General features: G+C 43.1%; 1 protein-coding gene across 1 annotated transcript; it reads right to left on the bottom strand.

Moving 5' to 3' along the window:
- Positions 1 to 27,408: 27,408 nt before the first annotated feature.
- On the bottom strand, positions 27,409 to 142,203 carry HTR4 (5-hydroxytryptamine receptor 4). Its single transcript, XM_036315474.1, has 8 exons — positions 142,096 to 142,203; positions 121,322 to 121,394; positions 70,234 to 70,359; positions 68,476 to 68,676; positions 52,460 to 52,613; positions 51,534 to 51,575; positions 48,322 to 48,890; positions 27,409 to 27,676 (listed from the first exon to the last, which is right to left on the bottom strand). The coding sequence occupies exons 2-8, from the start codon at positions 121,345 to 121,347 to the stop codon at positions 27,586 to 27,588; spliced, it is 1,209 nt and encodes a 402-aa protein (XP_036171367.1). The 5' UTR covers positions 121,348 to 121,394; positions 142,096 to 142,203; the 3' UTR covers positions 27,409 to 27,585.
- Positions 142,204 to 142,645: the final 442 nt, after the last annotated feature.

Here is a 142,645-nt window from a genome sequence, read left to right as displayed (position 1 = left end):
TCCCTCTAGACCAGCTGCCATAGGAAGGACTGTGGCCAGAGAAAAGCCGAGTCACAGAGAGAGACACTACACCGAAGAGGAAACGGGTGGGTAGACAGCACAGCACCAGGGAGACATGACTGCTGTTCTGAAGACCATATTAGAGGCAATTTAGTTACAGCCTCTCCGGGTCCCTCCCCGAAGCCCACCTCCACCCCCAGCCAGACAGCAGCTTCCTCAGGAAAGAGCAAGTTAGCAGCATGACGAGGACCTGTTGGTGAGATGAGGTGAAATCCCAGGAAGAATGGGTTTTTCTACACACCCATCCTTGGGTGTCCGTTGAACCTGGTTTTTCTCTCTTTGCTTTCTAGCTGTGGATCCTGAGCTGGCCGGGGGCTGCAGGGCCTCTGCCGGGACAGCTCTGCAGCCTGGACGTCAGCTTGAGGAGCAGCACAGGCCTTCCTCCCAGGCATCGGGCAGCCTGGCTGCAGCATCCATCACCCAGGGGTTGTCAAGGCCAATCCCCTCCTCGCGGGAGCATCACTTCTTGACAGTGCAGGCTGCCTGGGAAATGGTGGCCTCCTCAGAGAAGAGGGCAAGATGCAGGCCCCTCTTCCCTTGGATATGCTCGAAGGCTCCTCCTTCCATGCACATGCTCTATGACCTGATTCCCAGGAGCCAGCGAGTGAAGTAATGCCAGGCTAGCAGCTGTCTGGGCAGAACAAGTCTGGTCCTGTCCTGGGAACCACCAACGTGGGCCTTTGGTCCAAAGAGACAATAAAGTTTGCTTATGAGTCCACCTCTGCAAAGGAGACCGTCTTCTTGGCAATGACAAAGGCTCCTATACCCACAATTGCTGTTCTTTCCCTGGTCAGGGGTGTATGTGACCTCTACAGACACCAATCATGGACTGGCTCACAGAAGCCTATCCAGAGTGTCCAGAAGCTATGGACCAGTGACATGGTAAGATCTAATTTCCCACCTATATTGTAATCTGTGGAGCCTGTCGCATCCAGGTTGCCCTTAAAGATGGTAGATCTGCCACTGAGAAATAATATCTATATATATAAAAGTCTGAGTGACTGAATGACCGAACATCCAGTTGCTATGACGTGCACTGACCACCAGGGGGCAGACCCTCAATGCAGGAGCTTCCCCCTGGTGGTCAGTGCACTGCCACAATGGAAGTGCCACTCAGCTGACCGACCTGTCCTGGTGGCTCACCAGCCCGGTGGCAGCCACTCATTCCCTCAGTAGTTCTGCAGGTCCAAAATCCGGAGAACGGGCCAGGCACCAATGGACCAGCGCCACCAGCACGATCCTGACAGCCCCCACAGCCTCCTGGAAGTCGAGTCGGCCTTGGGCACTGTGGCCATTTCCCCTCCCTAGACGCTCAGCAAGGAAGAAATGATATAAAAGCGGCTGCCAGGTGGCTCCCAACAACTGGCGCGAACATCAGCAGGACGGATCCAGATCCTGGGCCAGCAAGTGTGTCCCACTGCTCACCCAGAAGACTAATCAAGGGTGTCCTGCCCCCCCACCCCCCTCAGGACAGGTGCCAGATGCAGGGCTCAGCTGGTGAGTGGCACTGCTGCTGTGGTGTGAGCCTCTCCTGATCAGGACTGATAGGGCACGAGCCCGCGGCAGGTGCAGCAGGGCCGGGATGAGTGGAGCAGCAGGTGGCATTGGACTGCCAGTTTCAGCCCAATCCCCGCAGGCCATGCTGAGGGACCCACCTGTGCACGAATTCGTGCTCAGGGGCCTCTAGTGTTACATACATAAATATGCTTGCTAAGCTCCTGGGAGAAGAAGCATTTCGCAGGGAAGAAATCCAATTGTATTTATGTATCTGTGTGCGCCCATAGGCATTTATAGTAGATCCTACCGACTTCAGGGTGTTAAACAAAGTTTACCAGTTGCTTCGAAGCACTAAACCTATTAATCCTCACTGTGAGCTGGTTCTTGTGAGCGCTGTCTTAGTCGTTCCCTAAGTTCTTTGTGAATCAAGGAGAGCAGAAACCACATTCAGAGAGCACGTGGAGAACTATGGACCCCCAATTTCACGCATCTCTGCCTTTACCATTAAAAAAAGTGAAGAAAGGAAAGCAACTATGAGGAGGGTCCCCTTGGTGGGTGACCAACTAGCCCAGTTTGCCAGTTACTAATGGGTTTCTTGGGATGTGGGACCTTCAGTGCTAAAACCAGAGTGGCTGGTCACCCTAGTCCTGTGTGGAGTCTGACCATCATTCTTACCATTTCTGGGACAGAGAGAAAAAGGGGAGGTAATGGATTCTGCCCTCAGGGGTGAAATAGGGCATAAGGAGGCAATGTGGCTTCTGAGATCACTCAGGAAAGGAAGCAGGATAAACAGACCAGGTGGAAGGTCAAGGGGAGCTGGCGAGGTTAGAAAGGTCTGGCGCATCTTTGCCTTGTGGGGTGTTATCACATATGCACCCCACCATCACCCACACTGTCTGTTCAATGGGCTCCTATAAGGACCAACAAGCAATCCTTTCGATAGGGTTTTTATCAGCAACCACAAGAAAGGCAACTGAGCCTCAACCTGGGGGCATAATTCACCCCAAGATAAAGTAATTTGGTGGTAACTTTGACATCAGGGAAGCGTCTACGTAGGCGCGTGGAGAAGGGTAGATGCTGGTGGAAGATGTAGAAAAGCGGTAGTTCAGGAGCTTCACAGGCAGGGGCCAATGAGGTTCCTAGAAAGCAAGTTGCTCTGGGGCCCTGTCTTTGCCAAAAGAGCCAATTGTCCTGACCGAGACCAGGCACTGACTCAGCACAGGGCCCCGAAAGCCACTCAACGGATTACAGCAACTGAGTGTTGTTCCCCAAATCGGAGTGGTAGGACCATTCTCAATTGACGTTCTGGGTAAAGGCGCAGGCCCTTTTTGCATTGTCATGGAAGGGAAGTGAATCAGGATTCTTTCTGAATGACCTCAAAGCCAGTGTGCCAAGGAGAGAATGCCACCTTTAAACAGATGCTCACACAGAGCTGGTAATAGATCTGAAACCAAATCATAAACAGAGTTCCCAGAGTCTATACCCCTCAAAATATGACGAGAAAAAAAATGCTCATGTCTCTAAACCAAAATATATTGATGCTTCTCTTGTCAGCACTTCGGTGCTTCTGGATGAACCTCTTGGCATTGCCATCAACCTAATTTTGTTAAAAGAACCTTGATGAATTCATCCACCAGAAGCAGATGGCCAGCATGGAGAGCAAACTGGAGCTGTGAGTGTAGGAAGAATTAAAAGGGTGAGTGGGTGGCAGATCACTGCCTCCTAACAGCTAAGGGTTCTTAAGAGGAAGAGGTGGCCAACTGCATGGCCCCATTGGAACAGTGATAGAGTCGAGAGCTCTCTAAAAAACTTCCTTTAATTAGAGCTTCCCTACGGCAGAAGGGACTGCATTAGGAGGTAGTGAGCTCCTGTCCCTGGAGGTGTGCAAGCAACTTCCAGGGATGCTGTGAAGAATGCTACTCCTGCGTTGGGTGTGAGGCTGGATCTGACGACGCTTGAAGTCCCTTCTCAACTCTGTGATCCTCCACGTTCTGGTCTCAGGGCCTGTCCAACACGGACGGTCCTCCATGACCTTCCCTGGGCCCTGGGCCCCCTTTCTCATACCTCACTGGTGGTGATGAGGGTCAGGAGAGGTGCGAGGGTGTCCTGTTCATGCAGACACAAATGGGAATGAATGGCTTAGCTGTGAGCCAGGTCCTCAATCAGAAGCATGATTCCAGGGATTCTGGGTCAGTGTGTATGGGCAGTTTCTCGAGTTCCTGGTGATGCCCGCTGTGCAGAACTGTGTACCTTGGGAGGAAGGAAAGCAAGCATGAGAACTCAATAGGCCCCTTTCAAATGCACCGAGGAGAGCACTCCCACCAATTCTCATTTCCTTTTTACTGGTCGCTTCTGAGAGCATGCTGTCTGCAGGGGGCCTGAATATGAGGCAGGGGTAGTTCCTCAAAATAAGGTCCAAAGAAATGCATCCACATTGCTCATTTTAAAGGTGAGGGACAGAAGACCTGGAGAGAATAACAGGGTTACTCAGACACTGAGTGGCAGAGCTGGGAATAGGCCCCAGATTCTTTCCTCCTTGCAAAGCCTGGAGCTCTCGTGTTACTCACCGAAATGGACCCTATGTACCCCCTCAAGCTCTACCGGCACATCTCTGCAGGGACTGTTCCGGATTCAGCAACATCCAAGTGCTGACTGAGATCCTAAACCACTCAGAGCCTGAAAGACAATGTAACTGTATTTGTTCCTTTTGGGGACATTTGGAAGAGCACATCCATTAGATGAACCAAACAGCAGGTTGAGTCCCAGCATCGCAGTGAAACTGACTTCTTGACAAGTGTTTACTATTTTTCCGCAATATCACATGGTTGCACTCAATATGCTAATTGCATTTAAATCAGCTTCAATTGCATGCAAGTCTTGTCACCAGTAACCCAGATTCCAGCCTCTGGCAGTCATTGTTATGAAATTTCTTGAGAGTTTAGGAGCACCATACCCACTCATTTCCTGAGGCCAATGTTAAACCCATTCAGTAAAACACACACACACATTTTGTTATTTGGCATTATATGTTGACAACAACTTGATGGTTTATCATGAGTTACATTAATGCTTTGCTTTGAATTATATTGATTGCTTGTATGTACCAGGGACTGTACTAAGCATTCTCCATGAATTACCTTATATTTAATCTCACAAAAGCCCTATGAGATAGTATGATGTTCATTTTTAAGTTAAGCAGCTTTAGTGACTCTCCCAAGGGAATACTGGTAATATGTGAAGACACAGCCCATCAAACCTGGTCTAGCTGGTGCAGCACCCGTATGCTTACCTGGTTCTCACATAGCCCACGGACCAGTGTAAATTTAGAACAGTGAGTCTCAACAGGAGCACCGAATAGGCATTTTTGGTTGTCATGGCAGGAGCGGTGCTATTGGCATCTAGTGGGTAGAGACCAGGGATGCTGCCAAATATTGTCCAATACACGGTACAGTCTTCCAGAGCAAAGACTTAACTGGCCCAAAATATCAACAGTGCCAAGACTAAGAAACCTTGATATAGACCGAGTTCCCACGCCAGGCTCTATCAACTACCATCTTTGAGATGTTTGCAAGTTCTGTAACCTCCCCACATGTCACCTCCCTCCCCAGTAACTGAGGGTGCTGGTGCCTGCATCATAGCACCAGCGTCTGGATGAAAGAATGCAATGCATGAGAATAGCAGCACAGGGTCTGGCACAGAGTAGAATTCCAATACACTGAAACCCAAATTATCGTCCTCATTTAGTTATGAGAATATAAAAATGATGATGATAATATATGGATAGCAGTTTATTATTTTAAAATATTTTCCTTTTTTATTTCCTTGATAGGTAAAATCTAAAAGGACTCAAGATATGAAAGACTACCAGATGTTGTCTTTCTTTCTGATCAAAGTCCCAAGCCCTGGTTTGGCAAGCAGGCATGCTGAAGCAGAACGAATTGATTTTTCCATACATAACTCCTGCAGGCCAGTCAAGGCCTGCAATTATCGGGAGGAGAGAGTGAGGCTCAGGGCAGCTGAGTGAGTACTTAAGCATTACGGTAAGTGAGTGGCAGCGCCTGGCCAGGAGCACAGGCAGACTCCTGCCCATTGCTCTTACCCCTGAGCAGCATCGTTAATGACTTGAGTCCAGGCGTTCAAAAAAGGGCTTCGAACCTAACACCCCACGAAATGGGACTGCACTCCTGAGGTACAGGGATATCCCTGAAGTGAAAACTTGTGCGGGAGAAACTTAATGATAATAAAGAGAAATACACAGCTCCATTTATTGCGAAGTGAGGCTGTGTGTTGGTAACAGTTTTAGTAATTACATATATGATTTCATTTATATCATTCATTTTCCACAACCCTGAGTGCGAGCTGCTATACTGAGATCTACTTTACCGATGAGAAAACTGAGGCTCAGAGAGGTTAAGCAATTAATGTTAGGTCACAGTCTCCACGATGCCCACACTCTTAACCTCAGAACACACTCCTGAGCCTGGCCAATAAGTCAACTTCAGTAGAAATCAAAGGCACTTTCTCCTTCCCTGTGTTCACATAAAGAGAGTGTCCTAGTTGAGGAACCAAACTGATACTACTGATCGTAGAAGATGTGCTGCCACGGGACGCAGGCACACCTCGACAGCAGCCGTTCACACACCTCTCGGAGGGATCTGTTTCTCCTGTGCTAAAGAGTGGGTTGATCAGGAATAACTAGAAAAGAGTGTGGGTCTGGGGTCGGTATTCCAAGTGCAGGTTCTCTTTATCGTGCTGCAGTTGACGGGGGGTGAGCAGACAGACACGTTTTCTAGTTGCCACTTTTGGGTGGGTCCTGGCACCGCGGTAGGCCGAGTGATACCCACAGAATGGAGGGACTAGTGAGATTTCCTTGGCAGGACTCGGGTAGCGGGCCTTGTGTCTCAAATGGAGTGTGGCCTGCAGAGGCATTCCCTGGGCTGGGGTAGTCCCCATTCTTCGTGAGGTGCATATATTTTTAATTTGGTATTTTCACGTTGACAGTAAATCAACAATTTGAGCGGATTTGGGACCATCTGGATGGCCACCTTATGGAGTCACATCACCTTGTGAATTCGGGTCGCCTTTGCATTCAGGGCCCCCCTGATGTTGCAGTGACAGTGGTTAACTTTATGCAGCGTCTCTCTAACTGGGGTGCATGGGTCCCACGCGGTCTGCGGGCATATTCATGGGGATCTGCGCATCCCTGATTTGAGCAATACTGGGGCAAAGAAAGCACACATTAACAGCGGGCAAACACAATGGCATTCAAATCCTGACTCTACCATTTACTAGTTGTGTGACCTGGTCAAGCAGATTAGTTCCAGGGGACATCATTGCTTTGTTGTGATAATAAAATGAACATCTTTAAGGGACTTCACAAAGGGCTGGGTACACAGTGAGAGCAGGAATCATTACTGTTGAGGAATCCAAGGCTCAGGATACGTGACTTCCTCAGGGTTGAATGGTTAAGTACACAGGCTCTGGAGGCAGAATGCCTGGGTCGACGTCCTGCCTCTGGCATGGACTAGCTCTGTGATTATTCCCGATGTCATGGGCATTATATCAGATGATGCCCATAAAATGCTTATTTGAATAGTGCCCACCAACAAGTACATACTCCATTAATGTTAATTAATACTACTGCTATTTAATGATCCAGGTCAGACTCTAACCCAGTACTTCATTGATGATTCAGTGCAGGACTCCACTCCTTAGTAGTTGATCCAATGTTTGTTCACTTAGCAATTGATCACGAGGCTGGAAGAAACCTTCAAGATGGCCTTAGAGATAAAGACGTAGCCTCCCCAGGAGGCTGTCATCTGCTCAGAGTGGCAAAAGTCTCCTGGCTCTGTCTGGTGTAGGATCTTATATGCAGGCCCTAGAGGTGAGGGCGTACCTGGACAGTGTCAGGTCCAGATGAAAGCTCTCTGCTGTTTCCCAAGCAACCGCAAGGCAGGAAGCAGCTTCCCTCTTTGCATTAATTTACTCAAACATGACGGGAACCACATTAGGTTTGGTAATTACCTGAGTCTACAATTCATTCACTGAGCAATCAGTATCACACTTAGAGCAGCCTGCATGCGGTAATTAGTGGCATAGTAATCGCCCCCTCTGCTGCCCAGCCGGGCATTATAAGGAAATGGTTAGACTTTATTTCATATCACACCCTTACGGCAGTGCTCACACGGGGGCTCTTGCAAGGAGGTTTTTAATTGTTAAATTATAAGGCACAGGGGTTTTAATTATTAAAATATAAGGCACAGCCCTAAGGAAGAGTTTCATGGAAGTTGGAGCCCCACCACCTGGAAATGAGGATCTCACACTGTTTTCTGGATGTTCAGGGAGGAATGAGACTTTCAAGTCCTAGACATATATGCACTCAGCCACTTATTTATCTAAAACTGTATTTTGAGTGCCGACCACAGTCCAGGCACTGTGCCGTGGCCTGGCGCTATCAGGGCAGCGAGAAAAATCTATGCCATCCCTGTCCTCAGGGACCTCACAGCTGAGTGCGGGAGACTCACAGCGAGATGCCAAAGCACAGCCAGGAGAAGTGTTGGGAAGGAGAGGCATTCGGTGATGCTATGAGAGAATTCACGGGGGCATGAGGCCAAGGTGAATGCGTCAGGGTTCTGTGACCAAGGAAGCAATGGAGATGAAAACCGAGAGATGGGTAAAGGTTAAGCAGGCAAAGGGGAGGAAGATGCCAGCATGGGCCAAAACCCCCTGTTGTGGGGGCAGAAGGTGCAGTGAGAGCAGAACAGGGTAGTGCAGGTCAAGCTGAGGGTTAAGACTCAGGAGACTGAGTCATGCTAAAGAGGGTTGTGCTCATCCCAAGAGCAGCAGAAAGCAGGCCAAGGTTGTACACAGAGTAAGCTCATGAGGACTTTAGTTCTGAAAGAACATTCTAGCTGCAGTGTGTGGAACAGACTGGAGTGAGGCTGGAGTGGGCCCCCAGGAGGGGTATTAGCTTCCTATTGCTGCTGTAACAAATTACTGCATGCCACAGGTGATTTTCAAGATGTCCAGAGAGGTTAGTGGCTCAGAGATGTAAGATGGTAGTGGTGGAGGTGTTGAGAAGCAGTCAGGTCCAGAAGATATCTGGAAGGTAGAGCTGATGGGACTGTTGATGCACTGGACATGAGCCAAGGCGGGCACTGGAGGCATGGCATGGGTTGACAAAGGCATGGAGGCAGGAACGAGCGCTGAGGGGCATGCTTTGTTTGAGGCAGGGGCAATATTCTAGGAGAGTCTCCTATTGGTGGGACCCCCATGATGAGATGAATGTCGTATAAAAGAGGAAGAGCAATCAGAGCGTTTGCACTCTCCCAAACCCCCATCCCCACCCTCATGTGAGGCTGCAACGAGAAGGTGTCTGTCTACAAGACCGGAAGAACATTCTCACCAGGAACTGAAGGTACTGGCACCTTGATCTTGGACTTTCCAGCCTCTAAAACTGAGAAGTATCTGTCTGTTGTGTAAGCCCCCCAGTCTATACTGTTTTATTATAGCAGCCCAAGCTGAGGGATACAGGAGGTCTCGAGGAATCAAAGAAAGGATGTATATGAAGGGACAAGAAACACAGTTTAGGTTGTGGAGATACGACTTTTTGCCCTGAGCTATTAATTTAGGAAAATCTGAGTCATCAAGAGAAAAAGAACAAACAGAGGAGCATGTGTGTGGCTGTGTTTCTGTGAATCATTCACCAGCAACACCTCATTTATCCAAAGGCCACGCATCTAGTGGCCCAAGCCATCCAGAAACCTGCACCGAGATGTGTTTTATTTGTTTGCTCTTTATAAAGGTCCCTGAATCTCAGAGCAGTTGCCACAATGCTGTGGACTTTTCTTGTCGCCTTCCTCAGAGTTTTGCTCAGAATCCTGAAACTCAGTTTGCACCCAGCTCTAGAGAGCTTGCTCCTTCCACACACAGCAGAGCGGAGACTGGAGACGAAGGGAGATAATGACACAAGTGATAAACAGAGTGATTACAGGAACAGATGACAGCCAACGTGGGCAAGGAGAAAAGAAACAGAAGTCAACCGAAATCAGCACAGCAAACCAACAGGGGCCATTTAGTGCAGAGGAGATTTCACACACTCAACGGCGTTACTGTCGTGTAGCAGAACTAATAATAGACATTCAAAATAATAACTTTGAACAAAGTTACTCAAAATCAGATTTGACATTGGGGGAATCCAAATCAAATCTGCAGTGCGGTTAACAGTCTCAGATAAAAGCTAATTTCCCAGCTTTGATGAACCTCCATGGTTATGTAAATGCTAGCGGTAGGGGAGGTTGTGTGACTAGTACCCAGGAACACCCTGTACTATCTCTGTGCTATTCTTCTACAGATAGAAACCTGTTTCAAAAGAAAAGGTTTAAAAAATGTTTAAACCTTTAAAAAAGCACACACCAGGGTTTAACACAATCATTTGTTTGAAAAAGATAAAGGAATTCACCACCGACAGCCAATGAGATGCTGAGATGCGGGATGAATCAGGGCCGGGATGATGCGGGGGAGAGAACCCATGGGCACCAGATGACACTGCTGAACTCGGCCCCATCAGAGGACTTAGGAAAGCTGTGCTCCCAGCACAGGGAGGGAGCCCAAAGCAAAATGGAAAGATGGATGGATGTACAATAAAATAAAGCCCCAAAGTGTCTACCATAAATCTTTGGCCTTCCGATCAACAGCAATCACAGTGCAGAAGGACCTGCGGGCTTGTGATGTTTCTGTGATGCGATGTGCCCATGGGACTCAAGGTGGTCCATGAGGACAGGGGGATATGCAGCGTCCAAGGACATTTTGTAGGAAGAAATGGGTGGACAGACAGACTCACAACACAGTGACAGACTTACAGAGCACGCTCAGAGCTAGACAGGAACTGGTCTACTGCAGAAGAGCAGGAGGAAGCTGGAGACAGGGGAGCAGCAGCCACTTTTAGTTGCAACAGAAAACAGCCACGGGCGAGGGAGAGCCAAAGAGAAGTGGGGAAAGAAAAAAGATGAAAACGCAGAGGTTAGTGGACAGGTGATCTGAGCCCGCATGAGCGTGCTAGCAGCCTCAACGTGCTTTTAGGGGAAGGGAAGGAGGAGAACCTAATTATTGCACAACATGGTTACATCACACCCCACGTCTGAAAAGTACTTTTATCGCCAGTGTTTCATTTGAAACTCACAGCAACCTGGGAAGCTCACAGTGCAGGTTGCTGCCTTCATTTACCAAGAAAGGAAACGGGCACAGAGAGGAAGGGTACCTGCCCAGCGCGTCCAGCAGGGAGCAAGCAGTTACCTTCGTGGTGTCGTGGCCGAGGTGTGCACAGAAAGCCACCCTCTGCCCCACTTTGTCCTCCTCCTCGCTAGCCAGGCCCCATCCCGCCTTCCTTACATAAATCACCCCATCGATACTCCCATTTATAATATCCCCCCGTATGACTGCCACATAATATTCATATCCACCTTGTTGGGTAGCTACTATGAACCCCCATTTTCTGATGAGGAACCCGAGGCTTAGATGCAATGTGACCGAGGAAATCTTGGTGAAAAGAAAAACCGTCTCTCGACCCCAGGGCCCTAGAGTCGGCCACACACCTTCAATCTCTGATCATCACGATTCGCAGAGCTTCCCTTCTCAAAGCCTGAGCTTCTTGTGACCTTACACCCCCGCTCCCCCCCCGCCCCCCCGCCCCGGGCAGATTCTGGTCCAGGCAAGCAGTGAGGCTATTTCTTTCTTGGACTCTGGGTCCCACTCCAAGAAAGAAGAACCATCCATGCCCCCAAGCAGTTTCCTGGAGATACTCCAGATCCTTGTACTAGGAAACCCCATCCAAATATGCCCTTCACACCTTCAGGGCTCCAGGTCCTAAAACGCTTGCCCAGCTCTGCCAACTTCTTCCCTCATCAAAACACCCAGTTCGTCTTCCGATGAGGCAAGAGGCCAGGCACAAAGTCAGGGCCCTGGAATTAGGATTTTCAAGGGCAATCTGATCCAATCAATTCACCATAAGGCTAAAGGCACCGACCACACTCTCTTCTCCAGCTAACCTCCGAGGGGAACGCCCACGTTGAAGAACCTTTGGAGTATAACCGGGTGTGTGTGGACACTTCCCCACGCAGCCATCTCTGACCATCTCAGTGTGACACTCCCTCTCCCTCTTTTGCACAAACATAGCACCTTCTGCTTCTGCCATTTATTTGACAATATAAGCAGCCTATGACAGCCCTTGCTGTAGCTTGTTAAAGGCAACCCCTGTGTGCATATAAATAGCATGTTCGCAGATAAATTACAAGCCTCTTGGGGGTAGAAACCATGACTTACTCACGTAGCCCAGTTAGGTATTTTACTGACGATCATGGTGGTTGAGAGTCAGACGCCCAGATTCTAACCACGGCTTCATTATTTGGTAGCCCCTCCCCAACCCCTCCCGCTGCCCCACTTTCCTCATCTCGCACATAAAAATAACAGCGGAGGCTCCCTGTTAGGGTGAGTGGCGACTGAGGCAAGGCATCCCCACCACGCGCTCAGCGCGCCTGGCATGTGCGCGTTAAATATCAGCTGGTACAACTTGTAAGTTCGTTACGCAATTAAAGTGACTCGGACCCCCAACCTTTTCTTCCTTTAACTGGTCCCCTGTAGTCCTTCATTCGACCAATGACACCCTGGAATCAACCCTTCACTAACCAAGCTCAGGGCTACCATCGGAACACTCTGTCTATTCTGTGGAAATCTCCAATTGCAGCAATTCATATGCTGGCATGAAAATTTAAGGAAAAAAAACTCAGAAACTTCCAGTGGGTTATAAATGAGTTAAAGATTTGAATATCTGGGGGCCTGTTTGCATGACATGCTTTCCCTGCTGCATGTTAGTGCAGGAGGAGCCAGACCACGCCTTCCCTCTGTGTCTACCACACAATTCAGTGGTTTCGAGTATTCATGTGGGGCTGGGATTACCAATGGGAGAATACCGTTGTAAACTATTAAATATATTACATACATAATAATGAATATTTGGTATACATATACATACACAATCACACATATGCTATTTATCAGGCCTTACTAATTATTTAACTACCAGATTAACTACCCTTGCATATTTATTTATATATTTCCTCTCCAATGCAAGTAACAGCATTGTTTTTCTTGGCTCTACCCTTACGGAGTCTAGCGAATGAACGTTTGCGAGTGCAACATGTAGGCCAGTTATAAACCTGTCTCAAAGTAGTGAGCAAATTCTGGCAACACACAAACAATTTCCTTGTGAAAATTCCAGAAGATGGAATTCTTACAAACATGTTTTTGCATTGCACTGCACTTAAAAACGGGTGATGTGATTAGTGGTACACACTGAAGTAATGGTAAGATGACATTTAAAATACTAATGTGAAATAAAAATGTAGATTTTCGAAAATTTTTAAATTTGTAGTAAAGACCTTCTCGACTGCTCTCCTGTCCATGCCAACCTCGAGGAATGGACGGTATGGTTTTCCTGTGACCTCTGGCTGCTGGCACTTTCCCTGCCAGGACTGAGCATGTAAAACTACAGCCGGTGGGAGCTATACACAGACACTGTTCCTTACATTTGCATTGCAGACCATGATCTCACAAAGCCCCTTGACATTGGTTATTGTACTTTTCACTCACCACAAAGCCCTGAGGTGGTACTGTATAGGTTTGAATGGGAGAGAAGTCACACCCCCTTCGCCTGCCCAGACAATGTAGAGGCCTTTATGTAATCACAGGAGACCATGCTAACTGGGCTGCCTTCCCTTTAAGGTCACGCATGTTCAGTGCAGGCAGGGCTGGGGAAGCAGCGCAATGCGGCTGCCTTGGCTGTTGCTTGGTGGTTATGTGGTTAGCTAACTGCCTGGCGGCAGGTGCTAGGAAAACACAAGGCTGAGAGGACAGGGCTTGGCGGCAGAAGAGGGAAGAGGCCAGGCAGAGAGCTTGGACCCTAGCGTAAACGCTCAGAGCGCTCCTAACACCTGCACAGCTCCCACAACCTGGCTTCTCCGAGTAGCTCCACCTTAGTTACTCTTGGAAGAAGTCTTCGCTACTTAAAAGGATCTGATCCACAAATATTGAGTTAACACCTTAAAATCACTAGCCAGAGGCTCAGAAGAGAAGACTACACAATAGGGTTCCCAACACAGGGACCCCAGGGGAGCTGTCTGTCTCTTGGGCAACATCTGGGAACAAGTCACAGAGCTGCCGCTAAGCCGCTAAGCCAAGCTCACTGCTGCAGTCAGAGGCAGGCCCCTAGCTTCCCCCAGCGTGGCTAATCCCTACACTTGCACTGAGTCTGCCCTCTGTACCTCGGGGGCAATGCTGAAGCGAGGGAAGGGTAATTTTCATTACTTTGCAGCAATAATATCAGGAAATGCGACTTCACATCTCAACAACAGAGTCTACTTGAATCTACTGCCTTAAAAATAATCTGAGCTACAGTTGGTTTAAGCTAAGGCGGTTGGAGATGACAGGGCTCCTTGCATGAGCTAACATTACCTATTTTTATAGTCATCCACTCACGCTAATGCTGTACCGCTAGGATCTTAACAGCTTGCTTTAAACATCACTCTGAGCGCACATTTTGCTCAACTGTGTTTTAGCCTTTAGCCCAAACCAAATAAAATACAGTTTGGATCTGAGCACACCGGCTCTGCTGTCAAAACATCCTGGCTCCTCACCTCACACATCCCTCCCTACGCCAGGTACCTCTGCTTGTCCCTCCGGGCGGTCTACGGCCTGGCACGTTCTGAAGCCATCTCCGTCCTGGACAGGAACACGAGGAGGGTGTTGGCTGCTGTTGATGGATTGCACTCTCTGCAGCATAAACAATGAGGTGCTGCAGGCTTGTGTTTGTTTGGTCAGGTTTTTCCACTCGGCTAGGTCATCAGCAGTTGGCTGGTTACAAACGCAGTCCTAAGATCCAATGGCTGAAATCCAATTATCCCAGCTTCCTGTCCGCAGAGCTCTGCCAGCGAAGAACAGTCATGTTTTCCCGCCTCATCAGGCTCCCCGGACTCAAAGTATGTCCTTTGGAGAACACTAGCCAACAGATCCTCAGATGTTTTGAATGGAGAGGCACCGTGGTGGTGCGGATTGAGGCAGAACACAGAATCCAGCCCTCGCCTGGAATCCGTCTCTTCCTGGCTCCGTGGCTATCCCTCCACCTCTCTGAGCTTCAGTTTTATTAGAGGGAGATAATAACACTGAGGGGTGTTGGGAGCTCCTCATGCGATGATGTACGTGAAAGAGGCTGGAAAACTATCCTGATGTTGGTGACGGTGGTGATCATAACAAGGTTAGCTGAGTGCTGCCATGGGAAGGGCCGCATACTGTGTGTTTAATGGATAATGTCTCATTTATTATTTTATTTATTTTTTTAAACTCTCGCCACACCTGTGAACAATTGCCTGAGGGCAATTCAAGACAATCCTATCAGTCTGCAGGCAGAGGAGTCTTTTTTTATTTTTTATTTTATTGATTTTTTACAGAGAGGAAGGGAGAGAGATAGAGAGTTAGAAACATCGATGAGAGAGAAACATCGATCAGCTGCCTCCTGCACATCTCCCACTGGGGATGTGCCCGCAACCCAGGTACATGCCCTTGATCGGAATCAAACCTGGGACCCCTCAGTCCGCAGGCCAACGCTCTGTCCACTGAGCCAAACCGGTTTCGGCCGATAATGTCTCATTTAATATTCACAAGCATCTTTTAAAGATTTGGTGGTGATGGTAAAATGATGTGAATAATAATAGCTAACATTTCTTAAGTGTTTATCGTATACCAGCCTCTAACCTCAGCACTGTATGTGTATTAACATATGTAAGCCTTACATCATGGACAATAAGCACTGTTATCATCTATGCAACATGAGGAAATGTAGATTACAGAAGTTGGGTCACTTGCTCAAGATCATACTGCTGGTAAGAGGCCACAAGGATTCAAGCACAGGCACTCTGTCTGATTCTAGAACAGGAGTCAGCAAACGCTTTCCATAAAGGGCTAGATGTTTAGGTTTGGGGGCCACATACAATCACTGTAGCATTTCTTCTCCTTCTCCTTCTCCTTCTCCTTCTCCTTCTCCTTCTCCTCCTCCTTCTCCTTCTCCTTCTCCTCCCCCTCCCCCTCCCCCTCCTTCTCCTCTTCCTCCTCCTCTTGTTTTCTCCTTCACCTCCTCCTCCTCCTCCTCTTCTTTTTCTTGTCTGTTTAGCTTTTTGCTGTTGACTATTTTTGTTTGTTTTTTACACTCCTTTACAATGTGGAAAACATTCTTAGCTCAGGAGTCACACAGAAATAGGGCACTGGCTGGATTTGGCCCACGGTAGGTTTGTGGACCCTTGCTCTAGAAATAATTTCCATTTTTCACATAAGAAAATAGAAACTCAAGTGCTCAAGTTACTAAAATCAGGATTCTAATCCAGTTTTGTCTGCTTCCCGAAGCAGTGTCAACCCACATTCTACTGTTCTATGCTGTGAAAATGTAAGGTAGTATCCCCGAGTTAGGGATGCTGTGTTCATCCCAGCCAATTTCCGAAGAGAATAGACTTCTTCCTCTTGCAACAGACTTGGAGACAAGATAGCATCTGAGAATGAGCAGACTCAATGCCTTGCACAGTGCCTGGCACATAGTAGGCATGCCATAAATCTCTACTGAGTGAAGTCATTCTGATTTCTGATTGAATTCAGTGGCGCACCACCATCTCAGCTATTTGCTCAAACTCTTCGGGACCTCGCATTGAGTCTATAAGTGAAGGAATGGCGTATTCCTTCGTGGAGCTCATGGAAAATCTATAACCACTTATGAGATAATTTCCATAGAGCTATCTGGAGAAAAGAAAGATGTTATGTGAAGAAATACGATGACAGAAATGGCACTTGGAGACTGTTTATGACTCTGAAATAAATACATCACAAACCTGATGCAGGACCATAGGGAGGATTCTGGGACTTCAAATCAGTATCTGTCGTATCAGCTGATACAGTCTCACATTAAAGCAGACATTTTAATTTTAACCTTGGGTTTCTCCCTCAGGGAATCAGTGGATTTCTTGAAAATGTATTCACAATTCTGTGCACATGTCCAGATTTTCAGGGGAGAGGCATAGATTTTATCAGGCTCTCAAAGAGTTTTATTGTGCGCTAAATGTCCTAAATGTTAGAACTATAATAAAATTGTTGCAGTATAGTTTCCTGATGAGGAAAGGGAATGATGAACTCACTGGTGTGCGGTGAGCATATTGAGTTTTCCAGATGCCCTGATCAGTATGGTGCTTTGTTACACTCTCAGGATACCCACTAGGGTTCCATTGGCACAGGTGTCAGGATCCGCACATTCATCCAGAAGGTTAATCACCGGTCCAGGCTGCAGTGCCCAGCACTCAGGGGAGCCAGCAGGACACAAGCAGCCTAGAATGAAGCTGTAGAGTCGCTTTCATTTTCTCTCCAGCCCCATGGTCAGACCCAGAGGCCGTTTTTTCCCTTTTTTTGCATTATTAGCACCTAACACAATGCCTGGCACACAGCCAGTGTTTAATAAAAGTCTGTCTGGCCCTAGCCGTTTTGGCTCAGTGGTTAGAGTATCAGTGTGCGGACTGAAGGGTCTCGGGTTCGATTCCGGTCAAGGGCATATACCTCAGTTGCAGGCTCGATCCCCGGCCCCTGGTGGGGGCACATGTGGGAGGCAACCAAATGATGTGCCTCTCTCACATCAATGTTTCACTCTCTCTGTTTCTTCCCCTCCCTTCCACTCTCTCTTAAAAAAAAAAATCAATGGGAAAAATATCTTCAGGTGAGGATTAACAATTAACATAACATAACATAACATAGCATAACATAACATAACAAACATGACATGTCTGTCTGAATGAAAATGAGGATAATGATGAAATTGAGGACAATTAGTCCTTACATTGCTGGGATGGTTAATAAGGTTGTTTCATTCTATTATCTCTTGAAATCCTCTACCTTTACGAGCTCATAGGTCTTTGTCAGTTAGAGGGCATTTTCACTTTGTACTGTTTGGTGGTGGTGGTGGTTTTATGCCAAGGTAGCCAGTTGGGATGTTTCTCTGTTGTGTGTGGGCCTGAGAGCATCCTTCCTTGGAGATTATACTCGTGGCCCCAGGAAATTAGGTCCTGGGGACCTAGACCAGGGTGGGCTGGATTAGGCTCTACAGATAAGGCTGCCCATGGCGTGCCTTGGCTTTGACTGACAAGTGGTGGGAGAAAGGCAGAGTGGGCTGCAGCAGAGCAGGGGGAGGTCACCTAGGAACCCGACAGCTGGAAGCAAAGTGGGACTTGGCCCCTTTGCACTCACTCCGCTCTGAGCTGGGCACCGTGTTGTGGGTATGGGTGACATGTTGATGGGCACCTGGGGGGAAATGTATGTTTCTGAGTTGTTGAATATGAAAAGTGTTCAACATATAGAAAATTTTAGGGCAGGGGGTGTCACCTTACTGTTTTCTTTTTGTTAGTTGTCATGTGTACATGTGTGATTTAAAAAACAGATCAACCTGATCAGATGCATAGAAAAAAGAATTAGAAGATAGTGGTAGTTATGGAATGTGAGGTAGGAGGTGATTGGGAATGAGCTCTGAGAAATATGAAACTAGGGAGGAAAGACTAGATATAGGTCTTTTCAAAATGAGAGAATTTGGAGACTAAATGTAAGAGGCATAGAAGGTAAAAGAATCAGAGATGACTTCCCACCAGGAGTATTGGGATAATAATAATAATAATAATAATAATAATAGTTGTCATTATTATTATAATACTTTGTATATGTCACTCAGTCCCATACATTTTAGAGTACTATGTCTTAATTAATCTCATTAAATATATTGTTTTGCCTTTTAGTTTTTGTGACCACATCTTTTCCTGCCTGTTAACATGGAAGGCATCAGAGGCCAATGAGAATCTATTGATTGATGTATTTCTCTCTCCTCTAGCAGCACAGAAGCGTTTGCCAAGTGAATGAATGAAATTTGGCATCAGTGAGGCAGGTTAGGGCATTTGCTTCATGAGACATCTGAGAGCCAGTGAAGGCAGAATTCATGGTGGAATCAGAATTGGTGGCATGTTTTGTTTATTCCCAGCATGCAGGCCACCATGAATGAAACCATCAGCTGCAAGAGGGAGGTCTGAATAGCAATCAATGCCAGGAAATTAGAAAATAAATAGAGTCTGCTCTCCCTGCCAGGGCTACTATTAGATGAGGGAGAATTCTGGAATGACTTTGGCCTTTTACTTTTATAATATAAGCTCATTGTTTCCGGAAGGCTCTGTGTTGAGAGGAGAGGCAGTAATAAGGGTGACCCTGATAAGACTACTCTTTTCTGGTTCCTCCCATTGACTCAGATCCCCTTGCCCAATGGCCCACTCTCTCTCTGGCTGGGACAAGAGGTCTCCCCAGGCATGATGCCTGGGACCAGCCAGCAGATTTTCACTTGAAATTATGAAACCCTAGCTTGACTTCCCTTTCACAAAGCCTTAGTAACGATGACTCACAGTCCGCTCCATGGCCAGTTTCGGAGGAGGATAAAGAGAGATTGCTGTAAGGCTTTGGGGAAAGAATGTGGGGAGGGGGTTGGGAGGTGTGGGCTGTGTCTGGCCAAGAATTTCATCATTAAGCAGGGGCATATGGGTCCCCATTTGGACCCTGTTGGCAAGAAGACCATACATTAATGGTCACCATGTGAATTCAGGGGACCAAGGCTTGGTTACAATGACGTCACCCCCTAGTGGCATTCAGTACAGAGAAGCGCACGATTGAAATTAGATGATCTGACCTCTACCAAGTTTTTTGACACAAAGATAATGTCTGACCTTTCCCCCAAGGCTCCAGACCAGTTTAAATGACTGTCCATTCAGGCCACCAGGACAACTCGCAGATGTTATGAAATATCTCCCAATTTTGGAGGGAGTGTCTCTTCAAAATTTGAAGGTATTGCTACCATCTCTTACCTTCTGCACAGGCAGAAAAATAGAGTATGCTTCTCAAGAGAGGCAAATCTGAGTTTGTATCTGGCCCTGCTCATTATTACCTATATGACCTCCATTCAGAATCTTGGTCTCCTTAAGTCTCATTTTATTTATTTACAAAATGAAGGTTAGTATATAAATTAATAATGAAAATAATAAAAACTCCCAATTACCTGTCTTGTCGTGTTCTAACTGCTATCATATACACAATTTTATTTCAATTAGACAAGCTTATAAGTTAGGTAATGCTAACATCTCTATTTTACTCATGAAGACACAGAGGCTCAGAGATGTTAACTAACCTGCCCAAGGCAACACAGCTAGCAAGTTGGGAAGCTAGAATTCAATCCAGTCAATACTTTTGAGGATTAATGTGCTATAAGATATGTAAAGTGTCAAGGTAGTCCTGACATCGTAGGTGCTCAATAAACGTGTGTCCCTTTATCCTCTAAGAAAGTGATGGATGACTGTTGTTCAGGAAACTCATGAATTGGAGAAAGAGGCATTTTAGGCATTCCATAGCAAGACGCCAGATGACAACTAAACTCCAGCTCCTGCCCATGTTCATCATGTCTGTGTTCTCTGGCTCTGTAACCAAATCCCTTTTCATCTCCACCGTCTTCTGAAGAGTGCTCCTCGCCCGCCCCTATCAAGAGTTGATAACTGGCGTAGAAACAGTGTCCACTTGCCACCTTCCCCACTTCCCGGCCCTGGGTCCTCAACACCCTTTCCACGTGACTCTCAGTGCAGTTTGGGATTTCGCATGTCATGGACTCCAGAGGGATGACAGTAACGGCTACACTTTGGTGCGCGCTTATGTATGCCTGCGACCGTCTTCCGCTATTGAGCTGTCACTCACTGAGGCCTCAGTACCACGTCTGGAGGTGTGCCACCGTCATCCTGTGTTAAGAAACTGAGGCTCAGATCCCTGGAACTTGCCCAAAGTCATACACCATCAGTAATAGATTGAGCCTGGATAAACCCATGCCCAAATAAGGACAAAGCCCGAGCTCTTAACCACAGAAAACATCTCAATTTATAGGTGGTAAAACTCAAGCCAGAAGGGGCAGGGACATGCTCAGAGTCAGACAGCAAGTTATTAAGGATACGGGGAGGAGGGTATTTGTCCAGACCGGTGAGCTCAGTGGTTAGAGCAACGACCTATGCACAGAACGGTCTCGGGTGCGATTCCCAGTCAAGGGCACGTACCTGGATTGCAGGTTCCATCTCCAGCCCTGGTTGAGGTGGGTGTGGGAGGCAACCAATTGATATGTCTCTCTCACATTGATGTTTCTCTCTCATTCCCCCTCCCTCCCTTCCACTCTCTGTAAAAAACAATGGAAAAAATATCCTCAGGTGAGGATTAAAAAAAAAAAAGGATTCTGGAGGAAAGGACACACTTTCTGGCACCTTCTTAAACATTCTCCATCACACTCTAGCCTGAGCGACTCTCGCCAAGTCCCGATCCCACCCTTCATCCACTCTGTGCTTTGTGCTGTCTCGGTAAATGCCATTACTGGAGACACAGTGGCAAGGTTCTCTAGGTTTGTACAATGTGAAGGGACTCCCACAGCTGCAGTGTGATTCACCACCACAGTCTCTAGAAACACAACCCTTTAAGCTTACATTTTTTTCCAACACATAGACATGAACCAAAAACAAACACAGAACAACCACCTTGCTATGAATCAGGAAAATAGTGGTACTTTAACATTAATCCTTTTGCTCCTTGCAAGAAATAGGATAAACATCTAGACTTTGTTCAACACAGTCACAGCAGTGGGTGAAGCATAAGACGAGCAGTGAGATTCGGGGGCTGAAAGAGCCCAGCAGGATGGATGCTATAAAAAAACGCAAAGCTTCAAATTCTTCCAAAGACGGGAGGCATGAGAAAGAAAATGACCCATAAGAATTGGTTCCTGTCCCCCAGGAGCCCCAAATCTGGCAGGGAAGCTCAGAAAGGGCAAGATTAACGGACCCCCTGGAAAAGCGCCCTCAGAGAAGGACAACTGAAGTGCTTCAGGGCCTGGAATAGGTCCCAAACCGCATGCTGTCCCGGAGGCTGGCAAAGACTTCAAGAAGAAGGTGGCGTTTGAGATGGACTTTGTAAGAGACGCTGAGAGATGTATGTCCAGTGGAAAGAAGGCAGGGCCCCTAGACTGAAGGCGAAAAGGCAAGGAGAAAGTGCATAGCGTTTGCTCTGCAGGGATAAAGGGGAAAAACTGAAGGCAAAGCTGTGAACAGCAGACTTAGAACTACACAAAGCCTAGCAGTTGATAGGCAAGGAATAATCTGGTAGGGATTTCCATCAAGAAATGGCATGCGCATGGTGGGTTTCACAGCCTAAAGGCTCAGTCCGGATGAAAGGTAACATCCATTGCAGAAGGATGACGTCAGGAAGGACAGAGATAAGGAAATGCATTACATAACCAGATTGAATTTCCTTTATGTCTGATAAAATGAATACTTTTAATAGCAAACCACTTTCTGGTCAAGAATTAATTGGTGTTTACTTCTAATTAGATGCTATTTGGAATTACTTATTGAAAACCGATGAAGGACCACTGTGGAAATGCATCTTTGTTTAGAGGCAGCCAATAATCCACAAAGAAAGAAGGGAGGAAAAGGGGGAAAGATTTGCAAGAGAATCCATCTGTTTCGAGGGCGGTTCTTGCTGCTAAAGATAATGAGCCTCAGGTGAACCGAGTTCCCTCAGCAAGTGATGTGTAGGGGAGAGAGGCTGGGCTTGGTGGGACCCGGGTTCCATTTCCAGCTCCAGGTAAGCTGTGTCCTTGGGGAAATGCCAGGTCACCGCTCTGGTGTGCAGCTCAGTTGCTTCATCTATACAATGGAAAAATACTTACCCCTGGAGTTTCACATAGAATGCTCCCCACCAAACCTGGCAGATAGGAAGTAACTGTCAATAGTATGTAACGCTACTGAATTATCAGCTTTACTTACTTCTTTGATGCCACCTCCTACCACTTTCCCCACATCCACCGAGCACCATCCACACATGCCCAGCTCATTTCCAACGCCCCTCCCCCCAACCCCCAGGGTCTTGTGTTTTCTGGTCCCTTTGAATAACATTATGTTCCTCCCATCAGTGCATGGCTGACTACTCGCCAGCACCCTGTCCCCGGTAGCAGGGCTGAGCCCATTCCATGCAGCGTTCCCTGACTACCCCACATAACAGACACACCGCAGCCCCAGCCCCAGCCCCATCTGTCAAGTTCTGTATAGCCCTGGTGAGCATCTAAACTTACAGCATTCACATATGTACATCTCCTTGTTTATTTTCTGGTTCCCAACGAGAGAGAGAGAGAGAGAGAAGACACACCTTGTCAGTATTATTATTTAATCTCTGACACATAGATGTCCAAAATACAAAAACCGGTGAACACTGGAGTGCTGTTGGTAAAATTAAACTATGTAACAAATAAAACCTACTCGGCACACAGCCAATACTAAATCAATGCTAGGTTCTTGCCCTGGGATGGGTTGGGAGAATGGCTGTTCCAAAGTGAAGGAAAACAATTTGGAAAGAAAGCAAGAACGGAGACAGTGGCCCTAGGCTGGGTGGTTGACTGCCCGAGGTCTAGTTCTCTGCCTGGAAACAGCAGAAGGGGGCAGCCGGGCGAGGGGGAGTGAAGGCGCAGACTCATTCTGCGATGGAAGTTTCAGGAAAGTAGGCGTTTCTTTTTTGAAGGAGGAAGAGGTTTTGTAAATCAGCGGACAGTTGTGATCCTGAGGACATGCCTCTGGATAAATAACTCAGAGCCCTCGTGGATTTTTTAGAAAAAAATAAGGAGGAGGGAAAACCGATCACCACTTCTAGAGAAGGGTGCTTGGTCCAGAGGTTTAGGATTTTCATCTGGAAGAAGGCTTCTTCCAGGGATCAGTTACAGTGAGCAGCGATGGAGGACACAGATACACCTGCGCCCCATCCCGTTTCGGCCCATGTGCAATGGGGTTCCAGGTAAATTGTGTAGGAAGGATTCTGATTTGAAACCCTGATTCTTGTCCACCCTCTGCATTTTCCATGTGGATGAAGGAGGTCCCACACGTTAAACAGAAGAGCTGGGACATGTACCCTGCCCCTGACTGCCAATGGGGTTTCTGCTGCCCCATACTCAAAAGTAATATACTCTAAGCCTAACACCCCTGGGGCTCCAGGGAAAGGGTACTGGGCTCCAGGCTCCTGGTGGTTCATGACACCCAAAAAGGCTTCCGCGAGGAGGCACATACTTAACAACCTCAATCCTGAACCTGTGGATATGCAGCCGCCTGGCCGCCAGGAATGGCTGCATGGTGTGCGCCCTGGGAGTGGCCAGGCTGGCTCCTTCCCCATCCTCTGCTCCTGGGATGACCTTGGCAGAGAGCTGTCATAGCCGCCAGAGGTGCTGACGAACGTGGCTGGCAGACAGAAAGGAAGAATCCCATTACCTAGCCATCCTGGGCTTCCAGCTTTACCTTGAGGGAACCTGATACTAGAGGCAAAATATTCCCAACTTCAAACGTCCAGAGCTTCCGAGGGTGCGTCGGGCTATGGCACTTCATGTGAAGCTCCAGAGAACTGAGGCACAGGCAGACGCTGGCATTTTATTGTGTATTCAAGTCATTTATTCGTTTTAAGACTTAAGATTTCTTGCAGTATATAATGTATATAATAACCATACAGAATGCACCGATGTAAACATATACGTGATTTATTAATGTTTATCAATAAATAGAATTTCTCAATAAAAAAAACACACAAGTCTGTGGGCTTCTGTTTTTTGCAGAACATATTCCTGGGAACTGCATCAAAAAAGTCTATCATCATCAAGGCAGGGGTACTTCCCATGGAAACAAATCCGACTCAAGGATCCCAGTACCTTCCAAGTTTCAGTTTCAAATAAACCATAGGTATAACTTATAATTTCCTAAGACCAAAGATACAGCCATCATTAAAATGTGTGATCATTTGTAATTATTTAATTAAGTCCCATGTTCAATATAGGGAGGGCATTCATGTAATTTACATGTCGATTACAAGGAGACTCAATGCACTGTGACCCATACATGTGGCCTCACTTGTAATTCGACTTTATTAAAAATGTAAACAAAATTAAGGTGCTAGCAAAATAACATTAAATTATAATTAGTAATCATTTACACAGGCTATCAATAGCAAAAATCTCAAAAGATATCTGGTTCTTAAAGGGGGAGGAAATAGGGGATAACTGTAATACTGTCAACAATAAAAAAAAGTTATCTGGTTCAGTATCTCAGCAGATTCTTCATGTAACATAATTGTCAGATGCTCATTCACAGTCTGGTCCATGTTTGAGGGTTTTTGGGTTTTTTTTTCACAGAATTTATATATATAATTTTAATGACCCTTTTCCTCCAAATAAATGTTTTCAAGGCAAAGACCTTTGAATTTATTCCATGTGACTTTGAAGTTACTTAAAGTTAGGCCTAGTCTTACCAAATTAGCCCCCATCTCTCTCCAACCATTCCTTTATTTTCAGAACAACAAAATCCCAATAAATACAGGGTTTGTGATGTATAAACCTGCAATGTTGTGTGGATTGCAAAACCTGGAGTAACCTTATGAGGAAGGGTGGCTTTGGAAGAATGGACCCCCAAAAGGAGCTCCCTTGGCATTGTTTATCAATACAGAGGGCTCATTCTCTAAATCGGTTCATCTCTTGGTGAAGAAATTCTGAGTCCTGGGGAGCACAGGGGCATCCAAAGTAATAATCAACATACAGACTGGCATTTTATGATTCGCAGAATGTTTTCACAAACATTGTTTGTCGCCACAACAACTTTGTGATGTAGGCAGGAGAGAGTCTCTCCGAGTCCAGAGAGGTCCGGCTCTTAGTTCAGGGACACACGGGAAGTCAGCCACTGACTCAGGTGCGTGTGCTCCGGGAGGCGGTGGGCAGCGAGGTGGTGTCAGAGCAGACAGCTGGGGTCTGACGGCCAGGTTCTGGGCCCTGGGGCTCAGAACCTTACTGTTCCCTCCTTTGTGTTAGAAAACGACCATCCTCGAAACGGTCCTGAGTCCCAAATCTAGTAAAGGCAGATGACAGTGACTTGAAAAAGCAAAGGATGTTGTCTAGCCAGTCCAGGTGCAAGGTAGGACTGAATAAACTTTCTTCACGTGTGATGAGAATAGATTCCCAACCGAATCTGCTCCATGGACCAGCGAGAGGCCCAGCCTCCCATGCAGCATCTCAGCATGGGGCAGCATTTCGCCACAACACTCCGGAGTTCCAAAGGACACTTCTCGTGAGAGGTTTTCCCCTTCCCTAAGGCATGACTTTCTCCCCAGTAAAATGAAGTCTTCACAGGAGAGATTTCTTTTTTTTTTTTTTTTTCCGCATTTGGATGGTTTGGGGGCAATTTCCTCTTCCTCATTCCAAAGTCTTTCCTGTCTGGTTCAATTCCAGGACTAAAGTAAAAAATCAACAGGAATGGTAACTGACTCTTCTTAAGCAGCGGGAACAAAGTGAGTGTGACAAAGTCCTGAGATGCTATCAAATCACAGCCAAGATCAACGTTAAAACACCCCATGGCTCTGGGGCCTGATGGCGTTTACATCTTTGTGACATTCACTCCTAGGCAGTTCACTCCATGGATGGCTTGGAATGAAAGACATTCAGGTGAATCTGAAGGGCAAAGCTGCAAGGTCAAGGGGCTAGAAGACCCAAAGCTAGTTCCTTTGAAACAGACAAAAGGCCTGCCGGTCATGGCTTTTGGAGGTAGCAGATGACTATAGCTGCATCCTGTTGTCCTAGAAACGGAGAGGAATCTTAGAGATCCCCTAGTCCAAGATTCAACTGACAGACGTGGAAAGTGATGGAGGGTTGGATCAAGATCTCACAGCCTATTAGGAGCAGAACCTGGGCTGGAATCCAGGTCCTCAGACTTCAAGTCAAGCACTGTTTCTGCGCCCCTGGCACTGCTTGGTCCTGCCTCCTCCACAGGGGACGGCAGTTTGTGACAGGTCTCAGCAGTATGAGCTCCCAACAGTCTCCCCTTTGAAAGCAACACGGCCAGAATCCAGGGTTACAAATTGCTGTCCTGGGCCTCACCACAAGCTCCCAGGAAATATTCCAAAGTCTTTTAATAAAGACTACGATGCCGGGGCCCTGCCCAAGGCCCCTTAGGACAAGATGCTGCTCTAGCTGTAGAGCAAGGCGGGCATCTCGAAGCAGAAGGGGCTGAGGCCACGGCTCCGGGGCAAGCTGTCTGTCTTCAGCTTCCCTCCAAGGTTGCTGCGGAGACTGTGTTCTTCGGGTCGATCTCTGCCCCAGTTTCTTCCAAGGGAAATAAATGGAGCATGTCCTGGAGAGAAGGACTGACACGAGACATAAGGAAGAGCAGATGAAGTCTGCGACTGACACGGGGACTGGCCGGGAGGCCACACATTCGGACCCAGAGCCCGGGAGGAAAGTGTGGTAGTGTCTGGCACAGAACAGGGTGAGATGAGACAGTGAGTAGTTTGAACAATCGAGCATTGTGTGCTTTTGAACACCAACGACTCTGACCGACAGGCACGAGGGGGAGGGGGAGGGAGAGTTGTGACAACATTGGTCTGTGAGCAGGCAGAGCCAAGAAGGCATATTTAGCGACACCTATGGCTGAGATAGGACACAGTGAGCGATCGTGTCTGGAACATGAGTGGGACCGACCAGGCACAGTAAAGGGACAGACTGGCGACAAGAGACACTGTGCAGCAAGGGCGAATGCCAGGAAGGAGTTGGGAAATGAAAAATCCCTTCATAGGGGAATCTCTGGAGGAGGACCCCCAGTGAACGGGGGGGGGGGGGGGGGGGGGGGGGGGCATCCTCTCCTCTGACTCCCACCAACGCTGCCTGCTGGAATCCCGGAGGGAAAGCCCGGTGGGCACGGGGTGCCTGCCCCGACGGACGGACAGATGGAACGCTCGGATGAAGAGAACACCAGGCGCAGTCACGCACGAGCAGCAGCTTAGGACCTGGCCCTGCTCGGAGGGATGGCTGTCTTCTGAGTCACTGCCCAGGGACTAAGTGTCACTGGGCTGAGCAGCCATCAAAGGAGAAGTTGCTGGGGGGAGGCATTGACTCTCCCATTGGACACCACATTCCACTGCGTCCCTGGAGAGGGGAGAAGACCACAGAACCTCGGAGTTGGAATGGACGCCACAGAGGACCTCGGGAAAGGGCCCCCTCCCCCAGTGCAGGAAACCCCCGCGCCGCGCAGACGCGTGGTTGGTCAGCCCCTAAGGAGGAATCCCCAGTGCCTGGCCAGGACACATTATTTTTGAGCAACTTTAGTGAAAGAGCCTGTTGGTGTTATTAGCCCAAATCTGTCTTCCTAGTGGAACTACCATGCCCGCCAGGCCCACTTAAAATTCTTCCCTCTACTAATTATATCCTCCAAGTTTTCTCTCTCCAGGCTACACATTTCTCTAATGGTTCATCATATATTTTGGTTTCCAGAACAGTCCCGAGGATGAACACTGTCCTCTGAACACAACCCGTATTTTATGATTATCTCTCTTGAAACAAGGTGCCAGGAAAGAGCACAGATGGACACAGTGAGCAGGACACACCATGCACTTTCCATCTTCGGTTTAGTTAACTTCCATGACTGTGGCTGGCAGTAAGTTCATTTCTGACTACGGCAATATGCTCTTGGCTTATATTGATTTTATTGCCAATTTGCATGTTTTTGATACAAACAGTTGTCCATTCCAGTGGTTCTTTATTACATGGGAGCAGTTTATGTAGTTTGTTTGAGCCACCATATAGGACATTACATGTGTCTCCGTTAAATGTCATGTTATCGATCTGGTATCCTTTTAGCTGACTGAGATCATTCTAAATCATAACAATTTCAACATTCAAGATGTGATTATTTACCACCAACTCAAACTAGACTTTGAGGACTTAACAAGCACATAGGACGGTCAGATAATTTATTGCTGCCTAGATCTTTCAGTTTAGTGTCATCTGCCTTTTACATCAAGATAAAACAACTATTGATCAGGACAGGGCAAACACAGAGTCGCGGTGCGCTATGACAGGCTGAGACTGGGCCCGCCCATGCAAGGCTTTGTCCAATGCCTGGCTAAAGCATCTCTAATGCCAAGCAGTAAATAAACCTGTCCTAATAGAGAATGAAATTACTAGTAGTTGGCATGATTTATTTTTAATGAAATAACACTGACTCTTGCTCACAAATGGTTTGTGTTGTAATTGTTCTAGAATTTTGGTAAGGTCTGTTTCAAGCGAAGAGCCCGCAGTTTCCTGAGTCCAGCTTTTAGTATGCCTTTAACAACTTGGTCAATATTTACTGGTCTCCAGGCTGTCCTCATTTTCCCAGTCCTCAAAAGAGCACCAGCCAGAGGTCTGATCCACCGCTCCCTTTAATCCCCTGAGATATAATACGATTTGGCTCAGAAACAGTTAAATGTTTCCCACCAATCCTGGACAGCAACTTTCTCCTCATAATGTTCTCTCGCATCCAGTTGGGAGACTATTCTTATTGTAGCAGGATATGTAAGATTTCTTCCCTAAATAATGAGATCTAACTTGTTCTGGGTTGGCTACTTGCTCAGAACATAGCTTTTGATTCATCCTTGGTTACACATTTCCTCTTCCAGATTTTCCACGTGCCATTTTCCAGTATACATTCACTAGATCAGTGGTTCTCAACCTTCTGGTCCTTTAAATACAGTTCCTCATGTTGTGACCCAACCATAAAATTATTTTCGTTGCTACTTCATAACTGTAATGTTTCTACTGTTATGAATCATAATGTAAATATCTGGTATGCAGGATGGTCTTAGGCGACCCCTGTGAAAGGGCCATTCGACCGCCAAAGGGGTCGCAACCCACAGGTTGAGAACCACTGCACTAGACAGATACTCAAGATGAGGCCTCATGTCTTTACATAACCCCCCTACACACATATACACACACACACACACGCACACCATTTTTATCTGTCTCATTCACTGAAAATATCCATTAAAAGGAAAACAAAGGATGAATAGAAAGGAAGCAATGAAGGAAGGGTTTCTATTTCTCATTGGCCCAAAATACTTATTTATCATCATCATTATCAACATTAAAACTCCCTCCCATTAGTGCAGTACCTGTGTGTTACGCATTAATTCATGTATTTTATGCCTCTTTAACAGATAAAGAAACTGAGTTTCAGAGTTTAAATAATTTTCCCAAGTTTACTCAATTAATAAATGGCAGGATCTGACCTTATATTTACGTCATTTTTTTATACCAAAGTCTGCTTTTAATTGTCCTGATATATTGTCACTTGTCACCTTGAGAATTACCACTGCTATGTCCAGGGCTCAGGTGCTGCTGTCTCTAACATTTTCTTGTCCCATGATGATGAACTTTAGGGTAAAAGAAACATGTACAGGGCACGTATTTTATCTATTCCACCTGTGGGAAGCCTACAGTGTGATATGCCCCCCTTTTCACTGAAACACAGTGTGACTGAGACGTTAACACAGCGCCCTCCTGCTAACACCCCTGCCCACTAATGCAGGAACTTCGCCAAGTGGCATGTATGTTTCCTGTGATGCAGTACTGGGGAGGCTAGGCGAACGGAAAACCAACCCTGCAGAGGCAGAAGGAAATGAGGGAGGACAGAGTCAGAGGAAAAAACCCAGGTTAATAAACATAGCAAAGACAGGGGAGCGAGGATGGAGGACAAGGCAGGAAGAGCCACAGAGCTGGGTGTACAGAAGGCTCCAGAGCTGTATGGAGGATGGAGGAGGTCCTTTGAGAAGTGTTTCCAAAAGGTTATACTAGCTGTCTCATGTCATCTTGGCAGAGATTAAATAAAGGTAGACACAGACAATAGTATGGTCATTACCAGAGGAAAGAGGGTTGGGGGCAAGTAGAAGAAGGTAAAGGTGGGGGATAAATGGTGACGGAAGGAGACTTGACTTTGGGCAGTGAACATACACTACAATACACAGATGATGTATTATAGAATTATACACCTGAAATCTATATAATTTTATTAACCAATGTCACCCTAATAAGTTATGTAATTTTAAAAAAAGTTTATGCATGATAAATAAGAAAAATAAATATAACAAAGGCTTTAAAATAGCTACAAAAAAGAAAAGACTGATATTACTGTGGACTTGCTAATGGGAGCCTGGTGTCACTTCTTTTTATTCAGGATACATCAATTTAGCCTTTGCCAAAGAGAGGAGTCATGGAAAAAGAAGGACAATGGCCCAGCCTCTAACGGAGAACTCACAACCAACTCCCTCTGGACAGGGCAAATGGGGACTTGAGAACAATGACTCTGTGATCTTGGGTCCTGGTTGTCCTGTGTCATTCTCACCTTACCCTAATGTACCAATCTAATTGATAACACAACAGTTTAATGCCATCTGCCTTTTACATCTGCACTCAAGATACAAAATTATGGCCCAATATGCTGCACGCCAAGAGACCAACTTCCAGCACAACAGATCACACTCAGTGCATGTGACTTTAACACTAAGTGAACCCCTTTCACTTTCAACTGCAAGGTCACCCTACTAGCTCAGCCAAGGAAGCAGCTGGGTGCAGCAGTGTGAGCAGTGAACGGGAGACGGGAACCTAACGCCTTGCTAGCCTCCCCCCATGGGCGACTCTGATGACTTAGTCCCTTCCCAAGTGCCTCCCTTGCTCATTTTTTAAATGAGGAGGAGGATTATCTATAAGATCCTTTGCAGCTCCGGCATTCTGATTGTGTGAGTAGCAGAGATGGTGGGTGACAGATACAAACCTTCTGATGGGGCACCAGCTGTGTGTGGGACTGTTCTCCAAAGCTGTGGGTAATTGCTTCAAATTTGGCTTTTAATTTTCTATTGTTAGTATCTGATACTTTCTATTCCGTGTTGGAGGGAAAAAGTTTCACTGGAAACACAAGGGGGTGTGATTTTTGGATTTGTATTAAAGGATATGAAAGGCCTCCATTTCTGAATCTGTGAAATTACCCTGCAAAGCTGTTAAGTGTATCTGGGTAGGAGAGGATAGGGGCTGAGATGCCACAACTTAAAATGCAGCGAGATCACAACTGTCTCTCCTCAAACATATGCTTGATCAGAAACATTGGCAGAGTCGCTAAAAATCCCTGATGCAAAACATCATTACACACTTCTAGGAATATATCCTAAGAAGCCTGAAACACAATCAGAAAGAATCTATGCACCTCTATATTCATCGTGGCATTATTTATAATAGTCAAGACTGTAAACAGCCCAAGTGCCCATCAATAGATAATGGATAAAATACCTGTGGTACATTTACATAATGGAATACCATGCAGCTATATAAAAGAAGGATCTTTTACCCTTTGAGACAGCCTGGAGGGACCTGGAGAGTACTATGCTAAGTGAAATAAGCCAGTCATAAAAGGTTAAGTATCACATGATCTCACTTATATGTGGAATCTAAGTAACAAATAAACTGACAAACAAAATAGACATTGATGCATACAACACACTGACATATTTCAGAGGGAAGGGCGGGACAGGAAGAGTTTAAACAAAGAACTTATATGCATATATGCATAAACCATGGACACAGACAATAGTGTGGTGAAGGCCTAGGGAGGGGCAGGGTGGGGTGGAGGGGGTAAATGGGACATCTGTAATACTTTCAATGATAAAGATAAAATTTAAAAACATCATTAAAAAGAATCTCCAATATTTTAACAGAAGTATTTTTAAGTACAGTTCTTGTTTTCATAGTTTTGTAAAAATCCTCTACAATTTATGAAGTATTTTTATACCTTTTCCCATATTTAATCTTCAACACAAATCTGCAAGGGAAGGAGGATACAGAGTATTTTAATTTAGAAGAGGAAGTAGGTCAATGTATGTGGCCTGGATTGAATGATAGGGAGTGATGGCTCCATTGCTATAAATCAGGCATTCTGCCTCCCGAACCTGGAATTCTGTCCATTAGGAAATCATTTTGGGGGTGGGAAGAATTTTGTGATGAAGTTTAATAGTTGATGAAATCAACTTATTACTTGTGTTCCAGAAGAAGAAGAAGGAGAAGGAGGAGGAGTTGGAGGGAAAGAATCACCAGCTAAGTAATCTTTCACAAAGGGGTCCAGAGACTATGTGTATCAGAATTAACTTGGGTCCCTGTAACAAATACAGATTCCCAGGACCCACACAGACCTCTGACAGCAGGGTGAGAGGACAGAGGTGAAGTGGCAAGAGCAGAAATTTGCATTTTAAAAAGGTGTCCTCAGGTGATTCTTATGCACGTGGGAGGATAATATTCCATGAGGATGATATTCTACTCATCCCTGAGGCAGAACTTAGACCCAGAGACTTAGGTGGCAGCAAAGAGAAAGGCAGGAGAGTGGGAAAGGCCAGAGGCATTTAAATGCCCCCAAACAGGTTAGCAAAGTGGACAAAGGAATGTTTATTGGTTTTCATGACATTGACGATGAAGAAATGAGAAAAGACTTGGTGATGATCATAAATATGAGAAGGCAAGAAAATGTAGAGAGATGCACCAGCAATATATTTTTAGATGTTCTTTACTGATAGAAAAATAGGATGTTTGGGTGTAATGATGACCTGATGAAAACTAACTAAATTGTCTGTAAACAGTGAGCGCACACACTATGTTATCAGTAAGTTACATTACTCAAAAGCAATGCCTTGGGTCAACTGTTTTGTCTTTAGATTCACTATCAACCAAAATAAAATGCTAACTCTGGGAGACTACTTCCCAAACATGGGATGTGTTCCACAGGTGCTATGCCAACCAATGGGCACAGCATTAAATAATTTGAATTTCAATAAGGAATTCAATATTTCTTTCACTCTTTCTGATTATTATTTTTAATCTCTTTTGATTCTTTTTTAAAATTTATTTTCACAGTTGACATACAACAGTATATTAGTTTCAGCTGTAGAATATAGTGATTAACATTTATAGACCTTATCAAGGTGATCTTTCTGCTAACTTTAGAGAAAGACTCAGTTCGGCTGCTCTCTGGCTTTCACAAGCCACTCAGACCCAACCAATGGAGAGCAGGCCTCAGGCTCAGAGACTTTCACAGGCAAATAGGACAAAGTTAAATTTTAATAATAATTTATGCAAATATTAACTTTTTGTTTCCATTGCATTTATTTTTAATCATCTTCTCTACATGGTTTTGCATTTAAGATCATTCTACAGAGTTTCCTTTACAAATATATTTTAGAGTAAAAGTGTATTTAAAGACAATAGAAAGCAGATATGGTAAAATCTTGGGAAGGCAGCAGGTGAGTGACAACAGTCCCTATCAGATAATAAGAAAACTGAATTGTAGAGAGCATAATGTCTTGGCAAGGACATAAACCAACGCATCCCCTGGGCGGAAGCTCTAGGATCTCAGGCCACAGCTTTTTCTGCTATTTTGTGCTACTTGCAGAAAGGACCACAAATAGCGGAGTCTGTATAGTTTGGAATGCCTAACCTTGTGGCCTCGGGACAAAATGTATTCCCAGGGGCTCCTTAATTCCATCATGAGCCTCAGCTATGTCCATCTTTCAACAAGCCAAAGTGCAAGATCAAATCAGTGGGCATGGCTTATTCTAATACCAATGCATCTGCTTCCCTCTTGCCCCACTGACAAACCAATGTCCTTCGGAGATTTATTTATTTATTTATTTATTTGTCATTGCCTACCATAATTCCTAAATGACAAGGGACTAGAACATGGAATTTTGGGGGATCTGACGGTTTGCCTGCTTTTTCTGCTAAACTACTTGTATATGATGGAACCTAAAAACATCTAGGAGAAAAAGCCTTAACAGAATGGACCCGTAAGGAAAACAGCCGACATTTATTGAGTGTTTACTATGTGCCAATGACTGCTAAATAAGCAAATCATGGCCTATTTCACAGAATTTTCACAATCATCCTACTCCATACGCTCTAGTTGAGTTGAATGAGGCTTAGTAACTTGCCCATGTCCAACATCTAGGGAGAGTTTGAGCCATGATCCAGACCAGGCCATCCAACACGAAGTCTCACTGCATCAGCATCAAGAAATGAGCACCTTCACCTAACAGGCACCCTGGACTCCTAGACTTGGCAGGTTGAAAAAATCCTGCTCTTGAGAAGCTGCCTAGAGGAGTGAAGGGTGTGTCAGGTGCATAAAAGTCCTTAAGATCCCAGGGAAGGAGCTGAGCTTCCAGAAGGAGAAGGAGAAGCAGGGGGGAAGAGAGCCCAGAGGAGGAAGTCACTGTTGTTACTCAAGACTGAGGGGGCAGGACCAGGAAAGTTGAGAAGGCTACATTGAAACCACACCTCAAGGAAGAGTAGGCTCCTGACAGGCAGGAAAGCCAGGAAGAGCTTTTGAAGCAGCAGAAATAATAATCCCAAGACAGGAGAATCCACTACTTATTTGAGGAAAACAGATCAGTCTTGCATAGGGAGTTAGGTTGGGGGAAGAGTTGAAGGAAATGAGCTGGGAAACCAGATTGGGTTTAGCCAGAGAAGCTTTGTATGCCCTTCACTGTCTGCCCACTGCAAGTCACTCTATGTTGTTCAGGGTTATTTTACTCAACTCAGTTCAGCCAGCATTTACAATTTAGAATCCTACATGCCCGAATGGCCTTTCCATTCTCTTGAATGAGACATATGAAATAGCTTCTCTCTCCATAGTTATATTGTACACATAGTCCCAAAGAAAATCAGAGGTAGAAAAAGAATTATAATTTGCAACACTGTCGAGGGAAGGTCACTTTAAAATCACCAAATACATGAACAGCCTTGAGTACTATCCTAGAGCCCAGCCTTCTGGAAAGCTCTGGAAGAAGAATGCAGAAGAAGTTGTCCAGGATGGTCTGATTATGTGTGTGTGTGTGTGTGTGATGTGTGTGTTTGGGGGGTGGGGTGGGTAACGGAATCCAAAAGCAGGCCTTGAACCATCAAAAAAAGTGAGATGGTAAAATCTCTACGATGTACTCTTTAATGGCAGGAATCTTGCCTGTCGAGAGCCCTGCTGAGTCCCTGCTGCCTAGAACAGTGCATGGACCGTACTCAGCATGTAATAAAAAGGTAATAGATGAACGAATAAGTGAGATTTAGGGTTAGAAATTCTGAGGCTTGGATTCTGATCTTTACCAGCAAGATTGAAGCCTTTTGGGTTCAAAATTCTTGTCTGTTTAGTGGTCTATTTGGGTTATTCTTAACAAGACTTTAACAACTTCATGGAAAGGCTACACGAAACATTGGCGGGATGGGGTCAGTGGTCATGATTTTGTGACTGCCCCCCCACCCCACCCCATATGAAGATCTGTTTTGATCAAAGCAGTTGTAGTTTTATTGTTCACAGGTCCAAGGAAGAGTCTATTGGAACAAAAGATTTCCACACCAGAAGAAAACTATTTAAAAACCACTGGATTGCTGGAGCTCTGTTGTCGTCTCCAGCTATAAAACGCTAAACTTTAATGATGCTAATATACAGGGAAGTAAAATCTGACCAACCTTTGCAACAGCTATGGCTGTTCAAACAACGGAATGCCTTGCTTTGGATAATAATGAGGAGCTGCCCCTCACTGGCAAGAGGGACAGCAGCTCCCTCCCAGATAAGTGGTTGAAGAGATAACTGCACTGGTTGGGATACTTGAGCAGATCACTTCTCAAGTCCTTTCTGTGCCTGAGAAGCAAACGTTTTGTATTCTTTCAAGAGTTTTCAGATAACTAGCAAGGGGCATAGTTTCATGGCTAACAGCAAGGTTTTGGAACTAGATGAACAAGCATTAGAATCTTGGCCTTACCTCTCATTAACTACAGGACTGTGCCGAAGGTACTTGATCTCTCTGCCTCAGTTTCCTCATTAGTAAAATGAGAATAATAACACCTGCTCAACAAGATGATGCATGCAATGCTCTTAGATCAATGCCTGGTATATGAGCCAGTGCTTAGTAAATTGTAGATTCTAAGATGATGATGATGATGAAGGTAAAGATAGTGATGACTAGACTAGAACTTCTAAAACCAAATAATTCCTGATATTTTACTTGACGATCATATAGATGCACATATATGTGTATACATATGTATGACCATATGTAAATGCATGTATATTTGTGTGTACGTGTTCACACACACATACTCCTTTCTCCAAAGTCAGAAACTTAAAGCAGGCAATGCTAGTTCGCAGAGGAAAAAACTATTATCCCAGCCAGCAAAGGAAGTAAAAGTCTAAAAAGGATAACAGGAACATAAGCAGGCACCACATATATTTGTTAGGCTTATAAAAATACAGATTCACCCATTTCTTAGAGAATAAACGGCTCTCTAAGAACAATTCTAAGTGTGAAATATTTCGAAGAATCTTGTTAAAAATAACCTGCTATAGGCACAGAAATGAGAAGACTGTCCTAGAATCTTTTTGTGGAAAGTAAGTTCTTAGCTCTTTGGTTGAATAGAGCCCCTCCGTTGGTTTGTTTATGTAACCAGTGCCGGGGTCCAACCCGAGCAGGTCCAGGGGTTCCCAAAGGCGTGGACGGAGTCGGCGAAGAAGGAAGGACACGGAGACAGTGTTCAGTTGATCAGCAGCCTAGCCAGGATCTCCAGCCAAGTTCTGGTCTGGATCTCCAGAGAGGTTCTGCTTAGGATCTCCAGCCAGGTTCTGTGTCCATGTTCTCTTGCTAGGTTCTCCAGGTTCTCCAGCCAGGTTCTGTAGCCATGTTCCCTCGCTAGGTTCTCCAGCCAGGTTCAGTCCAGGTTCTCCAGGGGTTCCCAAAGGTGTGGACGGAATTGGCGAAGACTATCCACCCTCTTCCTACGGTGGAGCCTATCCATCCTGAGAGTGGGTCTTACCTAGGGGTCCCTGTTCGGGCGCCAGATGCCGGGGTCCAGCCCCAGCGGGTCCAGGGGTCCCGAAAGGTGTGGACAGAGTCGGCGAAGAAGGAAGGACACGGAGACAGTGTTCAGTTGATCAGCAGCCTAGCCAGGATCTCCAGCCAAGTTCTGGTCTGGATCTCCAGAGCAGTTCTGCTCTGGATCTCCAGCGAAGTTCTGGTTAGGATCTCCAGCCAGGTTCTGTGTCCATGTTCTCTTGCTAGGCTCTCCAGGTTCTCCAGCCAGGTTCTGTAGCCATGTTCCCTCGCTAGGTTCTCCAGCCAGGTTCTGTGTCCAGGTTCTCCAGCCAGGTTCAGTCACCAGGTTCTAGTCAGGTTCTCTTGCCAATTTCTGTAGTCAGGTTCAGTCCAGGATCTTTTGCCATGTTCTCTCGCTAGGTTCTGAGGCCAGTTTCTGTCCAGGATCTTTTGCCATGTTCTCTCCAGCGAAGTTCTTCTGTCTCTAGAGAACGTTCTGTGTAGGTTCTGTGCCTAGGTTCTGTCTCTCTTGGTTCTGTCTTCCTAGTTCTGTCTCTTGCTGTCTTGTTATATCTGTATTTATACCAGTTGATTCAATCCTATCAATCTCTATTACAAAGGTTAGGGCGTTTCTTATCTCCATTCCAGGGAGTAAAGATTATGTAGCTTAAGCATGATTGTTCGTAGTTAAAGTGATTAATTACCCGCCTGGCACTTACTTGAGGGGTTTTATTCCCTCCCTAACTTCAGGGGAAAATCCCTACCTGGGGAAACAATCTTTCTCAGAGAGGAGACCTTGGTTAAAACACGTAGTGCCAAGAAGGTGAGCAAACATTTTAAGAACAGTATGCCATATATGCCAGGTCCTTTGAAACAGCAAGGATGGACCGGCTCCCGGCAACCAGAAGCCTCTCATTGGGTTTCCTCACACAGGGGTGGAAGCTGGCTTCCCAGCACTGTTCTAGGACAGCAGCTGGAATGTCTCGCACCTCTCCTTCTCCACGGTTCCTCTATCCTTGCAACTGAAGTACGTTTCCTTCCCCTCTGAACTCACTGCTCAGGAACTAACCTGTCCCTTGTCAGGAGGATGTAAATGATGGCGATTCTGACACCTAAACATTTCCCTCCAGACCCTGTGCTGACAATGGACCAGTGTTCCAGAAGCAGGAGTCTGTCCTATTAGCCTGTGTTCCTGACATGCTGCCCAGAAAGATGATGAAGAGGATAACGAGAGCACAAGGTATCAATAACTTTGCGTTCCAGGCTCTGTATGTATAGTATCTCACATGACCCTCACAACAGTCTCATGAGGCTAGAACCACTTCCACTTCCATTTGTCATGGGAAGAAACAGAGGCCCTGAGAGGTCAAGAAACTTGCCCGGGACCACACAGCTTCAAAGAGGCAGGACCTGAAGTCCAGCAAACACCAAGCCCTGTGTTATTAGCCACCAGTGCCCTGCTTCCTCCTCCACTGGCATCCTGCCTTGGCGTTTTCAGAGCCTGAAGTCCTGGCCCTAACTCTCTCCATGAAAAAGGAAGAACATGAAAACCAGATTGAGGGCATGTCTCCTTAATCACAGCCTAGGGTTCCTTCACCCTACAAATCTTTAAAGAGTAATTCCATTCATATGAAGGCCTCCAACAACAGACACATATCCTGATGGGTGGATATGACAATATTTTCCTCCAGTGGAATCTTGGGCATCAAGTCAGCCGTGTAGCACTGAGCACCTATAGAGCCCAGGATGTAGTTCTGCCTTAGACTTCTCTAAATTCCCCACCAGCCAGATTGCCAGAAGAATCATAAAGCAGAAAAGAACGGCCCCTGACATTGACCGTATTGCCTCTGACATGCCTGCTCCCACTGTAATCTTTCCAGGTCTCCGGCTTCCACCAAACAAAACGTGAGGCAGGCTGAAGTGGGTGTTACTCCCTTGTGTTGCACTGCGCTGTGGGAGGGCTCTGGCGGTTCTGTAACACACTGTCACAAAGGAAGGGTCTGAGAACATCTTCAGTCTCCCAGCCCTTCCTCAGTGATGCTAATGATCAAGGTTTGCAGTGATTGACGGTCAGCTACCCGTCTAAGTGCAGGGTGGTCACCCGCCTCTTTCCTCTTCTTTTATGAGGAATTCCCTAGTAAGGCAGTTGTATACTAAAATGTGCCCTGTGTCCTAAATTAAAATACGTGGTCTTGAACCTTCTATCCTTTGATCCTACCTCTCTCCCTTGGCCCCATGCTGAACAAGCTGGGTCCCTCTTTCCCATAAGAGCCCTCGCATCCAGAAAAACAGTGCTTATTACATTGTTCTTCATCTGTCATGAATTCCACCAAGAAATCACGGTGTTTACCCTCTTCTGAACACACTCCAGTTTGTCGACACCTGGTATGGGCCAGGGACCTGCATCATTCCACTGCGGACTACACCTCGTTTACACGGGGCGTGGTTTTCTGGTGGCTCTCTCAGTGTGCTTTGGAGGCGATTCCTTCCTGAACAGCTGCTCTGACTAAATTGGGAGGGCTGTGTCCCTGCCAAGTACACGCTGTAAGGGAACATGCTCATAGAGCCTGCCTGTGGGAAGGGCTTCTCTGCAAGGTTACTGCCTGCACTCTAACCACACAAATGCAGGGCCCTTCCCCCCAGAAACACCAATGGCCTTCAACAGCGTTGTTTCCCTTATGTTGTCTTGGGAATGGATGGAGATGAAGAGGGCCCACATGGCGCTGGGCTGCACTGCAGTGGGCCGATAAAAGCATCTGCTCCTCCTGGCATTGCCAGAAGACCTCTCCTGCTGTGCCCTGGCAGAGGGGAGGAGGTTCTTTGTTGCGAAGCCCAGAGGAGTAGTTTCAAGCAGGGTTCTTCAACCTCAGCATTATTTTGTTGGAGGGAGCGGTGCTGTACTGCGCATTGTCAGATGTTTAGCAGCATCCCTGACCTCTATCGCCGGATGCCAGTAGCATCCACCGATTGTGACAACCAAAAATGCCTCCAGACACTGCAAAATGTGCCCTGGTAAAAGAACAGTCCCCGATTGAGAACACAGGGAATATAGCCATTCATATTCTAATAACTATGTATGGTGTCAGATGGGTAATTGATTTATCACTTCATAAGATATAAAAATGTCTAAGCATGACGTTGGACACCTGAAACTAAGTTTGTCAAGTGTTATTAAAAAAACAAATCTTAAAATTTTTTTAAAAAATATTGAGCTATTGTGGAAATAAATCATTGAAAGAGAGAGAGAGAAAGAGAGAGAGAGAGAGAGAGAGAGAGAGAGAGAATTAATTACTGCTTTAAACCCACACTATCTCAGTAGTTTAACACATGGAGCTAGGCCTAAACTTGAAGCATTTTCTACTTCAATTTCCTCATTTTATTGGTGCAGAGAGATGATGACTATGAGGTGATCGAAGAGATGAGAGACAGGCTTCCTGCTGCTTCCATGGCACCAGTGGTTCTCAACCCTGCTGCCCATCAGAGCTCCTAATAAATACGCATTTTTGGTCCTCACCCGGACTGATTAAAATAGAATCTCTACAAGTAGAACCCAGGCTCAGGTGTTACTTAAGAGCTCCTGGGTGACACTAGTGTGCAGCCAAGGTCGAGGGTCAGAGCACCACACCACACTGTCTCAATTCTGGACCTCGGATAAACCACCTTGGGCATCGCTGAGCTGAGTGTTGTTTGTGGACTTGCCCTACAGGGTCCCATGCCCTGTCCCCTCTCTACCGTGGGCACCAGTCTCAGAGGGCTGCTACACAGAACCCTAACACCCCAACAACAGGTGCACTTGCAGAACCAAAGGAGGAATATATGCACACAGAATATACCCAACTTGGACATGGTTAGCATGTCTTTATGTTGGATCAAAGAAATGCCTAATTTAAAAGCCATAAGACATATTCAAAATAATAGTCTCAACTGTTCAGCACAGGGCATGATGTACCCAGGAAATAAGTCTTGTCTCATGTTACTTAAAAAATTATTTATACACAGTGTGATTAAGTTAATTCATTTCTGGCTTTTCTTCTAGCAGAGGGAGCGCTGCATTCCTTGTTTAAAGAGCAGTGAGTAGAACACAGAGATTTCCACTGACTCCTTTCTTAAGAAATGCTTATCAGGAAGCTGAGAAAATAACTAGATAAGGTTGTTTAACCAAGATAGGAGTGATACTATATATACAATCATAATAACAGCAATTGTACCAGCTTCCAGTCATTGAGTGCTTGGTGGGTAACAGGAGCTTGGCTCAGCTCTGCACATATGTTGTATCATATTTAATGTTAACAAAAAGCCTAGGACTGTGGTCTGCAAACCGCGGCTCACAAGCCACATGCGGCTCTTTGGCCCCTTGAGTGTGTCTCTTCTACAAAATACTACGTGCGGGCGTGCAAGTACAGTGCAATTGAAACTTCATGGCCCATGTGCAGAAGTCAGTATTTTGTGGAAGATCCGGTATTTTGTGGAAGAGCCACACTCAAGGGGCCAAAGAGCCGCATGTGGCTCGTGAGCCACGGTTTGTCGAGCCGCAGTTTGCCGACCACTGCCCTAGGAGATAGGTTCTAATATTATCCCTATTTTATAGATGAATAAAGAGAGACCCAACATTTATCAATAGTAAGTGACAGATGTTAGGACAGTAACCCAGGGGTGCCAGACTCTAGCACCTACGACCATTAGGTTACACCTGGTGGGCTGTCCCTTCGATAACATACCAAAGTTCACCTCCTCTAAGTCAAAGACAGGACTTTTCTTGACACTATGTCTCAGTGGAGGGGGTAATGGTTAAGCCTCTGCAGTTTGGCCCAGAAGTGGGCATACCGGTGGGCAGCTTAAGCCACCTGATCACCAAACTTTTGCAGGTACATTCTGCTAACAGCACTAACTTTTCCAATTCTCTTTGGTGAGGCACATGGAGCTCTCCTGAGGTTGTTATTCTCATTACTGTCCTGGTGTAGTCGCCACAGGAGCCACCTTTTTCTGAAAGGTTGGGATTGGAGCAGGACAGGCGAGAGGATCAGCTTCAGGGTTGTGAGACTAGTGCAATCACACGGGGACCCAGAGCTTGGTTTAATGCTTTGCTTGTCACGATCCTGAAATTTTTCATAACTCTGTCTATGAACTTGTGAAGGCTGAAGGGCCCATGGAGAGTGCATGTGAGCAGAGGTCGCCCAGTACATGTGTGCACTGTAGTTCCTTGCCACCCAATCACATTTATGATGCCTCAGGAGCACAGAATTCTGGGAGACCCACTATGCACAAAGAGTTTAGCAAGACTCAAAAAAACCCCACACAAAACAAACAAAAAACCCCCACAAAATAAACACATTATAACTATGAAAAGTTTTCCTCTTTCCCATCACTCTCTGTTGGCATCTTCTATAACATGCTTACCATATATTCACATTGAGTCTTGCTGAATTCCAGGGGTCCACCAGAATTGTGGTCATATTTCATATCAACAGTTCTATGACTTAGTAACTGGGAATGCTGACAGCCTGAGAGGCCACATTTTCCATTTGAACCAGAACTTGCCAAATGTAGAAAGCAAGCAATGGTGTTCCAAGAAACAGGAACCACCAAGGAGCCTTATCAAGCCTTTTTGGACTCATGTTGCTTCCCTGTATTAGCCAAGCACTTATGCTGAAAATAGGATATGAGGACAAACCATGGTTCCTTTTGCTTTAAGTCCTTCTATCATCTGTAGCTGAAGTTAGACAGCTGGATGTGTGTGTATCAAGAAGTGACATAAAAAAAACCTGTTAGTCTTTTGCACTGTCTGATAAAAACAAAATACATAAGCATGTCTGCACTACAAAATACAATTTGTGGAATTTTAGTGACTCCACAAGTCTAATGTTCTTATTTGTAATGGCATTTAAAATGGCCATTGTACAATATAAAGATAAATGATAAATTTTATGCTAAAAATTTAAAATTATATTATATATATATATATATATATATATATATATATATATATTTTTTTTCACTAGAGAAAAAGTAAATACACCATGAAGGTTGAGAGAAAGACTGCAGATGAAAGAAAAAGGCTTTTCATTTTAATACTTTAATGGCATTTCCCCCCTATCCTTTGACCAATAAGGCCTTGCATTTTCATTTTTCACTAGGCCTGAAAATTACGTTGCCAGCCCCAAGGGAGGTTGGGAGAGACAGGGCAAGGTCATCCTCATTCATCTTTGATTCATCCAGATTAAGTCTGCTTTGGCTCAATACAATGAGGTAAATGTTGAATCCATTTGTAATCGCCAAAGTTCAAGGTCAAGGCCATAAAAGGGGGCTTTTAAATGTCAAACAACTTTCCAACATTAGCAGAGCCCTCTCAAGATCCAAAGTCAATCAAACCTAAATTATTTCCTCACCCATGGGTAACCTTCCAATCCATGGTGTGAAAAGCTCTACTTAAAAGGGGCGTTCTGGTATGTTGAGATTAGAAGGTGGTAAGTGGTTTCACAGAGAAAAAAATGACTCTACAGTTATGGGATTAATAAATATTTTAAAAGTGGTGAAAACTTATTTCAGTATACACCATCTACAATAAGGTCTAGTAAAAGCATTTATTCATTCAGTCAACAAATATATTCATTGAACAATGTACTACACCCTGGGGAAACTTTGGAGAATAAAATGAACATGTTACCCGCCCTCATTATTGACAGTCTGACTGGGGAGACTGTTAATAAACAAGAAAACAAAAAAATAAATACAACTATAAATTCTAGTCATTGTTATTTATAAAGAAAATAACAGGAGTGATCATCAGGAAGAATTTTTTTTTCTTCTGCTGTTTTTCTCCTCTGTGGTAATGTCATTCTCTTTGCTTCTTTCTCACTTGCAATTTTTCTCTATCCTCATATTTCCTCCTCTACTGATTCCATATATAAGTCTGAATATACTAATCTTGTGCACAGAAATGTCAAAGACTTACATAGCATATCTTCTAGAATTGGTTCATTTATTATTGAGCTTGGGTTGATAAGAGTTACTAAGCCCAAGGAACAGCAGAGATTGCCTTCTTCCAAAAGAAGGCTCAGCTACATCTAGAGCTTTTGTCCAAGAGAACTTTTTATGATGATGGAACTATTACACATTTGTGCTCTCTAGCCCAGCAGCTACTCAATGTGGCTACTGGGCACTTGGAATGTAGTTAGTGGTAGGCCTATTGTACAGCATAGCTCTAGGGATCTCCAAGTCAATGAAAAACCTGTTTATCAGGTGGGTGATGAAGGATGGTAGCCAAGGGCCAAGTTTGACAGACAACAAGTTCTCTGGGAAGTGCTTGCAGAAGTTCTTGGCCTTCTTGGGAATTGGGTGAGTGTCCTAGATCTGAGCAGGGTCTAAGCTTGGGGAACCAGGGAAGAGATACAAGCCAGGCATGAGAGAAACCCATCCCTCAAGTTAAACATTGCATGTAATCCTTGGTTGTGTTACCTAACGTATAAATAGTCTGTTCTTGTAACATAATTATCTCTCCCATGAGGACAGAACTTTGCATTTAGCAAAGCAATTTCACATCCATTATCTGCTTTGATTTTCACAATGAGGTAGTGAGATAGGCAGGACATGGGTTATTTACCCAACAAGTCAAAACTGGAATCCTCAACGGATTTCAGGTAGAGAAAATCTGTAAGGTCGCCATGAGCACCCTAGTCCCTACTCTGCCTTGGATCATCTGGACTAATCTCCATAGACAGTTAAACAGAAGAAAAGCTAGGTCCGGGGAGAAGGGACGGAATCATTCCTCCATCCCCGTGTCAAACCTCACAATGTTCCTGGTATTTTACTAGGTTTTGAGGATACAGCAGGGAACAAGACTGGCAAGACCCTTGGCATTCTAATGGGCAAAGAACCCCAGAATGAAATCAATATAACTTGTTCCTACCACCATGTGTATGTCATCCATGTGAATGTAGTCATAATCTATATGGTCACACTATGCCTCCCAAATGAGGAGACTTACTTGGCCTGAAGACTTGAAGAATGACTGAGCAAGGCAAGAATGACTGAGCATGGGAGACCTATTATTCTAAACCACTAAGGTCAGGCTGGCCTGTTTTCAATTCAACCTGGAAAAGTCAAATCCCGTTCTCTCAAAAGAAGAAAAACGGCCCCACAATTTCACAATCTGGCTCTCCCCATTCTCAGGGCTTTGAAAAAGGCATCAGGACTAATCATGGAACATTCATCTCCAGGTTGTCGTGACCTGGCTCTCCCCAATGTGATTCCTGGGTTGCAGACTAAGTCCTCTATAGTTTTTAAGGTCTCGGGAAAAATAAAAACGGTAAAAACACCCACAGATAATTCTCAATTTTGAGTGTTTTAGTCTTTCGTTAGTCTGAAGACAATCATGAAGATATTTCATCAGCAAAAATGTATCGATCATTTTATCATCTACTGTTTCATAGTTATATGGCACATAAATAAAACCATGGTTTCTACCCTTAGGAATATTTGGTGTTATAGAAGTTAAATAAGGAATTATATAGTCTAAAGCAGTACAAATGCTAACAAAAATAAAGGCAAGGGAATAGAAAGATAAAAGCTGATTTACTTTTGATTGTTTAGGTTTGATATTCCTTTGATTCATCTGAATTTGTTGATGTCCCCACTTGTGGGGATTTTTAAGAAAAAATGTAAATTTTTCTTAAGTTGTGTTAATACAATTGCCCTGTAGAATTAATTGTATGATTTGTTAATTTAGTCAGCAAGAGTTCAAGTTTCTATATACATCAGGCAACAGATTGGGTATGTGGTATGTAGCAGCGAATTAAACAGGCAGGAATTCCTGTTTTTGCAAGGTTTACACTCGAGCGAATTCAGGTTTCAAACAGTCTTCTTCTCTTGGGATAGACTGCCCCCACTCTTAGAAGATTCCCACCCCCACAGAAACGTATCTCAGACCCACCTCCTGCACTCTTCATGACCATGAAGAAATAAATGCAAGGACTAAGGTGGGGATAGTGTATCCACAAGCCACCTCTAAACTGCTGTCTCTGCTTTATACTCACATGGCAGATTTCCAGAGGCAGCCGGGACAAAACCATACATATTAAGAACCGTAAAGTAGGATTTCTTGGGCTGCGCTAGAAACCCCCAAACTCTTTCTATGACTGTTTCTATGGGAAAGGCCACCCAAGTTCTAAACAGCTGGCTTAGTCCACGCACTGCTGAAGCACACTCTGTAAGCTGTCGACAGCCTGTGCTCAGGCAACTAACTGCGAGCTCAAATAGCTAAAAACGATCTGGCACCCACACAGAAGCTCCTGCACACACATTTTGCTTTATACTTGGAGCCTTTCCATGACACTCGCTAAGGCATAATTATTACGAATGTCAGCCTCGAGGAGTAGCCTTGGAGACCCTTCCACCAGCTGGAATCGGGACACATACCAGCTTTAGCTACACGTCTGCCCAGGCTGGTGGCAGACAACTGAATGCAGGCTTCTGAGCAGCCCCTGAGGCAAGGTGTTTATATTTCATCGCAATCACTAGTTGCACTTCGTTTCTTCCACATGCAAATCAAAATGCCTCCATTTTCAGCTGCCAGGACAGCTGATTATCGTCACCATCGGAAACAGTAAATGCTTCTCTCAATGAAGGGACTGCTCTTTAGAAATTCCTGCGCATCTTGGGGCACAGAAAGAAAATGTCCTTGACAGTGCATCGTGGCTACGGGATGAACACACTGATCACACACATGCCTTTTCACGGCTGAGAGCAACTCCAGGCCAGGGTGCCCAGAAAATTCTCAGGGTTTGGAAAGAGGCAGCAGGACAAACCACAGAGCATTCAACTCCAAAGTCCCTCTCACCACCATCAACCAAGGTGATCTTGGGTAAAACACGTCCATGTTCCAGTTCCTTCTTGGTCCTGTTCTCTCCCTGGGATGGCTTCCTTGATCTCACTCCAAGTCTCAACTTCTTATAAAATGCTGTTCTATGAAGCCTTCCCAGAGTCCCTTAAGCCAGTGTTTCTCAACCTTCTGGCCCTTTAAATACAGTTCCTCATGTTGTGACCCCCAACATAAAATTATTTTCGTTGCTACGAAAATTATTTTCATAACTGTAATTTCGCGACCCACAGGTTGAGAACTGCTGCCTTAAGCCAAATCAGCTTCTTTCTTACTGATATCCCCACTCCAGCAGTCCATATCCGTTATAACATTTATCACGTGGTATTATTGTTGCATATTTATTATTCTATTTATTTTAGTTTATCATGTTATTTTATGGTCCTCTTAGTGTATCAGGCAATATGTTATCATGCCTACTTCTAATATTAGTAATATCATTAGTAATATTATGAGTGTTTACTACTTGTCAGACTATGTGAATACAATCTCTAATTGTTACAAGAGCCCTGTGAGATGGACATTATCATTCTTCCCACTTTTTTCTACACTTGAAAAATGTAAAACCAAGAGAGATTATATAAATGGTTAGTCATGGCACTGAGAGTCAAAATAAAGTCTATTTTCCCTTAAAACGTATGCTTTTTACCACTACCCTAAAATGCTACCTATAAATAATAGTAGATGGTATTTACTAAGTGCTTACTAGTACCAGGTGCTCTCCATATATTAGCTAATGTGATCCTCACAAAAACCCTGTGATGTAGATATTGTAGTCATAATCTCAATTTTACAAAAACAAAATTAAGGTTCAGAATGGTTAAATGACTTGCCCAAGGTCACAGAACTATGAAGAATGGATCTGAATGTAGGTCAATCTCCCCTTACCCAATACTCTATTCCATGACCAGATGGCAGATTTTCTTTCGTCTTTGCAAACACTGCACAGGTTTTCAAGAATAACCTGTCTGGAGAATGAAAACTGGACTGTGACCCAGTTTTCTGACTCACACAAATAAACCAAACCTATCAAGCCCCTAGGCACTCACCTTAGCACGTGTGTGGACCCATTAATGGTTGTGGTTGAACAGGGGACAGTTTGGCCCAGAATGGAAGGTCTTCGGTAGCGCTCATCATCACAGCAGAGGATGATGAGAAAGGCACGTCGAAAAGACTTATTCAAGAAAGCGTAGAGGAAGGGGTTCAATCCAGAATTGATATAGCCGAGCCAGAGGAAAGCTGTCCACACCTGCCCAGGGACCGTGTAGTCTACGAACGGATCCACAATATTGGTGACAAAGAAGGGGGCCCAGCAGAGGCAGAAGCAACCCATGATGATGCACAGGGTCTTGGCTGCTTTGGTCTCTGTCCTCATTCGATGCGTGCTATGCTGGTCTGTCGGCTGGGGCCTGCCCTCCGAGGGGGCTCCTGCCCGTTGTAGCATCTGGATCTGGTGGGCGTGCTCCTTGGCTGTGACATAGATGCGGTAATAGGCCAGCACCATGAGGAGAAACGGGATGTAGAAGGCTACCACGGAACAAGTGATGGCGTAGGGCTTGTTGACCATGAAGATACAGTACGTGGAGTTAGAGTTCTGAGGGAACTTCCTTTTTTCTATCTGAGAGGTGGAGGGAGAGAGAAAGGGAAGAAAAAAGTGAAGGGGAAAAAGTAGGAGGGGAATGAGGAGAATTGTAAGAAAAGAAAAAGGAGGAAAAAGAAAAGGAGAATATGAAGGTAGAAAGAAGGGGAGGGGAACAGGGAAGGAAAGAGAGGAAAGAATAAATGAATTAAGGAAAAAGGAAAGAAAAGGTTTATCAGCACAGCTTTCTTTTTTAAAAAACAAATAAACCTACAACCCTGATGGTAGAGAAAGAATACAACCAGATCCCAGGGCTCAGAGGGCTTGTCTATCCAAGAGGGGCTGAAACCCCAGTAAAGAGTAGAAATAAAATAGGGACAAAAATCACTCTTCATTCTATCTACCCAGCCAATAGTGGAGCCCTGCCTGTCCTCCCGTCTTGTATGCTTGCACACAGTAGATTTGGTAGTAAAAGTCTTCAAACTGTAACTCATCTTCTTCAAGACTGTGTTGGCTGTTCTTATAATCTCAACAATTCCCATATGAAATTGATCATTAGCTTATCAACTTCTATAAATATCTTTAAGGATTTCAATTGGAGTTAAAACAGAATGATTGAGGAAAACGGATATCTCTACAATGTTAAGTCTTCCCATTCACAAATATGATAATCCTTGCCCTTTATGGAAGTCTTTAAAATTTCATTTTGGTATTATTTAATATGTTTTGTGTAAATGTCTTGTGCATCTTTTGTTAGGTTTATTCCTGAGTATTTGACTTTTTATTCTATTGCAAATGGTACCATGTTAAAATTATAAACCCTAATTATTTGTTGCCAGGAGGGAGAATTCAATTTTTTTTTTTGTATATTGACTATGTAGCCAACAATTTTGTTTAATGAATTACTAATATCTCATCTCTAGATTCTTTTGAATTTTCTCCATGCACACTCATGTGATCTGTAACAAATGACAATTTCCTTTCTTCCTTCCTATTATTAACAACTTTTCTTGCATTATTGAACTTGACAAGTCCTCCAGTAAAATTCTGAATGAAAGTGGTAGAGTGGACACCACTTTCACATTCCTAGTTTTAGGAAGGGAGCTATCGATATTTTACTATTAAGTGTGATACCTTTAAGTTTTTTGTAAATGCTTTTTATTTGATTGAGAAAATTGAATTTTATGAATTTTAACAAGTCATAAATGGATATTGAATTTTGTCAGTGCATTTTTTGCAACAATGAGATGATCATGTGGGTTTTCCCTCATACAGTGAATTACATTGATTGCATTGCATTCCTCACTTGCATTGAATGCTGTGGTACACTAGATCCCTTTTGCAGGATTGAAGGTCTTTTCTCCCAATTATGAATTTTCCAGACTGAGCTCTTAATTATCAGCCTTCTCTGGGAAGAGCCCTTGGCTAAAGAGAGCTGTGTAACAAAATGACACTTCTGTACCTGAGGCCAGCCTGCATCCAGTGTGAATATTACACATAAATGAAGATAGGAATAAAAAATATATACAACACACATATGTTATTACTTGTGTGATTTAGTATCTTGTCCTATAGTCTATTATAGGGTTATGGCATATCTTTCTATTGAATTGACATTTTATGATTATGAAATATCTCATTTTATCTCAAGTAATTTAACTTGCCTTAAAATTATTTTATCACTGATAACAGTATAGCTATACCAGCTTTCTTTTGGTTAGTGTTTGTATATGATATTTTTCCATTATTTTATTTTCAATTTTTCTGTCATCTTATATTTCATGGGCCTCTCTTACACGCAGCATGTATTATATATTGATTGGTTGGTGAAAATATTGTGACCAGAGACTTGGAGAAAACTAACCTTGTATTTCTCCAAGGAGCAAAGATTTAGTATTTGCTAATTCAGTGTTTGTGGCAAATAATCACTGCAAATAACGAAAATCAACTGTATATGTATTGTGAACACATGGGTTCTGCTAGCTTTTCTCTGGGCAGATTCAATGTGCAAATGAGTCGAAAGATATAAAATGCAGTCACAACATCATGGAGCAAATACTAGGCATGTTGACACTGAGATGCCACACCTTCAGTTCCACAAAGTAAATAGGGGATGCCTCGCTCATAAACGGGCAAAAATCCCCTAGGTTATTTCCCTTAAAAGTCTACATATGAAGGTAAAAGTGCTGTGCCCTTATTAAAAGTTCTGATGCACAAAAGCTTATGCTTCCACAGGTTTTATCCATTAAGGAGTAAGTTAGTACAGACAGGAGGAGCACATACACTGGCTCCCAGTAAGCTTGGGCTTAGATGTAATGACCACCCCTCTCAACCAATGTAACTTTAGCTAATAACTTCACCTCTCCGAGCCTCATTTCCTGAAGATAATAATAGGATATACATAGCCTTGTTGTGGGGCCTCAGTGAGGTTCATAAGAATAGAGACACTATTGACATGGGGCTTGGTGCACAAGAAGTGTTCATTTGTTGGCCATTATTATATTGGTTGTTGGAAACTTGAATTTCATTTCTCCCCAAGAATGGTAAAACTGAAAGTTTGAAAGAAGAGGAATAGAATTCAAGAAAATATCCATACAGTCTCCCTTGTATGGGTCCCCTTTCTCCACTCCTTTGTCCCCAGCATTGCTCTCAGAAGCCCTGGGAACTCTTGTTCTGACATACCACATGCAAATCCTCGCCCAGCCTTGGTTTGGGTATTCCTTCCTGGACAAAGAACAAGGCAAGATTAGGGGCTAGAAATGGGGTGAAGAGAAGAAGGGGCAGCTTCTATTCTAACTGGTTCTGTTGGCCAGAGCTTGCTCTCAATCTCTCACCTTTCCCCTTCCTACCATGAGATGGTCCTGGGATCAACTTTACAGTGACAACCTGACTGCTTCCTTAGGGAATGTATACCCCTGGTAATGAATCCAGACCATAGCTTTTAGTCACAAATTTGGTATTGCAAAGATAGTGTGTCAGAGCTGAATGACTCTCAAAGACTACCTAGACTGGGGTTGGTAAATGCCTGACACATGTGCCATCATGTTATTCCTCTAAGCCCTGGAAGACACTATTCTCCACTGGGGACCAATGGATCACAGCCTTGAAGGAAGTGGGTCAGTGAGAGCGCTGACTTGGGGTTCAGCTCTCAACTCCTGTCCAGGGCTCTCTTTGCTCTCCAAAAGCTTCCACTCACATGACACGTTTTCTGTGGATTACTGAAAGCCTCAAAGACTGCCAGCATGAAATAGGATGAAGACCTCTCGGGGCACTGGAGTCAGAATGCTAAGCTTCAGACACCTGTTCTGCTATTTAGTAGGCATATTAGTGGGCCTGTTACTTCACCTTTCTGAGTCTGACTTTTCTCATCTAAATGAGATCAGCAAAGGATGCTATCAGGATTATCGGTAAAGTATTTCACATACTTTATGGCATACAGCAAGCATTCAAAAATGCTAGCTTGCTTTTTTGTTGTTATTCTTGTCATGGCGCAGACCACTGTCAGAATCTTTCTCAGAATATCCACCCAACTTGATACTGTTTGTTTATGTAGAATCCCAGGCAAACAAAGGGAATCGGCCAGTGGGATCTGCGTGGGGTCTACTCACCAAATCAATTATGCCAATGTTGTTCCAGCCTTGCATTATAGGAAGAAAAGAGATAAACATGGGGATGACCCAGCAGCCTCCCAGCATTAACGCGATGCGCAGAGGGGTCATCTTGTTCCTATAGACCAAAGGCTGGCAGCAGATGGCATAATACCTGGAGAGAGAATAGGGAGGGGGTGCCACGGGAGAGGAAGAAAGAGGGAAAAGGAGGGAGAATAATTGATGGGAGAGGAAGAGGGAGAAGAAGGGAGATACAAAAAGGAAATATTGGGAAAGAGAAAAATTGGAGGGGGAAGTTGAAAATAAAAATAAGGAAGAAAGAATAGAAAAAATAATGGGGGAGATGGGGGAGAGTGGGTAACAGAGGAAGGGAAGGAGGAAGGGGAGAGACAAGAGGAAATAACAGAGGGAAGAAAACAGCAATTATACAATAACATATGTTATACTGGCCAATGAGTTTCTGCTAATATAAATATCAACTTTCGATCACATCTGAGAATCATTTCCTAGAGCCAGCTCCATATCCCTCTTCCACTCCTAATGCCTGCACAGCTGAGGGTCTGCCCTGTCTCAGACACAGCTCCAACAGTGCTCTCATGCCTGGGCATTTGAGGAACTTCGGTCCAGCCCTCTGGGCCTCAATGTCCTGGCATTTGTGATCCTCTTTGATAACAACTTGAGGTGATTCACACGTGGCCCGACATCTGAGCTCTAAGAACTGTCTCAGATCTGTCACCATTCTCTCTTTTTTAAAAATATACTTTATTGATTTTTTACAGAGAGGAAGGGAGAGGGATAGAGAGTTAGAAACATCAATCAGCTGCCTCCTGCACACCCCCTACTGGGGATGTGCCCGCAACCAAGGTACATGCCCTTGACCAGAACCGAACCCGCGACCCTTCAGTCTGCAGGCTGATGCTCTATCCACTGAGCCAAACCGGTTATGGCTGTCACCATTCTCTTGATCACCTGCCTATACTAACGTGATGCTAAGTCAATGTTCCTTACATTGTGGTCCAGGGATTCCATCCTGTTCCCCTGCATGAGATTCACCTGAGGAGGCCTATTTAAAAATGCAGATACCAAGGATCTCCAGAGGAAGGACCTGGAGTTGGCATTTTGACAAGAGGAAGTCATTGCTGCTGTTCGCTAAGTATGGCCCAGCCCCTCTTTCTGGGCACATGTGCTTCCTGGCCTCCTTGTGGTTGGGTAGGGCCAAGTGACTGTCTGGTCAATGAGTTATGAACAGAGCTGACACGTGTTACTTCTGGGCTGGACTAGTTCATTGTTTCTCTAAGAATGCAAAATTTCAACTATTTCCTGTTTCATCATTTCCTGCCTACAGATAGAGACCACCTCACCCGCTTTATCAGGTCTTCTCTTCCTCACAGGGCTCACTGCTCATCTTTCTTTGAGTCTGTGTTCTGCCTATGATACTGGCTTTCTTCTTACCTCCACATAGAGATGCAACCTGCCCCACTCAATGATCAAGTCTCTAACTCCAAGACTGTTCCTTGCATGCCATTCCAACCTTAGAGATCACCACTTCCATGTCCAGGCAGTTCATGGAATTTGACAACAGGCAAAACATCACAGTAGATCTATCAGCTATTTGTCTTTGCAAGAATCTAAAGTGCAAAAAGACAGCCTGAAGGCTAAGTCTCTTCTTTAAGATTTAATACCATTTAATGATGAGCCACCCCCCAACCCCCCTCATTTCATGTAGTTCACTTTGTTAATTTTCCCCACCTCTTCTTTTCTTAATTCAAAGCATAACTAATATAACAATGGCAGTATTTTTGAAGAGGTGGTGGTGGGAGGAGTTGGAGAGGGTGGAATGAGGCCAATGTTAAAGCATGATCAGTGGGTGCTTTGGGAGATGGGGGACGGGGATTATACTTTTCCTTCTAAGGCATCAGGGAGCCGCTGGCCGCACTATGCTTCCTGTGGCCAGAGAGACAGTGGGTGTCTTGACTTGCAACAGAGTGCAAGAAACAAGAGCCCGAAGAATGGAAGAGGGGATTAGCCAGGAACTCTTTTTTTCTTTTTCTTTTTTTTAAAAAAATTTTTTTTTATTGATTTCATAGAGGAAGGGAGAGGGAGAGAGAGATACAAACATCAATGGTGAGAGAGAATCATTGATCGGCTGCCTCCTGCACGTCCCACACTGGGGATGGAGCCCACAACCTGGGCATGTGCCCTGACCAGGATTCAAACCATGACCTCCTGGTTCATAGGTTGATGCTCAACCACTGAGCCATGCCAGCTGGGCAGGAACTTATTTTTTTCTGTGTGTGAAACTGACATGATAGCCAACTCTAACTAAATATAACCCGGTAATAGAAGAATGATGATTATCTGGAATTCCCTCCATGCTCTTGACTTATAAGAAAAGCACGTTATATCAGAGTGGCAATTTTATTTTCTGAATGGCTAGACCAATAATCATTAGAGGCTTATTATTAACACAAAGATGGTGAATTAGGTGTGTATGAAAATACATTTTTTTCCAAATTTTGCTCCCTCCCTCCTTTCCTGCTAGAGGACCTAGATTAGACATTTTGTTGTGTCCATTTAGCATCCTTCTTCTTTTTTCTTGGTAATAGCATCCCTTGTCTTTGGGGAATTATCTCTTGTCTGTTGTTAGGGTGTTGGGAAAGCAAATTATCGGATTCTGACATCTCCAACCAAGGAGTCACCCAATCAGTGTCTCCTGGGATTCTAGACGTCATGCAGAGTGACGCAAAGATGGGACAGTCAGGGTCGGTACCCTATTCCCGCAGCAAGTTCATGTGGGGCTGAGATTAGTTCCTTTCCCTGGGTCTTTGGGAAGCCATGTTTTTGCCCCTTCCATTCTTCATTGTGTAACTCTTCCTTTAATTTAATAAGCCACCTTATATGTTGCCAATAAATGCTCTTTTTGCTTAAGTTGCTGTTATGGGTTGAACTGTGTCCCCTTCCTCCAAAAGAAATGTTAAAGCTCTAAACTTCAGTAGCTTGGAATGTGACCTTATTTGGCAATGGGGTATATATAGAGCTAAGCAAATTAAAATGAGGTCATTGGAGTGGCCTTCATCTAAAATGACTGATAATCCTCATAAAAAGGGAATTTTGGACACAAAGACAGACATGCACAAAGAGAAGATGGCCACGTGAGGACAGAGGATTGGAATGATGCATCTACAGGCCAAGGAATAGCAAAGATTGTGAGAAAATAACCTGATGCTAGGAAGGGTTCAAGATTATTCCCAAGGTCTTGGTACCCTGAGGCAGCTGCCCTATTATCTTTCCTCGTATCTTTTTAATCTTTGCTTTATAACAAAGAATTTAGAAAAATAAACAACTTTTTGAAGGCTGTATTCAAGAATCTAAATCAAGTAGATGAAAATAAATATTACTGAATAAAATGATTAATAAAAACTGAATTCCAGTGCTAACTGACTAATGACGCTTCCTTACAAATTCTAACTTTTGTCTGTAAATCAAGGACTAGCTAAAAATCTGATAATTTGATTTTTATCTATTATGGTTGCTTTTTAGTTCCTATAATTGGATTATATTCCCCCTGCTAGGAAGAAAAATATTTTTCCTACCATGAATTGCCCCCAAAACACATGCATAACACCATTAGACAGAAGTAGTTAGTGAAAACTTGTATGCATATATATGCATAACTCATACACACAGACAATAGGGTGGTGAATGAAGGCCTGGGGTGGGGGTGAGGGCGGACTAGAAGGGGTCAATGGGGAAAAAAAGGGGGACATATGTAATACTTTCAACAATAAAGATTTTAAAAAAATTTTGCAAGTTCTTTGGAGGTCAGGCAAAACAACCTGGCTGAGTTAATAATAAGAGGTACTATCCATTTACTTAATAAGGACTCTACCTGTATTGTCTCAATAAGTCCTCACAACTACTTTTAAGATAGGAACTATAAATGTACCCATTTCACAGGTGAGCAAAAAGAAACACAGAAGTGTCAGGATTTGGCTAAGGTCCCACAGGTGGTAAAAGCCAGATCTAGCCCAGAGAGCCTGACTCAAGGGCTAGGATGTTACCCTCATTACTATTACTTTACTACCTCCCCTAAATCCCCACGGGATTATTCTATATCTTTACAAGCCACTTTAGGAACAATCAAAACATACAAACACTAAATCTCAGAATACTGAAATCCCTAGTCCTGTCCACAATGAAGTGTAGCCAAGCGTACATTAATGCACCAAGGACTGGAATTCACCATTCTACCATAGTACATTGGGAACTTAAGGCGATCCTGAAATTAAGACTGTTTCTTCCAAGACTGCTTTCTGTAATTTCCAGTTTTACCCTCTGGCTACATTTAAAACTTCTATCTCTATTCTTTTTCTGTATAGTGGTCCTATGGACATCTGAAGAGGGCTTTTATATTTTTCTGAAGCCTCACTTTCTATAGGTAGAAACATTCCTAGTTATATTCAACCAGGGTTGATTTTGCTTGCTAAGGGATACTGGGCCATGTCTTGAGATATTTATTGTTGTCGCAACTGGGGAGGGTGATGGTCCTGGCATCCAGTGGACAGAGGCCCAGGAGGCTGCTAGATGCACAGGACAGCACCCCACAACAAAGAATCAACCGGTCTACAACGTCAGTAGTGCTGAAGCTGAGTAACCCTGGTCAAGAGGAGGTGATTTTTGCCAATGGCAGGGCTCCATGTCCTCTGTATGTGCTGTGGTGTGCCATTATCTCTTAAGAGTGGGTGCCATGATACTCTGGTGTACCCTATATAAATGGGAGAAGACTAGTACATCCCCTTCCACCCTGCCCACCACAACTTAACACAGACAGGGGACACCCAGGAGTCCAAGACACCTGCACTCCTTCTAAGAGCAGGGTGCGAGGTGAGAAAGTCTTCCCCTAACTGATTTATAAAGTCCAGAGATGTTTGTCTCACTCACTCCTGTATCCCCAATGCTTAGTGCAAAGCTAGAGACAGAGTACATACTCACAAAATGGGTTGAATAAGAATAAGCCCATAATCACAACCAATTAAAATAAATTACACTGAATGTGGGACCATGTTTTAGGGATGTGAAAGGTCATATCTAATAGAGGAATGGGGAGGCTTTCTCTAGTAGGTATCTTTTAAGTAGGACTTTAGAGACTAGGTAAGGGTGGTGGAGGAGAAAGTGCAATACAGGTGTGTGGCCAAAGAGACAGAAATATTATATATTTCAAATATATGTATAAAAAGTATTTATAGATATGTGTTTCATATCAATATATATTTCATAAGTATATCCCTATATCCACATAGCTGGACAGTAGAGTGTTTATAAGAAAGTAAAAGTAAATATGCCTTAAAAGGCTGGATGAGGGGCACGTCTCAGCACTGGTTCTCAGACTGTAGCCAGCATCAGAATCAACTGGAAACAGAGGTTGGTAGGTCTGGAGTAGGGCCCAAGAATTTGCATTTCTGACATGTTCCCAGATACTGCTGCTGCTGCTGCTGACTTGGGAACACACTTTGAGAACCATTTGCTTAGAGGTGTTTGATGCTATGATAGGAGGAGTCACCAAAAGTTTTTGAACTGGAAAATTTCCATCACAATCAACACATCTGCACGCTTTACTAACTGAGCTGAATTACAACACGTTCAATAGAAAGGGTTGTTGGTTCAAACCTAGGTGGACAGTGTTCGTAGATGAATGTAGTTCCGTCTCACAGGAATAGACTTATCTGCAAGGTCTGTTCTCTAGCTTTTCATTGGACATTTCCCATTCTTCTTTAACTAGAAAACTTTCAAAAAGTGGTTAAATGAATGTTCAAATGGCAAGTGAGGTTCCAGATGGCCAGGATTAACTAAGATGTACAAAGTCATTTCTTATGCAAAACATTTCAAAGTACTGCTTATAAAACTCCATTCAAACCCCTTTTGGTAGAACAGACACCAGCTTCCCCAACTGCAGTCAGGTGTAAATGTGTGATCAAATTGCCTTTAAATGTCTCTGGGGACACAATTTACTTTGACAACTCTGAGAAGACAGTTGTTTATTTTAAGCTTGAGCTAAACTCTTCCCCACTCTTGCAATTAAGGAAAATTCTTCCTGCTCACTTCCTGTCCTCTTACCACAGGGAAGGCAAAGGAGCAAGCAGAACAAGTTGGAATTCTAGACTCTCAGCATTAGAGGAGATTTTAACTTTATGTCTTCACATCTGGGGACCTTAACCATTAGCTCTGTAGTATTAAAATCAGTTACTTCCCTTCTCCAAGACCCAGGTTGCTCATCATCGCGTGGGTCATTATGCCCACTTCATTGTTTAGCTGTGAGAACTAATAAAATAATATGTTCGAAACTTAGGAGGTTCCTGGCACATAAAGCTTCATAAATAGCAGTTATTATCTACTCCCACCCCCTCTCATTTTTTATATACAGGGTAGGCAAAAGTAGGTTTACAGTTGTTCATATAAAAATAGTACAATAATAAATAAATCATAATATAAGAATCAACTCTGTGTTTTGCATACTTACAGCTGTAAGCCTGCTTGTGCCCTCTCTGTATATTTGTTTTATACCTATTGTGAACAGATTCAAATACATTTTGGAACCAGTGCCTTTGTAACTATTTAACAAGTAAAACAGAAGTCTCTTGGTTCAACATCTCTCCCAGTAGTTGGCTCTAAGAAACAGAAAGGTGGATGAGTTGACCCTACAGAAGAAGCACTGAGACCATACTGGCTACCTGTTGTGGAGTTGATTACATGCAGCATCCTCTCAAGGACTTACTCCAGGCCTGGCCCTCCTACCTGAGATGGAAGAAGAGGTCATCCCGGATCACCACTGAGACCAAATCTAATCTCTGATCAAGGTCAGCTCATGAAAGAAATGTCAACCACAGGGGAGAAGAGATGACATAGCAGCTGGCAGCTAAGACCTGAGTGCTGGAATGGACCCAGGAAAACAGAAACGTTTCATGAGATTCATTTTTTCACAGCTCCTAACTCATAAAGAACAGCGAATGGTCTTTACGTTTAGGACCAAGGAGATGATGAGCTCCACCGAATCGGTAAACTTATGAGTTACAAGGGGCATTTTGCCTTAAGCAGGAAAATCAGTAGGTTCCAATCCAAGCTCTTTAGTGGACTGCCCTTCCAACTTTGGGACAGATCACTTGCTGTGTTTTTTTTTGTGTGTGTAAAATGGGGATTCACTGCATCTGAGTTTGTGTAAGAGGCTGTACTTGTGGTGGATTAAAGACGGCCACACATTCTTTGACACTCCTCCCATGCAGAGGTGGGGAGTCTGCCGCCTTCCCTCAGATCTGGGGCAGCCCTGGGACTGCTTTGACCAACAGAACACATGGAAGAGCTGTGGGCTACTCCCAGGATTATTTTTCAAGAGGAGTCTTGGTTTCTCAAAGCCATGAGCTATCATGTAAAAATATCTAACATGTATGAACATGAGATCAAGTACAGAGACTTGGGGCCACAGAGACAGGAGAGGGGCTCGGCTGAGCTAAGCTTTCCAGATGAGCCCACCAAGGTGCCATGCATATCATGAACTGCCTTGGACTCTCCAGGCCAGTCCCGTCTCCAGCTAAATACTATATCAAGTGACTTTGGGTAAGCCAGAATTCCTGATACACAGGATTGTGAAATCTAATACTAATGCATTGTTGTTTAAATCACTAAGTTTTGAGGTAGATACTCTGTGGTAAGAAGGGTAAATAGGTGATATATAGTCTGGAGTACCAGCCCTCCCTCCAGGTGATCCAGCCAAGCATTGTGGTAGAGCTCTGGGAAAGAGACTGGTCTTCTGCTCTTTGGTTTTGCTACATTTTAGTTCTGGTTGCCCGTTAAGGAGGTGGGGAAAAGAGAAAAGCAGCAGTAACTTCAAGAAAAAAACAACAACAAAAAACTAAAGGCCTTTCCCTCTGGTTCCTAAGAAGTTTGGCAAGTTGCCAGTCATTTGAGGACCAATGAAAAAGATCCCTGCAGGTATACTCACTAGGAGACAGGGACAGGAAGTGGGGCTGAGAATGTAGCTAAGAAAGGAGGTAGAACTTCAGGTTTTGTGAAAGAAAAATGCTAGGGGTGGGGGACAGGAAGAGACTCTTTTCTGTCAGAGATCTGGGGGCCATCAGATGGAGCCTTTGCAGGGATCATAATCCCAGATGCAATCTGTAGAGTTAGTGTTTACTATGTTCATCTTTATTAAATATTCCTCTGTACCGTCATGATAAGAAAACTCACAAGAAGGGAGTGCCAACTGGCTAGAAAGGTGTCCTCCTGAGTTATTATAGAGCAAAGGAAAAAGGATAATCTGACAAAAATGTCATCTGAAAACATCTTGGCAGGGCGAACTGGACACACACAAAGGTCAGCAAGATATACTTGGTCACATACATGAATTGACCAGCCTGCCAGCAAACACTGGATGGCTGTCCCATTGACCCTTCCAGACTCAGCTCAATAATCACATCCCCTGGAAAGTTATTTCTGGCCCCCAAAGCACAAGGAGAGATCATTTTCTGCCAGAGATATGAGCTGGTTCCCCATCTCTGCCCTGGTTTTTTACAGTACCTCTCTCTCTCTCTCTCTCTCTCTCTCTCTCTCTCTCTCTCTCTCTCTCTCTCTCTCTGGCATTTCTCTAACTGTATTGTGCTTATTCATTTTCTTTTCCACTGCTACAACTACTCCTATTCCTATTAACACACCACCCATTATTGAGGGTGCACTATGTGTCCGGGAATGTATTCTATATTTTATCTAATTCCTAGAACAACTCTGCAAGGGAGTTGTCACCATCCACATTTTCAATATGAGAATACTAAGGCCTAGAGAATTTAATCCACTTGTCCAACATCATATAGCCAGGATATGGTAAAACTGACACTTAAACCTCCATGTGCCAAAGCCTATGTCCTTATCATATTAGTAAATGGGCAACACTACACAAGAGCATTGCTACCCACAACAGGAAGGAGAATATGCAGTGCCCTAAAAGCTCTGTGAGCTGAGGACACATAGAAAAATACATGTTTAAAGATGAGCTTGACAGATAAGATAATAACTAAGAAGCTACTGCAGTAATCCAGAAATAGCATGGGAGGAAAATAAAGAGAAGGAAGATAGATCTGAAAGATATTTATGAAAATACAGCTATGATTTGTCATCCAGCTGGTCACAGAGATAAGTAAAAGTTGACCTCAAGGAATTGCATTTAAGTGACTCACAAATGCATCTTTGATGTAAAAAGTAGAAGAGGACATTAGTTTACGATGGAAATTTCCACTTTGAGCACCTTGGGTTTGAGAAAACAGAAAGATGCTTAAGGTAAAATGTTGAACAGGCTGTTCAACAGAGCCCAGAGGACCCAAGAGCCCTGCATGGGACAAGATTGCAGTAGAGAGCAGAGCGGAAGTGCAGGTGAAGCCAGAGGACAGGTGAGCTCTCTGAAGGAAAGAGGGGAGACACCCAGGACTAGAAGGCTGAGGGTCTAACCTTGAAGGACACTCAGCTATGTAGCAGAAAGTAAAACACAACTCCCCATGTCTGGGAAGGCACCCACAATTGCCATGTGGAACTTGCACTTGAAAAGTAAAACAATAATGGTATAAAACTTGTGGCTAACACTTACTGAATGTTTACTAGGTGCCATGCACTAGCTTATGTTCCTTGTGTGCACTCAGTAATTTATTATTCATAAACTCCAAAAGGAACATACTATTATTAACACAGTTTTATTGATGAAAAGATAAAACTCAGAGGATTTAAGTAACTTCCCCCAAATCACAATTCATAACTCGTCAACCTGGGAGTGAATCCAGGTAGTCAAGCACTAGCACCCCAAAGTCATTTCAAACAACCACATTCACGTGTCAAAGCGTTTCACGCTCAGTTAAACATGCATGAACTGCTACTTTGGGCCTGTAAGGAGAACACAAGAATGAATGAGATTAAGGCTGACTCTCAAAGAGCTGACAGTCTAGGGCAGTGGTTCTCAACCTTCTGGCCCTTTAAATACAGTTCCTCATGTTGTGACCCAACCATAAAATTATTTTCGTTGCTACTTCATAACTGTAATGTTGCTACTATTATGAATCGTAATGTAAATATCTGATATGCAGGATGGTCTTAGGCGACTCCTGTGAAAGGGTCATTCGACCGCCAAAGGGGTCGCGACCCACAGGTGGAGAACCGCTGGTCTAGGGTGAGACAGACAAATAAATCAATTATTAAAACAAGTAATAACCGCTGTGTTTATATTTAAGGTTCTATGGGAGATCAGAGGAAGAAACAGTAACTCTCCTTTGGGAATGAAGCCTGGCTAGTTGGTGGAGAAGGTGACACCTCTTAACTGAGTATAGAAGAAGGGTGTACATTCACCTGGAAAAAGAAAGGAACTCAAGACACAGGTAGCAACATGGAGTTATGAGGCAATGCATCGTACCCAGGAGATGATAACAGATCACCTCACTGGGAGGTGAGATAGGAAAGACAGACTGAGGACACCTTGGGAACAGCACTGAGAGACAAGCTAAGGATTTAGCCTATTGTTGATAATGTGTCACTAAAAATCCCCTCTGAGGCTTTGCACATGCTGTTTTCTGAAACTGTCGCTCCTTATAACTCACCTACTGACATCTACATTGTCCTCAGCTTCAGTATCACTTCTCCCGAGAGCCTTCCCTGCATTGGAGGCCACGTGCTCCAAAAGCTCCTTGGACTTCCTCTCATTCTACTATATTTCATTGACCATCCCCCCCCCCCAATTTTACTGTAATTACCTATCTGTGGTCTGCATTCTCCACCAGACTAAAATCCCTGCGATTCACAGCTTTCTTCTGATTCCTCACCACTGCATTTCCAGGGCTCTGCTCAGCTCCTGGCAATTAGTAGGCACTCAATAAATATTTGATGAAATAAATATAAAAATAAGATTCATATCCTTTGGCATGAACTTCAACTTGACAAATATTACTGTCGTGTACAAAGCATGAACCAACCCTCAAGGAGTAGATGAGAGGGCGAAATGTATAATATGCTTTCTTTGCAGAGATGCATTTCAGCCCTGTTGGGGAAACAAATGTAATTGCGTGACACAAGTTCATAATGATGGACACTTTTCATTTATACAAAATTGAGTCGTGCTCCAGGGAAATCATGAGAAATGCAGAGACACTTAATTCCAGCACAGTATAAAATATGCAGCCTTTGAGTCAGAATTGTATGTTTTACAAGTAAACCTATTTTCAAAGAAAATCTGTGACTGAGGAGGATTTTTGCAGTTAAAACACATCAAGTTCCCAGGCTGCCAAGGGGAAGGATGACAATTCAGTTAGATATATCAAAGAGAAAATCTTGCAATGCTGTAGGGAATGCTATCTTCAATGAAGTGAAATAAATTTTTTAAAGGGAGTTGCATTTGATGCCAAATATAGGACAAGTACACCAGAGAAAGGGGACCAGAATGGTCAAGTCTGAAGAGTCTGGCATATGAAGCAAGTGGAAGGACCTAGTGATGTTTAAACCAATATAAACAAGACTTGGGGGTGACACATGTCTGTCTTGTTGTGGAGGCTTCATAAAGATACTTGTAGGTCCTTTGGCCAACCTAAGAGAAGTTGATGTCTGTTGTTCTTGCCTGTCCAACAACCCCACTGCTATTCTCCAGTGCCATATGTTGTGGTAAAGCCCACAGACATGGGTCCTCATCTCTACCCAGCAACCAGCTGTGTTATCCCCACACCACAATGACTGGTTAAGGGAAGAGTGTGTGACTCAAGCAAAGCCAACCAAAGTTCTTCCATGAGAAACGGCATTTCGGTTTCTCTTCCTGTGGACTCAGACTTAAGGATGCTTTAAGACTCACATTGCCGGAGGCTATTTTTCTGAACTCAGCGTGAAAAGGAATCCAACAGGAAAACAGGACAGAAGCAAATAAGGAATATATAAAGACAGAGAGGAACCACAGACAGAAAGAGAAGGAAAGGCAGAAATAAAGAGGAGAGGGAGACTGAGACAGAGGGAGAGAGCTAGGCTGCATGGCATTGTTCAAATCCTCCAGAGAGCCATGTCTGAAGCCAGACTTTTGAGATAATTGAGCCAATCAATTTATGTTACGTCCCATGGTGCTGAAAAAAGACCCTACTTATCATCTGGTAAGCAAGTTGGTAAGAACTCTATAGTCAAGCATTTCATTTGGGTTCATACAGGGAAAGCCCTCTTCAAAGGCTAATTTAAAACATAAGTGCATTTGGGTAAGCTAAAAATATATTCACATAACAAATCTGCTTAATGGATATAAAATAATTGGAATTTAGAGGGAGCGATACTTAACAGTAGTTACCTCTTGGGAGTATAGCTGTAAAGGTAGGGAGGAAATTGGGGGCACTTTTGTGTATTACTTGTGAAATGATGACATGTTTATAATGTTCAGGTAGTATGTGTTTTTTTTTTTTTTTAAACTATGGTGATTAGAAAAGAGATTGTTGAAACAGATCAAACACAAGGTTGTGGAGATGGCTGTGAATGTTGGAGGGAGAAAGAATCTGCTAACGGGAGAGTGGAGGCTCCCAAGGGGAAGAATCTAGGGCATTCTGTGAGAACGCAGAGAGATGCACTGGCTGAAGGTTTCTACATTCCAGTGGAGCTCTGACTTCAAAGGGAACTCCTAACACCGAACTCAGAACGTTTTCGGCCAGTTGAGGAATGTGCTGGCCCAGGAGAACTTTCAGCTAAAAGGTTCTGGTGGATACTTTTGCATTCCAGAAGTGTTAACTTCTAGCAAAGGGAAAAACGGAAGCTTAAAACATATTATTTCCAAAATCACTAAAAGTGAAGTTTTCCAATACCAATCCAATTGACCATCCAGTCTAGCCAGCTCCACCCACAGTAGCACCTATATAACCATCATTGATGGTTCGGTGTACTCCCCCCACTCACTCATGCATACCCAGATACAAACATCTATATATTTAGTTTAGAAAAGTGGAATTATTATAAACAATAAAGTCTGAAACTTGCTTTTTTTTCTTCATATAACTCACCAGGGAGATCTTTCTAAGACAATACCCAAAGCTATTCCTCATGATTTTTAATGGTGGTGTTATAGTATTCCACTTTTAAAACCAGTGCTCTGTTATAGATACTTGGTTGGTTTTCATTCACCACAGAAACTTAGATTTAAAATAATCAATGGTACTTTATGCTTTGATGCAGTTCTGACCTCTCATGACCTATATTATAGGATGCATGGATTTTAATTATGCTTTGTAAATTATTTTTAATGAGGCAATAAGCTTTCATTAATAGGATTCAATTCTCACCCAGCCGGTGTGGCTGTGGTTGAGCATCAACCTATGAACCAGGAGGTCATAATTTGATTCCTGGTCAGGGCACATGCTAAAGGTGCAGGCTTGATCCCCAGTGTGGGGCATGCAGAAGGCAGCCAATGAATGATTCTCCCTCATCACTGATGCTTCTATCTCCCTCTCCCTTCTTCTCTGAAATCAATAAAAAAATAAAAATAAGAAATAAAAATGTAGGATTCAATTCTCAAAGCACCTGGAAGCACAGTGGATAGAGAATGGGAGTTGGGGAAATGTATTTCATATTGTTTTGCTTTGATCTAGGGGTCTGCCATCTGGGTGAAATTGGGATTCATAGTGAGTGTTCTTGCTCGAGAGCCACTACCCTTTCTGAGTCATCCCTGCAGATTCTCAGCAGCTCTAGAGAGCACAAGCATCATGCCAGGAGTCACATGACCAGCGATGACATCGCACCTCACTGAGACACTCACTCTGTGCTCTGCCCCAGCCTAGCCAAGCCCAACTGTCATGGGAGGGACACAGCAACAGCAGAAGCCAGATGATAAACAAAATCATACTCTTCCAGGCTAACCTGTTGCCCTGTGATGTCCAGAACCAACTTTCCAGCCCAAAGAAAATATCACTCTTGGAACAGGGAGACACCTGACCCATGTCCCAGGCTCCCAGAGGAAAACCAAACCATCTAATTCCATTTTACTTACGGAGTTGGGTTTCTGATGTAAACTATCAGAGAAGGAAATGAAATTATTGGCAGCATTCTTCTCAAAGAGAATGTGCTGTGCACTCTGGTTGTTCAATAGTGTTTATGAAACACCTTAATCGGTATTGATGTGATTATTGCTTAACTGTCAAATTCCCCGAGTAAAAGGTAAGTTCCCTGAGGGCAGGGGCCTTATCATTATTCATATGCATGTGTTTTCTCTCACTGATGGAGACAGAGATATTTAAGAAAAAAATTTTTTTTTTATTATAATTGTGGTTTTAATCATAATTGCCCTTAGTTTTCAAAGGAGAATGTGTTTTGTGGGGTCAGAGAGGCCTTCTGCAATCAAGAGAGGACTGAGCTAAAATCTGAAAGGCATGCAGGAGAGGAGGGGGCAAAGGAACTTTCCAGGCAGAGGGAGGAGCAAAGGTCTTGTGATGGCTGAGCATGGAGCACTGGAAAGAGAGAAAGGCCAAGATAAGAGAAATAAGGTTGTCTTGATCCCTCAGCTTTGCCTTGTCCAAGTTCCTATAACACTTCCAGTCTCACTGTTCATTTGAGTAATGATTACATGCAGGATACCCTGGAGGATTTCCATATATTGTCTAGTTCCTTACATTTTATTATTTCTAGTGTGAACTTTCATCCAGTATATACTGATTGTCTTAAAAAGTCTTTCATGTACTTAAGTCAGACTGTTATAAAAAAGCTAATTCAGATAAATTTCAAACTATGGCACAGCATGGGTCTGGCTTTCAACCAACAATTCAGCTTTATCAGTGTCATCATGCCTAGTTATAGAGTGGAATCTCATTATACATACATTTAACTTAAGCACATTCAACTCTAAGTTCTTGGCAGAGAGAGGGAGAGAGACAATGTATATAACGTAGGCCATTATACCTCCCATTCCAATCAAGGAGCACCTGTCCCACGGATAGGATATGAATCTGCTGCCCGCCCACCCCACCCCATCCCGCTGGGTTCAGTCCCTAAGGATTTTCCCAGTGTGACTAATTCTCTGGGAACACTCTGATTTTAGTGTTGAAAGGCACATATTTTAGATAAACCATAACCTCCAATTTTAGTCAACTACTTTTCCTTTTTCTCAGTGAAAGAAACCGACACCTAACCCAGGACTGGAGGAAACCCTGGTCTGCTGGACTACTCAAGAGGCAGTGAGACACTGACCCTGGTAATTCTGATCACATGATTTACACACCACTTTCTTTTGAGAACGAACCCCTAAGACATGGCTACAGTGATGGCTGCACATGTTCGTGTGATCCTCTGACTTTTAAATTGCATTCTTCCTTAACTGTTAAACACCCATGAGCAGGAATCAGAAAATCAAAAGTACTGGTACAACTAACATACCTACATCTCCACAAATGAGGCAAAGATGGAGATCATTAGGCCTTCTGAAGTCAAATGTGAAGAAAAAGAACAAGATTATGCAACCGAATGAAATGCTAGCCTTGGGTCCTGAAAGCAAACAATTATTGGGGATTTTATTATCATCTTTAACTTTCTGGAAAACAGTCTTTACAGTCGCAGATGTATACCTACACTTATGATACTGACACATTTTCAGGAGAAGGTAATGTTCAAACACAGAGCACTACCCTTCTGAACCACCCCTGCAGCCTGTTGGGCAAATGTGTTAATTCTTGCCACTCAGCTCCCTCAGCACTTCGATCATGCCACCTGTACACAAGTTAGAGCTCTCCGGTGACCTTGAGCGCTGGTACCTGTCTCTACCTGGATGGTAAGCTCCTTGCAGGGCCGGTGTAGGCCTTCCTAATCTCTGTGTCCACAGAGCCTCAGAGAATGCCCTCTGCAAAGACTGAGAAGTGAATGGGTAAGTGAATAACCAGATTTACTCTCTAAGATTCATTTCTAATGAATCAGGGAAGAAAGAAAGACATATCCAACAGTCATCAGGCTGTTGTCTCCAGTCCAGAGCTCCGCAGTGCACACCGATCTGTCCTTACCTGTCCAGAGAAATGCAGCACAGGTGAAAAATTGATGCCGTGGTGAGCAGGACGTCTAGAGAAGTCCGGACGAGGCAAAACATCTCCCCGTAAATCCAGATGTCCTGAACCAGCTCAATGGCACCGAAGGGCATCACCAGCACGGAGACCAGCAGATCCGCAAAGGCAAGAGAGACAATGAAATAGTTGGTTTTTATTTTCCTGTGAGTGAAAAAGTATAAGGACGAGGCGGAGGGAGGGGGCCAGAGGAAGGGGGTTAGGGAGAAAGGAGCGAGAGAGAGAAAAGCAGAGGTAAGGAAAGAAAAGAAGGAGGAAAGGAAGGAGGGAGGAAAAAGAAAAAAAGTCAAACGTGTAACGTATCTTGTGAGGTTGTTTCTCTCTGCAATGTGGCTGGGGAAACCCTGTGTGATCGGCCACTTCTGAATTCTCCAGATTCCTCTCGCACCCAGAGCCCTCCCTTTCTCTCCCCTCTGACCACACGGCCTGATTAGAGTCCCTGTGGGGGAGCTCCTCCCAAGGGCCTTTGTACAGGGTGCTCTCTCCCTACTATGGGCTTAGCTACCCCCCAGCAGTCTTGCAGGCCTTGGTTTGATCATTCTCAGGGAACCTCCCAAGGTGCCCCCCTCACAAACGGTGTCGAATTCCACTACTTTCTCCTCTCACACTGACTCGCATGTGCCTCTCATTTGTGAGACCTACCAGAAGTGTGCTTTTATATCTGTTGCATCACTAATGCGTGTCTTGCTTAGAGAGGAAGGCAGTAGGCAAGACAGGACTACATCCTTTATCCCTTTTATGGTTGTCTGGTGGCTTTTCATCCAGGCTGCACGCTAGAATCACCCAGTGGATTTTCATAAATATTGATGCCCAGGTACCACTCCAGATCAATTAGTTCAGGGATTTGGAGTGATTAATACCCCCATCCACACCCAGGGTTGCCAGATAAAACACAGGATACCCAGTTAAATTTGCATTCCAGGTTAACAATGAATAATTGTTTAGTATAAGTATGTCCCACATATTGTCTAGTATAAGTATGTCCCACATATTGTGTGGGATACTTATACCACATTGTAGCAATTTTCAAAAGGTCTTCAGGTGATCTTAATGCAGCCGTGGGCAAACTACGGCCTGCGGGCCGGATCCGGCCTGTTTGAAATGAATAAAACTAAAAAAAAAAAGACCGTACCCTTTATGTAATGATGTTTACTTTGAATTTATATTAGTTCACACAAACACGCCATCCATGCTTTTGTTCCGGCCCTCTGGTCCAGTTTAAGAACCCATTGTGGCCCTCGAGTCAAAAAGTTTGCCCACCCCTGTCTTAATGGCAGCCAGGGTTCAGGCTAATGAACTGGAAAGAGAAGAAGACCTGGATTTAAATCCTAGACGAGTCACTATCAGCCATGCCTTCTCTGAACCAACTGATAAAGTAGGGAGGATAGATTAGATGTGCTCTCAACATATGTACATACAGTGATCACAAACTTCAAAAAAAAAAAAACCCAACAAAATTATACATAGGAAAAAAGGCAGGATGGAAATGCACTTAAGTGTTTACACTGGTCATGTTTGCGTTGGGGGACGATGTATGATCCTTTTCCCTTGTTCTATTTCCAAACATCGTCCCCATGTATTTTTTCCCTTTTGTAAGTACAAATTATAATGGAAATAATAAGTGCAGACCCTGACTCTCTAGGGAGAGCCCAGACCACCACCCAGGCTTCCTGCCTCATGAGGCTTCCTCATGCTACTCACCTGAGCTGCCGGTCCCTGCACACAGCCACCATCACCAGAAGGTTCCCCAAGATGGCCATCAGGATAACCGTGGAGAGAAACGTGAGCAGCACGACCTTCTCCACTGACCGGAAACCCTCCTTGGAACTGGAAGACAGACCGACAGACACACATACACACAAAGATTGAAGGAAACCCTGACACACAGGCAAGAAAATGAATCTTCTCCTCATTCATCTTCAGGAAGGGAACTGCACCATAAGCAGCTGCAACACAGAATAATTATGCACCTATTATATGCCATTGTCTGCACCTGTCACTTTATGTGATATCTTATTAAACCCTACAAAACAGGGAGGAGGAGGCTCAGACTTGAATGAACTACCCTGAGACTGCACAGTTCTTCTCCATCAGAGAGCTCGTGGCTTTCCTTCAGGGCACTTCCTCAGTTTATGCTGAGAAATGTATTTGGGCGATTCCTGTTTTATGCACCTACCCACCTAGTAAGCTCCATGAAGCAGGCGCCTCATATGGTTCATCCATTGATAAATTCAACCCCAATGTGTTATTCACATTTCTTGAGTGAAGGAAAGATGGTGTCGAATGGATGAATGACAGTAACTTGAACCAGGTCTGCATGAATACAGAGGCCACCTGTTGTCAGGACCCCAGCCCGGCCCATGCAGAAGCTGCTGTGCACAGGCAGGCTGTCTCAGGCACAGGTCTTGGCCTGAAGATTGTTCTTATGTAGCTGACCTGAAAAAATTGGTCTCAGATTCTGTGAAGTCCATTGGAAAGACAGCAGCTGATCACTACATGTAAGAACTCATTTCACTGCCCTAAACCACATTTCTTTTGTTGCCCAACACAACAGTTCAAATTTGTGTGTTCTTGTCAATTTTGGCATCTGATATGATTCTATCAACTCTGCTGTCCTAGTACGAATCATTTTGTTTTATTAACTTGGAAGTGAGTATTCCCGTCAATAAAAGCATAATGTTTGCAAATTATTAAGAAGCTTCAGAAAAAAAATTTTATTTCTATTAGAGCAATAAAAATGGTTTTTAATGTATCTTTTTTATTGATTTTTTTTACAGAGAGGAAGGGAGAGGGATAGAGAGTTAGAAACATCGATGAGAGAGAAACATCGATCACCTGCCTCCTGCACACACCCCACTGGAGATGTGCCCGCAACCAAGGCACATGCCCTTGACCGGAATTGAACCTGGGACCCTTGAGTCCGCAGGCTGACACTCCATCCACTGAACCAAACCGGTTAGGGCAATAAAAATGGTTTTGAAATGAAGTTTCCAAGGACCTTAGAATTCTCAGACCCAAACCCCACATATCAATACAGGAAACTGAGGCCCGGAGAGAGGAGCTAAGTTGTCAGAGCATTTCAGTGGCTGGTCTGGAAGGGGCTGCTTGCCCTGTGAGCTGCCCTCTGGAACCACAGAGTCTCCAGAATCAAGAGATATCTGTCTTGACTGAGCTCCTTTGACTGAAAACCAAGATAGCCCAAATGGCAGCAGCCCAAGTCCTGGCTCTGATGTTGTCCAAGACTGGCCTGGCACGAAAGACAAGATGCTGATTAGGAAAAGGCAGCACTGTCACAGCGGCTGAGACCCAGAGCATCCCTCCACTCTACTGACAAGTGTTTTTCTTAACTGATTGGCTGGCTGACTGATGGATGAATTGATGACTGTATGCCTAGGGTTCGGATGAAAAGCAATTCTAGGTATATTCATCTAAATCACTCTTCTACATCTAAATTCCAGCTATCAACAGTACAAATACTGGACAGGGAAGATTTTATTCAATGAGGAAAATGACCTTAACAGGGTGATGTGGCTACCCAAAATTAATCTTACCTTAGGCCAGCGGTTCTCAACCTGTGGGTCGCGACCCCTTTTGGGGGTCGAACGACCCTTTCACAGGGGTCACCTAAGACCATCGGAAAACACATATATAATTACATATTGTTTTTGTGATTAATCACTGTGCTTTATGTTCAATTTGTAACAATGAAATTGGGGGTCACCACAACATGAGGAACTGTATTAAAGGGTTGTGGCATTAGGAAGGTTGAGAACCACTGCCTTAGGCCATGTTAGCTGAGGTCAAGTGTCTAATAAAAGAGGTGACAGTGGGGGTTTTTTCCTTGTCCTTCTCAGAGGCTCCTACTCAGAGCCCCTCTGAGACTTGTTGCCTCTCCAGGCCTCTGTACTAGCTGTGCCTTCCTCCTGGGATGCTTCTTCCCTGTCTTCCAGGTCTCAGATTAAAGTTAACCCCCACTTAATGCGACACAGCCAATATTTTCCCTTTTCTTTATAGCAGTTACTGTTACCTGAAATGACTTCTGCTACTGATGCTTGTCTGTGCCCCACCCCCACAGATTCACCTCACTTCTCTGTTCCAGCACAATTTCCAGTGCCAGGCACAGTCTACTCTACAGAGTGTAGGGTATAGGTGTGTGTAGTACATAGGAAGTGCTCCATTATTTGCTTATTGAGTGAGAGAAAGGCATATTGTATTCGTAATGATGAGGTTTATCCTTCAATGTCTTTGATAACGGATGGAAGGTACAGAGAAGATTTTCCCTAGAGAAGCCCCAGTAGGAGACACAAAAGCTATTTTTAACACCTGAAGGGCTGTCATTTGAAATAAGAGATTTGTACATGCACTCATTCAACAATTCTTTCTCAGCACCTTCTCTGCACTAGGCATTGTTGTGTGCCCTAGGGAAGCAGAAATGAGCAAAACAGAGAGCAGGCAATGGCAGGTAAAAAGAATGTATGTAGAATGTCAGCTGGCAATACACACTATAGCAAAACATGTAGAAGGGACAGCAGGGCAGGCCTGCCAGAGAGCGCAGTGCTTTTAATAGGGGCCGTCAGAGAAGGCTCCGTGATAGGTCTGCTGCACTTTATGCCCTGCAGGCTGTGTAAGGAAATGAGATGAGTGAGCAGCAGGCTTTGAATTGAGTAGGTTCTCAGCTTTGGCTACATATTGAAATGATCCGAGGAGCCTCAGGAACATGAATGTTAGGGCTGACTTAATCAGTCTGGGTTGCTGCCTAAGTATTGGACTTTTTTCAAGTTCCTAAGGGATTCTGTTGTGCAACCAAGGTTGACAATCCCTGCTGGAGGAACGGCGAGATTTAGAAATGGCTAAGGAGAACTTTCTAACAACTAAGGGTGATCTGCAATAGCTTCCTGCTGCTGTGTTGAGCTCCAGCTTAGGAAGTGCTTCAGAATGACTAGATGTCCATGTGCTACCACTTCACACCCATTAGGGTGGCTATTATAAAAACAAAACAAGAGTGAAAAATTACAAGTGTTGTGAGAATGTGGAGAGACTGGAACCTTTGTGGATTGCTGGTAGTGATGTAAAATGGTGCAGCTGCTGTGGAAAACAGTTCGGTGGTTTCTCAAGAGGCTAAATATAGAATGACCGTATGACCCAGCACTTCCAGTCCTAAGTATATACTCCAAAGAACTGAAAGCAGGGACAGGAATAGATACATATACACCAATGTTCATGGAAGCATTATTCACAATAGCCAAAAGGTGGAAACGACTCAAGTGTCCATCAAGAGATAAACAGATCAACAGAATGTGGTATATATACACTATGGAATTTTACTCAGTCACAAATTTCTGATACATGCTATAACATGGATTAAACCTTAAAAATACTGTGCTAAGTGAAATAAACCCAACACAAAAAGACAAATATTGTATGATTCCACATATATGAAGAGCCTACAATAGGTAAATTCATAGAATAAGTAGACTCATGGTTACCGGGGCTGGCGGAAGGGAGGAGGAAATGGGGAATTACTTAATGAGTTCAGAGTTTCTGTTTGGGGCAATGAAAAAAATTCTGGAAATGAATAGTGGTGGTGGTTGCACACCATTGTGAATGTACTTACTGTCACTGAAGTACATTTATATGGGCTACTTTATGTATTAATGATACATTTTATGTTATGTATAATTTATCACAATAAAAAAAGAATACCTGGATGGCCATATATCAGGATATTGTATAGGGCTCCTATATTGGAGGCAAGTGAGATTGACTGATTGTAGTTCTCTCTCTTGCCTATGGACAATGGTCTGAACATGTCCATCCACAAGAGCCTCAGTATTAGAACCATCTCCCCTGCACTGCCTCTCCTCTTGTAGGAGAGAAAAAGCAGATCCGGGGTTTATGGTGAACATTTCTGGCTCCAGAGAAGGTATATTTCAAGCCAAATGAGAATGGCAGGGTCAGAGAACCCCAAGTTCAATGTTATGGTTCATTTGTGGCATGCCAATTAGGAGCTAGAAATAGCTAGACTTTAAACTGTGAGTGACAAGCACAATTTAACCACAGAAGGAGCATTTTTAATTAGACAGAACTGTCCATTGAACCAAATGTTAAGTTCAGTAATGATGATTAAAATAAATTAGGAACCACTTTTGCTAAATCTATGTTAGGCCCTTGGGTTACCTTTGACATCCTCCAAGAATACTGTCAACCACTACTAGACAGCTCCCATCTGACCAAAGAGCCATGTCTGCTCCACTAACTAGGATCTTTGACAGTTAGTCTGATGGGAAATTTTACTTTTTCTTCTTCTTTTTTTTCTTTTTCAGTGATCTCTTGATCCATTAAATAAAGCAACTCCAAAAATTTGCTGGCTCTGTTTTCCATTTTCTCTGTTCTTAATAAAAGAAAATCTACAACAATAATTCTGGGTAAATTTCCACATAGGTTAGTACATGTGAAAGTGAACTATAAATGACAAAGTACATTATAAATAAATAATCACTGTTATTAATATTAAAAGCCCATACAGGGACAATAGCTAAGGAGGTTTTAGATTATGTTTTGTTATATCACTCAGAACCAATACATTTCCTTAGGAGTCAAGAATAATTTTCTTTCCTTCCCCTCCCCCTCCCCCTCCCCCCCCACTCCCCCTCCTCACATTGGTTTTGTTCATAAGTTATGTAAACTTTAAAATGTCACTTGCTTTTTCTGAGCTTCCTGAGTTTCTTCATGGGTCAATTGAGGAAATCAGATTAAATGTTTCATTTATCAAATATGTACTGATTGCCAACTATATGTCATGATGTGTGCTAAGCCCTAGCCGGTTTGGCTCTGTGGATAGAGTGCTGGCCTGTGGAATCAAGGGTCCCAGGTTCAATTCTAGTCAAGGGCACATGCCTTGGTTGTGGGCTCGATCCCCAGTAGGGGGCGTGCAGGTGGCAGCCAATCAATGATTCTCTCTCATCATTGATGTTTCTACCTCTCTCTCTCCATTTCCCTTCCTCTCTGAAATCAATAAAAATATATTTAAACAAACAAAAAGATGTGTGCTACGTGCTAGGATGTGACAGCCTTTATGGGCACACTACTAAAGAAACAGATAATAGCAAGTGCGCAACTAAAAAAAAAAGAAATACAGTTTGTGATCAGTGTATCAAAGTCACCCTCCCAAACTTTACTGTTCAGATGAATGTATTGGGGATATTGGTAAAATGCAGATTCTAATGATTTTGGTCTGGGATGAAGTCTGGAGTTCTGCATTTCTCACAAGGCCCATGAGCCTAAGTGATGCTCGTGCTGCGGGTTCATGAGTCAAGCTGGCGGAGTGTGATTATCAGAGGCACTGACAGGATGGTGGGGTCGAGAACAACTGGGTTAGAGGGAAACTTTCGGTAATCAGGGAGCACTGGCTAAAACACAGATGCCTGGACCCACTCACATTTCAGTACATCTGGGGTGGGGCCCCACAGCTTGCACTTCTAACAAGTTCCTAGCTGATTCGGATGCTATTGGTCTGTGGGCTTTGAGGATATTGACCTAGAGCATCGCAAAGGATGCCCTTTACCCTAACTCTCATCGCTCCACTGCAAATTACTTTCTTTTGCTCCTAGGTTTGGAACTTCCTGCTTAAAAGTGGGTAGATTTTGACATTGATTTATCAAGCACCTACCATATGGCAAACAATGAAGTAAGGAGCTTTTCCATCTTGGCTCATTTCATCTTCGCAATTATCATGCAATGTAATGTCACAGTGCCCCTTTTTTCAGAAGAGATGGGTGCTCAGCATGCTTAGGAGATGCAAGATCCTACAAGTATTTAGACCTGCACATTCTTACAGATCCAGTGCTTTTCCCACTAAATATTAAACATGCTCATTTGAAATTGAATAAATTTCCGTAAAAAAAAAACAAAACAAAAAACTAAAGTTTTACTTTTTGTCTAGAAATTTAATATCCAAAATGTTGATGATAGACATCTTAATGTGCCTTGTAAAAATATGCTGGCTACAGAAAATGGTAAGGGAAAAGAATAAATCCTTACGGGATGGAAATAATGCGTCGTGAAGTTGCTGTGCCGTTCTGAAAGAACTCTTTTGATTGGTATTGAATGCTCTGTAGAGGAGAGTGCTCAGGGTGGAGGGCGTGATGAAGTCGGGTATTTTTCAAATGTAAACACGTGGAAGGAAATTCTTGTGGCAAGAGCTTAATAGACTTCTCCAGGGCCTCAAAGATCACACATATTGAGCATGAGAAAAACTTCAAAGCCCAAAGAGGACCTGTCTGTATACGGAGTATAATGAAGTTCAAAGCGGCAAGGAACACAAAGGACATCAGTAGGATCAAAGACACTGTTCTCGGAGGCCTTGCCTGAACGTAAAGGCAAGCCAACCTGCAGCGACAAGCTGAGGTCCACCCGGGAAGATTCTCACCGCCTCACAGCGTGTTAATGACCGGGGCTTCCATTCTTCTTGGAACTCCAACGCTCAGCGATAGTGCCAGGAAACCATACCCTCCAGGTGCGTCTCACGTTAAGAAAATGCAGTCTTTCAAAACGGAAACTGAGCAAACAGTTCCAGAGATAGATTCTTTACAATGTATTTTTTCCTTTATATGCAGGTTCAGTGCAGGGTCTCTGGTTCATTTTGCAAACATCGCTTTACCCAAATGGTTCAGCATGCTGAAATGTTCATCAGATACTGAAAAGGCTTCCTTTGGAATAAGACACGTGGCATGTTTTCAGGATTGGGCTGATCATTTCCTTGAACTTGTTCTTGTGGTTATGAGAAATCCAGCCCAGGGGACAACGTGAACTCCATGGGGCCTCTCCAGTGTGGTCAATCATTTACCCTCAGGCTCAGGGCTCAAGGAAAAGCAGAATTTCCCAGACTCTGACAAACACCTGCTCCCCACTCCCTTGCTATCCGTGGCTGCTGTCTCTGGACCCAGTGGCTAATGGGCTGACGGATACAGCTCGGCATAATTCGCTCGAGTCCTGGCTTGCTCTTGCCAAGTATTATGCTTTCTCTTTTCACCTCTGCTTCTGACCGTGTAAGAATCTTACGCTCAGATGAAGGAAGGAACTGCTAGTGTTGCCGATTGCAGGAGCTGCCAAACATCAGCCAAGGGGCCAAGTCCAGCCTGCTGCCTGCTTTTGTAAATAAAAGTTCACTGGAACACAGTTATATTCAATCCTTTATGAATTTTCTAGGGCTGCTTTTGACTGCAAAGGCATAGCTGAGTCATGACAGCAGAGACGTATGGCCCACAAAAGCTGAAACTGTTTATTTTCCTTTCCTTTACCAAACAAGTTTGATGACCCCTGCTCTTTTGGAAACAGGTAAGTTTGGTCTAAAGAAGACTATGGACTAGAGCAGGGGTGGGCAAACTTTTTGACTCGAGGGCCACAATGGGTTCTTAAACTGGACCGGAGGGCCGGAACAAAAGCATGGATGGAGTGTTTGTGTGAACTAATATAAATTCAAAGTAAACATCATTACATAAAAGGGTACGGTCTTTTTTTTCAATAGTTTTATTCATTTCAAACGGGCCGTAGTTTGCCCACGGCTGGACTAGAGACACGAAGGCCTCGAAGAGCCTACTACAAGGAACCTATTTAACTGGAGTCATTTTTTCTCTGGATTTTCTCACCCAGTGGAAAGCCGCATCATTCCGGTTGAGCAAGCCAGAAAACAGGCATCTACTCCATTTCTTCCTTCTCCTTTATCTAAATCATTATTTATTTTGATTATCTCTTTTCTTAAAATTAATTTTTTTTCAAGTACAATTTACAATCAATATTATTTTGATTTAGGTCCCGCTGTACAGCACAGTGGTCAGACAATCAGATACTTTACAAAGTACTCCCCCTGACATTTCCAGTACCCACCTGGCCCCATCTATAGTTATTACAATATCATTGATTATATTGCCTAGGCTGTACTTTACATCCTTGTGTCTGTTTTGTAACTACCAATCTGTACTTCTCAATCCCTTCACCTTTCAACCCGTCCTCCACACCCCTTCCCTGCTGACAACCATCAGTCTGTTCTCTGTATCTGTGAGTCTGTTTCTGTCTGTTCGTTTATATTGTGAGTACCTCAAATCTCTTCACTTCTCTCCAGTCTGCTGTGAATACCCTGATGCAGGCCTTTCTGCTATTTTTGCCGAGATTACTACAGCCATGACTGCCTACCTTGTCTTGGGTTATCAGTCTATTATACAGCTTAATTTAATGTTTCTGAACTCTTGATTTTCTTCACCCCAAACCTGTTTCTGATCAAAATATGCAGCAAATCTAGCTTTTCAGTTGCTTAGGCCAAAAACCTTGGAGCAATTCTTAATAAGTCTCCTCCTCTCATACCTCACGTATATCAACAAACCCTGTTACTTCTAACTAAAAATGTCTCCTCTTCTGACCCTTTCCCAGCTCCTCCACCATTACCATCTTGTTTTAGCTACATCATGCTCTAACTGGGTGATGGCAAAGGCCTCCATGCTTCCATTGTTTTCTTTCTTTTTTAAAAATAAAGGTTTTAAAATAGATTTTTAGAGAGATAGGAAGGGAGAGCGAGAGAAAAAAAAAACCACATCAATGTGAGAGCGAAACATCAATCAGCTGCATGCCCCCCCCCCCCCCCCCACTGGGGATGGAGCCTGCAACCCGAACATATGCTCTGATAGAATCAAACTGGCAACCTTTTGGTGCATGGGACGATGCTCAATCAACTGAGCCACACCAGCTAGGCCATTGTTTTCTCTGTACAATCCACTCTTCACCCAGTAGAAAGGATGAACTTTGTAAAATGCTTAGGTTGGTACATGTCTCTTCCCTACTCACCCCCCCCCCCCCGAGATGGTTTGCCATCACACTGAGTAATATTAGAATGAACACTTGCAAGAAATATAAATGTCCACCGAGCTGGGTGGTTAATTAATGCCACTTGGTACACTTAGATATTATACAGATGTTAAAAAGAATGAGAAGGGATCCATATACATATAATAAAAACATAAAGACATTCGTTGGGTTCATAAACTATGAAACCAAGGAAGTGATTGTGGAGTAGGGGCAGAAAGAGAGGTTTATCAGGACGAGATTTCAACAGTAAGCACTTGTAATAGTTTATATCTTAAGCTGGATAGTGAGTACAGAGGCATTCTTTCATTGTTCTCAGCAGCTTTTGTTATCTTTGAGATATTTCATTTTTTTAATGAAAAGCATATATGTATATATGTATATCTATACATATATTTATATATCTTTACATATATCAACAAAATTATTAAAAGAATAAAATATCTCCCAGACACATGATTACATGAAAAAAATTGTACACCAATACACATAATATAATACCATAAGAATTGGAAAGAAAATTAAAACTGGGAGAGATGGAGTAATATGTATGATATCAATATATCTATTCAGAGTCTATGGCCATAAGAGTGCACAACCAATTGTTAATGATAAATATTTTGGGCAGGGGAGTGGAAGCTGATGGGGGACTTTTTCATGTTGGGTATTACTGGAATTTGAAACGACAAGAATATATTTATGTATTACTTGTTCAACTAAGGAACTCCCTCTTCGATGAATCTCCTTTCTCTTGCACTTCCAGCAAACTCACAGCCCTCTCACCTCACACTAGAAAGATAGCATACTGCTCACTCCAGACAGGCCCCACTTGAGAGCATTCATGTCTCTAAGCCAGTGGTTCTCAACCTTCTGGCCCTTTAAATACAGTTCCTCATGTTGTGACCCAACCATAAAATTATTTTCGTTGCTACTCCATCACTGTAATGTTGCTACTGTTATGAATCGTAATGTAAATATCTGATATGCAGGATGGTCTTAGGCGACCCCTGTGAAAGGGTTGTTCGACCCACAGGTTGAGAACCGCTGCTAGTAAGCCTTGAGTGTGAGCTCTGCTCTAACTAGAAAACAAACTCACTGAGTCAACAAGGGTTGGCCAAGGAATGTGGGCATCACTATAGGCATATGTTTGCTCCTTTGTTCATACAGCTCCTTTGTTTACTCAGTCATTTGTATATTTGCTCAACAGAATATCTGAGAATCACTCTATTTCAGTCGCTGAGAAGAGAAAGAAGTGGTTCCTCCATTCTGAGAGCTCAGAGGCTACTGGAGCAGACATAAATCCTATAATTGCATGTCTGCAAAATTACAGCTGTTGTAGAGGCTATGAGAAGAAATGCACAGGGTGACACTGACCCTGATGGGAGATAAGAAAACACCTTCCTGAAGGAGTGATAATTGAACTGCAATTTAAAGGAAGAATAAGAGTTGGCTGAGAAAAGGCAGAAAATGTCAGGGGCCTGAGCTGGAAGCACAGCAGTGACAACATGACTTACTCCAGCAGCTGACAGGAGACCAGCACCACTGGAATGCAGGCAGCCAGGGGAGGCAGCAACCAGGAGGCCAACAAGGGTCAGATCAGGAGGGAATTGGGGGCGGGGCTAAGTATTTAGGTCTATCATGCTTTAAAGTGGACATGGGAGGTGACAGGATCAGATCTGCATTTTAACATGTCTGCTGTGTAGAGGGACAACATGAAATTTTATTTTTGAGGATGGCCTTTGGCCTTAGTAATTTAAAAACCTTTTCACTAATATTACAGTCAACCTATTTAGAACATGGCTCTCAGCAGAAACGATGCCACCCCTAGAGACTGTCTGAAATATTTGTGGGGCATTGGGTTGTGGTAATGACTGAGAAACACTACCAGCATTTTGGGGGAGGACAAGGACAGGGGACATTACAATATGAGGGAAAATCTCTCAATTAAAAAAAAATACCATCCCATATTCTCCATGATTGTAGAATGTCCTATCAGCCATTTGTGTGTGTGAAAAACTTTGTTTATAATTAGCTAATTTAGAACTTAAACATCTTTTACATATAAACATAAGTATTTTACATAGTAATTTATATTAATAAAATGAAGGGAAGATTATGCTTTCATTTTGTTCAGATTAAGTATTATCTATATTTCACCAACAATGCCATTCATGGTATGGAGTTGCCAACACTTGTGCTGGGCTTTGCCTAGTAGCTGTCACATTTCACAGTGATTTAAGGTACAAGCGCAGGTATCTGGCTGCTTCATTATGTTTTTTCTTTTTTACTGTGGATGAGCATTTATATTATGAAATACATATTGTTTTATTATAAATCACTTTCATATTATTGCTTTTTTCACTCCAGTTAAGGCATTATGTGGATAAGTTTTTAACTGTGTACAGATAGTTTACATTCCTCATGATTTCATTTTAAGACAGTCAAGGAGTGTTAACAAAACATTTGTTTTAAAAGAGTAGGCTAGTGGTTGATCTGATATGATTGAGAATCATTGGTCTAGAAAAGCATATTGACCCCAAGCGCTTGGCTGTTTTCTTTTCCTGAACTCAAGGTGTCTTGTCTAAAATGACAGTGTTCCTGATTTATCAACACTGGACATGTGTTTCTGATTTATCAACACTGGACATGTGCCATTAAGGAAGAGCATTGAGTGTCAAGGAGAATAACAGAGCAGAGACAGCGGCTGCGTACTACTTCTCTATTAAGAAAATCAGAAAGCTAATGCTCTCATTTCAAGCTTCTCTCATTCAGAGCCCTGACGGATTTTTTTTTTTAACAGCTACAGCACACATCTTCCATAAAAAGCTGTATTTCATTATCTTATGAATATCTAATTTGACAATATTGGCAAATCAAATTTGTGTAATTCTGGTGTGTGTGTGTGATTCTTTCTCAGAATAATTTATGGGGTAGAAATGCTTCCATGTGCTAGAAATTGCTGAGATAGAAAAAGTTAATTTTGTGGTTAGCTTGAAAATAAATGCTAGGATGCAATGTGTAACGTAATGTAATGTAGTCTAATGTAATGTAATGTAATAAGGAAACCCTTTTAGGGTCGGCTGAGGCAGCTTTCCAATCCTTCAGGCCACTTTGGCCTCTCTGCTTTAATAATGATGGGATAAAGAATGGTTATCATTATCTAAGTGCCACCATGTGCCAGAAAGACTTCTGTTTTTCAAGCATTAACGCATGAAATTTGGCATAGTTCTATTGCCAAAACAAGACTATGGGGATGGGTGTTACTACTGTATTCAATTACAGATGAAGAAACTGAGGCTCCAAAACTTGAACTGATGTACCCAAAGTCACATAGCAGGTAAGTAGCAAATTCAGAATTTGAACCTAGGTCTTCTGAACTCCAGAGCCCATGATGTATTAGGATAAATGTCCTAAAATGTTAGGGATAACTTAATAATCAATGGCATGATTTATGAAAATAATCGAAATGTTAAAATAAATTACCTGAAACACAGATGTATATAAATGCTTATCTCTTATTCTTTTCTTTAAATATGTTTTCATTGATTTTAGAGAGACAGGAAGAGAGAGGTGATCGACCAGGGATCGAAACTGACACCTGAGTATGTGCCCTGATGGAATCAAACCGGCGATCCTTCAGTGGACGGATGACACTCAACCAACTAAGCCACACCAGCCAGGGCGTACCTCTCATTCTGACAACTTCTTTGAGAATTACAAATTCTCAAACCTGCTCTCCTCCGATGAGCTTGCGCTTCACACCTCCTCAGTTACTCACTCCAATGTTCAGACCTTGAACTGGTCATTACCAATAGATGCAACTCCCCAAAATCTAAATTTTAAATATCTCACTCTAAACACAATTTCCTATCTTTAGAATGCAGTCCTTTAGCATATATATATATATATGCTATATATATATATATATATATATATATATATATATATATATATATATATTTTATTGATTTTTTACAGAGAGTAAGGGAGAGGGATAGAGAGTTAGAAGCATCGATGGGAGAGAAACATCGATCAGCTGCCTCCTGCACACCCCCTACAGGGGATGTGCCCGCAACCAAGGTACATGCCCTTGACCAGAATCGAACCCGGGACTTTCCAGTCCGCAGGCCAATGCTCTATCCATTCAGCCAAACCGGTTAGGGCTCCTTTAGCATTTTGATGCCAGCAATTCTTTGACCCTCTTGGGATATTCAAATACTTTTTTACTATCCCTCACCCTTCTCACTTTAAAACATGACACATCCTAAGCAGGTTATGAGATCTTAAAGATCTGAATGCTAAAGTTGCTAGAAATCTAAGGATACCCTGAGAATTGTCTTGGATAATGATTATCCAGAGACACTCAAAAATATCTAGACAGAGTTAGCCAGATTTTTTTTTCAAAGGACTTTGAATTATTCCTTGCATCACCAGTAAAATAGCTGAAGAAATAAGGATTTTAACCTAGAGACCAAAAGGCTCCAGTGTTGGGGTAGCTAACTTCGATCTCTGAAACACTGTGTTGTAGCTCTAAAGAGTGTGACTGCACCCAGGGGGGAAGACACTGCTAAGGCAGAATTCAACTCAAACAAAGAGAAAATGACAAATTCCTTGCTTCTCACATAAACAGTTCAATTGATTTGTATAGTTGAAATGTTATATAGAGGTTTCTGAGAATGGTTCTCAATCATCATTATGTCAATCAGAATGGGTTAGGTTATACTCTGGTAACAACCCCCAAATCTTCAGCAGTTTAAATAACAAAGGTTTGGTTTTCCTTCACTGTACATGCCCATTGTGGGTGGTCAGTGAAGTTTGCTCATCATACTCGCTCAGGGACCCAGACTGACGGAGTCGGAAGGACCACCATCTTAATGTTGCCAGGCGCCATGCTAGAGGAGAAGGGAACTTGCGGAGTGGGAGGGTGTGTGCGTGTGTGTGTGTGTGTGTGTGTGTGTGTGTGTGTGTAACTAGTAATGAAAGGCTCCCACCTGGAAGTGGGATAATCACCCTATTTTAAGGTTCACTAATTTGGAACCTTAATTACATCTGCAAAATCCCTTCACAGCAGTACCTAGATTAGTGTGTACTCTGGGGAGCAGGAAATTATGGGGGATATCTTAGAATTCTGGCACTCACAGCAAGCCACTTGGTGCTATGAGCTCCAAGCATACAATGGGGACAGTGGTGCTCACTATATAGTCAACTGGATACAAAGAAGCAATGATAAAAGCTTCCAAGTACTGACGATAGCCAGAATTAGGTCCTCCGTTTCCATTTTTCCCCCATCTATCATTTCATCAACACTTTTGAAATGAGCCTACAGCAGAAACTGCTTGGGTGCTGACTGGGTCCCTAACAATGATTCATTATATAAAAGAGTAAGGCAAAGATTACTATTACCCACATTTTATAGATAAAGAAACTGAAGCTCAGAGGTAGTATCTGCGAAGCAGTTATTATAAGCTCTAGCACATTTAATGAGCACTCATAAATATGAGCTGCCACCACCGACCACCACCACCACCACCACCACCACCATCATCATCATCATCATCATCATCACTTTTGTATTAGGAAGGAGAACCCCCAAAACTGCCATGCACCCACTCTTCACACAGTCCTGGCAAAGACCATGGTGATGACAAGCACTTTGCAAGGCATTTCTGAGGAGCCACTGGTCCCTAGGAAGATGCCTGGTTGTTGGGGTTTTTTGCTGCTTCTTAGCCCAGGAAGAGCTGCTGTTGAAGCTCTAGTCCTGGAACAGACCATACCAGAATCCCAGCCTCTTAAACACCAACTTGATGGTGGAATTGTCATTGCCTAGTGCAAAACGCAGTCCTGTTAGCATTTACCTTTGATCTGTTTTCTGGGTATACAACTTCCTTTCTCTAATTTTCCCTCTCATTTATTTCGCTCCATCTTACCCAGGCTTTCAGTGGAGACATGTAGTATTTGAAAGCTCTCTTAAATCTTATAACAGCACATAAAACATTTGGGGCCTATTAAGCTAACACCATTCTTCTCAAGTGTCAATCCGTAAGTGATGTAAATGAGGTCAGCGGAAAACGGTACTCAAATAAGCTTTAGATTTCATCTGGTTCAAACTCTTCCTTTTACTGATGGAAAAATGGAGGGAAGGATTTTCTTAAAGTTACGAGGTCATGGCAGAACCAGGGCTAGATGGACGTCAGGAGTCCACTCGCTCAGTGCTGTGACCTTTAAAATTACATGACTCCACCTGGCATCTGGTTTACAGTCCCCAAAGCTCTATTTAGTGACCAAGTTCTTCCATTCTGAGTGTGTGTGCGTGTGCATGTGCGTGTGTGTGTGTGTGTGTGTGTGTGCATCTATATATATAAAAGCCTAAGTGACTGAACAACTGAATGACTGGTCAACTGGTTGCTATGATGTGCACCGGGCTGGGGGACCTGAGGCCGCACCTCCCCACCCAGCAGGGCTTGATGGGGTGGGGCTGGATCTAGCCCAATGGGGGAGGGGCCGGCCGGGTCTGGGTCTCACATGATTTCGAGGCACACGTGGGTGGGGACTTGACTCTGGTTCCCATGGCATGCCCCAGACTCTGACAGGAGGAAGATTTTCATATACATTTTACTAATTTTCTTTCATCTCTGACATTTCTATTATAGAGAAAGGGCAAATAGCAATATTAAAATATTTCCTCTAATTAATTCCCTTTTAATGTGCACGAATTTCTTGCACTGGGTCACTAGTTTATATATATATATATATATATACATATATGTATATATATGTATATATATATATATATATATGTAATTATAAAGTGAAAATAGCTCATCATAGCTTTAAAGTACTCCTGAATAAGCAGAGAGTCCCTGTGACAATCCCGTGGCCCAATGTTCCACAGAGGCAACTACAGACTCTGACAACCACCTTCCCAGCAGCCATGGTCTCCATCTTCCTGGGTGGCAGAACCTCAGCTTTGTCTGAAGCACCAATATGCCCAGCTCCATCAAGCTACTCTCTTTTCCAATCTCCCTGCTGTCAGGGGTGACAAGATACAATTTTAGCCAACAAGCATAAGTCGCCCAAGGGGTTGGGGAAGGCTTTTGCTCTCTGGAACAAAAGGATGGATATTGGTGAATCATCTCCACTCCACTCTTCCCCTTGAACTTGAATCTGATGTCTAGAGCAATAGCAGCCTCATATACGGGACAACAAAATGAAAAGCTAGAAGGAACGTGGGTCCTTGAAATCACTGACCTCCTCCACCAGCCCTGAATTACTTGTATATTTATTTTGAGGACAAGTAACAACAATTCCAAAAGCAATATTCTATAGTGCTTAAAAGCACTGCCTCAGAGAGACCTGGATTTGAGTCCTGGATAACCGCCTGACTTTGAGAACGTTACCTAACTTCTCTGAGTGTCAGTTTTTCCAACTCACATGATTGTTTTAAAATTAAAAAAGAAAATGGAATGCAAATATAAAGTGCTTATAATGGTGCCAGGCAAGCTCTCAGGAATCTGTCTCTGAAACTGTTTTATTATTATCCAATGTATGACCAGGGATATAACAGGACCAATCTAACTGGTCACCCAATAACATATTTTACACACACAACTTCATATCCGTTGGTGTGAAAGGCACAGGTTACCATCACAAGGCTAATGAATATTCATCAGGTTGCTTAGAAATCCTAAAATGCTAAATCTAGAAAGACTGCTCAATGTTTTTTCAACCAACACTTATTGAACATATAAATATAAGTTCAGCACCATCCTAGTCATGTAACTAAATCAGTAAATGAGTGAATGGAGAGTCCTGTTCTCACAGTGCTTGTGTTTCAGTTGGGCAGTCTTTAAGGTTTAAGTGCTATGACTATCTCATTTGATACATGAGGAAACTGAAGCCCGGAGAAGTTAGTGGCTTGCAGACTTCTCTAGATCACACTGCAGTTAGTGCCAGATATCAGAATAGAACTGCAGCCTCCCAAGTCCTATTGCAATGATCTGACTACATCCGAGCACTCCTGGGCTGCAATTTCTATACATCATCACAAAGCCTGCCTTGCTACTTACCATGGTGCCTGAGAAATACAATCTGACTCCTGTGTTCCTTTCTCAACCACCCTCTCATACTCTCTATGATTCAGAAAGTGTGGTCTTGGTTGTATTTCTTCCAACTTGTGAGACTTGGTCCTGTTTTAGGACTTTTACACTAGCTGTCCCCTCCGGCTGGCTGCTCCTACTCCCTGGTTTTATTTGGAGGCAGTCTTTCCTCATTTCAGTCTTAACTTGAATGCCACTTTTATTTTTTTACCGCCTCCTAGAAGACATGATTCCCTAACCCACCATTTTGCTTTTAGCTCATAAAACCAGCTGAAATGACCTTACTCATTGTCCCCCCTCTCTTGCTGGTAGCTGGTCTGCATGAGAACAGAAATCTTGTCTGCCTTGCTCACTGCTGCATTCCAGAGGCCAGAACATTGCCTGAAACCAGAATTGCCACCCAATGAATCTTTGTCATAGGAACTTGAATGATGCTTTCAGCCCTAGCAGGCTAGGCTCCTGAGGCGACTGTCACCTAATGAATAATTGTGAGCTGTGCTTGGCAATGTATGTTGAATGAATGAAGGAATCCTGCAGCCATTTCATATTTAGCTTCATAAAATACAAGATGCAGAAAAGATCTTGGGGCAAATCTTTACTCCAAACCTTTCCTGTGAAATAGGAAGAAAGTTAAACCCAGGACGTGCCTCAAGGTCCAACTGACTGAATTGAACCAATGTATAGAGAAGGTGAGGTTGGGTGTGGAATCCATCACAGGCGACCTGTCTAAAAAGCTGGGTGAATGCTGTATGAGATAGCAACTGCTGATTGGCTATGATATACCAGTACCGCTCTCCCCTCTTCACTCCCTGCTGCCCCCAATCCTCTTAAGCCTCCTCTGATGGATGCCTGAAAGCCCATCCCTTTCCTTTAGCAGGGGCTGGTGGCTCTTGGCCCCGATCCAGCGCCAGGAGACTTCTGTTTGGTCAGCACAGTGTTTATGAAACATTTACACGTGGATGCAGTTCAGTAGGCAGGCACCCTCGGGTTCCCCGTCGCCCCATTATGTCACACCTGCCTGCTTCAGAAATTCATGTCACCTCCCTGGTCCCTGAAGACATACGAGTTTGCCATTTTTGTATTAGGGTTAACATGACTTTCTCCAGCTCTTAGCAGTGGATGCCACTTGACCGTGAGTGAATGACCCAGAGCTAGTTTTGTGGCATGGCGGACAATATCTTAAATATTTTGATAACAGCATAAGTTAGCAGATGTGGAAGAAATTTAGAAAGTGTCTGGTTCCACTTCCTTCATTTAAAAATGAAGCTTAGAAAAGGAAGGTGACTTGGTTAAAGTCACAGAGCAAGGGAGTGGCAGACCCAGGATGGGAACTCAAACTTGGTTGTATCACCCCACACGGGCCTGATACAGGGCAGGGATGCGGCGAGGTCCCGGGCTCTTAGAGGAAGCTGGATGGTGAGTTTTCAGAACAGCAACTCGATGCTGCCTGGGCTGAGCCCACCCTTTCAGGTTTCCCTCCCAGCTGAACTCTGAAAGGTGGGATGGTGGTCCTCCCCCATAATGATACATCTGTGCCTGCAGCCTCCTTCACTAATTTGTATCTGTATCTTTTCTGTCACTTTATATAACTAATCACTGTTTAGTCTTTCCCAGTAGGTTGCGTGGGAATCTAAACTGGGAGACAATGATGTTCCTTTAAGGAAGCCTTGGAAGAAACATGACAGGGGGACCTCGGGCTGCAGAATTTTCTTCTCTCTTCTTGCTCACTCATCCACATATGTGGGCCCCATGGCTTCTATCTCTTTACCTTTTCTGGAATGCATCTACTCCCCTCCACCTCTAATGCAAACGGGTTCATCTTTAATCTCATACCTGAAATAAGCCTGCTAACTTACTCCCTCTGCCATAAGAGTGAGCCTCCTCTAATTCATTATCTACACTGCAGCCTATTCTTTCTAAAATTCAAATTGAGTGTCACTCCTCTTCTTAAAAACCTTTATTGTCCCTTCATTGACTTTAAAGTAAAATCCAAAATCTAAGATGAAATTCAAGGCCTTCCTTTGAAAATCTGATCTCTGTTTTAGGCTCTTATCTCCTACCAAATTCCCCTCCTTGCCTCCACATGACCAATGCCTCAACTGCACCAAGTTTTCAATCTACTTCAACTCACCAGAATACATTTTGCATATGCCAGAAAAACCAATGAGGTAATCCATAAATCCAGGTACAAACTTCTCAGCATGAATTATTATGATACCTTTCCTGATGATGGAATTTCCTTGCATATTTATCATTATACTTAGTAGCAAAAGCATATTAAATTGTAGTCAGCAACAATATTGTGCTTTTTAAATACTAGTAGAATTACTTTCAATTGCTTATTTTCCAGAGAATAAAATACATTCCTAATAATCATATATTTTATGTCTTACAAGCATCCTGTCAAAGACAAACATGATAATAAAATTCTCTTAAACAGATAAATGCTTGTTGTCGTAAACCAACTGATTTCTTCAAGGAGACCTAGATTCTTGATAATATTATTAAAAATATAAGAGTAAAAGGTTGGGGTTAAAAATTCTGTAATTCTGTGGTGCGTGCATGCATGGGTATGTGTGAAGGTACCTGGTATTCCAGTAGGAGCAATTCAGAAATTGAAATCATAGAATATTAGGACTGAAAGGGACCTCAGAGGTAATTTAGCCCCATAGCTTTTTTTCTTGCTAGTCGGAACTGATTTTCAAAGAGAGCTTTGAAATCTAACAGACAAGAGAGAGAGCTGGGAATCCCCTCTGGCTTACTTTAAAGTGTGGGACACTGCAGCCCCAGACACATGTAATTCTTCTCTCCTTTGCCAGGAACGCAGAGGATACACAGAGCCCAGCTTTAAAGTCACTGGTCCACCCCAACCCAGTCACAGTGTAAATGAAAGGATGGAGCCCAAGAAGGTGATGGTGTCCTCAGGGTCACACAGTCAGCTGGGGGCAAAGCTGGCACAGAACCTGACTTCCCAAATCTCCGTGATGTTCTATGGCTATAACTCTTACCTCTGACAATGATTTCAACCCAATCTCAGAAAGCCAATAACATTTCTCATTTCTTATGTGCCACAAATGGGTTAGTAATATGAAGTAACGAGTTTTCCCATGAATTCACTCCCCAGAAGCTTTGACATAAGAAATAGTTGCTCATTATAGAAATTTTCAAAAATAAAGGAAAGCAAACACATACAAGACTGAAGACTCCAGAAATCCTACCTGGCAGAAATAACCACTACTACTTTTTTCTTCTTCTATGCAAACAATTTCTTTTAACCAAATGGCATCAGATAGGGGGTATTAGTCAGCATTTCTAGTTGCAAGTAGTTAGTTTAGGCAGAGAAGATATTTAGGAAAGGACATTAGGAAGTTCCAGAATCTCTAGGAAGATCAGAGAGTCAGGGCTGGAGTCAACCCAACCAGGACAACACTCACCAACATTAGGGGACAGCACACCAGAAAATTCCAGCAACGTTACCACTGGGGGGCACAGATGCCACAGCTCCCACTCTGGATCATGGGAAAGACATCAGAGCCAATAACACCTCGCCTGCCCCTCAAAGCCAGACAATGCCTTTCCCGTGGCATCTGCATCATCACATTCATCCCTTCGAAACACTTCAATCAGGTGAACCTGACTAATAGTGCCCAGGACACAGACTACAGCCTACCCACAAGGAGCAAAAAAATGCTGCACACATAGGAGAAGTGTTCAACAATCCTACAATGCAATGGCATAATACTTGTAGAAGGAGGAATCTTTGTGTAGCTTTAATTTGTACTGATATCATTATATTAATTTACTGGCTTGATAAGACTGACCATTTTATATGAATCACCTTCATCAAAGCAAATAATATTGATTCCAAATGTATGAATAATTCAATTTGTCCTTTCCTATTCTCTTATTTGAGATGTGAGATGTGAGAATTTCTAGATTTTCTATGACCCTTTCTCCACCCTCCAGCATCCTCAAAAATTGTTTTAAAATCTTTTCCAACTTAAATGATATAAATTCTAAAAATGATGCAACCCATTTATAGGAAGAAAAATCCATAGACCTGTGGGTTGCATGAGTTAGAGTAGTGACACTTATTTACTGCCATGACTAATAACCATTGCAGCATCGTGTTTTTATCTCTCCGAGTTAGTTAAAAATACAGAACAGAAGATCGGTTGCCTCAGACACCAATCAGCAGCCCACAGACTTCCGATCAAAGTCTGTGGCTACAAATAAATCACAGCATATGGCATCTGTGCTTCTGTTACAACCTGGAGCAGCAGCTGAGGACATAGCAATTAAGCAAATGCTAACGAGCAGTCTAACAATCCAAGAATGTATGGATTAGAGCTATTTGACACTCATGGCAAGTGACAAGCACAACCTGTGCCTAAGCATGAGATTGATGATGGTGGCCAACTACTGGTCTCAGAATGTGTCTGAGAAATTCTTTATTATTATTATTTAACTGAAATGGTAAATTACCAGTAACTCATTAACCAGCAACCTTGACTCATCTTCTGAGGCAAACCCCAATTTCAGTTACTCCTCAACTTCAACCCTTGATTGGCCCTCATTGTGGATTATCCAGTTCTTACTCAGGCATTCAAAGCTCTCTACTAATGTCCTTAGAGGCAGAGGAAGGGTCATTTGAGATTACTTAAATATCTACCAAGTTTGAGTCCAGTAAACTCTGAGGGAAGATTCTGAAATTAAGATATATGTATTGGAAACAGTAGGATGAGAAAAAATGTAGGTGGGATAGGACAGTTTGGAGAAATGAGGAGAAAAATGAGGGAAATATAGGTTGAGGTAGAGTGGGAAAGGGGATGAAGAAATGGGACAGGAAGGTGATGCTCAGAAGGCCAGGAGTTAAGATCAGAATAAGTGAAATCAGTGAAGGTGAGTGGTCAGTGAAACCATCAAGCCAAGTAGTTTAGCATTTTACAAGCTGCCTTGGTACATGGTAGGTATTAAATAAACATTTATTGATAGATTCTGACCAAATCCTCTTGCACTTTAAATAAATCTACTCTCTAGTAGTGTGGCAGACTTTTGGGGATTGCCTGCCTAGAAGAACAAAATTCATGTCAAATCGGTAGAATGGATCACTGACGGGGTGATCCAGACACTGCAGTTATAAACACAGACTTTAAAACACTTGTAATTAATAAATATGTTCAAAAAAAGAAATGGCAAGATGAAGAGAATTTCACAGGACAATTTAAAAAATGTTTAAGAACTATTTAAATGAAACCTATTTAAATGAAAATTCTAGACTATTAAAATGTTACTATTGAAATTAAGAATGTAATAGATGGATTTAAATAGCTGGTTGGGTCTGAATAAAGAGAGCATTAAAAACAGGGAGATGGGTAAGTAGAAAACATATTGACTGAAACATGGAGACAAAAACAGAATGGAAAACACCCCAAAATTGCCTGGCAGACGGATAGGACACACTGAAAAGGTCTAACATAAAGGCAGTCACTATCCACAGAAGGTGAAGAGAAGGAAGAGGCTAAGGCAGTATTTGAAGCCGTTTCTAAAACTGCTAATATACATCAAAGCCAAGATTCAAGAAATACTATTAATCCAACCAAAATAAAGGCAAAGGCACACCTAGACACAAAATAAAGAATAAAAACTGCTTAAAACTCAAATACAATTAGGAATTTTAAAAAGTAGCCAGAAGAGCTAATAGACACATTCTTTAAAGGAGCAACAAGACTTACACCTAACAGTAAGTGTGAAAGTCAGAGCACAATGAAGTGATATTTTGCAGTGCTGAGAGAAAACAAAACTGTCAACCTAGACATTGTGTAAGTGTAAAAAAAATAACTACACTTCCAGGCAAACAAAACTAAAAGAATTTATTATCATTAGACTTGTAGTAAAGGAAATCTTAAGGAAGAGTTTTCCTTGTAAAGGAAATGACTCAGAGAAAAACATGGAAATGCAGAGGATGAGGAACAAGGGGAATGGTAAATATGTGAATAAATCAAATTTTTTCACTGTGCAAACAATACAAGGTCAGGTTGTATTTAAATTATATGTAGAGGTAACATGCAGAACATATGAGAAGAGAAGATAAATGGAGACAAAGTGTTTAAGAACTTACGGTTGTTTGAGAAGTGGTGAAAGTACAAATTTATATTCATCTCTAATAACACAGGGATGCACACTTTAATCTATAAGGCATCCACTAAAATATATATCTAATAAGCTAGTAAAGGAGAAAATACAATAATAAAAAAAATTATTAGTCCCAAGTAAGACAGGGAAGCATGGAAAAGAATCATAAGACAGTTGGGACAACTAGAAAATAATTAATATAATAGACACAAACCCAAATATATTGGAATGTAAATAGTTTAAATGCATCAATAAAAAGGAAAATATATAAAAATATAGGTTTCAGAGAATAAACATAATTTAAACATTAGGATACAAGTAATATATATATGTGTATATATATATATATATATATATATATTATGAACACTAAATAAGAAATCGGTACAGTTATTAATACATAACAGCAAGAAAATAATTAGTAAATAAAAATGTAAATTATGTATTTATAGTAGCATTAAAATACATAAAATATCTTGAGCTACAGTACTTATGAGTGTGGTGTTGGTTTAAGAATAGATTAACCAACCAAAGTAACAAATAGGGCCCTGAAACAGACTTGGACATAATCATCACTGAATTGGGATGCTGAGTGCCATGGAGAAAAAAAGTTTATTTTTTAAATAAATGGGTATTTCTTCTTGACCTTGAAATAACCAAAGATTTCATAAGTAGGCTATTACAATAAAGTTCTAACCATAAAAAAAGCCATTGGTAAACTGGATTGCATTTTTAAGAACTTTTGTTCATCAAAAGTACTCTTCAAGAGAATGGCAGGAGATACCTGTATTGAAGAAAGAACTTTAATTCAGAATATAGAAAAAAACTCCTAAGAATCAATAAGATAAAGTGAGTGAATTCATAGTGAAACAGGCAAAGACTTGAAAAAAGCTTCATTAGAAAAGCGTATCAAAATTGCCAATACCAGCACCAGCAAGGACATGGAGCAATTAGCACTCACATGCTTTTGGTGAAAAATTCTTACTATTTTCTAAGGCTGAACATATCCTGTTACTAAAGCAATCTCACTACTAACTCAATAGTAGAAATGGCTAGACACATGCATACATACACACACACACACACACACACACACACACACACACACACACACACACTATAGAGCGCTAATCATAATAGCCTAGAGCTGGAAACAACTCACAAGGCCCAACAGTTAAAATGAATAAATTATGGCATATGCTTAACACTCATGAAGATGAACTAATTTGACAAGCAATGAAATAAATAAATCTCAAAGACAGAATGAAGAGTGAAAAGAGGCTAGACAGGAAAAATACAGAATATGTGATTCCGTTTATATGAAATTCAAAACTAATCTATGATGTCAGATGCTGGGATAAGGGTTCCTTTGCTTAGTAGGGATAGTGACTGGGCATTCTGGCATTATTAACCTCATATTTGCTACATAGGTCTTCTCAAGTTTCAGGAACTTTGTCAAGGTCTAACCTTATCTGGGCATTTCTAGGTGCATTTTATGCTTCGATAAAAAGTGTGTACTTAAAAGTAATTAACCACGTTTGCTCTCCTCATCAGGCTCTTCCTTGGTCTGTTTTCTCTTATGCAAGTCAGTCCCTACTCCTCCTGATGTTTTCCTATGACTTTGTAATCCAATTTCCATTTGAAAGGATTCCAAAAACACCCTTATCAAAACTGACATTTTAACAAGATAATAATGCCACTTACATAATATAGAAGGTTACAAATACAGAATACATCATCCCTCATATAGCTGCAACTGTTGTAGAAGCAGGGAATTCACAGGCACAGCTGTTCCAAGACTCAGATTCCTTCCGCCACTTCCATGGGCCAGCTGGGTAGGAACACGGACAAGACAGCTGGCTACCGAGTATGTTAAATGAGATGATGGAGGAAAAGCATGTTGTCAACTGTACACCACTATGTAAAATAAGATTTGTAGCACTATGCCCCGTCTATTTTATAGCTCAGACAATATAGAAACTCACTGACATATCTCAGTGAAATATGTAATATATTTAAGAACTTCTGTTCCTCAGAAGTCCTTTTTAAGAGAGTGTGGCAGGAGATATTTACAATACCTGTACTGGGGAAAGAACTTTAATTCAGAACATAGAAAAAGCCCCTAAGAATCCATTAGAAAAGGAGAGTGAATAAAGAATGTTGGCTCAGCTAGGTATCAGGGCCAATTGGATCCAGGAAATCTAATGTGACCAGGATACTCCCTATGTGTTCTCGTGGGTGGTCCAACAAAGCTCCCTGGAGAAAGTGACATCTAAGCTGAGACCTGGACGATGTTACATAAATAAGAGATGGGGAAGAATGCTCTCAGTAGCAAGAGAATGCAACATATAGAATAATGGAAGCATTGCACCAGGACTGAAATGCAAGTAAAGTGGAGTGTGGTTTGATTCGTTACAGATAGACCCGGGGTCAACCCACAGAAGTCTTTAAAAGCCATGCTTAGGAGTTTGGATTTTAACCTGAGAACAATGAGGGACTGCTCAAGTCCTTTAAGCAGGGAAGTGGCATAACAAGATTCACACTGTAGAAACATCACTCTAGATGTGGCAGAATAGATTGAAGGGTGATCTTCAATCAGCGTGACCAATGAGGAGGCTGTGGCAATAACCCAGGTGAAAGATCAAGATACTGCCAGAGAGACATAAAAGGATTTCAGAGGGATTAAGAACATAGAAGCTGTAAAATTTAAAATTTTATTGGTTCTTGTCCTTGACTCATTTTCAACCCTCAGCTTGTAAGGGGCTAATTAAGATGATACATTCTATTAGGGATGTGACTATCTAAGGGATTCTTATGTCAGGAAGGAGGCTAGTTCATACCACAGGATTCTGTTCATGTCTGCAGTATTTTGGTTCTGCAGTACTTTGGTTCTGTGAAGATCAAAAATAGGAATAAATTATAATTAATTATTAATTCACTAGTTTCTTGCATAATAGAATTAGGGATCCCCTTGTTGCCTAAACATTGGTGATACATTGGACATAAAAATATAGCACCACTTATAATAGAGTTGTGTTGTACAGTCATTTGACCTATTCTGAGAGTAAGAGAGGGACCAATTGAATACTGCAGGCAATTCTGCTCCCTGCTCCATGAATGGCCACAGGACCCCAAATAAGCATGAGAACGGAACTGGGGAGCTGCTATTCCTTCAGTCAGCTCAGCTCCCACTGTCCCTCACTGGGTATGAGAGGGTACAAACCTTGCCACTGTGCTTATAATGCTGATGACCAAAGACAGGCATTTTTGAATTTTCAAGTAACAAACTCCCCCCTAAAAATATATATATATCTTGACTACTTCATACAGTTCGCAGGAGAAGAAATAGTGATCTATTGTTCCAACACTAGAAAAATGATGATGTGGATTATATGAGAGGGCACATTAGTGAACTTTTGTATACTATCCCTTTTGCATACAGTTTAAGGAATTATTAAAGGTTATTTTTTTACTATGTAAAAATGCATCATGGATATTGGCCTTAAGAAACTTTTGAGTGAGATTCGACTCCAGAGAAAAGTAAATTAATGAAATTCACTATCACAGAAGTTGTAGAGCCTAAAAATAGAAATGTTATACCTTCCAGGAAGATGATATGAGAAACCAGAGGGGTTTGAGAACAACCTTAATACGATGTAGGTAGAAAGTTCCTGAAGGAGCAATTAAGTTTCTGGGACCTCCTTTCTTGCAGACTGCTCAGGTAAAATGCTGACTCAGAACTTTGGCTTGACAATCAAAATTCCTCAGGTGGGAACAAAAATATTTTTGAAAAATGTTCACCTGCCTAAACTTATTCAGAAGCTGATTGAACTTGCAGCTAGGCATTTTCTTTCTCTCCTCTACCCTTTCTGTTTTTTTATCCTATATAATAAAAGGGTAATATGCAAATTGACCCTAACAGCAGAACAACTGGGAATGGCTGGTCACTATGACACACACTGACCACCAGGGGGCAGATGCTCAATGCAGGAGCTGCCCCCCTGGTGGTCAGTGCGCTCCCACAGGGAGAGCTCTGCTCAGCCACAAGCCAGGCTGATGCCTGCCAGCACAGCAGTGGTGGCGGGAGCCTCTCCCACCTCCTCAGCAGTGTTAAGGATGTCCAACTGCAGCTTAGGCCTTCTCCCCACTGGCAAGTGGACATCCCCTGAGGGCTCCTGGACTGCCAGAGGGATGTCTAACTGCCAGCTTAGGCCCGATCCTCCGGGGATCGGGCCTAAGCCAGCAGGTGGACATCCCCTGAGGGGACCCAGACTGCAAGAGGGCACAGGCCAGGCTGAGGGACCCCCCTGAGTGCACAAAGTTTTGCGCACCAGACCTCTAGTATGTAAAATAAAGGACAAGACTTTACAGTGATTAAGAAGCACACACAGCAATTCCATTAATGTTGCTAGGCAACAGGGGCCATGTATGAACTCAATGAATGGATTTTGATCATCTGCATGACAGAGAAACAGAAGGAGCAGTGAGTGAACTGTCTTGATAACCACAGGGGTTAGTACCTTTTGATACACATGCTCCAGGATTCACCTGAGAAGGCAAAGGGCACACTATTTTAAATGTTTCTGGTGGTTCATTTTCCTAAAATGTATTTAAAATTCTCCTTCATGGAAACTTGGCACAGTATGTTATAATGATCATCAGTTCAAAATGAGAAAGTAGTAAAAACGGCCTCTACCTCTATTTCCCTAGTTCAGGGCAGTATTACCTGTAGCTTGGGCTATTTCAACAGCATCCAGCCCAATCCTCCCCTCCTCACCACAGTACATCTCACCTGGCTAATTAATTACAAGGTTTTTTGTTTTTTTATCTCCTAGTCAGTAACTCCCATCCCCTATGATCAACATTTACCCTCCTCAGTTGCTGTGAAAAATATAAAATTGATGACCATATTTACATCTGTTTTATTTTGTTATTACAAAGCAATGCATGATCATTAACCAAAAAAAGCATAAAAACGCAGATATATACACAAACATTCACATCCATTGTCCTGTTCACAAGAGATAAGCACTGTAAATACTTTGGTGCTTGGTGCATAGATTATTTTCTGTGCCAATGTGACAGCTCTCTTACAGAATTGCATTACATGTAAAAAATCAGCCACAACTTGCCTTACAAACTCAGTAAGAGCCACATAGTTTTTAATAGATTCTACACTACACTATAATTATGTGACCATTCCTATAAAACACAGGATAATTAACAGAATAAATGACCAGTTACAAAATAATCTTACTAATCTTTTTTAAAAATATATTTTTATTGATTTCAGAGAGAGAGGGGGAAAGAGAGAGAGAGAGAGAGAGAGAGAGAGAGAGAGAGAGAGAGAGAGAGAGAAATACCAATGATGGGAGAGAATCATCCACCAGCTGCCTCCTGCATGCCCCACACTGGGGATTGAGCCAGCCCAGACCGGGAATTGAACTATGACCTCCTGGTTCATGGCTCAACACTCAACCACTGAGCCACGCCAGCTGGGCAATTTTACTAATCTTAATGCGTCTTCCTGTTCATCCCCTGAACCTAACCATAGCTAGTTTTATTAATTATCCAGTCTTACATATTATTTCCTTGCCATTTCTACTAGTATTACCCTAGCTCAAGTCTATTAACTGGCCTCTTTATAATAATTATGTAATCAGATTTCCTTTGGTTTTAAATGGCAGAAATCCCAATTCAAAGTGGCTTAAGCAGAAGTGGCTTAAGCAAAAGATGGCTGCATGGCTCACAGTTCCAGAAGCAGAGGCTAGCTGAATGCACAGTGGAATCCACAGACTCAAATAAGGTCAGGGGGACTGGCCTCACTCCCTCTACCTCCCAGCAGTTCCCTCTCCTATAATGGTTTCATTCTTGAGCAGCCTGTCCCTTAAAGGTGATCAGATGGCTATCCCAAAGGTGTCCCCTAAAGGTTATCAGGTGGCTTCCCCTAAAGGTGATCAGGTGGCTGTCTGCATTGCCTCTACGTTCTCAGGAACTCCAGGGGAAAGAGCATTCCTCTCATTTATTCCTAGGAGTCACTGATTGTATCCTCCCGAACCAATCACTAACTGGGCTCTGCGTGGGGACCATATCAATCAGCTCCCTTTCCCTCTGGCTTCTGATTGTGTCTAGGCAATAGGAAGCATCAGCAAAAGAGTGAGGTTAGAGAATGTCTTCATCTCTACTTGCTGAGCCACAGGTTGGCAATAGCTGTGTTCCTGTAGTGAAAGCCACAGGTCGTATTGGGTGAACTCCTACACCAGCTACAGACCTTTTAGGGTTCCAGTAATAACTCTCTCCCTTTATGCTTGAAAGGAAAAGGAAGGGAAAAAGGAAGAAAGGAAGGGAGGGAGGGAGGGAGGGAGGGAGGGAGGGAGGGAGGGAGGGAGGGAGGGAGGAAGGAAGGAAGGAAGGAAGGAAGGAAGGAAGGAGGGAGGGAAGGGGGGAAGAAGGAAGAAACATGGTAAAAATACAGGGATAAAGAGTTCTGATCTTGGAATCAGGAAACTGGAAATTCTACCCAGCTTTGCCTAGGACTCACAGTAGGTGGCCTTGGGACCACTGGGTCTCTTTGTCCTGATCTGTCAAACATGGGGATTGGACCAGATCATCTTAAGTTCCCTCCCAGTTTTAATCATCTATTAAATTCTAATGAACTACATTGAATGATGCCTGCAAAACAAACACACTTACAAACCGTTCAAAGAAAATACAGATGTTTTACTAAGTTGGATAAAAATGTCTCTCCTGACCAAGAAAATAAATTCTTTTTGAAAACTAGGCAATCATTTACATTAATAATGGAATGGAAACCTAAGGCCCTGACCTCTACTCAAAACAAAATTGCTTTTGTTCGGCTTCTTGCTGCAGACCAAATTTCATGTACAGACAACGTGGGGCTATTAACAGGGATCTGCAGTGAAGCCCAAGAAAAGCGCTAATGAAGCCAGTGGGAGCCACGCAGCCTGGCCACGGGTGCCATGCAAGATTAGAAACAGCACCGAAAGCCCGCCGAGGACGGAGTTCCCACATTTCTCTGTGCACTTTGCCTGGTCCCGCCAAGACCATGGAAGCTGTAGGAGGAAGATAAAAAAAAGGCCAAAGCAGGAAATGAGCTGGAACTTGACAGTCACAAAAGAAAACAGAAAAGCATGGGCTACCTCAGGTCCAGAGCAGTTGCTTGGAAAGTGTAGCCTGTTTATTCAGAAATGAGGCAGTGGATAATATTAAAAAGGAAAAAGATTAGTTCTACAGTATCTCTTATTTAAAATGCCCATGGTAAATAGCCAGGCATAGGAAGAAAGAGGCAATAAACAACTGAGTGTGGGAAAGGAAACTTGTTGGCATACTGGAGGGCAGGGACGGGGCAAAGAGAGGGAGAGACTTTGTTCCTGCGGGCCTGATGGTTACTGGGGGGGGGGGGGGGGAGGGGGGGGCTTAAGGCAAGGACAGAACACCTGCACCAGAGACCAGGGAGAGCTTGGCAGCCTCACAGAAGTTGGAAGAATATGGAGGAAAAGTCAGAGGTAAACTATCTGCATTGGTAAAATGGCTTTAATTGATCAGTTGGTAGTGTTATCTCAAAAACTGTTCAGAAGGACGGTCAGGTCATAGAACCAGGACATGGGAAGCAAGGGTGATAAGTTGGCAGTGTTTGTAGTTGGGGTGGGTGGTAAGATAAGAATGGGGAGCAGTAGCCCATTTGAATAATTTGCTGACCTTGGAATGTGTGGTCTAGAACTGCACTATCCATTATGGAAGTCACCAGCCACGTGGAGTTATAGAACATCTGAAATGTGTTCACATTTGTATGTGCTGTAAGTGGAAAATACACACCAGATTTTTAGGACTAAGTACAAAAAATATAAATTCTCTAATAATTTTTATATTGATTATATGCAGAAATAATATTTTTTATATGTTGAGTTAAATAAATTATTAAAATTAAGTTCACTTCACTTTTTACTTATTTTTCCCCTCTATATTTAGAGAGAAAAGAGGAAGGGAGGGAGGGAAGGAGGGAGGGAGGGAGGGAGAGAGGGAGAACCTGCAACCTGCGTATGTGCCCTGACCAGGAATCAAACCTGCCAACTTTTGGTGTATGGGATGATGCTCCAACCAACTGAGCCACACTGGACAGATTTTACTTATTTTTAATACAGTTACTAGAAAATTTCAAATCACATATGTGGCTCGCATTTTTTTGTTCCCATTATATTTCTACTGGACAGAGCTATTGTGTAAAGTCCCTTTCTCACTCTCTCTCCAGGCTTCTGTGATATTAAGATATTGGGTAAGACTTGACTTAGCTCTCACTCTCTTCCCATCTCAAGCAGAGCCTAGTTTAAAACTAAGTGAAAGAAACCCACACTGAGACCCAACAGCTGCTGTGTCCACACAACTCACACCCACTTGGGAATATACTCTTAGAAGAACAGTCACCACCACCTCCTCACATGCACACCCACTTACCACATATGTACACAAGCATATTTGTATGTGTCAGAATAATATCCATAAATAGGGAAGGAATATTAGTGGAATCGTTCCTTACAGTGAGATTTACATTTCTACTGTCAACCTTAATCATTTGTTTGAACTAGGGATTAGCGCTTGTTAATAAGAGGTTCTTTGAAACTTAAAAGAGAGTTTGAACTTCATGTCTTCCACCTCCTAACAAGAAACCAGTCACCAAGAGGTGACCCTAGTGTAACTCTTCTACCTAGAATCAAGAGTTCCAGAGAGTGAAAACCAAGCTTTTGCTTGATTTTGAGATGAAAACCTCTAGTGCCAGCATGTCAAACTCAAAGGCTAACACGGGCCAAATAAATGAGGCATGCGGCCCTTGGGCTGCGAGTTTGACATGCTTGCTCTAGTATTATATACCAATCAGCACAATTCGGTTTGCGTTCTCTTAGCTGTCTTCTGCAGACTTTTGCTCTCACTAAACCCTAAGAGCCACTTAATCCTTCCAGCCTTGTCATTTCCCCTGGAACCTATCACCTGGCACGCCTGTCTCTCAGGGGCTGCTAACTGCATCAAATTCCTGGTCCAAACTCTGTTTGGTCAGTCCATGGTGACACAATCATTTTACATATGATGCAATTCAGATCTGACATAAGCGAACAAAAGATTTCCTTCACAACTGAACTTCAAAGAACTCTGCCTTCTGAGGTTAGTCTCCTTTATGGAAGGATTTTGGCCCCTGTATTGGACATCTCTACTTTTAGACTATCAAGAATTCATCCTCCCTTCATTTGGTAAAAGAACTACATTTATGCTTGGGGGAAACATCTTGTTCCTACTCTAGTCCAAGTGGTTTGGGTGGGACTTCCATGCCCATTCTCACCCATCTCCCTCAGGACAGCACATAACCTAGGCCTGGCCCATACCATATTTTATTCCCCTGGAAATTCCAATAGAAATATTATGTAAACCACAATGGTTCAGAAATGATTATATGAAAGAAACTGGACCAATGGACTTATTCTGGTACTTTGTTGAAACTACAGGCAAAGAAAACCTTAGTTTTATCTGCATTTGAAGCTGACAGTATTTAAGTCCGGAAGTTCAAGGCACTGCTACATGGGAAGACTGCTTAAGAGGGTGGCAGAGTAGAAAGAGAAGGCAATCCCATGGACATTGTTTGAGGCCCTGATCCAGCAAATTGCATATCTAAACTTTTCAATTTGGTGAGCTAATAAATTTTCAATTGTTGCTTAAATGACAACGAATTTGCTTGAAACTCTGACTAACACACTCATCAAACATTTAGTCACTACATGGAGAATCTATATTTTTCCTATACTTCAAGGAGCAGACAGATTCTCATGAAGTCTCCCCTGTAAATGTAAACTCACCCAGAACTTTCCTTTTACTTTTTTTTTTTTTTCAATAAAATAGTCTGTAAGGCACATTATCATTATTAGAACTTGCCTTGGAGATCTGGTCCATCCATACTCAAGGGAATTCAAAGGTTACTTCAATATTTCATGCTGAGTTACTGACAATACTTGACATTAAGTCATCCTCGCAGCTCATTTGGCTTATGTCCCAGCTCTGGACTCTTGGCTTCTGTGTGATCCTGAGATCCAGCTGCCAATTTGCATTCCAGCTTCGACTGGTATCCAAATCCCTATGTTTCTGACTATCTCTTGTAGTAACTACCCCAAGCCCCAGTCCCTTCAGCATCTGGGGTCTCCCTGACTAGACCCTCTGCTTGAAGAAGTGTAGATGGGCCCCTAGTACATTTTGGAAACTTCTTTAAGAGCAACAATCTACACAGTTTAAACCAACCAACTTCCAGATTCCCCACTTCTGTGGTAGGAATATTACCGTTTGCTGGATTTCCTTGATGCCAGCTGCTTGTTATAACTTCACTTTACGGACTAATCTTTCTATCATGTACCTACTATGTTTCACCAAATCCAACTGTATCCTGGTGGATAAATCTGTCTTCAGATCTCAGCCACTTCTCACCAGTCAAGATTCAGGATGAGCTTCCCCAAAATGTGCCACTTTGGCATTAGAATATTTTAGGCTGAATGCAATCAAGACCCAGCAGACAAAAAAAAGTTTATCTCTCCCTTGATAACGTAAAAGAATGTAGAGAGGGATCCCAGAAAGAGAGCTATTAACAGAAATAACTTTTTATCTGAATGACCTGTCTGTATGCAGGACAAACATCTAGTTACCAAATATCTGTTCTTCTTATCATCTTGTGGATTACACTCCTTCCCTTTGAAGCCCCAGGCCCCTATCTCATTCCTTAGCCCAGAATGGCCCAGAAGGCTCAGCTGCCCAACTTGTCCTTGGGTCTCATTATCTTCGTGAGGCCTCCATACATACATAATTAAATTTGTTTTTCTCCTGTTAATCTGTCGTATGTCAATTTTATTATTAGACCAGCCAAAGAACCTAGGAGAATACAGAAAAAATTTTCCTACCTTACACACGAAAACTTCAGTTAACCTTTTCAAATATCCCAACCTAGGCCAAACACCATAAAATCATCATGCCTATCCACCTGTATTTTAGCATCTTACAGCATCACTGTTATTATGCCGACATATCTTTATGATACTCTGCGTTCACTTACTGCCACATGTATAGTGAAAATCCAGTGGACAAGAATGAAAACATCTGGATTCTAGTCTTGGTTTTGTCATATACCATGGTGTAACTTCATGCATCAAAAAAATCTCTTTCATAACCTCTCACATTTTTATTTTCTTTATGGATAAGTCCTATTTGCTGGATGCTGTGAGAATTAGGTAGCAATGCATGTGGAAGCACACTATACACTTTGAAATGTCATGTAAATAAGAGAAAAACCCGGTTATGAATGAGAGTGGAAGTGTTAGAGTGGAAAGGCACGAGAGGAGACAGGGCATGTTGTTAGGGGAAGAAATAGAATATTGGGGACCAGCTTTAATTGTAAGAAATATTAATCATGCTCTGTTAACCGTGATTGTTTTGTTCTGATTAAAGAAGGTGCATTCTAACCTGGCTGGGAGTTGCATGTGGGACCTGGGAGCTCACCTGGAAATGTGGCCCATCCTCCCCATCTGGGAGCTGACTAATGACTTTGTTGCAGAAACCAGAGCCGCCAGCCCTTTGAAGATCCTCAACCTTTGCACACCTGCAGGCCTTGGCAAATGCCCAGCCCGCCTTACCTATAAACTACCCATTTGGCATACCCTTTTGCCTACTCGCCCATGTGATCTTTGTCCTTCTATCCAATACAAGCAGCTAGATTATGGTCGGGGAGAGAGCAGATTTTTGTGGATGACCTGCTGCTCTCCCATACTGTCAGCAGTGTTGGAATAAATGCACATACATGATTCAACCCTGTCTCTGCTTAATTGGCTCAAGTAGTGACAGGCAGCCTGGACCCTTTGATTGTCTAGTTATAAAGTGAGATATAAGATGATACATCAGTAATACAAAGTAGGAGAGGACAAGGAGAGAAAGACGAAAGGAAACAGGAAAATGGGACAGAACAGAAAAGGCATCAATCATAGACCCGAGGGACCTGCTTGGCAAATATCTGGGGACTGAGATGGAAATGAGCTCCTTGTTCTCCAGTTCCTTTCAATTAGGTAGGAAACCACCAGCCATTTGAAATTGTCTTCAGGAAAGCCCTCCAGCTCAGAGACCAGTCAATGGCTGACCCTCCTCTGGGAAGCACATGCAGCAATGCCTCCCCATGGGAAGGGTCTGGGTTAGCAATTAGACAAACACAAAAGTAGGATGCTGAACAACAGCACAGAAAATGAAAGAGTAAAAGGGCAGACCTGCTGCCAGATCTGACTATTAAAATATTGCATAATTGAACACAATTTTACTGCAGTTGCTTTTCTTCACTGAAATACCCAATGATCTAGACTGAATTGATTATTAAGTCCAATTTAACCAATTACCTGGAGAAAAAGGACTGGAATGTTCTAGCAGAAGCAAGTGGCTCCTTTCTAGAATCCCTTAGTGGGAATTCCGACATGTGAGACAGGCTTCGACTCTCTCAATGCCGGGAGCCGGTCCATCCTTGCTGTTTTAAAGGACCTGGCATATATGGCATACTGTTCTTAATATGTTTGCTCACCTTCTTGGCACTATGTGTTTTAACCAAGGTCTCCTCTCTGAGAAAGGTTGTTTCCCCAGGTAGGGATTTTCCCCTGAAATTAGGGAGGGAATAAAACTCCTCAACTAAGTGCCAGGTGGGTAATTAATCACTTCAACTATGAACAATCATGCTTAAGCTACATAATCTTTACTCCCTGGAATGGAGATAAGAAACGCCCTAACCTTTGTAATAGAGATTGATAGGATTGAATCAACTGGTATAAATACAGATGTAACAAGACAGCAAGAGACAGAACTTAGAAGACAGAACTTAGAAGATAGAACCTACACAGAACCTAGACACAGAACCTACACAGAACCTAGAGACAGAAGAACTTCGCTAGAGACAGAACATGGCAAAAGATCTTGGACAGAATCTGGCTACAGAACTTGGTTGGAGAACCTAGACAGAACCTGGCTGAAGAACCCGGCTACAGAACCTGGTGACCAAACCTGGCTGGAGAACCTGGACAGAACCTAGCGAGGGAACATGGCTACAGAACCTGGCTGGAGAACCTGGAGAACCTGGCTGGAGAACCTAGCAAGAGAACATGGACACAGAACCTGGCTGGAGATCCTAACCAGAACTTCGCTGGAGATCCTTACCAGAACTTGGCTAGAGATCCTGGCTAGGCTGCTGATCAACTGAACGCTGTCTCTGTGTCATTCCTTCTTTGCCGACTCCGTCCACACCTTTGGGGACCCCTGGACTTGCTGGGGTTGGACCCCAGCATCTGGCGCCCGAACAGGGACAACCTAGAGACATAACCTGGCTACAGAACCTGGATAGAACATGGCAAGAGAACCTGACTAGAACCTGGTGACTGAACCTGGCTGGAGAACCTGGACAGAACCTGGCTGGAGAACCTAGTGAGGGAACATGGCTACAGAACCTGGCTGGAGAACCTAGCAAGAGAACATGGACACAGAACCTGGCTGGAGATCCTAACCAGAACTTCGCTGGAGATCCTTACCAGAACTTGGCTAGAGATCCTGGCTAGGCTGCTGATCAACTGAACGCTGTCTCTGTGTCATTCCTTCTTTGCCGACTCCGTCCACACCTTTGGGGACCCCTGGACTTGCTGGGGTTGGACCCCAGCATCTGGCGCCCGAACAGGGACAACCTAGAGACATAACCTGGCTACAGAACCTGGATAGAACATGGCAAGAGAACCTGACTAGAACCTGGTGCCTGAACCTGGCTGGAGAACCTGGACAGAACCTGGCTGGAGAACCTAGTGAGGGAACATGGCTACAGAACCTGGCTGGAGAACCTAGCAAGAGAACATGGACACAGAACCTGGCTGGAGATCCTGACCAGAACTTGGCTGGAGATCCAGACCAGAACTTGGCTGGAGATCCTGGCTAGAGATCCTGGTTAGGCTGCTGATCAACTGAACGCTGTCTCCATGTCATTCCTTCTTCGCCGACTCCGTCCACACCTTTGGGGACCCCTGGACCTGCTGGGGTTGGACCCCAGCATCTCAAGGCCTCTTAACATTCTAGGTCCCCATCCCAGATAGGGGACACAAAATAATGGGGACACTAACCCTGTCCATCGAAGTCCTAGGCCATGAAGTCTGTAAGCATATGCATAGGAGAGGCCCTTCAACTTCAACCAAAGAACTGGCCTGGTGTTCCTTCTATCCTCCCATCTCCTCTCCACATCTCATTGCCTCAGAATCCATAGTTGCAAGTGAAATTCAGTGTGTGTGTGTGTGTGTGTGTGTGTGTGTGTGTGTGTATGTGTGTGTGTGTGTGGAGAGGGTGGAGGGTGGATAAAAGTGGTGACTGTTAATATCCATTGGGCACACATCTATCTATGACAGGCCTTCAGTGATGGTGAGAGCATGCCTGAAGAGCTGTGAAGTGAAATATAAAGGCTTGCTCAATTTTAATAAAATTTCTCCAACACTACAGTGTGCTAAAATCTGGGTTCATGAAGTCCAGCAGACATATTAAGTGAATAATTATGAACAACTCTGACAATTAGACATTATTGATAACAGCAATTTGTACGCAGAGCCCTGGGAACATAGAAGGGAGGTGGGGAAGGCTTGGGCGGTTGAGATGACTGAGTTCTGATTTGAAGTATGAGTAGGAGGTTGACAAAAACAGGGGATGGGCCTGATTGGACTTAAAATATAGAAAGATGGCTTGGAGGTGAATCTGGATTGGAGGTGAAACAGTCATAGTCAAGAAAGGAGTTTGGGGATGATGCCAATCACTCAGAGGGCTAATGACAGCCATGACAAGAAGGGTAGGAGAGGGTGGCAGAGTCAAGGTTACATAATTCTAAATTCTAAATAAAACAGTGCTAAAATTAAGCTGGTGTAAAAAGGTTATACTAGGTATTCTTTTTTACAGAGTAAAACCTCATCAATTCAACATAATGATAGAAGCATGCCACAATTAGTCAAATATGAATTACACATTTTTAAAAGAATATGACTAAATGCTTTGGGTTTTTGGACTAGATGATGTTTTAAATACCTTTCAATTTCCCTGTTTTTAATTAGCAGCATCAATGGTTTTACAATGAAAGTGAAGTTCTCAGTAAAGTTTTTTCTCTCTAAAGTGTATTGAACCTTTCTCTCTTCTGATTTTGTTCCCATAATCCTGTGGGGTTCCCATACCAAGACTGACCTCTACCCACAGCCAATTCCTCTTTTGCTAGTGTAGGAAGTCCTAATGCTGACCCCAGGCTGATTGTCCAGAAAACTGGCTTGAGAGGCCCGCACAATCTCTCCATATAGACAGGGTGGGTGGTACTCCTCCTCACCAATAAGGGGTGTCAAACTGGGCGATGTTAGTCCGCCAACAACACAACCATAGAAAAGAACGTTTGATGTTACAGACAAAAATCGGCCATAATTTTCCTGAGTCTCAGGATTCTTTGGGGTGACTCAATTTGCTTTTCAAAACTCTGTCAGTGTGCAATGATGAAAATCAGTTCAATCCCAGGACAAGCCATCAAAACACTCCCTTTTAGGGAAAGGATTTTATCATTGTCTACTACATTCGTTGAAATCCTTAGTTATCATTGCTTGGCTATAACTCATACTAAATGCACTATTTATTTTCCAAATACTTGTGCATCTCTTACATCATAATCCTCATGAGTCATACAGAATGTATTTACTATGAAAAACATTAGACTTGATTTTCACAATCATATTGACTAGAAATGAAGGACAAAGGAAATAATTCTTTATTCCATATTCCCTAAAGATGCAGAGCAGGGGGCTGGCTCCCATACGCTTCCTGAGTTTAGGAGATGAGAAGGGTCATAGTTTTACACACATCCTAATTGTGCAAAACTTCCTTAGCACTTGCAAGTTAAGAGAATGAAATGATTCCTGAAGTCTAAAGAAGGAAGAAGCTTCATACACGGGCAGTCTCCTTGGTGGGAATATTGGGAGAGCTACTACAAGCATCTCCCCCTTGTCTAGAACATAGTCAGAGCTTTTTAGAGTCAATTTCTAGTCTATTCAATTCACCACGTAGCAGATTGAATCAGAATCTTCCCCCAAACATTTCCCCATTGAGCTCCATACCAACTTAACCAACAATCTATTAGATGTTTATCACCAAATATCTCACAGTTTTCTCTACCTCAACCAGCTCCAAACTAAGCTCTATATCCCCATACACCTACTTCTCCATGGTCACCTTTAAAATGTCTTCCTCCTCCTTCTCATGCAATTAGTCACCTTCTACTGTGAATTCTCCTTCCTCTAGAATCTGCACGCTCTTCCTCCATCCCCATATTAGTCTTAGTTCTGGCCTTTTTCTCCTTCCCTGGGCAAGTACAACAGTCTCCTAATTGAGTCCCTGAGTCCCTAACTCCTGTCATCCACCGCAATTCAGCCTAAACTCGGCTAGAGTCATCCTCCCGACATACCTGACATGGCTTTTCCTTCTGTGCAGAAATGACCACATTTCTGGACCTCCTATATCTAGTTTTCTTCATTTACTAGTACCAACATTTTTGAGTGCCGAGAAGTTCTCTTTATTTATATATTGGGGGGGGAAAAATGACCTTTCTAGTTTTATATAGCTACACATACACTTTTTCTGGAATTCATCTTTTGAGGATTTGGACTGCAATAATTATAAATAACACACAATTGTGACATTTGAGGTAAGATGAGGCTAAAACTGTCAGTGACACTGTAGGTAGTGAGACCTTATAATAACTCTGCATCTATATTGATATGCATAAAGGCATGATAGTATTGAACATTCAAAGATGAGTACTTTGTCTAAAACCTTTTGAGAGCATTGTAATGAATAAAGCCATTATAAGTTAAGGAGAAAGTGAGTGGGCAGAAGAGGGGAAAAAGATTATTCTTACAGTTCTTTAGAAATGCAAATAAGAACACTGCCTGAACATCATTACTTTGCTGATAAAATGGTAATCACTTAACAGGTATTTATTTAGAAACCTGTTCCAATTCCTAAACTGAAAAAAAAAAAGGTCTTAAATTCAACAATTCAACATAACCCTATTTGCAAAGTGGTAAAAAAAACAAATTTCCAGGAGAAAATTGCAGGTACCAAATGTCATAACATGGTCTATAAGTTGGAGATGATTCTTACCACTGTTTTCCAAATTTAAGCGATAAAGTAAAAAGCCTCAGGGGCCTGGCAGGCAAACACAACTCCCTGACAACTGGAGACTGCGGCTGCAGAAGGAAATGTAATAGTTCAAATGGCTTCTTTTCAGACAATAGGAATCATTGTTACTCTGGTAAACTGGAGAAGGCCCAGCCTCCCTAAAGGCATGTAAGTAAATTTTTCAAAGCCTGGACAGACCAAACAAATAGATCTGCCAGGCCTTCAGTTTGGGAACCCAAGTCTAAAAATGTCCAATGACAGACCCTCTACTACATATAAATCTTTGCACAAACAAATTCTGAGGCTCACAGGATAGTCTTTAACATCTAGCAAATTTGGGTGAAAATACTAGCTTCCCCTCTACTAGAAATGTGACTTTGGACAAAATAATGATCCCTTTCTGCCTCAGTCACCCCTATGTAATAACAGGGACACTCTCAGTGTCACTTGGGCTGCTATAACAAATTACCACAGACTGGGTGGCTTAAACAACAAAGACTTATTCCTCAGGGTTCTGGAGGTTGGGAAGTTCAACATCAAGGTGCCAGCACATCTGGTGTCTAGTGAGAGCCCACTTCCTGGCATGCAGATGGTCTTCTGCTCATTGAGTCCTCACATGGTGGACAGCAGAGAGCTCTCTGGGGTCCTCCTTTTATGAAAGTGCTAATCCCATTCACAGGGTATCTGCCCTCAAGACCTAATTACTTTCCAAAGAGCCCACCGTGTCCTACGATCTACACCACATTGGGGGTTAGGATTTCAACACATGAATTCCAGGGAAACACACACATTTAGCCCATCTGGTAAGGAACTCCAGAGTTGTTGGGATGAAAGGAGATCAGATGGGTCACGTGCTTAGAGGAGCATCTGAACCTCTCAGCTGTAGCAAACTGTTCTTGTAAATGATCAAGGCAGCGAGTAACAAGTGATTTAATACTCTCCCAGTAATGTCTAAATCCACTTTTCAGAATTAGGCATGTTTAATTAACATTTTAATCAAAATCATATACCCTTTATGAAATAGTTTGCTGTCTTTGGAACCGTGGAAAGTAATTGGAAAAGATCAGTGATTTTAGAAGCAAAGACTTGGTTTTAGTGTGAAATTAATCACTTGTTAGCTGTGTGGGCTTAGGAAAAATCACTTAACCTCGCTGAAACCCTTTGTGCTTCATGAGACTTCAAGAAGCCACAACCCTGCTCGAGGCTCCAGATTATCAAAAGGAGCCTGGGAAGGGTTTCAAATAACTCTCAGCATCAGTCATATGCTTCTTGAATCTCATAATGACACATTCTTTTAAAGAGGAAAAAAGACCCAGTTTTCTGGGTTCCAGGTGATGCTTCAATACAGACCATACTCTAATCCTATTAAGTCTAGAGGAAATTCTGACTGAACTGGAGCTTAGAATCGAAGAGCTCTTGTAAAAGTTTTTTTGTGAAATTAGGCAATACCTCAATCCCTACCTGGCTATTTGCATGCACAGATATACACAAGTGGAACTATCTTTTAAAAATTGTATTGAAATTTAAGATTTAAATAAGGCTTGTTGCCCTAGCTGGTGGGCATCATCCTATGCACCAAAAGGTTGCAGGTTTGATTCCCGGTCAGGGCACAAGCCCTGGTTTCAGGCTCAATCCCCAGCAGGGGGTGTGCAGAAAACTGCCAATCAATGTTACACTCTCATATCCATGTTTCTCTCTCTCTCCAACTTCCTTCCTCTCTCTCTAAAATTCAACAAGCTATTCTTTAAAAAATTAATAATAAAGCTTGGTGATAGCTGGCAGGACCGAGGGACAACAAGGAGTCATAAGAAAAGGAACTGGATTCACCAGTGTGGACTAGGCAAGAGACTCAAAATGAAGGTGTGAGCGGTAGTTCTGAGAACATGTAACAGTTGATACCAACAGTCATCGAGACCCAACCCTGTGTGCTCCTGGGAAAAGATTAGGTCTCAGAATAGGCAATGCTGTACTGCTGGTTTCTGAACACTTCTGTCTCAAGCAATTTTAGTAGGGACCTACTTTGATCAGGTATTACCCGGAATGCATGTTCATCTCACTTTACATGCACAACAATGTGGATCTGCAGCATCAAGAGGCTTTCTGCATTACTAGAGCCAAGGCACAGCCTTTGAGTCCTGGGAACTGGTCATCCATCAGGGTAGATGCAGATTAGCCCCTCGGTGGAACGGTTCCAACTAGAGGTTGGCAGAATTCAGCTTGAGAAGCAGAACAAAGTCAGGGACACTTATAAACACCCATCTTTAGTAACAATCAAAAACACTTGGACAAGGGAACTGGTCAAACAATAACTTCCTACAGTCAAGGAGATGAAGACTCAGAAACAGAGATTCAGGTGTGTATGTTAATGTGGTCCCAGGGGAGCTTGAAGGCTGTGACGCCAAATGCACCCATGCCCGAGCTGTAAGTTCCAGAAGGAAGCAAGGTTACCGGGAAGAAGCTGTGCCGTTATTTGCCACTCTCTTCAGGCACTGATCTCCTTCAGAGAGGGAAGAAGCCTGAAATCTACATTTCCCATACTTCCTTGCCCAATGGCTTCTCGTTTAACAAATGAGAGGCTCAGAATACGAAACTAGACTGCGAGAGGGGAAAAACACCATGTTTCTCCAGTCTCTGGAGGTGCCTTCAGCAATGAGCACAGCAGTAAGTGGTTCCTTGAGCAACAAATGTGGCAGCAGCGTGTGGCAGGGATGAGGTTCGTGAAGCTTCCTGACCTCTGATTAACACTCCTTCTTCCTCCCTCCCAGGGAGCTACGTGACCAATTTCCTGCTTGAAATACAAATATATAGAACAGTTTCCATTTTCCAGACTGGTCATTGACAGGCACAGAAGCAGAAAGAAACAAGTCAGAGGCGTTTTCCTCTGAACAGAGGTCATCGATCAAGGGATTGACTGTGTATGAAGGAATGCTGGCTGAACCGAATAGAGCTCGAGACTAGGAGTCACAAAGACACAGAATGGAGTCCTAGACCCTCCAGTTCCCAAACAGGAATGTGCCCAAGTTCATGGAAAGTGCCGTGTAAAGAGAAAACAGGACTGGATAGGGTACAAATGAGAAGTGGTTTCAGCCCAATTATCCCACTTACAAGCCCAATATTGAGGTCTTCTATCACCTCTGGAAGCCTCAATTTCCTTACCAGGGACAAACAGTCAAAAACTTTTAACAAATTTAAGGTCAGCCAATTAAATGGATACTGAATTTAAGGAATCAAGAAGTTTATAGAGTGTAGTAACTGACTAGCAGTCCTAGCGGTAATAAAAGCCTATATCTCACCATTATTGTGATGACTAAAGGCAATATTTACCATTTGCCCAATGCCTACGAGTGATATACTATGTTAAGAGTTTTACCTACATTACTTATAATTCTCACAAAAATCCCATTTTCAGATGCCAACACTAAAGGCTTCGAGAGATTAAATAATTAGTTCACAGTTCTACAACCAGCAAATTTCACACATTGCCTGAGACCAATGCTTTAGAAATGTAAGCGTGGCCTCTTTCTCTGGTAGTTCTGAGGTGTCCAGCTTGAGGCCCCCCGTGATTCCATGGAACAGAAGGGGTGTCCCCCACAGTGTGAGTTCCAGGTCTTATTCACTGTGCTCCTGATCTAACTCAAAGACTTATCGACCATTTTATCATTCAAGCAATAAAGGATTATTCTCATTTACATTTCTAAAGCAACATAAAAATAATCTCCTTTTAAACCTTACCCACTCACTTTCTCCTTATATGCTAAGGCATGTCGAAATTTCAAAGCCTGCAGGGAGATTTCTTGCAAAACATTTCATTGCCTGAAAGGGGAACATATTCACCATTCCAACTGCCAGGTTACAAACACAAATTAACTCCACTTGCAAATAAATTACATTTTGATAAGTCTTTTGGGCTGACAACTTGTATGCATGGACTTCAAACTCTGTTAATTATTTCAAGCCTTTATGATATTCAGCATTAAAAATTCCAACTCATCCTCGGACTTTAGTGAAATACATGTATTGTCACCAGTATAAATAATCAAGCTGAAAGTTAACTCCTTTATTTTAAAAATTGCTCTATTTCCTTTGCCAAAATCGGATCGTTTCAATTAATTCTTATAATCACATTGATTTCCAATTAACTTCTTGATTTGAAGTAATTATTTTCAAATTAGTGCAATGACAGAATTAAAACAACTGGGCAATTAATTCAAAGTCGACTATTCACCTTTCTTATGGTTTTAATTCATGTTGTCACTTGTGAACCGCAGGTGACTGCATTTACATCAAGAGTACGCATTTTGTATTTAAAGTATTCAAGTTCTGGGACCCTGGCTGGGTACCTCAGTTAGAGCATCACCCCGATATGCCAAGGTTGGGAGTCTGACCCCCGGTCAGAGCATATACAAGAATCAAGCAATGAATTCATAAATAAGTGGAACAACAAATAGAAGTTTCTCTTCTCTCTCTCTATTTATCTCTCCACCTCTATTTCTATCTCTTTATTGCTCCTTTCCTCTCTATAAAACAAATTTTTAAATAATTTAAAGTATTCAACTTTTGGTATTTATTCAGATGTCCTATGTTTTATATGAAAGCTTGCCATTTTGATCTGCTGTTTGAAACTGTTCAGTGGCTCCCCAGCAAGTGGCATCAAGCCCTACCAAGTGAAGAAAAAAAGATTCTCTTCCCTGGAAAACTGGTTCTTTCTTGAATTCTTTTTTCCCTTTGCTTCTCCCTCTGTCCTTCCTTCCTTGAAGTGGCTTATAAAAATAAACAATCCTATATAATAAAAGGCTGATATGCAAATCGACCAAATGACGGAGGGACTGGTCACTATGATGTGCACTGACCACCAGGGGGCAGACGCTCAATGCAGGAGCTGCCCCCTGGTGGTCAGTGCACTCCCACAGGGGGAGCACTGCTCAGCCAGAAGCCCTGAGACAGGCTAACGGCTGGTGAGCACAGTGGCGGTGGCAGGAGCCTCTCCCGCCTCCACAGTAGTGTTAAGGATGTCCAACTATCCCACGGGGAGTGGGCCTAAGCTGTCAGTCGCACATCCCCTGCGGGCTCCTGGACTGCAAGAGAGCACAGGCTGGGCTGAGGGATCCCCTCTGCCTCTGCCGAGTGCACAAATTTTGTGCACCGGACCTCTACCTATAGAATGACCAGTCACTATAATGCACACTGACCACCAGAGGGCAGATGTTCAATGCAGGAGCTGCCCCCCAGCCCCTCCCCCCCAGGCCAGCCAAGGTGGGTTCCAGTCAGGGGGACCCTCCCCCGATCACCCCGTTGGTTACCCCACAAATCAACCCTGATTGCCAGCCAGGCCTAGGGACCCTACCCATGCACAAATTTCATGCACCAGGCCTCTAGTATAAGATATTGTTAAGAAAGCAAAGGAAACAAGATAAAACGACAGAAGGCATTGGAAAAATAAAAATAAAGGCAGGTCAGAACTATTGTGAGTGCCCAGAGATCTTTTATAAGTGCAGTGGTAATTACAAACGTGGCTCTAAGTTTCCCAGAAACCCTAGCAAAGGGAGGAAAATTTTACCATTGATGTGATTCAATGGTAAAGATGCTTTTTTAAAAATTTTTAAATGAGAAACATTCATGAGAAAGCACAACAGTTACTCTATAGAGGAGAAACAGAATCTTAAACCAACATGTTCTTATTAAATAGGGGCAAGGTAGCAGGAAAGTGTAGAGAGCCCATGGGACAAGGAGATGAGTCAAGGGTAGGAGGAAGCCAAGGTAAAAGAGAGAGAGAGAGAGAGAGAGAGAGAGAGAGAGAGAGAGAGAGAGAGAGAGAGAGAGAGAAAATAAACTTTTTCTTCACTCAGAGTCTGGGGCTATTATCCTGAGAAATTGTCAAAGAAAGAGTCTGTATACATTTGGACTTTCCTCTACTTATCGCCTACCTGAATCCCTGTACTTTGTGGAACTGGAAATTGATAGAAGATTTCTTAGAAAGCAGAAACATGTTAGCTGTAAAAAGCAGCAGGAAGAAAAGGATGGAGACCTGGTTTGCCTTTAGGGATCATTGTCAAGCTGAGGAAAACCACTGGTCAGTGGAAAGCATCTGATCTTTAACCAAAACAAAACAAAGGCAAGCAAGGGCTATCTCTGAAGTCAGGCAATAAGCTGTAGTCGGTAGCACTGAGGGCTTGGGAACAGCACTGGGGTAAGGTCCAACCAGGCTCACTGCCCAAATTCAGGCTGATAATGTTCTACAAAGAGTTCCTGCTGAAAAGTCACCAAAGCCACTGTTTCCATTTTCCTTTCTTCATCACTTCAAAAAAAAATGCAGTTGTCTCCTCCAGAGCCCCAACAAGACGCAAACAGACCAAAAAAATGACATCAGGTGGGTGTCAGATTGTCTGCAAAGCTGACTACTATCTGCTTAAGTTTGCGAGACACTGTTTACCAAAGGAGGAGACTCATCAGAACTTGCCTCTCCAACCAGGCCCTGATTCACGGCTGGCTTCTCATCCTGAGTCAATCCATCCTACATCCTACTCTCTACAACAGATGCCCTTAAAGGAAAATGCTAGCAATGAGCTCAGAATTCCAAAATCAAGCCCTAGTATTCTTTTAAGTCCTACATCATAGTTCAGAGAGAATATAGCTCACTGTATATCTCATTACTAGGGTTCTTTTGTTATTGTATTAAATTCTATTTCTGTGGTTATCCTCTGGCTAGCCCCAGGATCCTTAAGAAAAGGTTAACTCCCTCTCACACACAGTTTTCATGCTTAATGAATGTACAACAAACATGGAGCGACATTATTCTAATACCTCAGATAAATATCCAATTGCTACAAGTTGGACATTGGTCACATGTTACCGAGTCTCTATTCCCTCTCCTTAAAAAATCTTTGGAGGATTGAACTTTCCTCCATTGTATGGCATCTTCCTGCATGGTACCTGCCTCCCCTTAGGAAAGGTGTACAGCAACTGGTCACGTGACTTGGCTTGGCCAATCAGATGTCATCCCCCAGAACTCTGTCTCTTGAGCAGCATACAAGGGGAAATTCTTGATCATCACCCACAGTGCAGAAATGTACTGACCACTTCTTCTTGGGGTTGGTCATTGTCCCACTTCCAAGCTCAACGAGAATTCCCAAAGTTCTTATTTATTTGCAAACTCTGTCCTCTAGCATTTTCTCCTTAATTCTTTGAGCCTATACATTGTAGCTTCTCCAAAATTACCCTTGAATATGTTAGCAAGTTCATTTCTGATGCTTGTAGCCAAGAACACTGACAGATATATAATAGTAAGGATCAAACTGAATTAGCGAACTCAATTCAATGAAACCAAACGAACAACAACAACAAAAAAGTGGCTGTGATGGCCTAACAAAATGCTTAAATGTTAGACATTTTATTTGGTTCTAAATGTTGACTAGGAACTCTCTGACCCCTGATATCTGGGAAAAACTGGCTGGAGTCTTTCAATTCTACAGCTGGCCGAAATAAAAAACTTTTGCTCAGATTTCTGAATTTCCCTGGGCGTTTATCTAGTCTTCTGCCATCCTGTGCCTTTTGGGTGCCCATTCTGCATTCTCTCTTGTAAATAACATTTACGCAGACAGGCACGTGGGCCTCTCACCAATACACACTCATCCATACATATGCACATAAAATGTTTGTAGTGAAGTAGGAGGCAGTGTGGTTATGTGACCTTGAGCAGATTACTGAACCTCTTTGTGCGTTGGTCACCACAGATCGTAAAATGAATATAATACTGGCACGTGCCCCATAGGATTGTTTTAAAAAGTGAACAGGATAATGCACGATAAGTTTATAGCTCTTGTTGCCCTCACACATAATAAACATTCAACGCTCAATGGCTAGCCAGGCTAGAAAGTTTTATGGAAGAGCTGGATCCTGGAAGAGGTCAGCACACGCACCGTTCACATTTAAAACAAACCAGCAAATGCAGATATGCAACCCGTCTACTCCCAGGGTCCCCTACAGCCACCATGACACTGGATATTCACCTTTTTCCAAGCAGAGCCCAGACTCTCCTTCTCAGAGCCTTGTCTCTTCAACCTTCTCCCTCCCTGCTCACTCATTTTCCTATCTTGAGAGCATGTAATAAAATTCCTCTCTTGTGCCAGGGATTTGGGCCCTTCAGCTAATACTTTATATAGGCATTTTACCAAGTGAAGACATTTTCTTACCCAAAAAAAGAATTTCTGGTTTCTGCTCTAAAAGTAATAAACTTTCCTTTATCTCGTTATAAACTGGAATATCCATTTCTAGACCCTGGTCATTTGCATATTACCCTTGTGATTTTTTTTCCACATTCATTTGTTAATGAGTATTTTTAAAATACATAACATTTTCTTTAAATACACTTCTTTTTTATTTTAAATAAATGTATTTTAAAAGGAAATTCCATGTCACTACCGTAAGTGTGCAAAACAGTATTACTCATCACGATAAAACTGTTACCTTAAAATAAATATTTTAAAATAAAAACATGTTCATAAACTACCTAAAATCATTATGCATCACCAGAGAGCCACACATCACAGTTTGGTAAATGTGCACCTAAAATACATCTTTTATCATGAACACCCCCAGAGGCTGGACTGAGGAAGAAATGGGTGGAAAGTCTGTGGCATTTGCATGTTTCCAATACTGTGGGTGGAGATGGGGAGTGGGCGAGGATGAGCACATGTTGATGGAATCAGGCGAGGAATCTGACAGAGAGGATGGTCCACAGACAAGATTCTGGGGAGTGATTAGCATCGTGTATCCTGAGCAATACAGGATAGACAGCACCCAAGGCTAATGCTCACTTAATTGAATTGTATTCTGCCATTAGAATCCAATGCTGCTATAAATAAAGGTTGAAAAGCTACAACTGTTAGGGAGCATACTATCTGAATTACCTCAAAAGAAGTGCATTTTAACCAACGGATGCAGGTTGATAAAGTGTCTAGAACTTAAAACAATTTCATAACTTTTCACCATTGATATTGCTCACTTTGGCCTCTGGATGAACTAAAATCAAATTGAAATTCTCTAGATTCCACTGTGTTTTTTTGGAACAAAAATAATGTCACAAACTTTTAGATGAAAATTAAACACATGGCACCAAACCTAAAAAATCTGCATTAAAATCCTAAGGCTCGCCCGAGCTGGTTTGGCTCAGTGGATAGAGCATCAGCCTGTGAACTGAAACGTCCCAGGTTAGATTCTGGACAATGACACATGCCTGGGTTGTGGGCTCAATCCCTAGTGGGGGACTTGCAGGAGGCAGCCGATTCACCATGATTCTCTCTCATCGTGGATGTTTAAATCTCTCTTTCCCTCTTCCCTTCCTCTCTGAAATCAATAAAAAAATATTAAAATAAAATCCTAAGGCTCTGCCCCAAGTCAGTGTGCTGGGTAAATAACAAAGTCCATGATGCTTCTATTGCGAATGTAAAATGTTTTATTGCTGAGCAGTCAGAGCCCCTTTGCACATCAAGGTGTAATGGAACTGAACCCCATTTGAAATACATGTGGTAACATCAAAGATGGGCTGATCAACAACCCTGTACTAAGTACTCACCATGCGCCAGGGATTATGAGTGAGACACAGTCTACCCTTAAGGAATTCCCGGGTTTAGTACATCTTTGGAAGCCCCGTCACATTACACCAGTGTTTCTGTGAAGGCAGCTCTCTTTTGTCCCAGCATTCTACTACATGCAACACACGGGCACAGTGTCCCCACTGTGTACCTGAAATGTGCTTTCCCACAGGTCTCAGGGGAAGGAATCTGTCCTACAATTACTCTGGGAATGCATTTTTTTAGAACATCTTCCAGCTATCGGTATCTCCGGCCAGTCTTCAGCCTCAGATGCCAACCCATAACACTTATGCCTTATTGAATACAATTTCCTCCCACTATTTGGTTGTGCCGAATAAAACTGCAGCAAGCCCTTAAAGAAATAACTTCCCCAGGAGCCATTCTATTATTTGATCTCCAAGGGCAGCAGGAAATTGCAGGAAAACAAAACAAAAGGCATTTAGGTTTATATAACTATACCACGCAACCGTCATGTCACATAATCTAATGAGCTGGTTGAAAAAAGACTGGGCAAATGAGAAACTGCTGTAAATAGCTAAATGTATATTCAACATTTAGCTGTACAGATAAATGATATAAAGTTATTTTATGCTATTAAATACATCTTCTTTCTTCCTATTACAGAGATGAGTATCTACTTTCATATAACATATCTCCCTTAGTGCAGACTTTTAATATAGGCATCTCGAAACATTTATAGCCATATTTATTAATCTTTTAAGCAGAAGTGAAAACAAAAACACTAATAACCAAACAGAACCACACTCATGATTATATATGAAAGAAAATCCACATCCATTAGCTCTCTTACAGAGACCACATAGTTCAAATGGCCATAATGTATAGCACAATACACACAGGACTGTCACATACCTCACATTAGCATCAAGTTCGTCCATTACAGGAAATAGGCATGGGTGAGTTGGATTTCAGTACCCACAGGGTCCTATAATGTGAATAAATAATAAGTTAGATGATCAGGTAGGAAAATAACAAGTCATTGGTAGAGGAAAAAAATGCCAGTCATTGCTTCCTGTTTATTAAGGCTTTGGAAGGGTATCAGTAAATATTTAATAAACAGTACCACAACAAAAAGCTATTGGCATACTGAGGTATGACACCATTGAGTGCGTAAAAAGTTTTCTTGTATTTTACGAATCTCCTGGAGATTAAAACATACAGGTACTTCTTTTACTGTTAATCAGTTTATTTGCTATTTTTTGCTCTTCCCAGAAATAGCTCATTTATAAGATCTGCATTAGGCCACTAGCTAGTACAAATAGGCAGCTATGTTGCTATGATTAAAACAATGCATTGCCTACAATGGGTCAGTCACTTTGCATTCTATGAAGATTTTCAGATTTTTCTTAAACCCTTTTCAAGGGTGGGTAAACATGTATCCCTTCGAAAAACTAATAAACTCCTGAGAACTTCTACCCAGAAAACAATAGATGTGCACACACATACATACACACTTTCTGGGGAGCCCATGATTCCTTGAAGCCCACCCATGAACCCAGACTAAGAACTCCAAGTTGAAGGGGAATTGACTTTCAAACTATCAAAAGTTCCTCCAGCACAGTCTCTTAGAAGGCCTTACGCCCTTTAACAGATGGACACTCATTGATACTCACTAAATAAGCTCTGGACTGACTGCACAGTTTTGTTATTCAGAAGAATTCCTAATTCTCAACACATTTGTTCCACAACATGATGCATCAGAGGATGCAGTGGCAGAGCCTGGTCTATTGCTTCTGGGGTTACCCTCAGCAAGTCCTTTTTTTGTTCTAATCTTCATCATCCACTTCTCAACAGCAGAAAGGATTAGAAGAGATGATATCTGGGTTCACTTCCAGCTCTGACATTCTATAATTCCATCTGCTGGTTTTCTAATCAAATCTAACCAAGATAAAACTGTAAATCTGTTTATCTACATAACAGAACCATGAAACTCGGCCTTGGACCTGGGATGCTTTGGTCGGGGTGGACCAAACACACATGCTTGGCAGCCAAGAGGAGAGTAGCAGACCACCAGAGCTGGGAAGGATGCAGATCTCATTGGGTTTTACAATGTTTGTTCCTCTAAGATTAACAGGATCTGGGGCAGGTGTGGGAAGGCTCAGCCTGCAGGTCAGTCTCTGAACACCGACCCTGACCTCAACCTCCTAAGTAGCTCTGTCTACTTCTATCTCTTTCACTTTTGAATTTAGAATAATCTTTTATTTGAAATACTTAAATACAAAGCCCTAACAACTGAAGTGATATGGCTCCATCCTCCTTCCTCCTCCATCTAAAATTCATTCCTGAAGTGATCACATCCATTTCCGTGGCCTAAAATACCACCTATTCACTGAAGGCTCCCAAAACGATAGCTCTATTCCTGACCTTTCCCAGACTCGTATCGCCTACCAGACATGACAACTTGCATGACTAAAAAGCATTTCCCACTCCCAACACAAAAACCTCCTCCTCCCTAGAGTTCTCCAAGTCAGTAAATAGTTCCAGCATTTACCCAGTTACTGAGACCAAGCTATCTCGTTTTCTCACCTCCTACAACCAAACTATCAGCAAACTCATTCTCTCTATTTTAAAAATGATTTCTTAACCTGTTTATTTCTTATTACATCCAGAAAGAGCACCCTGGCCCCAGCAAGCAACCATCTCCCTTCCCTGGAATACCTTCCCACCCTCCTAACTGGTCTCCTGCTTCCTCTACTGTCATCTCTTCTCCCCACAGTACCCAGAATAATATTTTTAAAATGTAAGTCAGATCATTTCTTGCCTGCATAAAATTCTAGTGGTGTCCTGTCACACAGAATAAAATCCAAACTCATATCATGGCCAACCAGACTTGACATGATCTGGCCCCAGCTCCTCTCCAATCTCAACTTTATTGATGGCCTACCCCAGCTGCCCTCAAGCTCAGGGGTTTTGCTATTTTCCTTGACTATGAAAGTAGGCCCTCACCTCAGGGCTTTCACTTACTGTTGCTTCTCCCTAGAATGCTCCCATGTGGATCACTCCCTCAGGGCCTCAGGGACACTGCTCAAACGACACTTGCCACGGAATCTCCTTGATAATCAAAGTAAAATTTCAGACCTCATTTTCTGTAAGTTGCTATCCTCTTTATCCATTCTATTTTATCTTACTAGCACATAAATTATATAATACTCATTGCTCCTTTATTAGTGATCTCTCTCTCATTAGAATGTTTCAAGAGCGCCTAGTTATATCTTGATCACTATTACATATAGCCTCAGTGTCTAGAAAAATGTCTGATACATTCTCTTCACAGATATTTGTTGATTCATCTAAGTAGTTAATTCGTTTTGCAAAAGAGGAAACTGAGGTTTGAGAATTTGTGACTTTCTCACTGGGAGGTACTGTATGAATCATCCCAGAGTACAATACTATGATTTTAAAACATGCGAAAACCATTTCGTTTTATTAAGTTACCCTTTACGAAGTGTTAACTAGTGCCAAACACTATCCCTTTTCCTTCTCTTCCAACCTCTGAGTTTTTATCTCTATTGTTAGATGAAGAAACTAAAGATCAAAGAGGTTAATTGACTTGCCAAAGTCTCACAGCTGACCCTTGACCAAAGTGGGAATAGAATCCAGGGCTGTGAATTCCAAAACTCAAGCTTTGTCTTGCATAGTCCTTCTCATCATATCACACTTCCTCCCACAAGAGCAAGGGAATCTCCTGATGAAAGTGGACACTTGCTGTAATCATCGATGCCTTCTTTCTCAGGAAACAGTGCCTTGATTTTCATTTGCAGAACTACCCCTCCCCTGCCTCAATCCCTAGCTCTAGTCACAAGCATATGACCAGGACTGGCCAATCAGAAGAGTCCACTCCCTGTCCATACTTAATTAGCTCATCAGCTAGACTAGTAAAAGCTACACCTGGGATTTTTGCTAGGAAGAGTCTCTTTCCCCTGATGTTGCTAAACGGATAGACCTTCCGTTTGAAGTTATTGGTGATCATCATTGCCACTTTTGGGGAGAACCTGAGAATGAAGCTAACCCAAAGGAAATCAGAGTTGCAGCATACAAAATACAGTGACCTGATGACATAGTTTGAGGCTTAAGATTCAGCAGTGTCTTAAAACAGTTTTATATTTGAATGAGCCAACAAATTCCTTTTGTTCCTCTATAAGCCAGTTTCACTTGGGTTCCAGCCATTATCTGCAACCAAAAAAATCCTGCGTAATATACTAGAAAATCAATATTGTATGTGTATACAGATTAGAAGGGGAAAAAACATGTAACTAAGGAAAACCAGTTAAAGCTAACTAAAGTTCACCTCACTGGAAATGCATTTGAAAATGTTACAACATGGGGAAAACCTCATCTAGTCATACTGTGGGAAGCTAATGAAGGAAATCTCAATTAAAATTGGCGTTGAGAAGGCCAACAGAGGGAGCTCTCATGCTTTACCCCAAACAGGAAGATATATCTACTTTAGTACCCCTGTTAAGAGGAAGGAAGATTTTCTTCTTGCTCAGCAACAAGCCCAGCCAATGGAAAATGTTACAGCTCAGCCAACGAAAAGTCGTCATTACCGGGGCTGACTTGAATCGTCATGAATCATTTAATAACACCAATTAGATCTTCAAATTTGCCCAGTTAATTTAGTTTTGAACAATCGCAATATATGCTGTTATATTTTGCTCATCTAAACCCAATGAACAAATTAAAATGACTGCCATTTAGCAAGCCAGTGAAACAGCATGCACCGGTCAGAGAGAAAGAAACAGTAACAAAAGAGAAGTTGGTGATCCTGATTTGATTAATTGCTCACCAGCCACTATTTTCTGCCTTGCTCACCAGAGATAACTAATCAGAGGCACGATTACAGGAACACCTCTTGTTAGGAAGACTGCATAGAGTGAGAGGGCGTTGCAAGGAACCAGCGATTTTATTTTGCATATTTATATTTCTAGCATCTTAACAAAACACCACCTAGTTAATTAAATCAACTGAGAGCATCTCCTACGCTCAGGTGCAAGCTGTGTCACTTCTAAAGTTGTCAGTTTGGAATTCAATTAAACCATAGTGTGTGTGTGTGTGTGTGTGTGTGTGTGTGTGCGCGCGCGCGCCTTAGTGATAGTCATGCTATATCCAACAACCTGGTTTAAGGGACAAGGAGTGATACCCTCCATGTCGGTCCCCTTCATAAAAACGATCCTAGATAATAACTAGAAAAAGAACATGGAAAGCCCTGGGAGTCCTGGGAAAGGGGTTGAGAAGGGACTCACAAACCCTTCTACCATGTCAAATTCAAATGAAGGTCTCAGTAACTTTCAAGGCTTGGACAAGCTCAAGCCACTAGAATTATTCAAAGTAAAGCGACAGCAACAAAGAGCCCTATCAGATTTCTTGGAGCTTCTTCTCCTTGGTGAATATATTCAGACTCTGATCTTCCCTTTAAAAAGGAGGAGGAGGAGGAAAAGACTATCTTACGTATGCCACCCAATGCTTATTCCAACCCTTAACTTTCTGGTTTATGCATCTACAGGGCAAATCCAAAAGGTAAGCGCACCCCATCTCTACCCTTGTCCTTTGATTCAGAATACTCGGAAAGATTGCTGTGGAACAGTCGTTAATGGTTAACAGAAGGTGTGTAGCTGCATCTCTATTATAAGAAGTGTGAGCAGAGGACTCACCTATTGAAGTCAATTTCAGTGTAGTTTGGTACAGTACCAACATCTACCAACCTGGAGCTATATCATAACCTGTTTGCTTTGCTGTACTTTGTTTTGTATTTTTTCCCCCCTTTTGGCTGCATGAGCGGATATTCATGCATAACTGTGCATGGATTGACCATGTTTCTTTATTGACCATATATGCCTACATGGGTTACATTTCTACATCAAAGGGCATATTTCAATACCGTTGTTGGACAAGTGTCAGGAATAAGTAAAACATTATTTATCTAAATTGAGGATGGAAGCCTGATATGGAGTAGGAGCACTGGGTTAGGAGTTACTGGGCCTGGGTTCCCGGCCCAACCCTGCTACTACCTCACTGTTTTCATTCTTAAGCGAGTGTGGGGGAGGAAAGTACTTTTCCCTCCAGTAATAAAAGACTGGACTGATAAACAGGAGAAAGACAAACAAGTTTAACAACATGTATACTTCCTGTACGCATGGGAGAGGCCCAGATCCTGAGTAATATACAAGTAACTCTCCAAATGGTCCAAGCCACCACCTTAAATAACATTTCCAGCTAAAGACAAAAGAAGATGTTGGTTGGGGCTGGGAACAGTTTTGGGGGGTTACCAAAAATAGCAAGGTAAACAAAGGTAAGGCCTTTATGTAAATGAAGTTCTTTCTTCCTCCATTGGTAAATTTCGGACTTTTAGAGTCTTCCTTCTGTTCCTGGTACCAAGAGGGAGACACCCTTACAAATGGAGATTTCCCTTATAAACATAAATGTCTCTTACAAAGGGAACTTATACTCAATTTTCAGAGCTTTTCCTTTGTCTGCTGCTTCTTAAAAACAGTCAACCTAGAATAACTATTATGCCAGAGTGGCAAACTCTGCTCCCTGTCACAAGTTCGGTCACCAATCTGGATCTCAATTTCCCCAACTGTAAAATGGACTCAGCTAGAGGGTGTTGGGCAGGGTGAGCAAAGGCAGACATTTCAATTACAGCTTTGCAGAAGTTAAAGGAAATTTCAAAGAGGTGGGTTTCTCATCATTGGAGGCATTTAGGCAGCATGTGGGTAAGTGTGTAAGAGTGTCTGTGTAAATGGGAACTGTGATTTTGGTGACTAGGATTTCTTCCAATGCTAACATTGTAGGACTGTGATAGTCCGTGTTATTTCTTTTATATCCCCAGGGGAAAACCCCCCAAAGTGTTTTGAATCATTTTCCAATTTTAAAAAATGGATACATGCTCAATTCACTTACACTGTCTCCAACAGGCATTGATTACAGACATTTCTGAACAGGTGAGTCGAAAGTAAGAGCAATGTAATGTGTACTCAATAAGGCCAGATGTTTGATAAGAGTTCAGGTGCTTCTTGTAAACCTCATTACCTCATTGCCTAACCCACCATTGGCCATATGCACAAACACACACAATCTCACCAGGATCAAACACACAAACATCCCCAGTAGTCTACATGCCATGGTGATCATGATTCCCTTGTAAACTTCACCGTAAAAACAACTCTTAGGTCACCTGAAAAATTACAACTGTGCAAATTCTCACTAATATAGAAGAATACATTCCCCTCCTTGTCTATTTACTTGGGCTTTGTTTCCCGGAACGTATTTGGCAATTGTAGGATGCTGTCTCAATAATTTATATTTTTTGTTAGCTCTGTGAAAAATGACATAAATGGAGCCACTTCAAAATGGGGGAGGAGCTACCATTCCAGAGGAACTGCCTGTATGTCTTTGCTCCTTGAACCTTTAGATTGAACAATAAGGGGTTCTAGGAAAAGTAACTTCACAGGATGACCTGATCATAAATTCTTAACTAGGCTGGTCATGATGAGGAGTTACACCCCAGGCATGTAACTTCTTTATTAAAAAGGTTTGTCTTTGCCTTAAACAAGTCCTGCCCATTGTTCCTGTGCCTCTAGGTAGGCACACCTTGGAAATGTCTCTTTTCAGACCCTCAGGAGAGAAACCACCTTCAAGGGAGCATAGAATCTTAACTATCCAGTGATCCAATTCCAGTTTTATTTCCTCTCACCTTCCTGGACTCTTTTTTATGTTCTCTCCTTAATTCCAAATGCATAAAAGAAGCTGCAAACTGTCATTCTAAGAAGAATTTTTTCAGTCTGCTGACATCTTGCTTCCAGGCATAGCCTCTGTTCAACGTACATACATTTTTATAAAAAGTCTCTATAGGTTTGGACATGCTTACATCCATTTTATTTCCATAAGTGAAAATTCAAACAGATGCCAATTCAGTTGTACTTATGGGACCACCAGGCTGATACAAAGTGGCTTTTAACTTTGTTCCCAAAATAACTAAGAAAAAGAGAAGTTTCAGGAGGTATTTATTTATATATTTGTCTTTTCTGATCACTTGGTGAACATCTTACTCTGAATTTCGCTATAGGTTCTATGCAGAGACACAGAACATGATCAGTATCTGTCCAGTGACAGACATGAGGTGGTATGAAAGTTCTACTTGGATAATTAGAGAAGGAATTGGCCTTGTCTTTGTGTCTTCAAAGGAGAGATGAGTGTCTAAAGAGTTTGTGACTCAAAGTAGGTCCTCCAACAGCAGAGCTGCCCAATTATTGACTTGTCACAAGGTTACCTCAGTGGGAGACTCAGTGGGAGGCTCAAAGAGAAGCCGGGAAACCCTCAGTCAGTCACGTTTGAGGGGAGGAAGCAAGACTGGGAGGATTCCAATTTCTGATGAAACGCAGGAGCGCAATGAGAGCAGAACTAAGTAAGCGGCTCTTTATTGTAGAGCAGAGGTCCTCAAGTGTGAGCGAGCATAAGAATCCCCCCTGGCTTGTTAAACACAATGGTTGCCCCCCCCCCCCCCCAGTTTCTGAGTTGGTAGGTTCAGAGGGCTGAATGTGCATCTCGAACATGTTCCCTGGTATTGCTGATGCTGCTGGCCTGGGGACCACTCTTGAAGGTAAAATGTCAATTTCCCAGGCTCTCCTGTCACTGAAGAAAGCAGTTGTCATTAGGCAATAGGTGGATGAAACATTAAGTACGATTGGATCTTATGGTGAAAAATGTATTCTCTTTTCACTTTCTATTTTAATCAGATATTTACAATGAAGAAAAGGACTCACATAACTATGAGCTTATCTTAGAATCCTTCCTGATATCCACTAATCTCCCTTTGATAAAAAGATGGGTCTCTCCCTAGCTGGTTTGGCTCAGTGGATAGAGTGTCGGTCTGTGGACTGAAGGGTCCCAGGTTTGATTCTGGTCAAAGGCACATGCCTGGGTTGTGGGCTCAATCCCCAGTAGTGGGCGTGCAGGAGGCAGCTGATCAATGACTCTCCCTCATCATTGATCTTTCTATCTTTCTCCCTCTCTCTTCCTCTCTGAAATCCATAAAATAAAAAGTATTAAAAAAAAAAAACAAAACAAAAAACCGGTCTCATGTTCATAGTCTTCTGTGAGAAACACTATTGTCTAACTGGGTCCTCCCCAAGAAGCAGATCTTGGGGTGAGGGTTGAATAAATGCGCATAGTTTATCTGGCAGGTGCAGATAAACTGGCAGAGGAGTAAGGATACAGGGAAGGGAATGAAAGGCATCCAATGAGGGATATATGATCAAGCCACTGAAGCTTAATCCAGAGTGGGAGCTCTGAGAAACGATGTAAAACATATGCCTCAGAATTATCCTAGACAAGTAAGGAGGGAACTGAGGTAGTATTGATACTCCCACACCCATCATTTATTGGTTAAGGGCTGTCCACAGCAGGACACAGATTCCCAGGCACCTCCAGCTAAGGGTACTTGTGAGCAAAGCTGATTCCAGCAGAGAGGGTAGCCCTCCAAAAATGGTGGGAGGTCAGCATTGGAAGTGAGGATGCTACACACAAATGGTGAGGAGACCTCCAGGAAAATGGGAGGAACAGTGACAGTATCGGCTCCAGCTATTTAGCTAAAATATGAGACACAGTTTTTTTGCGTGTGTTGCATTTGTTTGTACAGTTATCTTCTATTGCTTGTAGTAGGTACTGGTTTTCACTTCCCTTTTTGTTTCTTTGTAAAATAAAATTTATTTAAGGGAAACTCTCTGATTTAAAGAAAAGTGCTATGCAGATAATGCTCTTGATGGCAAGAGACGGTGGCATGAATCACAAAGGAAGTACTGAAATGATTGAAGTTTGGGAAGCACTGGCATTGTGGTTAAAGCAGACGTTGACACACTTTTTTTCTGCAAAGGGGCCATTTAGCAAATATTTTAAGCTTTTCAGAGCATGAGGTCAGTATCAGAACTATTCCAAAGTGCTGTTGCAGTGTGCAAACAGCTACAGACTATACGCAAATGAATGAGCATGGCTGTTTTCCAGCAAAATGCATTTATGGACACCGAATTTGAATCTCATATAGCTTTCACTTATGAAATATTCTTCTTCTGATTTTTTTTTAAATAAAATACGTAAAAACTTAACTTGCTGGTCATAGAAAATCAGGTATCTGGTCAGAAAATGTGCCATCCCCTGATTCAAAGCACAGCCTTGGGATCAGTCCTCGGTCTATCAATTATCAGTATGCCCTTGGACAAATTATTTGCTTTTCTTGGCCTCAGTGGCCTCATCTATATAACGGGATAAGCATAATTCTAACTTCACAAGGTTATTGCAAAAGAAAGTCAATGAGAGTGAATACCTACAAAGCAGGTGCCCAGTGAGTTCACAATATAATGCTGGCCAGCTGTTGTATCAAGGTGGTCTCCAGCTCGGCAGTGCCCCAGGCACTGGAGGCTGATGTTTCCTACTCTGCTTCTCCACCAAGGCAGCTATGCACCTGGGGCTGATCTCCCCTGCTCTGGGCTGGGTTACAGAAGTTATTCCTCTTCTCTACAGAAGAGGCCTCTGAGAGCTGAGCCTGAGAATGCACAAACGGTTTTGTCACCACTGATTTCAGAGGCCTGGAACTGGGGACAGGTCAACCTAAAATTTGCATTCCATCTAAACTGTCTTCAAAGTTTTGAACCCTACAGAATTCTGTTACAAACAGCAGTGGTACTCAAACTCGAGAATACCTAAAAGTCACCTGCAAAACTGCAGATTTTCTGAATCAGCAGGTTCAGGAACCTGCATTTTAACAAATAAATGTCCCAGGGATTCTGGTGCAAACGATTCATGGAGAGCAGTTTGGGGAACAGCGCAAGCATGGAGTGCAATCCACCCAGGTGGACACATCCTTCTGGAACCCTCTTTGATAGTTTCCCCTGTCTGTTTAAGTGCTTCCTCGGCTGGGAGACCCGGAGTACAGAATTTGCTATGCATACCAAGGGAAAAATCTGTGCCAGCATTTTACCTCTTCTGGCCTCACTCTTTTCTATTTCCTCTGAGCCTCCTGGAGTAGAAAACAGTTTATACAGAACTCTGCTTCAGATTATCATGTGCTGATTATCATATCCAATTAAGCATCCCTGTGCTCTCTCGCAGGCCAATAGGCTATTTACAGCTTAAATGGGAATTCTTGAGCAGAATCTTCATCTTCGCTGGATTAATAAGATGTTGACCCCAAAAGGCTGCTGCCCACAATCTCAGTCTCTTGACAGTTCCCAAACAAACCTCTCGGGAACAGGAGAAAACTATTCCCGCAGATTTCAAAGTGGCCTGTTTAACACAAGAGACGATTCCTGGGGAGGAAGCAGGAGAGATCAGTGACACATTTCTGTAACTGGTATCTGTTGGACACATGCTAAGTACCAAACTTTTCACATATGTTACCTCATGTCACCTTCACATCACGCTATGAAGGAATGCTGCAACTGTCCCCACTTCACAGATGACGAAACTGAGGCATAGGAAGGAGACACTGCCCAAGGTTATGCCAGGAAGTGGCTTCAGAGTCCAGACTGTTAAGCACTAAGTTATCCTGTAAAGCAAGCATGTCAAACTCGGGGCCCACGGGCCGCACGTGGCCCACAATGAATATTGTTGCGGCCCAGCCAATATAACGGTATGTAAGAAACATTTTAATAAAAATTGTGTAACTTAATTCTTACAATATCCTGTTATACTAGTACATAATTATTAATAACAAACTACAACGTTCGCTAATGACTGATTACTATAATCATGTTGTATTCGTTTCCCTTACGCGTCTTACGCGCCCGCACACCATTTCTCTCCACTAATACCAGCAGCAAAAATGTTAGCAGTCGACTGCCACGTCATTGGTCTTGTACTGACTTGTTTGGTGTGCGCAACAGGAAATATTTTGCATTCGGAGAATGAGAAAAATAGGTTTATTTGCATTATGCTTATTAATTTGTGTAGTTATTCAGTGTCTGGTAAGTTGTTGTTCAAGAAAATATAATTTTTATTAAAATGTTCTATTATTTTATGTTAATGATTACTCATTTACTTCAGCCCTTTGTATTCAGCATGTCTCTATAGAAATAAACCTACGTTTCTATGAAAATTGAAGTTTTTGTTTTTTTGCAGCCCACATAAACTTAAACCTTGTTTATTTGGTCCGTGTTAGCCTTTGAGTCTGACCTGCTTGCTGTAAAGCAGTGGTTCTCAACCTTGGCTGCAATTAGAATCACCTGGGAATCTTTTTAAAATCCTGATTTCTGGGCCTCATCCTCCGGAAATTCTGTTTCTTTGTTATGGGGTGAGGCCACAACATTAGTAACAAAGAAACAGAATTTCCGGAGGGTGAGGCCCAGAAATCAGGATTTTAAAAAGATTCCCAGGTGATTCTAATGTGCAGCCAAGGTTGAGAACCACTGCTCTAAAGGATCCAGATCTCAACAGTCTCCTATTTCAACATTTCTGGTGCAATTGTATTAACTAGATATTCCTGTGGCTCCTTAAAACCTACAGAATATCTTCTGGAACTGAAGGAAGATACTTTTTTTTTTTTTCACCAAGGCCCAATTTGCTCTTAGCACCATGTGACTCTAGGTTCCTCATTTTGCTTCCATAAACCACAGGTCTCCAGCTGCTCAATGTGGTTAAGATATCCAGCCCACCTGTCTTACAGATCTGCTACTCCTCGTGAAGTTCAGATAAGATAACATATGTGAAAGTCCCGGGAACTTATAAAACGTTATCTCAAATGGTAATTTCCCAGCCTGTCATTTCCATAAATTATTTTTAAATGTTGAAATGGAAGAGAGATATTAGTTTTGTAAAATTATCTATGTCAGATAAATAATTTTGAAGATGGTGGCGTTCGTAAATGCTTGTACTACCGCCTCCCACAGCCACATCAAAATTAAAACTCAAATACAGAACAGCCATCATCCAGAACTGCTGGAAAATTGACTGAATGGAAGTCCTACAACCAGAGAAGTAAGGAAGAAAGCACACTGAGGCTGGCAGGAGGTGTGGAGGCGCAGAACAGGCTGGTCTGGCACCCACGTGGGCCACTATTTTAATCGGGAGGGAGATCATCTCTGCGGAGGCTGCCTGTCAAGAGCAAGGGGTCTCAGCCCCACACCAGACCCCCCCAGCCCAGGGTCCTAGAGCTGGGAAAAGAAGTCCCTACGGGCAGTAAGAACTACAGGCTGTAAAAACCAGTGCAGATTGGGGCTCAGTGACACAGAGGCTGCTGGAGACCCAGCCGTTCCTCTTAAAAGGCCAGAACCACGAACTGAACTTACAGGGTCCTGCTTCCTCTGAGCTCCAGCACCAGGGTGAGGCTCTGGGGGACACAGACACATAGGAGGAGGAACTGGATTGTCTGGCATTGGGGGAAGAACTCGAGGGTCGCTTTCTTCCAGACGGAGGTGCTCGCAGGGATCCTCATTCCTATGCTGGGACCTCCCTCGTGGATCACAGGGCTGACTGGCAACCATTTCTGTTTGCTCTGCCCTGATGATTTCCTAAGACCCTGCCTCCTCTGGGACAACTTCCAGCATATCAACCTTCGCATCATGGAGGTGCCAGAAGAAGAGAGAGAGCAAGATATTAAAAACCTATTTGAAGAAATAGTGATAGAAAACTTCCCCCACTGGTGAAAGAAATAGACTTACAAGTCCAAGAAGCACAGAAAGTCCCAAAGAAGAGGAACCCAAAGAGGACCACACCAAGACACATCATAATTAGAATGCCAAGAGCTATAGACAAAGAGAGAATCTTAAAAGCAGCAAGAGAAAAGCAGTTAGTTAACTACAAGTGAATGCCCATATGACTGTCAGCTGAGTTCTCAACAGAAACTATGCAGGACAGAAGGGAGTGGAAAGAACTATTCAAAGTGATGAATAGCAAGGACCTACAGCCAAGATTCTACCCAGCAAAACGATCATTTAGAATTGAAGGTCAGATAAAGAGCTTCACAGACAAGAAAAAGCTAAAGGAGTTCATCATCACCAAACCAGTATTATATAAAACATTCAAGGGTATTCTTTAAGAAGAGGAAGAAAAAGATAAAAAATGAACAACAAAATGGCAACAAATACATACCTATCAACAATTGAATGTAAAAAATCAAAATAAACAAATAAGAAATCTAATAAACAGAATAAACTGGTGAATAAAATAGAATCAGAGGCATGGAAATGGAACAGACTGACGATTCTCAGAGAGAAGGGGGGTATGAGGTGGGAAGAGATTCAAAGGTCTTATATGCATTACCTATGGACACAGACAGTAGGGTGGCGAAGGCCTGGGGCAGGGCAGGAACTGGGTGGAGGGGGGCAATGCAGGGGGGGGGGGGAGAAGAGGGACATCTGTAATAACCTCAACAATAAATATTTTAAAAAATACTCTAAATTTCATTTGTATGAGGTATCTAGAATAGTCAAATTTATAGAAACAGAAAGTAAAATGGTGGTTTCCAGGAGCCGTGGAGAATGGGAAATTAGAAGTTGTTATTTCACAGATATAAAAGTTCTGGAGATTGGTTGTACCACAATGTGAATGTATGTAACACAACTAAACTGTACATTTATAAATGGTTAAGATGTGTTATGTGTATTTTACCACAATTAAAAAAAATTTAGAGGATTTTCAGACTGAGTGAAGATATAAAAATCCAGCAATAATATGATATGTCACTATGGAAATTAAAATAATAATGAGATACTACTACATGCCTACTAGAATGGCAAAAACCCAGAACACTGATAACATCAAATGCTGTGGAGGATGTGGAGCAACAGAAACTCGTTCACTGCTGGTAAGAATGCTAAATTTTGCTGCCACTTTGGAAGACAGTTTGGCAGTTTCTTGAAAACCTAAACATACTCATGCCACAGGATACAGCAATTGCGTTCCTTGGTATTTACTCAGATAAAGTGAAAATAAAGTCCACACAAAACACTCTACATGGATGTCTATAGCAGCTGTTGAATGAACTCAAAAGCAATCTGGAGGCTTTGGCTCGAAATTCATGACAGATTTATTCAAGGGTCTTAAGGTTTGCAAACCAGAAACACAACTAGCCCAGAAGTGTTCTCCAGAAGAAAGAAAAGTTGAGCGTTCTTAGAGTAAAAAGTATGATCTTGAGAATAGTAAGTTCTTCCTTCTCAGCCCTAGGATTGGTCCAGGACAGCGGTCAGGCAGTTTTGATGATGTATGTGTGGTGATCTGGAGAATGGACATTAAGGGGATGGGTTGGCAAAACTTGGAAGCAGCCAAGATGTCCTTCAGTGGGCTAATGGATAAACTATATAGTACAATCAGACTATTATTCCACACTAAAATGATGGGCCATTAAGCCATGAAGAGGCATGCAAAAAACTTAAATGCATATTACCAACTGCATAAAAGGGCCCTCTGAAAAGGCTATTAACTGTAGAATACCCACTATATGACATCTGGAAAAGGCAAAACCATGGAGACAGTAAAAAGATCAGTGAGTTCCAGGGGTTAGAAAAGAGGACTGATACGTAGGTGGAGAACAGAGGTTCTTTACGGCAGAAACTATTCTGTATGATATTGTAGTGATGGTACATGTCATTAAATGTTTGTCAAAATGCATAGGACAACACCAAGAGTGAATCCTAATGTAGATTGTGGGCTTTTTAAAAAATCCTCACCTGAAGAGTAAGAATATTTTTCCCAATGATTTTTTAGACAGAGTGGAAGATAAGGAGGAAGTGGGGGTTGGGGGGAAGAGAGAGAGAAGGAAAAGAGAAATATCAATGTGACGGAGACACAATGATTGGTTGCCTCCTGCCCACACACTGAATGGGGGGGAAGGGATCAGACCTGCAACCAAGGTATGTGTCCTTGACCCGAGAATCAAACCTGCAAGCTTCTGGGGAGCAGGCCTATGCTCCAACCACTGAGCCAGGCAGGCCATGACAAGTTGTGGACTTCGAGTGATATTAACATGTCAATGTAGGTTCATTAAGAAATGTACCACTCCAACCCTAGCCGGTTTGGCTCAGTGGATAGAGCATTGGCCTGCGCACCAAAGGGTCCCGGGTTTGATTCAGGTCAAGGACATGTACCTTGGTTGCAGGCTCCTCCCCCACGAAGGCCTTGGTCAGGGCTCATGCAGGAAGCAACCAATCGATGTGTTTCTCTCACATCGATGTTTCTCTCTGTCTCTCCCTCTCGCTTCCACTCTTCCTGAAAATCAATGAAAAAATATCCTCTGGCGAGGATTAACAAAAAAAATAATAAAAATCCTTCCTTTGTTAGTAGTAAGGCAGACTTTGCACGTGTTGGCGCAGGAGGTGTATGGGAACTCTACTCTCTGGTAAATTTTACTGTGAACCAAAATTTCCCTTCTGTAAAAAATATAATCTATCTAAAACTTTTTTTATACAAGGAGGAGGATTGGTTGAGTTTGAAATTTGGTTTTAAAGGAAACCTTTTTAGAATAAAAATTTTAAAATTTAGTTAGTTACACATAGATGTCTGATTTGAGTTTCTGTGGTTTCTTTATGTTGCTAATATTGATTTGAAAGAGGAAGAAATACGGAGCAACTACATAGGAAACAAAAACTGGATGGACAGATAACATACAGGGGGCTAGTCAGAATTTATCTGGCCGTAGATAAGATATTAAAGGACTTTTTATTTGGATTATACTGTGATTAATGAGGGATTTTATCTTTCAGATTGAGGTAGCAGTGGGGGGGTGGGTAGAGGTAGAGAAAATGGAAAGATCTAAGATCAAATTAATCCAAAGTAGAAAAAGCAAAGGTTTTTCTGAAATTCAAAATGAGAGGCAAAGCTTAGATGCTTACTGAGAGATGTCAACTAGTCCTTAGCATTTATTGTTCTTTTAATCTTGCTCTATCCATTGCTTCTCGTAAATCCAAATGCTCAGTTATCTTAAACATAAGATCTCTTTTATTTAAAAATAAGCTCAGGTTGTGAGCTTTACTTATTTAGGTCTTAACCATGTGGTTCTCAAACTTTGGTCCTGGACCAGCAGCCTTAGCTTCACCTGGGAACCTGTTAGAAGTCCAGTTCTCAGACCCTAGCCCAGAAGCGCTGAATCAGAAGCTCTGGCAATGGGGACCAGCAGTGCGTGTTTTAACAGATCCTGTAGGTTATTCTGATGCTCACCAACGTTTGAGAACCACTGTCATAACCAAACTCAGAAGCTTGCAAAACCAAGGCTCTACTCACTGGCAGCCACCAGACCTGTGGATTTGTTGATATAGTGTCTTAGAGGCAACAGTCAAACTTAGGGCTTGCCTTTGATTTTCAAACTTAATAGTCATTGGTAAGGAGTCACTTACCCATCAATAAGCCTATTTGATGGCCATTTACATCCCTCTTTTCCCCTTTGCCAAAGATACACCACTTCCTACTGCCTCTACAGTATAAAAACAGCATGCATAATGAAAGAATGAAAGGGCAGGCCAAGAAGAACGCAGAAGGAAGGAGTTGATAAAAATATGACAACTTTAAGTTTAGTGATAGAAGAGACATCTAACGTTTAGATGATGGTGAGGACTTAATAGAAAAAGGACCGTCTCATTCATTGTTTCCTCCTTTTCGCCATCCTTCCCTTCCCCTGAGCCCCTCTCCCCTAATTTACCCAACCCTGACCCCAGGGTTATCACCTTGGAGCTATTTCTGAATAATCTGAATAACAGAGAGAAGAACAACAAAAGGGAGAAAGCACATTATTTCAACTGAACACAACTGCCAACCTCACAGTTGCTAGCCTTTCTAGTTGCAGACATGATTCTATAATTGAATGAGATGATGTTTTAGTCAGCAGTTCTCAACCTATGGGTCGCTACCCCTTTGGGGGTCGAACAACCCTTTCACAGGGGTCGCCTAAATCCATCCTGCATATCAGATATTTACATTACGATTCATAATAGTAGCAAAATTACAGTTATGAAGTAGCAACGAAACTCATTTTATGGTTGGGGGTCACCACAACATGAGGAACTGTATTAAAGGGTTGCGGCATTAGGAAGGTTGAGAACCACTGTTTTAGATCATTCCCACCTGTTAATATCAAGATCCCATTTGTGGAAGGCAGTTTCCTGTGGGAGTTCTGAATATGGATTCTGGAGTCAGACGACCTACCAACCAACCTCAGCTCCATCACATCCCAGTTGAGAGAACATAACATGAGTATGTGAGTTTACCTCTGTAAGATCCTCCCCATCTCTAAAATGGGGAGAATCAAAGCACCTCTCATGGGATTCTTAATGAAGATTAAGTAAGATCATCCACGGAAAGCATTTAGAACCATGCCTGGCACATATCAAGGGCTGGGTTAATGCGAGCAATTATGATTATTATTATATTGTCTCTGAAATGCTTGTCAGCCTTCAGCAACATCTTGAGCGTTTCCAGGCATAGCAACAAGGCAGTGAGAAAGCAGGAAGCATAAAGGTAAATGTGTGAGGATGGCCACATTGGAAGGTGGTGAAAAAGCTGTTAGCAACACAGCAATTCATCCATTTACTGAAATACGTTACGGTATTTCTGTACCAGGCCACAAGACTTGTGTTTGAATTACAACTGGTTTCAACAGGAGTTGAGGCGGGGTGACTGCCCCCCACAGGAACATTTGGTAATGTCTGTAGACATTTTTAGTTGTCACAGCTGGCGCTTACTACTGGCATCTAATGGGTGCCAGAGACGCTGCTAAACATCCTACGATGCACAGGACAGTCCCTCACAGCAAAAGAATTATGTAGCCCAAAATGTCAAGACTACAGAGGTTTGAGAAGCCCTGAATCATAACGTTGGGTGACATTATCTTAATAAGACTTGACACATTTTTTTCAATTTTCAAAAAGGCAATGACATGGAAGATTCTGCACTGGACAGGAGGAGGTGAGAATGGGTGACGTCTAAGATTCCTTCAACTCTAAGGCTTGATAAATGTAGCTGAGCCTCAACCACAAACTGAAGTCAATGGAGCATCTTCACACTTTTCCCCTTTGCCTACTCCTTTCCATAGAGACAAACTGAATTTTTAAAAAAGATGGTAAGATATTAGAAGGTAACCCTATGGCTTTATTGGAAATGTTGCTTGCTAAAACAAAGAACATTAATGACAATTAGAGAATTCTGAAGCGGGAAGAAACCTTAGAAATGATCTAGCAACTAGGTTTTAGTGGAAATCTTTCATCATATTTCACAAAGGAAGAAACTGAGATTTAGAAAAGCCAAGAGACTTGACCTAGGACATAATGTTACAACCATCAGAAGGTCCAGATTCTTCCCAAATATTTATTTAACTTATTAGTCAGACAGTGATAATATCTGGGATCACTTCTTTGTGCAGTTGCTTTGCATTTTTTCCTGATGATCACAGTATATATATATATATATATATATATATATATATATATATATATATATTCCCGATGATCACAATCTATTTCCTATTTCCAGAAATCCCAGAATATGGGTTTCACCTGATGAGGTGATGGCAGCACAAGTTAAAAAAAAAAAAAAAAAAGAAAGAAAGAAAGAAAAGAAAAGATGCAAGAGTACTGAGGGAAAAAGAATAAAACCTGCCTATTAGACAGTGACCATGACTGATGAAGGAAGAGGGGAACTAAAAAGGTGACCAGTTCCCAGTGAGGTGACCAGAGGATGCTGGTGGTTCAATAGCACATGGGAAAATCAGGAGGTGATTTGGGGTAGCAGGTCGCGTAGGTTGGGTTTCAAGTGCTGTTTTGGGGGAAAGAAGCTGAGGGGATGCACAGTGTCAGGGAGTTCCAGCAGAACTCGAGTAGGAGAAACACACTGAATTTGCTGTCTATGAGGCAGTTGTGGTCCCTGGAAGGACCAGCTTCAGGAGTCAACTCCAGATAACTCAGAGGTAGCAAAAGCACCAGTGTCCTCAGCTCCTGCCGGCTCTGATGTGCTGCAGGGAAATGATACCCTGCTCAGCTGTATAATAACGTTTATAATAAAGCTGCTTCCCATGGGGGGAAATGATGCAAACACAAGCGAGAATTAATTTAGGATCGGGGTGCATGGGAAAAATAAAGATAAGATTAACAGATGACTTGAGGGTGCTGCCAACCTCTTTGCTTTTCACTAATTCCCCCCACACTCCTCACTTCCTAGAACTCAGGGACTCCACGGGACTCGCGGCCTGTCCCGAGTTTTTCCTTGAGTCCGGGGCACCGCATCGATCACCAGTGTCCTTTTCCTTTAACACCTGTGTTCACAGCGGCACACAGCCACTCGTCCCCCATCACTGCTGCCGAAGTTCCACACAGGGGGCCAGGCAAACACCCCCCCCTCCCAGAGTCACCCACAGCTTTCTGACCTGGGGAGTCACCCCAGCAATGTCAAGACGAGGGGGGCAAACTTGCCTCAGTGTCTTTCCATCAAAGGCCACCTTTGGTTCATGCCAAATCTGTTATCCTAAGACATTTTTATTCATTTTAATGGACTAAAGGAAAAACCAAGCCAACATTTTTTTTTTCCTTAACATTGAAGTCTATAGGAAGGCCAGCCGGTGCCTGTGACTGCCCCACTTCTGCCAGGGGCCACCACTTCCCAAGGCAGCCAATAGCAGCAGCAAGCCAAGGGAAATGCATCTGAAATTGGGCTTGGATTCTGTGAAAGACAACCGCAGTGACGGGGAACGCTCCATGCAGCACAGCCAGCGTGCCCACACACTCAGGGCCACTCACTCACACAGCCAGGTGGGCACTCAGGACGTGCGTCTCCTGTCACAGACACACTCACACAGTTAGAGTGCGCTCTCTCATTGCACCTCCAGGACCATCCATAGTCCACATGTACCTGGTTACACACACGATACAGATGCACAGCCTATGCTCTCTCTCTCTCCCTCTCCGTCTCTCTCTCTCTCTCTTTCATTCACACACACAACACCCTTACACACAGCCTCCCAGAGCCGGTGAGCACACCGCCGTTTCACTAGTACTTACGTACACAAGTGCTGGGCACTGGCCCCGACCCTCCAGCGGTCCCTCTCTGGAGACGCGTCCTGCCCAGGCAGCCAGCCCACCTGCAACCTGAGCCGCGGCGCAGCCCATCCCTGCGGCAAAGCCGGGGCGCTGGAGTCCGGGGCCCCCCAGCCCCTCCCCGGGTCCCGCCACCCCGCCACCCCGCCCCCGCCGCGTCCCCACCGGCACACGCGGGCTCCCGGCTCCTAACCCCCGCGCACCAGCCGCACCTACCCGCTGCCTGCGGCCACGGAGCCGGGCGCCGGGGCGGACTGGAGCGGCCACCCCCAGCCGCCGAGCCGAGCTTCTGCCGCCGCCGCCGCTGCCGCCGCGCTCCCCGCCGCTGCCTGCGCCTCCCGCCGCCCCCTCGGGTGCCGGCTCCAGCCCCCGCGCGGGGAGGCCGCCGGGCTGCAGGCGCGGCCCCGGGCTGCGGGCGGCAGGACCCCACTCGCGCTCACCTGGGCGCGCCGTGCATCGTCTTCTTCCCCGGCCGGTCGAGCCTGGCCCCTTGGACTCAACAGCCCCCAACCCGGTCGGTCCCCTGGGCGGTCCCCGCAGTCGCCCCCACCGGGCGCGGGGAGCGGCGGGGGCGCGGCCCGGCGCACAGGGAGTGGGCGCGGACGCGGGCGGGAAGGACCTCACCCCCCGGGGCTGGCCGGCCCGCGCCTTCCTGGAACGATCGCTGTCCTGGGCTCACTGCCGGCTCCTGGGTGACCTTGGGCAAGTTGGTGAACATCTCTGAGTGCCCATGTCCTCTCCTGTAAGATAAATAGGAAAGGCGAAAGCGCTTGCGGTGCCCGTGCCAGGAGAAACCCTACCCCTCAATAGCTTACTTCCCTCTGCCTGCCTGCCTGCCTGCCGGGCCAGGGTCCGTTTGGGAGCAGGGTTCAGAGTGAGCTCCATTGTCCCTTAGATGCAAGGCTCCCAAGTTTTCCCGAGGCAATGCTTTGTTATCCGGAAGTCTCCGGAAGTGATCCGGCCAATATTTCTTAATCCACTATTTGCTTTCTGGATCTGGAGGTAGCGTTTCTCCCAGCTCTGTCCACTTGTGACCTTGAGCTCATTATTAGACCCGAGCGGAGCCTCAGTGCTCCTGTCTGTAAAATGGGGAGCTGGCAGTTGTGTTGAGACTGACCAAGGCTCCTGCCCGGGTGTCACCTAGTGCTTGTAACGTCTGCGAGGAACTGTGACA

Source organism: Myotis myotis, unplaced genomic scaffold (assembly GCF_014108235.1).
Source record: "Myotis myotis isolate mMyoMyo1 unplaced genomic scaffold, mMyoMyo1.p scaffold_m19_p_6, whole genome shotgun sequence".
NCBI lineage: Eukaryota > Metazoa > Chordata > Mammalia > Chiroptera > Vespertilionidae > Myotis > Myotis myotis.
This window is presented reverse-complemented; position numbering and strand designations above follow the sequence as displayed.

Bases quoted from the DNA above. Each gene is read 5' to 3' on its own strand.
- HTR4 (XM_036315474.1), bottom strand. From the start codon at position 121,347: ATGGACGAACTTGATGCTAATGTGAG. The intron at 70,360-121,321 runs GTATGTGACAGT...TCTGTCTTCCAG, and splicing joins GAACTTGATGCTAATGTGAG to TTCCAAGGAGGGTTTCCGGT. The intron at 52,614-68,475 runs GTAAGGACAGAT...TTCTCTCTCCAG, and splicing joins TGCTGCATTTCTCTGGACAG to GTATTATGCCATCTGCTGCC.